The sequence below is a fragment of the Aotus nancymaae genome, unplaced genomic scaffold (genome assembly GCF_030222135.1).
Source record: "Aotus nancymaae isolate 86718 unplaced genomic scaffold, 86718_ANA_hifiasm-v0.15.2.pri h1tg000089l, whole genome shotgun sequence".
In the NCBI taxonomy this organism is placed as follows: Eukaryota; Metazoa; Chordata; class Mammalia; order Primates; family Aotidae; genus Aotus; species Aotus nancymaae.
In genome coordinates, this window is record NW_026988504.1 from 6,338,459 (window position 1) to 6,479,013 (window position 140,555).

At 47.8% G+C, this 140,555-nt stretch overlaps 5 protein-coding genes across 16 annotated transcripts; 3 read left to right on the forward strand and 2 right to left on the reverse strand.

The window, feature by feature from the left end:
- Positions 1-25,992: 25,992 nt before the first annotated feature.
- MFSD11 (major facilitator superfamily domain containing 11) lies at positions 25,993-66,408 on the reverse strand. Of its 5 annotated transcripts, none has more exons than XM_064369672.1 (14): positions 65,958-66,408; positions 64,571-64,741; positions 63,989-64,044; positions 61,744-61,851; positions 60,748-60,827; positions 60,527-60,623; positions 59,368-59,426; positions 58,671-58,815; positions 52,273-52,313; positions 39,605-39,670; positions 37,149-37,274; positions 34,286-34,460; positions 31,999-32,134; positions 25,993-30,650 (listed from the first exon to the last, which is right to left on the reverse strand). In XM_064369672.1, exons 2-14 carry the CDS (start codon positions 64,664-64,666, stop codon positions 30,486-30,488), a joined length of 1,350 nt encoding a protein of 449 aa, XP_064225742.1. In that variant the 5' UTR covers positions 64,667-64,741; positions 65,958-66,408; the 3' UTR covers positions 25,993-30,485. The 5 variants fall into 5 exon arrangements, with proteins under 5 accessions (XP_064225742.1, XP_064225741.1, XP_064225740.1 ...); XM_064369671.1 differs by having other exon boundaries at positions 65,953-66,408; XM_064369670.1 differs by lacking the exon at positions 65,958-66,408 and adding an exon at positions 64,857-64,996.
- SRSF2 (serine and arginine rich splicing factor 2) lies at positions 65,630-68,914 on the forward strand. 5 transcript variants are annotated; one of them, XR_010339850.1, is made up of 3 exons: positions 65,630-66,245; positions 66,577-67,988; positions 68,486-68,914. XR_010339850.1 is itself a non-coding variant. In XM_012453635.3 (3 exons), the coding sequence occupies exons 1-2, from the start codon at positions 65,884-65,886 to the stop codon at positions 66,878-66,880; spliced, it is 666 nt and encodes a 221-aa protein (XP_012309058.1). In that variant the 5' UTR covers positions 65,630-65,883; the 3' UTR covers positions 66,881-66,887; positions 67,160-68,914. The 5 variants fall into 5 exon arrangements, 3 of the variants coding, with proteins under 3 accessions (XP_012309058.1, XP_012309059.1, XP_012309057.1); XR_010339849.1 differs by having other exon boundaries at positions 66,577-67,263; positions 67,887-68,914; XM_012453635.3 differs by having other exon boundaries at positions 66,577-66,887; positions 67,160-68,914.
- Positions 68,472-76,242, reverse strand: METTL23 (methyltransferase 23, arginine). 3 transcript variants are annotated; one of them, XM_012453638.3, is made up of 5 exons: positions 75,903-76,242; positions 72,617-72,721; positions 69,835-70,072; positions 69,675-69,759; positions 68,472-69,522 (listed from the first exon to the last, which is right to left on the reverse strand). In XM_012453638.3, exons 2-5 carry the CDS (start codon positions 72,698-72,700, stop codon positions 69,357-69,359), a joined length of 573 nt encoding a protein of 190 aa, XP_012309061.2. In that variant the 5' UTR covers positions 72,701-72,721; positions 75,903-76,242; the 3' UTR covers positions 68,472-69,356. The 3 variants fall into 3 exon arrangements, with proteins under 3 accessions (XP_012309061.2, XP_012309063.2, XP_064225746.1); XM_012453640.3 differs by having other exon boundaries at positions 72,634-72,721; positions 75,903-75,997; XM_064369676.1 differs by lacking the exon at positions 75,903-76,242 and having other exon boundaries at positions 72,617-74,054.
- Positions 76,243-76,448: 206 nt separating this feature from the next.
- On the forward strand, positions 76,449-90,304 carry JMJD6 (jumonji domain containing 6, arginine demethylase and lysine hydroxylase). 2 transcript variants are annotated; one of them, XM_012453641.2, is made up of 7 exons: positions 76,449-76,728; positions 77,267-77,655; positions 79,069-79,355; positions 81,233-81,368; positions 82,658-82,796; positions 84,245-84,372; positions 86,394-90,304. In XM_012453641.2, exons 1-7 carry the CDS (start codon positions 76,600-76,602, stop codon positions 86,428-86,430), a joined length of 1,245 nt encoding a protein of 414 aa, XP_012309064.1. In that variant the 5' UTR covers positions 76,449-76,599; the 3' UTR covers positions 86,431-90,304. The 2 variants fall into 2 exon arrangements, with proteins under 2 accessions (XP_012309064.1, XP_064225747.1); XM_064369677.1 differs by lacking the exons at positions 84,245-84,372; positions 86,394-90,304 and adding an exon at positions 81,805-81,898 and having other exon boundaries at positions 82,658-82,790.
- Positions 90,305-104,718: 14,414 nt separating this feature from the next.
- Positions 104,719-124,182, forward strand: MXRA7 (matrix remodeling associated 7). The gene is made up of 6 exons (XM_064369414.1): positions 104,719-104,731; positions 107,349-107,528; positions 111,028-111,095; positions 111,525-111,588; positions 114,501-114,594; positions 122,369-124,182. Exons 1-6 carry the CDS (start codon positions 104,719-104,721, stop codon positions 122,481-122,483), a joined length of 534 nt encoding a protein of 177 aa, XP_064225484.1. The 3' UTR covers positions 122,484-124,182.
- The last annotated feature ends 16,373 nt before the right edge of the window (positions 124,183-140,555 follow it).

Consider the following 140,555-nt stretch of genomic DNA (forward strand, 5'->3'; position numbering starts at 1 on the left):
CAGCCTTACAAGTCAAATAAATTAATGGATCATTAAACCAGGCTCTCCCAGATAGCCTAGAGATAAGTCTGCAGATGTTAAGAGCACCTGCAAAACCAAAATCGCATGCCTCTCCTGCCAGCACACAAACAGTCCCGCAACCAGACGAGGTGAGGCAGCAACCTCCCACATGGCTCCAAATCTCCTCACTCCTGATATCCTGCCCTTGTGGAATCTCCTTCCCTCAGTGTGGGCTGGACCTGCTTCCAACAAATACAACACAAATGCGGTAAGATATCACTTCAAAAAGGAACCATGAGCCAGCGTGGTGGCTCACACCTGTAATCCCAGCAATTTGGGAGGCCGAGACAGGAGGATCACTTGACTCCAGGAGTTAACGACCAGCCAAGGCAACATGGCAAAACCCCAACTCTACAAAAAATACAAGAATTAGCCAGGCATGGTGGCACATGCCAGTCGTCCCAGCTACTCAGGAGGCTGAGTCAGGAGGATCACGAGCCTGGGAGGTGGAGGTTGCAGTGAGCCATGATTACACCACTGCACTCCAGCCTGGGCAATGGAGTCAGACCCTGTTTCAAAATAAATAAATAAATAAATAGTGGCTTCTGTCCCCTCGCCCCTCTCTCACTCTCGCTGGCTCTGCAGGTGACACTTCCTGCCACAGCTGCTTTACAAAGAGGCTCCTGCAGCAGGAAACTGAAGGCAGTCCTTGACCAGCAGCCAGCAGAGAACTGAGTTCTGCCAGCAACCGGGGAGCAAGCTTAGAATTACATCATTCCCCAGTGGACCATCTGATGGCAATACAACCCAGCCCACTCCCTGCCCACGGGCTTCCTGAGAGACCTTAAGGCTAAGCTGTGCCCAAATTCCTGACCCGTAATAATAAGTGAGATAATAAATGTTTTCTGTTCTAGGCCTCTACGTGTTGAGGCGCTGAGTTACACAGCAAAGCTCCCTGATACACAGACATACACACGTGCTATACAGACAATTACCAAGTCTCACATCAGTTCTTACACACATAGTCACGAATAAGAGGTACAACCAGAAAAACTCAAGCACAGATTTCTACATCAAACCTTCAAGGTTGGGTGTTGTATTGATGTGTTTTTTTGGTTTGGTTGGTTTTTGGGTTTTTGGTATTTTTTTTGAGATGGAGTCTAGCTCTGTCGCCTCGGCTGGAGTGCAGTGGCACGATCTCAGCTCACTGCAACCTCTGCCTCCTGAGTTCAAGCAATTCTCCTGCCTCAGCCTCCTGAGTAGCTGGGATTACAGGCACCCACCATCATGCCCGGCTATTTTTTGTATTTTAGTAGAAACGGGGTTTCACCATGTTGGCCAGGCTGGTCTTGAACTCCTGACGTCAGGTGATCCACCTGCCTTAGCCTCCCAAAGTGTTGGGATTACAGGCATGAGCCATTTATTGCAGCTGGCCTTTTTTCCTTTTTTTTGAGACAAGGTCTTGCTCTGTCCCTCAGGCTGGAGTACAGTGGCACAATCACAGCTCACTGCAGCCTCCACCTCCTGGGCTTAAACCATCCTCCCACCTCACTCTCCCAAGTAACTGGGACTATAGGCATGTGCCACTATGCCTGGCTATTTATTTATTTAGTAGAAACAGGGTCTCATTATGTTGTTCAGGCTGGTCTTGAACTCATGGCCTCAAGCAATCCTCCCTTCTTGGGCTCCCAAAGTGCTGGGAATACAGGCGTGAGCAACAGTGCCCGGCCTGTTTTCAGGTTTCTGAAGCCACTGCACTCCAGCCTGGGCAACAAAAGCGAAACTTTGTCTCAAAAAAAGAAAAAAAAATCCTGTCTTGGAGAAAATTAAGTGTCATCTGCTTTGCTTACTGTGGGACATTCCTTCTACTCCTAATTCAACCTTTTAAGAATAATTTTTATTTTAATATCTTGAATGCATGAGAAGAATCCTTCCATAAAATAGACTGCTCGATATTCCATGAAACTCAGATCTGAGAAAAAGTACCCTGCCGGCTGCCTGCCTCCCCTGGGCCAGAAGGGTGCAGGTGTCCCCATGGAGAGAGGCAGCCTGGACTCCTCAGCTCTGCCCAGACCCAACACCAATGCCCTGTGCCAGGCCCCGCCAGCTTCACAGACCTCTTCCACAGTCCTGGTATGTCCTACAGACTCAGCATCCTGCTGCAGGATACACACAAGCATCCATCTTCCTGAAAGTCATTTATTACAAGAGAGTCTGTCTTAGAAAGAGCTCTAGTGCCCCAGGAAAGGCCTGCTGGGGTGCACGCTCAGGTGTGTGTAACTGAGTTTGCCTTGGCTACACTCCAATCACAGAGGCAGCTTGGAAATTGGCCCAAGGGGAAGGGAGGGTGAGTAAGAAGATGCTGGGGCCGGAGCGGGGTGGACCTGCGGCCTGGAAAGAGAAATGGGAGGAGCACAGCCGGCCAAGGGCCCGTGCAGGCAAGGCGTTCCCAGTCAAGGTGGCCCAAGAGAAAATCTCTCTGCAGGGACTGATCAAGAACCACCACGCTGGGAGGCTGAAGTGGGCAGATTGCTTGAGCCCAGGAGTTTGAGACCAGCCTCGGCAACATGGTGAAACCTCATTTCTACTAAAAGTTTTTTAAATTAGCTAGGCACAGCGGTGCACACCTGTGGTCTCAGCTACTGGGGAGACTGAGGTGGGAGGATCACCTGAGCCTGGGAGGTCAAGGTTGCAGTGAGTCACGATCATGCCATTATACTCCAGCCTGGGCGACAGAGTGAGATCCTGTCTCAAAAAAATAAAAAGAGCCGCGATGTGGGGAGGGGACAGCCAACCTCATCTGAAGAACCCTCGTCAGGACTAAGGGGTCACCCAGAAGGCTCGGACCAGCACTCTTAGCCCTTGCCACCAGCACAATGGACCGAAGGTGGATGGGATCATTGGCCAGGAGCTTGATCAGCCCCAGCCGGGTGGCTCCCTCATACACAGCACAGAGAGGCACCCACAAACACCCACACAAGGGCCAGGCAGGCACTAAACACACACTCTGATACTCCACAGTCAGATACATGAACAGCCCACAAGGACCCCTGGGACACCCAGAGGCCCCATGCTCAGCCCAGACCTGCCATCGGGCATGGACAGGCCGCTGCCCTGAGCAGGGCCAGGATGGAAACTGAGTCTCCCGAAGCCTCCCTGCAGAGTGCAGGCCCTCATCAATGGAAAAGAGAAAGGAAGAGGAAGCTTCTACTTCTCTGCAGGAGAACTTTCCAGAGGGTTATTCTGCTGGCCTCTCCCGAGCAGGGCATTTCCAGTTTCCCGTGGCTTCCAGATATGCAAGGACGCAAAGCCACGGAACTGATCAGGGTCACTGTACCCCACAACATGCACGCCCCAGCCCCGGGAGCGTGCCTTCCACCCCCCCGACACGCCACTAGAGGAGAGGCCCGTGGCACGTCTGTAACAAGACGCCACAGGGATGGTTCCGTCTCCTGGAAGCTGGTGAATAATTCAGGAGAAATCCTTACTCCCGTTTTAATTAATCCACATAGAATTTCAGCAGCAGAAATCCACCCTCACTCCAGCCAGGAAGCAGCAGGTATAGGCGTCTTAGTACTCGGCATTTGACGGCCTGGCTCTCACTTGGTTATTAACAAGCAGAAACCTCAGCCTGCACCGAAATGATGAGGCCCGTGCCGAGCAGGAAATCCTGGGGCTTGGAAGTGTTCAGGCTTCGTTTCTTCCCCAGCCTGCCCTCAGAGCACTCAAGGCATGTGGAAGGAGGATGAAGGCAAGGCTGTGGGCAGTGTGAAGACCAGTCAGCAGGAGACACAGCCCAGGAAGGGCGGCTGGGCTCGGGGGGCCAACACGGAGGGTGAGCAGATCGACTCCACTTTCAGGTGGGTCTCAGCGAGCACAGCCATCCAACAGCAGGGGCAGAGGAGACCAGCAAGGTGCTGTGCGCAGGTGCGTGTGTGCAGAGGTGCGCAGGACAGGGAGTGTGTGTGGCGTGTGGAGGTGTGGTGGGTGAGCGTTTGAGTGTGTGCAAGAGTTTATGAGCGGCCGGGCACGGTGACTCATGCCTGTAATCCCAGCACTTTGGGAGGCTGAGGTGACCAGATCACGAGGTCAGGAGTTCGAGGCCAGGAGTTCGAGGCCAGCCTGACCAACATGGTGAAACCCCCATCTCTACTAAAAATACAAACATTAGCCGGGCATGGTGGCGGATGCCTGTATTCCCAACTACTCAGGAGACTTAGGCAGAAGAATCGCTTGAACTTGGAAGGCGGAGGTTGCAGGGAGCCAAGATTGCTCCACCGTACTCCAGTCTGGGCGACAGAGCGAGACTCCATGTCAAAAAATATATATATATCAGATCCCCATCCTACAAAGCTAGACATAGAGAGAGCCCTGTCACCCAAGGCGAGAATGAATCCTGGATTCCAGAAGAGCTGGGACTGTGGTCAATTCCCTGTATGCACCTCCCACTTCGCCTTCCCATCCACACTGCGCCCCCCACCCTGTCATAACCTAAGGACAGACAGTTGATTTTGTTAAAGGGTGTTTCCAGTAACCACCTCTCAACACAGCCCAGAGGAAAAAGGGAACTTCCCTGCCAGGCATCCTTCCCACTGCGGTGTCCTGGGGAAGCTGTCCCTTGAGACACTGTGGAGAGCCCCACAGTGCAGAGCAAGCAGAGCACTCCCGAGGCCTCTGGGCTCCCCCAGCTGCTGAGACTGGGCAGAGCCTTTGCTATCCCCTCTCCTGCAAGCTCAGAGGAGGCAGCTCAGAGAAGAAGGGACCTCTATGCCCCAGGTTAGGGCAAGACAATCCAAGGGGATCCAAGTCTCTCCTTTCAGAGCAGGGCTCCAGGGCCCTTGGGGACAACCTTCGCTATTTGCACCACCCCGCCCCCGCGGGAGGGATTCACAGGGGCTGGCTGCCGAGCTCTTGCCCACCCCGTCTATCCAACAGCAATGGGACCTGGCAATTACAGCAAGCTGGGAAGTTATTAAAAGGTAAGTCTATTTTTAGGAAATCAACAGCAAACTGAGGACAAGATAGGAGAAAACAATATTGGTCTTCTGGGACTTTGCAGCTTCTGACGCATGGGATTGGGCCTCAGGAGGTAAACACCCTACCCCGGTGAGGCGGTGAAGGCAGGGAAGAGGCAGCCCTCCACCCCCCAGCATCCCCGGAGAAGGGCCTGTTGGGAGGTGACCTCTGGGAGGAAGAGACGTGCCAAAGGAAGTCAGCTGTGGCCCAAGGGACAGAGACACAGAAGGGATACATCTAAAAATGGAAGTCCTAGAACATAAATCATTCAAAAACAGGATTATTTAACTGGAAGTTAAAAATGAAAGAATTGGCCAGGTGCAGTGGCTCACGCCTGTAACCCAGCACTTTAGGAGGCCGAGGCGGGCGGATCATCTGAGGTCCGGAGTTCGAGACCAGCCTGACCAACATGGAGAAACCCCATCACTACTAAAAATAAAAAATTAGCCAGGTGTGGTGGCACATGCCTATAATCCTAGCTACTCCGGAGGCCGAGGCAGGAGAATCGCTTGAACCCGGGAGGCGAAGGTTGCAGTGAGCCGAGATCGTGCCTAGGCAGCAAAAGCAAAACTCTGTCTCAAAAAAAAAAAAAAAGAGAGAGACAGGGAAATTCATCTAAATTCCAACAAGGGCAGCTTAAGTTGGATGGCAGCTACATCCTTCTGACGGCAAATGTCGAGGATGGAGAATCTATTCCCTGAATGCAGGTGAGGGACAAATGGCCTTCGGAGCCAGCCTAAGAATTCCCATACTAGGTTCATGTAGAAAAGCAAAGGGCCTGGGCGTGATGGCTCTTGCCTGTGATTCTAGCAATTTGAGAGGCCGAGGTAGGAGGATCCCTTGAGCTCAGGAGTTTGTGATCAGCCTGGGCAACATAGTGAGACCTCATTTCTTAAAAAAAAAAAATTGTAATTGGCTATGCATGGTGGCACACACCCTCGGTCTCAGCAACCTGGAAGACTGAGGTGGAATGACTGAGCCTGGGAGATTGACATGCTCTGGATTTGTGTCCACACCCAAATCTCCTGTAGAATTGTAATCCCCCGCTGCACCCCACCCGCCGTGTTGAGGGCGGGGCCTGGTGGGAGGTGATTGGGTCATGGGGGTGGACTTCCTCCTTGCTGTTCTTGTGCTAGTGAGTTCTCATGAGATCTGGTTGGTGGCCCCTCCCCCTTCTCCCTCTTCCTCCTGCTCCAGACATGTCACACATGCCTGCTTCCCCCAGGATTCCTGTACAGCCTGCAGAACCATGAGCCAATTAAACCTGTTTTGTTGTCTTTTTTTTTTTTTTTTTTTGAGACGGAGTTTTGCTCTTGTTACCCAGGCTGGAGTGCAATGGCGCGATCTCGGCTCACCACAACCTCCGCCTCCTGGGTTCAGGCAATTCTCCTGCCTCAGCCTCCTGAGTAGTCGGGACTACAGGCATGCACCACCATGCCCAGCTAATTTTTTTGTATTTTTAGTAGAGACAGGGTTTCACCATGTTGACCAGGATGGTCTCGATCTCTTGACCTCGTGATCCACCCGCCTCGGCCTCCCAAAGTGCTGGGATTACAGGCGTGAGCCACCGTGCCCGGCTAAACCTGTTTTCTTTATAATAATTACACAGTTTCAGGCATTTCTTTACAGCATTGTGAGAATGGACTAATACAGAGGTCGAGGCTACAGTCAGCTGTGATTGTGTCACTGCACTCCAGCCTGGGCAACACAGCAAGACTCCATCTCAAAAAAAAAAAGAAAAGAAAAGGGGATTGCAGCAGTCACTGAGGGTCAGAGGAAAACGTCACTGAATGACAAGAAGCAAAACTCCTCAGCAATAAAGGCCATCGAAAAGGTGACAATGGGAAAGGCACTAATGACAAGGGCCTAAGGTCTCTCCTATGCACACAGCTTTTCACTCTCCAGGCTCCTCTTAGCAACCTGAGGCAGCATTAAGTGGTTTGTTGTTGATGTTGTTGTGTGAGATGTAGTCTTGCTCTGTTGTCCAGGCTGGAGTGCAGTGGTGCAATCTCGATGCACTGCAACCTCTGCCTCCTAGGTTCAAGAGATTCTTCTGCCTCCGTCTCCCGAGTAACTGGGATTACAGGTGTGCACCACCACACCTAGCTAATTTCTTTCACACCTGACTAATTTCTGTTTTTTTTAGTAGAGACAGGGTTTCGCCATGTTGGTCAGGCTGGTCTCGAACGCCTGACGTCAGGTGATCCACCCACCTCGGCCTCCCAAAGTGCTGGAATTACAGGCGTGAGCCACCACACCTGGCCTTAACTGTGACTTTCTAGACTTCCTGTTAGGTATTTGCTTCTGAGGTCAAGGGCAACAAGAGCTAAATGAATCTCACTCTTACTACAGCTTATTTGTTGTTAGGTTTTTTGGCAAAACCACTTTCAAAAGAGTAATATCTGGAAAGGTTTTCAATTTTCCATGAATCGAGTTCTCAGTGTCTTTCAAAGAGGAAATGAAAGATAAGGACAGTCTATGAACTCGGGGATTTAAATAGAAACATCAGAAACCTCCATGCCACCCAGAGAAGAATTGAGGAGGAGTGTCAGGAGAGCACAGCAGAGCCTCATTTGAAAGGCTGCACTGAAGTTTAAATTGCATTTTAATTTGCTATGCCAGCTCAATTCCTCTTCCGTCCCAGGCCCTGGGGGTTAGCCACACAAATAGGAGGCACACTTCACAGCAACTCCCTCCCAGTACAGAAAATCCAATTGCAAGAGCGGGTCGCCCTCTGCAGGGCACAAAAGGACGTGAGTCTGGTCTCCGAGCCCTGAGGATTCTTTCATGCAAGACTCCAAAAACAGCACAGTAATTCCTACACACTTCAAGAGACCAGTTCCGCCTGGAACGTGTTCATTTTGCAAGCAATGAAGGATTAGAAGGCCAGAGGGCTATGGCTAAAATTTTCGACTAAGCATTTGGAATTGATCTAAAGCTACTAGCTAAGGGTCAGTGGTGTTGGGTTGACTAGGGACTTAGACATACCTGGTGGTGGGCATGGGCCCTGCAGGGCTCCTCCTGGCGAGAATCAGAGCATGCTCTTTTTCTTTTCTTTTCTTTTCTCTCCTTCCTTCCTTTCTTTTTTTTTTTTCGAGATGGAGTCTTGCTCTATCGGCCAGGCTGGAATGCAATGGCACGATCTCAGCTCACTGCAACCTCCAACTCCCAGGTTCAAGCAATCTTCCTGCCTCAGCCTCCCGAGTAGCTGGGACTACAGGTGTATGCCACCACGCCTAATTTTTGTATTGTTAACCGTCACCTGGGCTAGAGTGCAGTGGCACAATCTCGGCTCACTGCAACTTCTGCCTCCTTGGTTCAGGCAATTCTCGTGCCTCAGCCTCCTGAGTAGCTGGGATTACAGGCGCCCACCACCATGCAGGCTAATTTTCTTTTTCGTATTTTTAGTAGAGATAGGGTTTCACCATGTTGCCAGGCTGGTCTCAAACTCCTGAGCTCAAGCAATCCACCTGCCCTGGCCTCCCAAAGTGCTGGGATTACAGGCATGAGACACCACACCCAACCCATGAAGATAGTTTTACTCAAAGAGATACATTTGACCTATTCCGAACCCCAGCAGTTCCTTTTTAATTCCGAGTGCCTCAGAAGTCTTCAGATTCAGCTAACTCTTGCCAGTCCCTACAACAGTGCTTGTCAGGGAGAAGGGGAGACAGTTTTGCTCCCAGGAAACATTGACAACACCTGGGGTGGTTCTGGTTGTCATAACTTCGGGAGGGGGAGCTCCTGACATCTACCGCTCCACATCCCACAATACCCAGGACGGCCCCCTACAACGCCCTACGCAACAGCAAAACATGATGAACTCTGAATGTCAAAGGGGTTGGGCTGAGACTACAGAGAGGAATGTCCAGGAGCACTGTGGCTCACACCTGCGATCCCAGCACTGTGGGAAACCGAGGCACCAGGAGGGCTTGAGGAGGTCCAGACCAGCCTGGGCAAAAAGGAAGACCCCACCTCTACAAACAGAAAAAAAATAAAATAGCCAGACATGGTGGTACACACCTGTAGTCCCAGCTACTTGGGAGGAGGCTGAGGCAGGAAGATCATTTGAGACTAGGAGTTGGTGACTGCAGTGAGATATGATTGCACCACTGCACTCCAGCCTGGGCAGCAGTGAAAGACTCCATCTCTTAAAAAGAATCCCAGCACTTTGGGAGTACAAGGCGGGTGGATCACCTGAGGTCAGGAGTTCAAGACCAGCCAGGCCAACATGGTGAAACCCCGTCTCTACTAAAAAGACAAAAATTAGCCGGGTGTGGCAGTTGGCACCTGTAGTCCCAGCTACTCAGGAGGTTGAGGCAGGGGAATCACTTGAACCTGGGAGGCGGAGATTGCCGTGAGCTGAGATCGTGCCATTGCACTCCAGCCTGGGCAACAAGAGAGAAACTCTGACTCAAAAAAAAAAGAGCAAGGCTCCAGGAATTCGGAAGGCCCGCGGCTGTGGCAGACTTGAAAACATGCGCCTTCAGATCACCCGGCAACCTAAAAACCACAGTGACAGGGATGGTGACTCCAAGAGGCATCTCTCTGACCCCGAAGACATATTGACTCTGTCACTCCCACCTCCCTCTTCTTAGCAGCCGGGAGTGCCCCAGACACTGAGGTCCCCTGCTCGGCACACAGCCTGCTCCATTGACTGCTTCTCCCCCAACACCTGGGACTGCTGGTTTATTCGCCCAGTGCCGGCACTTGAAGATAGCTTACTGCCTTGAAATATTTTTAATCTTACTTTTCTTTGCATGAAATGAAATTCACTCTGCAGCTCCCCCAAGGTCATTTTTCATCTCTTCACTCCAGCAACACTGGTAAAGAGAGCTCCGAGGCCTTTCTTTGGCAGGCTCTGTCACTTTTCCCATTTTCAAGCAAAAGTGTTAATTAAATGCTTGCAGGCTCAACTGGGTTTAAATTGGCTTTACCAGCCGGGCACAGTGACTCACGCCTGTAATCCCAGCACTTTGGGAGGCTAAGGTGGGCGTATCACCAGGTCAGGAGTTCAAGACTAGCCTGACCAACATGGTGAAACCCTCTCTCTACCAAAAATACAAAAATTAGCCGGTGTGGTGGCACACACCCGTAATCCCAGCTACTCAGGAGACTGAGGCAGAAGAATCGCTTGAACCCAGGGCGGGGAGGTTGCAACGAGCCAAGATCGTGCCACTGCACTCCAGCCTGGGCGACAAAGACTCCATCTCTAAATAAATAAATAAATAGGGTTTGCCATGGATACCTTGCAGTTTCCAATAACACAGAGAGACAAACCAGGCACGGTGGCTCACGCCTGTAATCTCAGCATTTTGGGAGGCCGAGGAGGGTGGATCACAAGGTAAAGAGTTCGAGACCAACCTGGCCAACATGGTGAAACTCTATCTCTACTAAAGATACAAAAATTAGTCGCGTGTGGTGGCACATGCCTGTAGACCCAGTTATTTGGGAGGCTGAGGCAAAATAATCGCTTGAATCCAGGAGGCGGACGTTGCGGTGAGGCAAGATCGCACCACTGCACTCCAGCCTGGGTGACAGAGTGAGACTCCATTTCAAACACAAAACAATGATAATAATAATAATTTGGTGTCTCATGCCACAGTCTGTTTTGTCAGCCTCCTAATCTCTAATTTAACATTAATGCTGGTAAGTTTTGGCTCCAAAAGAGAGGAGCTATAACCAGGTATGTCCCACATTCCTTCCTGTCACAGCCAGAAACCCCGTTTTATTTATGTAATTATTTGAGACAGAGTCTCACTCTGTTGCCCAGGCTGGAGTGCAGTGGTGCTATCTCAGCTCACTGCAGGCTCCAACCTCCCGAGTTCAAGCGATTCTCCTGCCTCCGCCTCCCGAGTGGCTGGGATTACAGGCGCCCGCCACTGTGCCCAGCTAATTTTTGTATTTTTAGTACAGACAGGGTTTCACCATGTTGGCCAGGCTGGTTGGTCTCAAACTTCTGACCTCAAGTGATCCGCCCACCTCAGCCTCCCAAAGTGCTAGGATTACAGGCATGAGCCATCACGCTGGCCAGGAACTCAATTTTAAAGGTTTCTCTGGTGTCCTCTTGGCCAAGGGGTGTCTGCTTGTTTGGTAAGGGGCTTAGGGTTTTATTTTTAGTTTACAGTGTCATATGCTTAATTCAACTTCTGAAATTCCAGTTTATCCGACTGTGTTTAGTAAGCACCTAGGAAAAGCTCTGTGGAGAGGCAGCTGAACCCAAGTGCAAGGCAAGGAAGCCCATTTTGGAGCTTGCTGTGCTGCCCACCGGTCCTCCCAGGCAGGTCCCCATCTCTCTGAGCTCCATTCCTGAGCCATCACATGAGGATAGGAATCCATCTCCTAACTGGGAGGCACAAGTAAGGATGTATTTGAAAAGGCTCTGAAAAGTCAGATTCTACAAACGCCAAGTCTTATTCTGCAGGGCAAGACTACAGGAGGAGACTCACTTTCACTCAAAAGCACAGGCAATAGAAATGGCCTGAAGGACACAAAACTCCAGGGAGAAGATAGAGCCCAAACCTGAACTTGACCAAGCTGACCCAAGTCCTCACTGCAGTTTGGCTGACCCACCCTTGATGTAGCCATGTATGACCTTATCCGAGTCATATCTTCATGTAATAACAGGAATAAGATTTGCTTCTTGGCTGGGCATGGTGGCTCATGCATGTAATCCCAACACTTTGGGAGGCTGAGGCAGGCAGATCATGTGAGGTCGGGAGTTCGAGACCAGCCTGGCCAACTTGGTGAAACCCCCGTCTCTACTAAAAATACAAAAAATTAGCCAGGCATGGTGGTGCACACCTGTAATCCCAGCTACTCGGGAGGCTGAGGCAGAAGAATTGCTTGAACTCAGGAGGCTGAGGTTGCAGTGAGCCAAGATCACGCCACTGCACTCCATCCTGGGTGACAGAGCAAGACTCCATCTCGGAGAAAAAAAAAAAAAAAAAGATCTGCTTCTTGTGTTTGGGGTAAGGTGTTTTTGCAAGGATGAAGCACTCTGCCAAAGTGTGTAGTATTTCCTCACACCTGCCTGGGCGTGGTGGCTCATGCCTGTAATCCCAGCACTTTGGGAGGCTGTGGCTGGTGAATCACTTGAGGTCAGGAGTTCAAGACCAGCCTGACCAACATGGTGAAACCCCGTCTCTACTAAAAATACAAAAATTAGCCGGGCATGGTGGCACGTACCTGTAGTCCCACTGCACTCCAGTCTGGGCTGCAGAGTGAAACCCTGTCTCAAAAATAGGAAAAAAAAGGCCAGGTGCGGAGACTCACTCTTGTAATCTCAGCACTTTGTGAAGCCGAGGCAGGTGGATCACCAGAGGCCAGGAGTTCGAGACCATCCTGTCCAAAATGGTGAAATCCTGTCTCTACGAAAATACAAAAAATTCACCAGGAATGGTGGTGGGCACCTATAATCCCAGATACTCGGGAGGCTGAGGCAGGAGAATCACTTAAACTCGGGAGGCAGAGGCTACAGTGAGCCGAGATTGCACCATTGCACTCCAGCCTGGACGACAAGAGAACAAGAGCGAAACTCCATCTCAAAAAAATAGAGAGAGAAAAAAGGCATTTCCTTCCATCTCACGTAGTCAAAACCCAGGGCCCACATGCCCTGTCCCACACGTGTGATGAGATGCTCACGCTGTCAACATGAGCAATCTCTTACTATCACCTCATTTCCCGCACGATGTCAAGTTAGAGCTGAAGCTCAGCTCACCAATCAGGTTCCTCTGATTTGGATTAGGAATTGATGCATATTTACAGATCTGGGTTTTAAATGGCCAAAGAAAGGAAAACAAGCCTGAAGTTAGAAGTAAAGGCAGGATAGGCCGGGCGCGGTGGCTCAAGCCTGTAATCCCAGCACTTTGGGAGGCCAAGGCGGGTGGATCACGAGGTCAAGAGATCGAGACCATCCTGGTAAACATGGTGAAACCCCGTCTCTACTAATACAAAAAATTAGCTGGGCATGGTGGCGCGTGCCTGTAATCGCAGCTACTCAGGAGGCTGAGGCAGGAGAATTGCCTGAACCCAGGAGGCGGAGGTTGTGGTGAGCCGAGATCGCACCATTGCACTCCAGCCTGGGTAACAAGAGCGAAACTCCATCTCAAAAAAAAAAAAAAAAAAAAAGAAGTAAAGGCAGGAGAGGCCCAATATCTTGAAAACAACGCTCATTTGCATTCATAGATAAATACTTAATGGCCCAGCATGAGTTCCATCAATACAGAAGCAGTGTGCATTCGCTCCCCACTGTGTTCTGTGAATAGATCTTCTCCTGGTGCCCTGAATTACATTTCCCATAATCGTTTTAACAAAAAGGACAGAACAACCTATCAGAGGCAGTCATAAAAGTACTTAAAGTCTCTGTTGCCGGAAAAAGGGGTCCAGATCCAGACCCTAAGGGAGGGTTCCTGGATCTTGCGAAAGAATTAAAAGCAAGTCACAAAGTGCAATAAGATCATTGGCCGGGCCTGTAATCCTAGCATTTTGGGAGGCTAAAGCAGGTGGATCACGAGGTCAGGAGTTCAAGACCAGTCTGGCCAAGATGGTGAAACCCCCATCTCTACTAAAAATACAAAAATTCTTTGGGAGGCTGAGGTGGGTGGATCACCTGAGGTCAGGAGTTCAAGACCAGCATGGCCATCATGGTGAAACCCCATCTTTAAAAAAAAAAAAAAAAGATTTTAAAAAAGAAAAAAATAATACAAAAATTAGCCAGATGTGATAACAGGCACCTGTAATCCCAGCTACGTGGGAGGCTGAGGCAGAGAATTGCTTGAACCCGGGAGGCAGAGGTCACAGTGAGCCAAGATGGCACCACTGTACTCCATTCTGGGCGACATAGCGAGACTCTGTCTCAAAAAAAAAAAAAAAGAAGAGATCATGTATTGAAAGATTCTCATTTTGCAAGTAAGCCTTACAATATAAAGTAAAAAAAAGAAAAAAAAATTGTTGCGCAGGCTGGAGTGCAATGACGCGATCTCGGCTCACTGCAACCTCCACCTCCCAGGTTCAAGCGATTCTCATGTGAGTAGTTGGGATTATAGGCATGTGCCACCATGTCTGGCTAATTTTGTATTTTTAGTAGAGATGGGGTTTCTCCGTGTTGGTCAGGCTGGTCTGGAACTCCCGATCTCAGGTGATCCACCCACCTCAGCCTCCCAGTGTGCTGGGATTACAGGTGTGAGCCACCAGGCCTGGCCAAAATTTTTTAAATAAATAAGTAAAGCTATTAGGCGGGGCGTGGTGGCTCACACCTGTAATCCCAGCACTTTGGGAGGCTGAGATGGGGGGATCCCTTAAGCCCAAAAGTTCAAGACCAGCCTGGCCATGATGATAAAACCCTGTCTCTACTAAAAATACAAAAATTAGCTGGGCGTGGTGGCAGGCGCCTGTAATCCCAGCTACTTGGGAGGCTGAGGCAGAGAATCACTGGAACCCAGGAAGTGGAGGTGTCGATGAGCCGCGATGGCACCACTGCACTCCATCCTGGGTGACAGAGTAAGACTCCATCTCAAAAAATAAAAACAAAAAGAAGAGATTATTTATTGAACGATACTCATTTTGCAAGTAAGCCTTATGATATAAAGTTAAAAAAGAAAACTTTTTGTTGTTGTACAGGCTGGAGTGCAATGGCGCGATCTCAGCTCACTGCAACCTCTACCTCCCAGGTTCAAGCGATTCTCATGTGAGTAGCTGGGATTACAGGCATGCACCACCACGTCTGGCTAATTATGTATTTTTAGTAGAGATGGGGTTTATTCATGTTGGTCAGACTGGTCTCGAACTCCTGGTTTCAGGTGATTCACCCACCTCGGCCTCCCAAAGTGCTGGAATTACAGGCGTGAGCCACCACGCCTGGCCAAAAATTTTTAAATAAATAAGTAAAGCTACTCAGGCAGGGCGTGGTGGCCAGCATTTTGGGAGGCTGAGATGGTGGGATCCCTTAAACCCACAAGTTCAAGACCAGCCTGGGCTACGTAGCAAAACCCATCTCTACAGAAAACACAAAAATTAGCGGGGCATGGTTGTAACCACCCAATGGGCTCACCTTGCCCACAGCCTAGATAAAGCCAATGTATCAAGACAGGGGAACTGCAATACAGAACGTTTAATTCAGGCAGAGCCAACTGTCCAGGAGACCAGAGTTTTCTTATTACTGAAATCAGTTTCCCTGAGCATTCTGGGATCAGTTTTTAAGGATAATTTGGTGTTGGGGGGAAGGTCATTAAGTCAAGAGTGCTGACTGGTTGGGTCAGAGATTAAATGATGCAGATTGAAGATGTCCTTTTGTGCTGGCGTCAGTTCCCAGGTTGGGGCCACACGATCAGATGGGCCAGTTTATTGATCTGGGTGGTGTCAGCTGATCCATCAAGAGCAGGGTCTGCAAAATACCTCAAGCACTGATCTTAGGAGCAGTTTAAGGATGGTCAGAATCCGCTGGCCTCCAGCTGCATGACTCCGAACCATCATTTCTAATCTTGTGGCTAATGTTAGTCCTACAAAGGCAATCTAGTCTCCAGGCAAGAAGGAGCTTTGTTTTGGGAAAGGGCTGTTATTGTTATTGTTTTAAACTATAAATCAAGTTCCATACCAAGTTCCTTCCAAAGTTAGTTCAGTCTATGCCCCGGAAGGAACAAGAACAGCTTGGAGATTAGAAGCAAGAGGGAGTTGGTCAGGGCAGATCTCTAACTGTCTCACTTATAATTTTGCCATGATGGTTTCAATCTCTCAAGTTGGGTTTTATAACACCTTAATCTTAAGGTGTTGGCGAATGAATATGGGAAAAGGGTGAAGACCGCTCTAATTTCTTCCTGCTGGTCACAGGTGCAGTGGGGGTAGGTGCCGGCCCCAAGGTGAGAGGAGCGGAACTGCTTTACGACTGTCCGAGTGTGCTCATGCAGTAGCTGGGATTACATTACAGGTGCGCACCACCACGCCCAGCTAACTTTCGTATTTTTAATAGAGAGAGGGTTTCACCATGTTGGCTAGGCTGGTCTCAAACTCCTGACCTTAAATGATTTGCCCGCCTTGGCCTCCCAAAGAGCCGGGATTACAGGCGTGAGCCCCCATGCCCAGCCCTCCACTGTATGGATATACCATATTACATGTTGATGGCATGTCAGTTATTTCTAGTTTTTGGCTATTACAAATAATGCTTCTCTAAAAACTCAAGTGCATGACTTTGTGAAGGCAAATTTCTAGGAGGTGCTGAGTCATATGGTCAGTTTATGTGTAATATTTTGAGAAACTGCCAAATTGCTTTCCAAAGTAGATGTACCATTTTACCTTCTTGTTAGCAATATGTGAGGGTTCCAGTTTCTCTAAATCTTCATCAATACTTGTTATTATCTTTTTTATTACAGTAATTGTTTTTTTTTGACATGGAGTCTTGCTGTCGCCCAGGCTAGAGTACAGTGGCACGATCTCAGCTCACTGCAGCCTCTGCCTCCTGGGTTCAAGCAATTCTCCTGCCTCAGCCTCCCAAGAAGCTGAGATTACAGGTGCCCACCACCACTCCATGTTGGCTGGTCTCGAACTCCCAACCTCAAGTGATCCACCCGCCTCAGCCTCCCAAAGTGTTGGGATTATAGGCATGAGAAACTGCGCCCAGCCCAGTAATTGCCTCAGAGGCATTTGAAACCAGAGCCAAGACTCTATCTTGAACAGGGGCTGGGTAAAATGAGGCTAAGACCTACTGGGCTGCATTCGTAGGAAGTTAGGCATTCTGAGTCACAGGATGAGGTAGGAGATCCACAGGACTGCTATCACAAGACACCAGGTCATAAAGACCCTGCTGATAAAACAGGATGCAGGAAAGAAGCCAGCCAAACCCACCAAAACCAAGACGGCAACTGAAGTGACCTCTGGGCCGGGCACAGTGGCTCACGCCTGTAATCCCCGTACTTTGGGAGGCCGAGGTGGGTGGATCGCCTGAAGTCAGGAGTTTGAGACCATTCTGCTCAACATGGTGAAACCCCATCTCTATTAAAACACAAAAATTAGCCAGGCATGGTGGTGCACGCCTGTAATCCCAGGTACTCGGGAGACTGAGGCAGGAGAATTATTTGAACTTGGGAGTGGGAGGTTGCAGCGAGTGGAGATCGTACCACTGCACTTCAGCCTGGGCAACGGAAGGAGACTCTGTCTCAAAAAAAAGAAAAAGAAAAAAAAAAGGAATAAAAGAATGGCTACTTCAGCCGATGTGGTGCCTCACGTCTGTGATCCCAGCACTTTGGGCAGCCAAAGAGGGTGGATCACTTGAGGGCTGGAGTTTGAGACCAGCCTGGCCAACATGGGGAAACCCTGTCTCTACAGAAAACTTAAAAAATTAGGGAGGCTTGGTAGCACACGCCTGTAGTTCCAGCTTTGAACCTAGGAGGCAGACATTGCAGCGACCTGAGATCAAGGCTCGTACTCCTAGCCAGAGGCACAGAGCAAGACTCCGCCTCAAAAAAAAAAAAGAAAGAAGAAAAGGAAAAAAAGAAGGCCAGGCTTGGTGGCTCATGCCTGTAATCCCAGCACTTCAGGATGCCAAGGTGGGCGGATCAAAAGTTGAGCATTCGAGACCAGCCTGACCAACATGGAGAAACCCTGTTTCTACTAAAAATACAAAAAAATTAGCTGGGCATGGTGGCGAGTGCCTGTAATCCCAGATACTCGAGAGGATGAGGCAGGAGAATCACTTGAACCTGGGAGGCGGAGGTTTCGGTGAGCCGAGATCACGCCATTGCACTCCAGCCTGAGCAACAAGAATGAAACTCGCTGTCAAAAAAAAAAAAAAAAAAAAATTGACCTCTGGTCAGTCACTGTTCATTATATGCTAATTATAATATATTAGCATGCTAAAAGACACTTTCACCAGCACGATGACAGTTTACAAATGCCTTTATGGTCTGAAAAGGGGAGGTACCCCAATTTCAGGAATTGCCCACCCCTTTCCTGAAAAACAAAATCATCCGCCTGTTGTTTAGCATGTGATCAGGAAGTAACCATGAAGATGCTGCTCTGCCTGTGCAGTAGCCATTCTTTCTTTTTCTTTCTTTTTTCTTTTCTTTTTTTTTTTTTTTGAGACAGAGTCTTCCTCTGTGCCCCTGACTAGGAGTGCAGGCATGATCTCAGGTAACTGCAACCTCTGCCTTCTGGGCTCAAAGCTGGAACTACAGGCGCATACTACCAAGCCTGGCTAATTTGTTATTTGTAGAGACGGGGTTTCGCCATTTTGGCCAGGCTGGTCTCGAACTCCAGTCCTCAAGTGATCCACCCTTCTTGGCCTCCCAAAGTGCTGGGATTACAGATGTGAGGTATCACACCCGGCTGGAGTAGCCATTCTGTTCTTTTCTTTTTCTTTTTGAGACAGAGTCTCCCTCTGTGGCTAGGCTGGAGTGTAGTGGTGCGATCTCGACTCACTGCGAACTCTGCCTTCTGGGTTCAAGTGATTCTCCTGCCTCAGCCTCCCGAGCAGCTGGGATCACAGGCATGCACTGCCACCCCCAGCTGATTTTTGTATTTTCAGTAGAGACAGGATTTCACCATGTTGCCCAGGCTGGTCTTGAACTCCTGGCCTTAGGTGATCTGCCCACCTGGGCCTCCCAAAGTGCTAGGAATACAGGCATGAGCCACCGTGCCTGGTCTAAGTATGGTATTAATAGAAGGATACATAGAGGAAATTCTAAGTATACCCTGTAAGTATACACTGAAACATAAAAGCACATCTTAAGGTTATTTCACTGTAGTCGATCAGTTCTGTAGCAGCAAGTGTACAGACAGCTATGCACCGCCCTCACTCTTCTGTAGCTAGAAAACAAATAATAATGTACCATTAAAGGGCTTTTTCAAACAGGTTATTATGTGTGTCATTCTGTTTCTTGAAAAAAAGATTGATAGCAGCAACAATCCATTGCGAGTTGGCTATTACCCACAGACGAATGGCCCCACCGATACAGAGAGACTACAGCGCAAAGGAGAAGGCTGTTTAATTGGAAAGGATTTCATAGTAATCATTACAAAGGCAATCCTTCCCTCTGTGCCAGTTTAAGTGATTTCTTACTGGACACTTAAGCCAGCTTTTGGACTTTTCACCTCCCTTAAGGATACCACTTCAGTACTAGCTCCAAGAAAACCCTTTTAGCCAGATACCTAGTAAAAAGAGAAGACCGGCTGGGTGCAGTGGCTCATGCCTGTAATTCCAGCACTTTGGGAGGCCAAGGTGGGCGGATCACAAGGTCAGAAGTTCAAGACCAGCCTGGCCAACATGGCGAAACCCCATCTCTACTAAAAATACAAAAATTAGCCGGTGTGATGGTGGGTGCCTGTAATCCCAGCTAGTTGGGAGGCTGAGACAGGAGAATTGCTTGAACCTAGGAGGCAGAGGCTGCAGTGAGCCAAGATAGTGCCACTGCACTCCAGCCTGGTCAATAAAGTGAGACTCTGTCTCAAAAAAAAAAAAGAAAAAAAAAGGAAGAAAAGAGGCCAGACACAGTGGCTCACGCCTGTAATCTCAGCACTTTGGGAGGCCAAGGCGGGTGGATCATCTGAGGTCGGGAGTTTGAGACCAGCCTGACAAACAGAGAAACCCCCATCTCTACTAAAAATACAAAATTAGCTGGGCGTTGTGGCACATACCTGTAATCCCAGCTACTCAGGAGGCTGAGGCAGGAGAATCACTTGAACCTGGGAGGTGGAGGTTGTGGTGACTCGAGATGGTGTCATTGCACTCCAGCCTGGGCAACAAGAGCAAAACTCTGACCTCATTTATACTGAGTGCTTACCTAAAAAAGGTATATAGGTAAGCACTCAATATATACTAATCGTGTCTCTAGACAGAGAAAATTCGCTTTGGAAAGTCAAGCCGTGGAGGGCACCATGGCACTGTATGAATCGTGCTGGGCTCATGTAGCATATTAAGGATTTAATGTTGAATAGACGTGAGTGCCCTGCATTGAGCTATTCTTTCACTGGTTTCAATGGTTTCTGATCCAGAAAGGGATAAAATGAAAGAGCTGATCTCTCAGGAAAACAAAACAAAACAAAAAAAAACCACTTGTATACCTAACCCAAGGCACTTCATTCTGTAAAATAATGAGACAGGCCAAAATGGTTCCTAAGTCAACAGGTTTGCCGGTGCCAAGGCAATGTTCTGTGTGTGTGTGTGTGTGTGTGTGTGTGTGCACGTGCGCACACACGCGCAGTGGTGTGACCTTGGCTGACCAAAACCTTCACCTCCCAGGTTCAAGCAATTCTCCTGCCTCAGCCTCCCGAGTAGCTGGGACTACAGGCATGCGCCACCACTCCCAGCTAATTTTTGTATTTTTAGTAGAGATGGGGTTTCACCATGTTGGCCAGGCTGGTCTCAAACTCCTGACCTCAGGTGATCCGCCCACCTCAGCCTCCCAAAGTGCTGGGATTATAGGCAGGAGCTATTGCGCCCAGCTTAGCAATGTTCTTCAGTGGAAAGCAAGCTCAGGCTGCCAAACAAATTATTCCCTGCAGAATAGGCTACAGCTTAGGGGGCAGCCACCTGTGGGAGGAGAGCCAGCCCAGACACCTCGTGCGGCGGCTCCCCCCCAGCACATGGACTCTGCAAGCTACCTCCCCAACGCGCCAACCACAAACACTCGCTGTGCCCCTCTTTCATTTGAATGGCTGTAGCCACAAAGAAGCAGAGAAGAAAACATCTGTTTCTTCCTCAACATGTTCTCACAGTGTCTACAATATGAGTCATCAAACTGCTTTTGATTCAGTGACAATTATCCCAAAAGATCCCTTTTTAAGATCTAAAAATTGAGAGAACTAAACCAATGATAAAAAGAAAAGTTAAAGAGGCTTAGAATGTAAACAAAAAAGATTGAAGAATTCGAAATATCTGACAACATTTTCAGGAAGAAAAAGAAAGAGGACCTGTGAATTGAAATAAGTGTTCAAAGGAACCTCCTCTGGACTAGCCTTCTCTAAAGCTGCAATCTGCTTGTTCTTAAATTATCACACAGAAATAGGGCAGAACTACTCTTGATAAGAACACCAAGCCTTCCAGATTTAATAGCAGCTCAGAAAACCAATAATCACAGCCAGATGCAGCAGGGAGGCGTCCACAAAGTTGAAAAGAAGGTGAAGTTTGAAAGCCACCGAAACATTAGTTTCTTGGCCTACCACCTTACCACAAATACACATCCTACTATTAAGATTTAGTATATTGTGGATCAAGGACCGAAAAACACACAAAATGTCTAGTGAGAATATTTCTAGGGAATATGTTTCCGATATTTATCAAGAAATAGGAGTTGTAGGCTGGGCGCAGTGGTTCACGCCTGTAATCTCAGCACTTTGGGAAGCTAAGGCAGGTGGATTGCTTGAGCCCAGGAGTTCAAGACCAGCCTGGCCAACACGGCAAAACCTGTGGTGGGCATGGTGGAACGTGCCTGTATTCCCAGCTACTGTGGAGGCTGATGCACGAGAATCGCTTGAACCCGGGAGGCAAAGTTTGTGGTGAGTCGTGATCACGCCACTGCACTCCAGCCTGGGCAACAGAGTGAGATGCTGCCTAAAAACAAAAGAAAAAAAAAATAGAGAGAGAAAAGAAATATGAGGGCAGGCATGGTGGCTCATGGCTGAGGTCAAGAGTTTGAGACCAGTCTGGCCAACATGGTGAAACCCTGTGTCTACTAAAAATACAAAAATTAGCTGGGTGTGGTGGCTCCCACCTGTACTCCCAGCTGTTCAGGAGGCTGAGGCAAGAGGATCACTTGAACCTCGGAGACGGAGGTTGCAGTGAGTCGAGGTCACATCACTGCACTCCAGCCTGGGCGACAGAGTGAGACTCTTGTCTCAAAAAGAAAGAAAGAAATACGAGTTGTAGAGAAAAGAGCTGTCTAATTATTTTACACGCTGGAAACCCAACCAAAATAACCCAAACAAACAAGCCAAAGTAATTATGTTCCATTTTAATGAGACGTTAACTTTTCAAAGTTAATTATCTCTTAACCAATAAACATAATCCACATTCACAACCATGTTGATGAACAAAACTAAACTCTGTAAGACATTTAAAGAGATTTAGTCTGAGCCTGTGTGAGTGACCATAGCTGGGAGAACAATCTCAAGAGGTCCTGAGAAAGTGTGGTCAGTTACAGCTTGGTTTTATACATTCAGGGAGACAGAAATTGCAGGCAAAGACATAAATCAGTATGTTAGAGCAGGTAGTTAGGAAGACCTGAGCAGGGCAGGAGAGGGCCCCTTCCAGGTCGTAGCAACCATCAGGTGATGGTCAGGCAGAAACTGTGTCTCTAAAAGGATCATTGGTTGCAGCTGGTGCCAGGGACAGGCAGGCTCCCAGTACATAGGAAACACCCGGAGCTGGTGATCAGCCGCTTCCTGATAAGATCTCAGGAGCTGGTCGAGTAGGTTCAAACATGAGTACTAAGAGGCAAAATGGTCCAGCCTGGCCAACATGGTGGAACCCCGTCCCTACCAAAAATACAAAAATTAGCTGGGTGTGGTGGCGCGAGCCTATAGTCCCAGCTACTAGAGAGGCTGAGGCAAGAGAATCACTTGAACCCAGGAGGCAGAAGTTGAGGTGAGCCAAGATCGCACCACTGCATTCCAGCCTAGGCGACAGAGCAAGTCTCCATCTCAAAAAAAAAAAAAATTAGGCGACGTTTGCAGTAAGCTGAGATTTTACCATTGCACTCCAGCCTGGACAACAAGAGCAAAACTGTCTCAAAAAAAAAAGAAAAAAAAAAAACTGTGGCTCTAAAGGAAATGTCCAACAAAAATAAAACCAGGGCTAGTTAATGTCAAGGCTTCGTCCTCTATGGGATTTCCTGTATTATTTGTGATAAGGAGGAAGTAATCTAACCTTGATTATAAGCCCATTACTTAACACCAATTTGGCATCATGAAGAAAGAAGTTAATACCACAGGCCCCAGACTGGTCTGTTTGCGAGGCTGGTCCTTGGCTAGACTCTGGGCTCAGAGTATTCCTCATCAATAGCTCACTGATAAGAGGGCTCGGTTTCCCTAGACTGGTTAGTAAACACTGTGGCTAATGCTAAATACACACCCGCTTTCCCTCTGGAATATGGGATTTTGGTACCAGCCAGGCAGAGGCTGCCTATGTGCCCGGACTTCAGTAAAACCCTTTGGTGCTGGGTCTCTAGTGGGCTTTCCTGGGCAGAAACATGGCATACACATGTGGTGCTGCATCTTTGTTGCTGGGGGAAGAGCGTGTTCTGTGTGACTCCTCAGGGGTTGGAGAGGGCATAAGGAAGCCTGTGCCTGGATTCCTGCAGACTCTGCCCGAGTCCTTTTCTTTATGATCTGGCTGTGCATTCTTACTATGTCACTGCGAGTTCAACATGTGCTGAGTCCCAGTGAATCCCCAAGTTAAGAGGTGGTCCTCAGCCAGGTGCAGTGGCTCACACCTGTAATCCTAGAACTTTGGGAGGCCTAGGCAGGCAGATCACTTGAGGTCAGTTCAAGACCAGGTTGGCCAACATGGCAAAACCCCATCTCTACTAAAAACCAAAAAGTCCCCGGCATGGTGGTGCACGTCTATAATCCCAGCTACTTAGGAGGCTGAGGCAGGAGAATCGCTTAAACCTGGGAGGCAGAGGTTGCAGTGAACTGAGATAGTGTCACTGCCTTCCAGCCTGGGCAACAGAGGGACACTCCATCTCAAAAAAACAAAACAAAACTGGGAAGGGCTCTATGAGCGCTTGTGTCTCAGGTACCCAAGGACCACCTCTTTTTTTTTTTTTTTTTTTTTTTTTTAAACAGAGTCTTGCTCTGTTGCCTAGGCTGGAGTGCAGTGGCTTGATCTCAGCTCTGCCTTCTGTGTTCAAGAAGTTCTGGGTTCTTGTGCCTCAGCCTCCCAAGTAGCAGGATTACAGACACACGCCACCACGCCCAGATAATCTTTGTATTTTTAGGAGATGGGTTTTTACCACGTTGCCAGGCTGGTTTCAAACTCCTGACCTCAGGTGATCTGCCCGCCTTGGCCTCCTAAAGTGCTGGGATTATAGGCATGAGCCGCTAATGCCCAGCCATTAATTGTGAAAAACTACTCATAAAATGTATCATCTTGACCACGTTTAAGTGTACACTTCAGTGGTATTAAATACACTATAATGCTGTGTGACCGTCACCACCATCCATCTCCAGAACGTATCTTGCACAACAGAAACTTTGTACTCATTAAACACTAGGCCAGGCACACTGGCTCATGTCTGTATTCCCAGCACTTTGCAGGGTTGAGGTGGGTGGACTGCGTGAGCCTAGGAGTTCAAGAGCAGCCTGGCAATGTGGTGAAATGCTGTCTTTACAAAAAATACAAAAAAATGTAGCTGGATGTGGTGACATGTGCCTGTGGTCCCAAGCTACTTGGGAGGCGAGGTGGGAGGATTGCTTGAGGCCGGGAGTTGGGGGTCGCAGTGAGCTATGTTTGTGCCACTGCACTCCAGCCTGGGTGACAGAGCAAGACCCTGTCTCAAAACCAAAAAATAAATAAACACTACCTCCCCACTCTTCTATCCCCACCAGCCCACCATTCTATGTTCTGACTCCATGAATTTGTCTACTCTAAGTACCTCATATAAATGAAATCAAACAGTTTTGTCTTTGTGTGACTGTCTTATCTCACTTAGCACCATAATGTCCTCAAGGTCCATCTATGTTGTAGCCTGTGTCAGAATTTCCTTCCTTTCAAGGCTGAATAATACTCCACTGTACGGACATACATTTTGTTTCATCCACTGATGAACGTTCAGTTTTTTCCCACTGCTAGGTGATTGTGAATAATGCTGCCGTGAATGTGGGTGAGTTAAGTATCTCTGAGACCCTTTCAACTGTTTTGTGTGTATGCCCAGAAGTGAAACTGCTGGATCATATGTAATTCTATTTTTAGTTTGTTGAGAATAACTCTTTTTTTTTTTTTTTTTTGAGACAGTCTTGCTCTGTCACCCAGGCTAGTGTTCCGTGGTGTGATCTCTGCTCAATGTAACCTCCACCTCCTGGGTTCCAGCAGTTCTCCTGCCTCAGCCTCCCAACTAGCTGGGATTACAGGCACATGCCACCACACCCAACTAATTTTTGTATTTTCAGTAGAGACAGGGTTTCACCATGTTGGCCAGCCAGGCTGGTGTCAAACTCCTGACCTCAAGTGATCCTGCCGCCTCAGCCTCCCAAAGTGCTGGAATTATAGGTGTGAGCCACTACATCTGGCCTGAGGATAACTCTCTTTTAAGGCTGAATGTTATTGCACAGGAGAAACCACATTTTGTTTATCCATTCTATTTCTTTTTTTGAGACGGAGTCTTGCTCTGTCATCAGGCTAGAGTGCAGTGGTGCAATCTCAGCTCACTGCAACCTCTGCCTCCTGGGTTCAAGCGATTCTCCTGCCTCAGCCTCCCAAGTAGCTGAGACTACAGGCATTTGCCACCACACCCAGCTAATTTTTGTATTTTTAGTAGAGATGGGGTTTCATCGTACTGGCCAGGATGGTCTCAATCTCTTGACCTCATAATCCGCCCGCCTCGGCCTCCCAAAGTGCTGCGATTATTCAGGAGGCTGAGGCAGGAGAATCACTTGTAATCGGTAGGTGGAGGTTGCTGTGAGCCGAAACCACACCATTGCACTCCAGCCTGGGCAACAAGAGCCAAATTCCATCTCGAGAAAAATAAAAGGAAAAAAAAACACAACCTCCCAAGGAACTTACTGTAAGTCAACAACCAACCAAATCAGCCAACAAAAACTTCTAGAGGAAAGAAACCCTCCGTGTGGGCAGCCAAAGCCCAGGTTTGAAGGCTTTCAAGTTGGAGTATGGGAAAACTCGGGAGGGGAGGGAGGAATGCTTTCATACTCACAGAGCAAAACACCTGTGGTTCAATAAACGTTGCTCAAGGTCTAAACCAAATCTAAATACAGACAATATGAAACTTGCAATAAAAGAGCAGGACATCCACACACACAAGCACACGCCCATGGGAGGCTCAGCTAAGGCATTTACTGAGCTGGAAGTATCAGGACAACCTTCAACAGCATATATAAGACAAGCATAAAAATTAAACTCTATTTCATTGTCACATTTCATCTTTATTTTTCTTTCTCCCCAAGACGGAGTCTTGCTCTGTCACCCAGGCTGGCATGCAGTGGTGTGACCTTGGCTCACAGCAACCTCTGCCTCCCGGATTCAAGCAATTCTCCTGCTTCAGCCTACTGCATAGCTGGGATTACAGGTGCCCACTACCACACCTGGCTAATTTTTGTATTCTTAGTAAAGATGAGGTTTCACCATGTTGGTCAGGCTGGTCTCAAACTCTTGACCTTGTGATCCTCCCACCTCACCCTCCCAAAGTGCTGTGATTACAGATACGAGCCACCAAGACTGGCCCCCATTTCATCTTTAACTCAACTAATGCCAAGAATTTAAGAGATGACCTTAATGGTATCCAGTCCTCTAAAGAGCTGACCAAGATCAAGTCTATGTATAGACACAAGAACTGAATAAAAGCAAAACAAACTTCCCATGGGGGAGAAAAAAAAAAGCATAGGACCTCATCCCTGTAATCCCAGCACTCTGGGAGGCCGAGGCAGGAGGGTCACTGGAGCCCAGGAGTTCAAGGCCAGCCTGGGCAAGATAGTAAGACATTGTCTTTACAAAAAATAAAAAAAATTACTAGCTACTTGGGAGGCTGAGGCAGGAGTATTGCTTGAACCTAAGAGGTTGAAGCTGCAGTGAGCCATGATTATGCCACTGCAAACCAGCCTGGGCAACAGAGAGAGACCCTGTCTCTAACAAAAAAGCGAGTATAAAACTAAAAATGAATACTATAGCACATAGCAAGTGGGAGACAGCCTAGGAAAAGTTGGGTTTCTGCCATACTGCACTTCACTCCATTTCATTTCCCTTTTGACAATAATCACCAGGAATCCTAGTGGTGACGAGATGCCATGGCTTCCTCAGGAAAATTCTCAATGTCATTAACAGAGGCTGCTTCACCTCCTGCTGCCAGCAGAGTTGTACAGATCCATTATGAGCAAACAGAGCGAGGGCCTGGAGGATGTGGGGCTTGGGAATATAGGACCCAGTTGTCATCTTCAATGTAAGTCTTGGTATGACAGGTTGGACAAGGTGGGTAGCCTTGTAAGATGCTCCCCACCAATCCCCTCCCCTGAGGGGAGGCTGCAACTAGTTACTGGCACCTAACAGACAGAGTGCAGAGTGATGAAGTTATGAGAGGCTGCGGCTTCTGTCTTGCTCTCACTCTCTCCGGCTGTCCTTGCTTGCGTCCTTTGATGGAGACGGCTGCCATTCTGTGGGCTGCCCTGAGGACTGCTCCGCATGACGAAGGGCAGAAAGCGGTCTTTAGCCAACAGCCATAAGAAACCAAGATCCTTAGCCCAACAGCCTGTGAGGAACCAACTCCTGCAACAACTACATGAGTGAGTAAAGAAGCAGGCGCTCCCCCAGCAAGGCCTGGAACACACCTGACTGCAGCCTGGAGAGACGCTGCACCCAGGACTCAGCTCAGCCATGCCCAGATTCCCAAGCCACAGAAACTCTGATGAAATAGATGTGTGTTATTTTAAGTGGCTGTTTTGGGGTAATTTATTGACACATTAGAAAACTAATACATCTTAGCAAATAATGTGCTTAAAGAGATAATAAATCATTTCTGCTAAGTCTGAAAGGGTATTTGTAAATCATTTATATAGGATCAACTAAGCCAATGGAGGTTATCTCAACTTCAAAAAGGAAAACCAGAACTTCGAAACCTGGGACAGACAGGCGCAGTGGCTCACGCCTGTAATCCCAGTACTTTGGGAGGCTGAGGCAGGTGGACGACTTGAGGTCAGGAGTTCAAGACCAGCCTGGCCAACATGGTGAAACCCTGTTTCTTTTTCTTTCTTTTTCTGTCCATATATCCTCTGAAATGGTGAAACTCTGTTTCTACTAAAAATACAAAAATTAGCCTAGCGTGGTGGCCAGCACCTGTAATCCCAGCTACTCTGGAGGCTGAGGCAGAAGAATCACTTGAACCTGGGAGGCGGAGGTTGCAGTGAGCTGAGGTTGTACCACTGCAGTCCAGCCTGGGCAGTAACAGAGTGAGACTCTGTCTCCAAAAACAAAAAAACAAACCCTAGAAGAGGAGAGTTTAGTGCTCCACACCAGTGAAATTTCTCTAAGGATTCTGGCCAGTTATAAATACAAGTTCTCTGACTGCCTGCACTTGCCATCAAATATCTGAGAATCTCCCTCTATTGTATTCTTCAGATTTGCAGATCAATTATAAGGCCTCAGATCTCACTACAGGTTTGTTTGGGGGTTTAAACTCTAGGAAGTTTTAAAACAAATAATGTAAAACAAAATATTATTTGTATTCTTGGCTGAATTTACTTTGCCAAAAAAGATTCACTGTACAGTTTAATATCGCATTTAAAAGTGAGCTCTCAGCCAGGCACCGTGACTCACATCTGTAATCCCAGCACTTGATAGGGAGACCCTTGTATCTACTAAAAATTAAAAAAAAAAAAAAAAAAAAAAAAGTGAGCACTCTCATTTCCACTAAATGTTCAGAATAGGCAAATCTATAGAGAAAGTAGATTAGTGGTTGCCATGTCAGATGAGAAAGAATGACGCTGACAGGCAGGGACTTGCTTTTTGGGGTGATAAAAATGTCCTGGAGTTAGATCATAGTGATGGTTATACAACCTTGTGAATGTACACTTTAAAATGGGACATTTTTATGGTTTCTGGATTTGATTTCAATTTAAAAATTTTTTTAAGTGAACTCTTATGGAGGAAAGCTAACACTTCCACTTCAACATCTCTCCAAATAGTGATGTTCCATTCCGGCACCCAGGATGATGAACCGGCACTGCTGGAAGAAGACACATAAATGATGATGTGATGCCGGCCTGATGATGCAGCTTAGATCTCACCACAGGTTTGTTTGGGTGTTTTCGCATTGCATCTTCCAGGAAAATTGCTAGCAAAAGTCCTCCCCCAGTAAATGTGTTTGTCTTTTTCAATGTTTTTGTTGTTGCAGATGTTAGATTCCTATTCTTAAGACTTAAAGGACTGGACATGGTGGCTCACCCCTGCAATCCCAACACTTTGGGAGGCTGAGGCGGGTGGATCACCTGAAGTCAGGAGTTCCAGACCAGCCTGGCCAACATGGTGAAATATACAAAAATTAGCCAGGCGTGGAGGCACATGCCTATAGTCCTAGCTAGTTGGAAAGCTGAGGCATGAGAATTGCTTGAACCCGGGAGGCAGAGGTTGCAGTAAGCTGAGATTGCGTCACTGCACTCCAGCCTGGGCAACAGAGTGAGATTCCATTCAAAAAAATAAATAAATAAAAATAAGTTAAAAAAAAAAGACAAGACAATTTTTACCTTATTTCATAATACTTAATTAGCCACTCCTTGCTATGAGCTACAAGGTTAAGAAAACTTATCAAACAAAACATTTATAGAGGAAGACGTCTTTTCAAAGTTAAGATTTCATTTCAGCATCTTGCTATTTATTTTTCATTATTTTTTAAAATTATCATTATTATTTTATATTTATTTTTTGAGATGGAGTTTTGCTCTTGTCAACCAGGCTAGAGTGCAATGGCCAATCTTGACTCAATGCAACCTCTGCCTCATAGGTTCAAGCAATTCTCCTCCCTCAGCTTCCTGACTAGCTGGGATTACAGGCATTCACCACCACACCCAGCAAACTGTTTTATTTTTAGTAGAGACAGGGTTTGACCATGTTGGCCAGGCTGGTCTCAAACTCCTGACCTCAGGTGATCCACCTGCCTTGGCCTCCCAAAGTGCTGGGATTACAGGCATGAGCCATTGCACCTGGCCTATTATTATATTCAAGACAGGGTCTCACTCTGTTGCCCAGGCTGGAGTGCAGTGGTATGATCATAGCTCACTGCAGACTCAAACTCCTGGGCTGAGGTGATCCTTCTGTCTAGCCTCCTCAGCAGCTGGGAATATAGGCGGGCACCACCACACCCAGGTTTGCTATTTAATTAAATATCATTCCCCAACACATATGGGAGTGACATATGCTTCCCATTATTATGTAGCAAAACATACTCCATATCTAGAAAAAATATTTATATGACATATGGCCTAGTATTCTGAATCAAGGCAGGATCTTTCAACAAGAGCAGGAAGGAGAAGAAAACATTTACATTCTATAACATGATTATAGGATTGAGATAGATAAATGAAAAACAACATCTCTGAACAATTACAGTTGACAGAACAGCTTTTCCTTATTCCACTTATTTTAAATAACGCATGTATGTAAACTTGAACACCAACTCTGGCTGATTTAACAGTCTTAATTCCTTGATTTTCCATACCGAACATCATCCAATATAGTGTGCAGCTCAAAGGAGACTTCTTCTACCAAGCTCTGTGTCCAACTGTGTTTCTGAGGTCACACGTGTCCCCTCATGGACACCTGATCAGATACTTCGGTAGTCTGAGCCTCGGGCTACAAAGGCAGCAGCTTCCCATTCCACAGTGAAGAATGAAATTGTTCCAAAAAACCCAAATATCACCATGACCAGGAGTTGCCAGTGAAGGAGAAGGTAGTTGCTGTAGAAAAATGCCACGGCTGCGCAAATAGACTAAGAACAAACAAAACAAATCACAATGGGCACACCGTGGGGGCTGCACGGCTCCACAATTAGCCCCTAACCCCACTACTATCCGGCCCCAAGGACAGCTGGAACTGGCAGTGCTCTCTATTCCCTCTGCATCTGGGTATGACTTCCTCAGTCACTGACTCACAAACATGCACCATCAACTCCTGCTACAATCCCTGCTATTTAAAATGGCATTTCGCTAGGTATGGTGGCTCATGCCTCCAACACTTTGGGAGGCCAAAGTGGGATAAATGCTTGAGCCCAGGAGTTCAAGACCAGCCTGTACAACATAGCAAGCCCCCATGTCTACAAAATAAAATGAAATGAAACAAAAATAGCATTTTGTGGGAAACTGGAGTAACAAGAATGTAAAGAGTAAGAAATACACTTGTCTATATGATGAATGAATAGAATTCTGGTATCTAAGGAAAGAAATCGCTAATCAGAGCCATAGAGACCAGAATGTAAAGTCTCCTATACAGAAAATGTTACTGCTTATTGCCTCCTAATTCTATTCGCAAATCCTTTTAAAGGATGTCCCCAACTTTCATTTAAAAAACACAATACAAGACAGAAAAAAAAAAAAAAGAAGAAACAAAAAAATAAAATAAAATAAGAAACAAAATATAGCTGGGCACAGTGGCTCATGTCTATAATCCCTGCACTTTGTGGGGCCAAAGCGAGTGGATTGCTTGAGGCCAGTAGTTTGAGACCAGCCTGACCAACATGGCAAAAAACCTCATCTCTACTAAAAATATAAAAACTTAGCTGAACATGGTAGCATAAGCCTGTAATCCCAGCTACTCAGGAGTCTGAGGCATGAGAATCACTTGAACCCAAGAGGCATAGGTTGCAGTGAGCACTGTGCCACTGCACTCTAGCCTGGGCTAGAGTGAGACTTAGTCTTAAAAAAAAAAAAAAAAAAAACGGCCAGGTGCAGTGACTCATGCCTATAATCCTAGCACTTTGGGAGGCCAAGGCAGGTGGATCACCTGAGGTTAGGAATTCAAGACCAGCCTGGCCAATATGGTGAAACTCTGTCTCTGCTAAAAAAAAAAAAAAAAACCACAAAAATTAGCCGCGGGTGGTGGTGTGTGCCTGTAATCTCAGCTACTCAGGAGGCTAAGGCAGGAGAATTGCTTGAACCCGGGAGGCAGAGACTGCAAGCCAAGATTACGCCACTGCACTCCAGCCTGAGTGATAGAGCGACACTCTTATAAAAAAATAAATAAAATAAATAAAAAGTAAAGCCACAATACGAGTAACCAAGGAAAAAAAGGTACTACACAAAGGAAAGAACCCTACATCAAACACAATCTGAACAGGTTACCTGAACAAACTTGAAGATGGCAAATGCTGGGGCACTATCTTCAGAATACAGAAAGCCCAAGATACTAAGCAGCTGGGTATTAAAGCAGCTGTCTCCAAGGCCCAACAGAAAACTGCAGAGAATGGCAACTTCTTTGCTGAAGAAAATAAAAATTAATTTAGTATGTGTAATATTGCTAGAGCTGACACAGCCAAGACAGAACTCTGGATCTCCTTTCCCAGCCCCAGGCTGCCCCTTTTCCAGTCCAATCACGTCTGTAATCCCAGCACTTTGGGAGGCCGAGGTGGGTGGATCACTTGAGGCCAGAAGTTCGAGACCAGCCTGGTCAACACAGCAAAACCCCATCTCTACTAAAAATACAAAAATTAGACAGGTGTGGTAGCAGGCACCTGTAATCCCAGCTACTTGGGAGGCTGAGGAAGGAGAATCAGTTGAACCTGGGAGGCAGAGGTTGCAGTGAGCCAAGACTATGCCACTGCACTCCAGCCTAGGCAACAGAGCAAAACTCCTGAAATAAATAAATAAATAATAACTAAGTAAGACAAAGCTGGCACAGTGGCTCACGCCTGTAATCCCAGCACTTCGGTAGGCCAAGGTGGGCGAATCACTTGAGGCCAGGAGTTTGAGACCAGCCTGGCCAACATGGCAAAACTCCATCTCTACTAAAAATACAAAAATTAGCTGGGTGTGGTGGCGCACACCTGTAATCCCAGCTATTCAGGAGACTGAGGCACAAGAATTGCTTGAACCCGGGAGGCGGAGGTTGCACTGAGCAGAGATTGTGTCACTTACACTCTAGCCTGGGAGACAGAGTGAGACTCTGTCTCAAAATAAATAAATAAATAAAAATAAAAAATAAAGACTAGAATTTACAAAGTAAGAATCTGTGCTCAAATGCACACACCTTTACATTCTCTAACAAACTCTGGCCTCTTAACCATTTGTGAAGAAAACACAGGCTGAGTATCCCTTATCCAAAATGCTTGGAATTAGAAGTGTTTCCAATTTTCTTTTCAGATTTTCGAATCTCTGCATTACACTGAGCAGTTAGGAGTTCCTAATCTGAAAATCTGTCATCTGAACTGTTCTTTTTTTTTTTTTTTTTTTTTTTGAGACGGAGTTTTGCTCTTGTTACCCAGGCTGGAGTGCAATGGCGCGATCTCGGCTCACCGCAACCTCCGCCTCCTGGGTTCAGGCAATTCTCCTGCCTCAGCCTCCCGAGTAGCTGGGATTATAGGCACACACCACCATGCCCAGCTAATTTTTTGTATTTTTAGTAGAGACGAGGTTTCACCATGTTGACCAGGATGGTCTCAATCTCTTGACCTCGTGATCCACCCGCCTCGGCCTCCCAAAGTGCTGGGATTACAGGCGTGAGCCACCGTGCCTGGCCCTGAACTGTTCTAAGAAGCACTTCCCTTTGAGCATCATGGTGGCCCTCAAAACGTTTCCGATTTTGGAGCATTTTGGATTTCAGGTTTTCAGATGAGATACACTCAGTGTGTACCCTTGGATTTGTGGAGCTGGACATAAATGTCTGCATTTATAATGAACTTGAGAGTTGAGTGCACTAAACCAGTATCTGAAACGTGATATAAACGGCTCTGGAAGGACTGAACAGCCTCACCAGCTGCCGGGTTCTCCATTGCTCCTCTTTGTTCTTCCTCCAGGCCCTAAAGTCTGGCCATTTCGCTGCTCAAGAAGCAAACATTGGCCAGGCATAGTGGCTGACGCCTATAATCCCAGCACTTTGGCAGGCCGAGGCGGGTGGATCACAAGGTCAAGAGATGGAGACCATCCCAGCCAACACGGTAAAACCCTGTCTCTACTAAAAATACAAAAAATTAGCCAGGCATGGTGGCACATGCCTGTAATCCCAGCTACCTGGGTGGCTGAGGCAGGAGAATCGCTTGAACCTAGGAGGCGGAGGTTGCAGTGAGCTGAGATTGCGCCATTGCACACCAGCCTTGGCCACAATTGCAAAACTCCGTCTCAAAAAAAAAAGAATAAAAAGAAGAAGCAAAGATAAAAAATTCAAATCAGATCTTATGTGCTCCTTCAAGGATCAAGAAAAAGATTTACTGGGGGAAAAGGTTAAAACCAACTATTACAAAAATAACTTAGGATTCTCTAAGGATTCCTATTTAACTCAGTCTGACTCCATTAACACTTGACAGATGACCTTAGAGAGACTTCTGAAGAGGATTAACTGTTCCACTTTCAATATCTAGCCATCCGTTACCTCCTACCCATCCTCAAGTGACTAGAGAAATGACAGCCACCATACCTGGATTTGATGTACGCACTGCTGTCAGTTCCTTCAACGGGAGCAATGGGGGCATCTCCAGGCATGTTGAGAAATATTAGATAAAAAGCTATAAAGTGCACCAGGATGCCCAGCAGGACAACTGGATTTCTACCAAAACGATTGTTCTTGCTCAGCAGGCCAAAGAGGCTTCCACCTATGAGTCAAGATAGCAGAAACGTCACTAACTTGCCGAAGCATTAAGGAATCAACATTCTCACTTGTCAAATTTCTTCAAAAAATCCAACACCTCAGCACTTGCAGACAATGACAATGATGACCAAACATCAATTATTATAACAAAAAGTAAGGGATTAAAACTACTTGCATTTCTATCCAGGAACATTCTTGCATTTCTTCTCTGTGACTTACTGTATCCCCCAAGCTATCCCCTTTGACCGTAGCTTGTAATGGAAATAAAATAAAAACATAACTTATCATTACTACCAAGTTTTTTTTTTTTTGAGACGGAGTTTCGCTCGTTACCCAGGCTGGAGTGCAACGGCGCGATCTCGGCTCACCGCAACCTCCGCCTCCTGGGTTCAGGCAATTCTCCTGCCTCAGCCTCCTGAGTACTGGGATTACAGGCACGCGCCACCATGCCCAGCTAATTTTTTGTATTTGTAGTAGAGACGGGGTTTCACCATGTTGACCAGGATGGTCTCGATCTCTTGACCTCATGATCCACCCGCCTCAGCCTCCCAAAGTGCTGGGATTACAGGCGTGAGCCACCGCACCTGGCCGTACTACCAAGTTTTTGTTGTAATCGTAGCCTAACAAGCCAAGATACCACACCAAAAGGCAGTCATTATGGATTTTGAGAATTATGTGTGAGCTCTGAAGAGGAGTTAGAGAGGCCTAGGAAGGCTCAGCAGTCAGAACAGCTCAGAATGTCTCAAGAGTTGAGAGGCGAATCCTTAACAGCAGGAAGGAAAGAACTTTGTAACTGAAAGGAAGAACACCATGGGGCATGACCTTTACAATTTTTGTTTTTTGAGACAGAGTTTTGCTCTGTCGCCAGGATGGAGTATAATGGCTCAATCTCAGCTCACTGCAACCTCCGCCTCCCGGGTTTAAGCAATTCTCCTGCCTCAGCCTCCTGAGTAGCTGGGACTAGAGGCATGTGCCACCACCCCCAGCGATTTTTTGTATTTTTAGTAGAGATGGGGTTTCGCCATGTTGGCCAGGATGGTCTCTATCTCTTGACCTGGTGATCCACTGGCCTTGGCCTCCCAAAGTGCTGGGATTACAGGCATGAGCCACTGCACCTGGCTGACCTTTACACTTTTTAAGTGATTTCTACCCCAGAAATCTATACAAGCAAACCTATACATCAACAACAAGCACACCTATACATCAACAAGTGAAGGATGGCTGGGTACAGTTTCTCATGCCTGGAATCCCAGCACTTTGGGAGGCCAGGGTGGGAGAACCTAGGCCAGGAGCTCCAAACCAGCCTCAGCAACATAACACGACCCTGTCTCTATTTTTCAAAAGAGAAAATAAATTGTATATCTATTTTTAAAAAGTGGGCCGGGTGTAATGGCTCATACCTGTAATCCCAGCCTTGAGGGCTGGAACTTCCAGGCCCCTTTCACTCTCACTTCAGGGAGGGGAGGCTGGAGATTAAATCAATCACCAATGGCCAATGATTGCTTTTTGTTGTTGTTGTTAGAGACAGGGTCTCCCTATGTTGTCCAGGCTGGTCTCGAACTCCTGGGCTCAAATGATCCTCCCACCTCAGCCTCCCAAAGTGAATGAGCCACTGTGCCCAGCCATGTGGCCAATGATTTAATCAATCATGCCTACGTAACAGATCTCCATAAAACCCCCTAAACAGGGTTTGGGGAGCTTCTGGAGTGGTAAACCCCAAATCCATGGAGACAGCGGCTCCTGCACTTAGGGACCCTTTCAGACTCCACCTGTTGTACCTCTTCATTTGACCGCTCATCTGTATCCTCTATAATAAACTCTAATAGTCAGGACAGCACTTTCCTGAGTTCTGTGAGTTGTTCTAGCAAATTATCAAACCTGAAGGTGGAAGGGGCTGTGGGAATCTCCAAATTTGTACCCAAGTCAAAGAGAAGTACCTGAGAGGCCTATGGACCCACGACTGTCTGTAGGACTGAACCCTTAAACTTGTGGAATCTGACACTAACTCCTGATAGCTAAGTGCTAGAACAGGACTGAGCTGTTGGACACCCAGTTGGTGTCAGGGAATCAGAGAAAGAGAGTCAGGAATTTCAAGACATTCTAAGTATTTTAAGAGGAAAAGTAGGGAGACACCATGTTTTCTTATGCAGGGTTTCCATCTGTGAATTATTTTGCAAATGTTTTATAATTTAGTTATATTAGAATAGTAATAATACAAAAATAAAAACATACGTGTTTGGGTACAAATAAGTAGAAAAATCAAATTAGGCCAGGCTCAGTGGCTCATGCCTATAATCCCAGCACTTTGGGAGGCCGAGGTGGGCAGATTATAAGGTCAGGAGATTGAGACCATCCTGGCTAACATGGTGAAACCCTGTCTCTACTAAAAATACAAAATACTAGTTGGGCATGGTGGTACGCGCCTGTAGTCTCAGCTACTTGAAAGGCTGAGGCAGGACAATCACTTGAATCCAGGAAGTGGAGGTTGCAGTGAGCAGAAATCAAGCCACTGCACTCCAGCCTGGGCAACAGAGCAAGACTCCATCTCAAAAAAACAATAAACAAAACAAACAAACAAAAAAACAAAAAAACCCCAGAAATTCAAGGATAAAGTGGTGAAGTACACTTAAAATTTCTGTTTTAACTATAATGAACTGGTATTTTTAATGCAAATGCTTTTTTTAAAACCAACCTAAAATTTCTCCAATGCCGATGAAAATGCCAGAAAGTCCAATAAGGCTTTTCTCTTCTGCTCCAAATTTATTTATAGCACCAATACAGGTTCCATATACACCAGAAAAGAAAGTTAACTCCAGACCTTTAGTTAAAAAAAAAACAACAAAAAAACAGATGTAATTTATACATTCACTTTTATCTTCCCATCTAGTAGTATCTGACAAAAGAATGCTTGAGTAGTAAAACACATAAAACAACTCATAGAGACTGAAATATTAATCCCTAAGCAGAGCATAATTTGGTGTGATGTAACTGATGAAATGGAATTAGCTTCATGTTATGGATTAAATGTTTGTGTCCCCCTAAATTCACGTTGAAACTCAAATTCCCCAAAACATGATGGTATTTGGAGATGGGACCTTCGGGAAGCAATTAGGTCACGACGGTGGAACCCTCACAATGTGATTAGTGCCCATATAAAAAGAGACATCAGAGAGCTTGCTTCCCGTCCACTCTCTGCCATGGGAGGACACTGCAAGAAGGCAGCTGTCTACAACCAGGAACAGCCCACACCAGAAGCTGCACATGGTGACATCTTGCACTTGGACTTCCCAGCCTCCAGAACCATGAGAAATACGTGTATATTGTTTGAGCCACACAGTCTATGGAAATTTGTTATAGCAGCTAAATTTAAGATACCACAAGACAGCATCTGCCATATATTTCAGATAAAAGTATACAACACAAATGAACAGATATCCTTATGCTAAAACCTGTCACTCTCCATGCAGGCAGAGATGGGCAGAGGTGATAATTAACATAACTTTATAAGAGTGAAGACTAACATGCTCATTAGCTTCTTAGTAGCTTTCCAAGGAAATGGGAATATTCCATTTTTTTTTTTTTTTTTTTTTTTTGAGAGGGAGTCCCGCTATGTCATCCAGGCTGGAGTGCAGTGGCACGATCTCGGCTCACTGCAACCTCCATCTCCCGGGTTCAAGCAATTCTCTCTGCCTCAGCCTCCCAAGTAGCTGGGATTACAGGCGTGGTCCACCACACCTGGCTAATTTTTGTATTTTTAGTAGAGATGGGGTTTTGCTATGTTGGCCAGGCTGGTCTCCAACTCCTGACCTCAGGTTATCTGCCTACCTTGGTCTCCCAAAGTCCTGGAATTACAGGCGTGCACCACTGTGACCAGCCCCTGTTGGATTATGTTCTTATTGTAATGGAAAGCCAATACATACTATCCAACATGGCTTAAAAGCCCCACCACGTTTTAATTAAACACCTTTTTCTAGGTAAAGAAAATTCCTAAGATTAAAAAATTAAAGTGAATCAGTAGCGGACCTTGATTTCCTAATGCTACAAAACCTTAACTGTGAATTTTAAAGATGTTTAATGTTTATTCTATTTCACCTAAAAATATGTTATACCTATGTAGGGCACATGAAGGCAAAAGACTAATTAGCAAATTGCAGCACTTTTTAAAAGAAAACAAATTTCCTCATGACCTAAGGGTACTCTACATGTTATACCACATTATGATGTGCTTCTATTTCATTAGAAATGATTTCTTTCTTTTTTTTTTTTTTTTGAGACAAAGGTCTCACTCCCGTTGCCTAGGCTGGAGTGCAGTGGTGCTATGCTATCTCAGCTTATTCCAACCTTGACTTCCTGAGCTCAGATGACCCTCCCACCTTAGCCTCCCAAATGGCCGGGGCTACAGGCATGCACCACCACACTCAGCTAATTTTATGTATTTTTAGTAGAGACGGGGTTTTGCCATGTTGCCCGGCTGGTCTTGAACTCTTGGGCTCAAGCAATTCACCCACCTCAGCCTCCCAAAGTGCTGGGATTACAGACGTGAACCATTAAAGTTACAGATCTCTTCATGGTTATTTTCTACAGTGCTCTGTGTTGCCCTAAAACCACTGATCCCAATGAGCCATGTGTTGTGGTTTTTCTGAACCTTGTGCAGAATCCTTCCACATTGAATTTGGGGCGACCCTGTGATTTGCCGTCACCAACAGAATGCAGCAGAAGTGATGCTGAGCTGGACTGAAGCCTGAGCTTTTTTACTGGACTCAAGTCTGGTAGTCTTTCCCGTTGCCTTTTTTGGAGCCATCAGCCCATTAACTAAGATGTGTGGCTATCCTGCTGGGTCACAAGGAGATCTTATGGAGGGGGTCGTGCAGATGAAGAGAAGCTCTGAAGGAAGAGAGACATACTCAGCCTTTCATCTGACCCCAGCGAAGGTGGCACATGAAGAAAACTATCTAAACTATCTTGGAAGTTCTAGCCCCAGCCACCCTCTAACAGCAGCCACAAGAGACCCCAAGTGATTCCATCAGAAGAACCATCCACTGAGCCCAGTCAATGCACAGAATCGTGAGAAATAATAACGTGGCTATTGTTTTCAACCCCTTATTGTCATTATGCAGCAAGAGGAAACAAGAACAGTAATTCCATTACCTGTATAAGCAGTTGTGATACTAAGAAGGAGCATCTCCTTGGTGACACACAACTTAAAAGACTTTTCTGTAAAGAAAAAAATATAAGAGGACTTAACTAGATTTTAGTTAATAAAACATTCCTTCAACCAAAACACCCCTTGCCAATAATGCCAGTAAAGGAACACTTTGGAATAGAAGTTTCAGATTAAAATGCTTAAGGCATGAACTAAATTTGCCCTATAAATAAAATGCTTATTTCAAGTGCTTAAATATATTCTATGGTCACATTTTCCTCAGCACATTTTCCAGCTCTTGTGACAAAAACGTAAATAGGAGGAAAAAAATTAGAATCAAACAAAACAACAAAGTACTTCAAAGGGCATGATTAAACGTTAGGCTCTTCAGGGAGTCAAACATCAGCAAAGCTCTGACTTCCCTAAAGAATTATAATGGAGCAGCTTTAAGACTGGACTCAAGATCAGAACCACAGGGCAGCTTTTTGGTCATACAGGAGCTGGGCGTCACTTCCCAAGATTCTGGCTCTGTAGCTCTGAGGACTGAAACTTGAGTTGTGCATATTTGTTTCTAGTCATTTTAAAGTTTCTTTTTACACTGTTAATTTAGTTGAAATCTGCAATGGATAATGCATTTCTAAAAACTCCACATTTAATTTAACTGACTGGTCTGCAACCATAACTTAAGGACCACTATTCGATTATGCAAAACTAACAGTGGATCCAGATTTTAATTGTGATTTATCTGCTGGCCACAAAACTTACATAAGTCACAAACACTGTCCTAAATCTCTCCATATGTAAGAAAGGATGCTTTTTTTCTCTAATTTCACGGAAATATACCAAGAAAAAATATAATAAGGCATTTTTACCAATCATTTTTAAGTATTTCCAGGAAAAAAATATATGACCAATGCAAAGTTTAAAACAATACTTTTAATTTCAAAAAATTCCACTAGCAAACAAACCATGTTCATTTTATTTATTTATTTTTTGAGATGGAGTCTCACTCTGTCACCCAGGCCGGAGTACAGTGGCACAATCTCAGCTCACTGCAGCCTTCGCCTCTCGGGTTCAAGCAATTCTCTTGCCTAAGCCTCCCAAGCAGCTGGGATTATAGGCGCGTACCACCATGCCTGGCTAATTTTTTTGTACTTTTAGTAGAGACGGAGTTTCACCATGTTGGCCAGGCTGGTCCTGAACTCCTGACCTCAGGTGATCCACCCACCTCGGCCTCCCAAAGCGCTAGGATTACAGGCATGAGCCACTATGCCTGGCCACATGTTCATTTTAGAATAATCAGAACACTTAGCTAACAAAAAGAAACTCTAAAATAGATTATCTAGTATGATACTATAATGACATACGCATGTCATCATATATTTGTACAAACCCATAAAATGTACCACACCAAGAGTGAATCCTAATGTAAACCATGGTCTTTAGGTGATAATGACATGTCAGTGTGAGCTCATTATAACAAATGTGCTCTGGTGGGGAACATGAGTAACAGAGGGAAGCTCTGGATGTGTGGTGTAGGGACTATACGAGAGCGGTATACTTTCTGCTCAGTTTTGCTATGAACATAAAAATGCTCTAAAAAATAAAGTCTATTTTAAAAAACCCATCAATCTATTTGCAGAAATACATTGATCCTAAAATTCATGGCCAGGCCTGGTGGCTCATGCCTACAAGCCCAACAATTTGGGAGGGTGAGTTGGGAGAATCGCTTGAGCTCAGGAGTTCAAGACCAACTTGGGCGACATGGCAAAACCGAGTCTGTACAAAAAACTACAAAAATTAGCCAGGCATGGTGGTGCACACCTGTAGTCGCAGCTACTTGGGAGGCTGAGATGGGAAGATCACTCGAGCCCAGGAGATTGAGGCTATAGTGAGCTGTGATCATGCCACTGCACTCCACCTTGGGTGACAGATCAAGACCCTGTCTCAAAAAAAGAAAAAAGAAAAATTACATAGAAATTCAAGGGACCTACAATAGCCAAAATAATCTTGAGAAGTAACAAAGTTGGTGGATTCACATTTTCCGATTTCAAAACAGACAGTAATCAACACAGCTTGGTAATGGCATAAGGATGTATCTGCCTATCTAGAGATAAACATTTATATTTACAGTCAACTGACTTTTTTATAAAGGTGACAACATGATTCAATGGAGAAGAAACACCTTTCTGGAAATGGCACTACTACAACAGGATATTGACATGCAAAAGAATAAAGTTGGACTCCTATCTCAAACCATATGCAAAAATTCACTCAAAATGAATCACAGACCTAAATGTAAGAGCTAAAATTTAAAAAAAAAAAAAACTCTTAGAAGAAAATATAGGAGTAAATTTTCGGGAGCTGGGGTGAGGCAAAATCTCAGGACATCAAAAGTACACGCAATAAAAGAAAAACTAAATAAATTGAAGACATTGAAATTAAAAACTTTATCAAGCCGGGCGCGGTGGCTCACGCCTGTAATCCCAGCACTTTGGGAGGCCGAGGCGGGTGGATCACGAGGTCAAGAGATCGAGACCATCCTGGTCAACATGGTGAAACCCTGTCTCTACTAAAAATACAAAAAATTAGCTGGGCATGGTGGCGCGTGCCTGTAATCCCAGCTACTCAGGAGGCTGAGGCAGGAGAATTGCCTGAACCCAGGAGGCGGAGGTTGCGGTGAGCAGAGATTGCGCCATTGCACTCCAGCCTGGGTAACAGGAGCAAAACTCTGTCTCAAAAAAAAAAAAAAAAAAAAAAAACCTTATCAAAGCCACAGTAAGATATCCCCTCACACCTGTTAGGATGGCTATTGTCACAAAGACAAAAGATAACAAGTGTTGGTGAGGATGTGGAGAAAAGAGAACCCTTGTATGTTATTGGTGAGAATGTAAATTGGTACAGCAAATACGTAAAACAACATGGAGGGTCCTCAAAAACCTAAAAATATGTTATGATCCAGCAAGTCCACTTCTAGGCATATATCCAAGGAAAGGAAAGCAGTATCTCAAAGTAACAGCTGCACTCCCATGTCCATTACAGCACTACCATGTGTGTGTATATTAATCATACAGCAAAGACATGGCAACAACTAAGTGTCCTTCAACAGATGAATAAAGAAAATGTGGAATACACAACGGTATATTATTCAGCCTTATAAAAGAAAATCCTGCTGTTTGGGGCAACATGGATGAACCTGGAGGGCATTACACTAAGTGAAATAAGCCAGACATAGACAAATACTGCACAATCTTACTTATATGTGGAATATTAAAAAGTCAAACTCATAGAAGCAGAGAGTAGCATAGTGGCTGCCGGGGCTGGAGAGTGGGGGAAATAGAGAGATGCTGGTTAGGGAGTACAAAGTTTCTGTTAGGCAGGATGAGTGAGTTCTGGGGATCTAATGTACAAGTTGGTACTGATAGTTAATAACACTCTATTGTATACCTGAAATTTGGTTGGAAAGTAGATCTTAAATGTTCTCATTACACACATAAAAAAAATAACTATGTGAGGTGATGAATATGTTAACTAGCTTGAGTGTGGCCATCATTTCACAATGTATATATATACCAAAACATGTGGCTGGGCACCGGGGCTCACGCCTGTAAATCCCAGAACTTGGGGAGGCAGGCGTATTGCTTGAGGGCTGGAGTTCAAGACTAGCCTGGCCAACATGATAAAATCCCATCTCTACTGAAAACACACACACACAAAATTTCCTGGATACTGTGTAAATAAAAATTAAAAGGAAAAAAAAAATTAAAAGAAAAAATACAAAAAAATTAGCTTGGCATGGCGCTAAATCCCTGTAATCCCAGCTACTCGGGAAGCTGAGGCACCAGAATCACTTGAACCCAGGAGGCAGAGGTTGCAGTGAGCTGAGATTGTGCCACTGTACTCCAGCCTAGGTGACAGAAAAAGATTCTGTCTAAAAAAGAAACAAAAAACCCCAAAACAAAACAAAAACACATTGTACATCATAAATATATGCCTATTTTGTCAGTTATACCTCGATGAAGTTGGGGAATTCTTTTTTTAAGTTTTGTGCTTCAAAAGATACCATCAAGAAATTGAAAAGTCGGGTCAGGTGCGGTGGCTCACGCCTGTGTAATCCTAGCTCTTTGGGAGGCCAAGGTGGGTGGATTGCCTGAGCTCAGAGTTCAAGACCAGCCTGAGCAATACGGTGAAACCACAATTAAAATACAGAAACTCAGCCAGATGTGGCAACATGTGCCTATAGTCCCAGCTACTTGGGAGGCTGAGGCAGAACTGCTTGAACCTGGGAGGTGAAGGTCGCAGTGAGCCAAGATCATGGCACTGTACTCCAGCCTGGGTGACAGAGCGAGACTCCATCTCCAAAAAAAAACAAAAAAAGAAAGAAAAGAAAGAAAGAAAATGAAAAATCAATCTATAGAACAGGTGAAAACACTTGTTTGTTTTCCTAGAGTGCTTGCTGAAACAAAATGGGAGAAAATATTTGTAAATCATATATATGGAACTTTTATCTAGAATATATAATAAATTCTTACAACTCATTAATAAAAACAGAATCCAATTTAAAATTTAAAAATGGGCAAAGGATGTAACTAGGGCTGGACATGGTGACTCACACCTGTAATCCTAACACTTTGGGAGGCCGAGGCAGGTGGATCACTTTAGATCAGGAAAACAAACAAAAATGTATATAAATATACCACAATGAGACACCATTTCACACCCACTAGGATGGCTATAACCAAAAATAAAACCACCACCGGAAAATAACTGCAAGCACGTGGAAACACTGGCGCTCTCATCCCCTGCTAGTAGGAATGTAAAGTGGTGCAACAATCTGGCAGCTCCCCCGCAGACTAAGCAGTGAGATCCCACATGACCCAGCAACTCCACCATTCCTAGGTGTGTATCTAAGAGATCTGAAAACATATCCACACCAAAGCTTGTACACGAACTTCAGGTATTACTCATAATACATAAAATATAGAACGACCCCAATTTTATAATATACTGTGACATGAATGAGCCTTGAAACCATTATGTTTCTTTTAAGAAACCAGGCACAAAAGACCACATGTTGTACGATTCTACTGACATAAGATGTCCAGAATAGACAAATGTACAGACAGAAAGTAGAGGAATGGCCGCAAGTAGCGGTGAAAGGGGAGAAGTGGGAGTGCCTTGAGGAGGCTGAATTAGGAGGCTGGAAAGAGAAGTATACAGGGAAAATGCTCTAAAATCGAGTGATGGTGACACAGCTCTGTGAATGTAATAAGTTGTACTGAATTTGCAATGAATTCTTTATTTATTTATTTATTTATTTATTTTGAGACGGAGTGTCGCTCTTGTTACCCAGGCTGGAGTGCAATGGCGCGATCTCGGCTCACCACAACCTCCGCCTCCTGGGTTCAGGCAATTCTCCTGCCTCAGCCTCCTGAGTAGCTGGGATTACAGGCACGCGCCACCATGCCCAGCTAATTTTTTGTATTTTTAGTAAAGACGGGGTTTCACCATGTTGACCAGGATGGTCTCAATCTCTTGACCTCGTGATCCACCCGCCTTGGCCTCCCAAAGTTTTGGGATTACAGGCTTGAGCCTCCGCGCCCGGCCTGCAATGAGTTCTTTAAATTGATTAAATGGGTGAATCAGATGGTATATGAATTATATCTCAATTTAAAAAAACAGAATCTAACACCTTAATGAATCTCCTTCCAGACATTTTCTGTGCACTTTTTACAAAAACAAATTCTAGTACATATACTCTATCATTTGTTTTCACATAATATACAGTAAAATATTTTGTACATTCACAGAGATCATTTTTTATGGCTAGGGTAACCTATTATATAGATGTACTAATATCTCACAGTTGAATACTTAAATTATTTCTAGTATCTCACTAGTAAAAACATCTGAGTAGCTAGATCTTCCCACAATATTTAATTATTTCCTGAGGATAATCTTATTAGTGAAATTAGTTATTCCACTGGGGCAAAGGTTATAAACATTTTTATTGCTTTTAATATCTAGTGACACATCACTTTCTATTTATTTATTTTATTTTATTTTTTTGAGATGGAGTCTTGCTGTCACCCAGGCTGGAGTGCAGTGGCATGATCTCAGCTCACTGCAACATCTGTTCAAGCAATTCTTCTGTCTCAGCCTCCCGAGTAGCTGGGACTACAGGCGCCTGCCACCACACCCAAGTAATTTTTGTATTTTTAGTAGAGACAGGGTTTCACCATATTGATCAGGCTGGTCTTGAACCCCTGATCTCAGGTGATATGCCCACCTCAGCCTCCCAAGTGCTGGGATTACAGGCGTGAGACACCTCGCCCAGCCGACACATCACTTTTTATAAAGTAATACAAGTACATATCAGCAATGTGGTCTTACGTATGTCATTACCTGCCCCTGCCTGCCTCCCCCACCCAAAATATTGAGAATTATGGTTTAGCTTCTGAAATCTGACAGAAACTTTCTGGCCAAGCACAGTGGCTCACGCCTGTAATCCCAGCACTTTGGAAGGCCAAGGTGGATGGGTCACCTGAGGTCAGGAGTTCAAGACCAGCCTGGCAAATATAACGAAACCCCATCTCTACTAAAAATACAAAAATTAGCCAAGTGTGGTGGAATACACCTGTAATCCCAGCTACTCAGGAGGCTGAGGCAGAGGAATCCCTTGAACCCAAGAGGCAGAGGTTGCAGTGAGCCAAGATTGTACCACTGCACTCCAGCCTGGGTGATAAGAGCAGAACTCCCAAGACTCTGTCTCAAAAAAAAAAAGAAAAAGAAAAGAAAACTATTTCTAATTTGCACTTCTTACATAGTTGACCCTTTAACAACATGGGTTTGAACTTCAGGGGTCCACTTCTGTGCTGACTCTCTTCTACCTCTGCTACCCCTTAGACAGCAAGACCAACCCCTCCCTCCTCTTCCTTCTCAATGTGACAATGAGGATGAAGATCCAGATGATCCACTTCCACTCAACAAAGAGTAAAAACAGTTTCTCTTCCTTACGATTTTCTTTCTTTTCTTTTCTTTTTTTTTTTTTTTGAGACAGAGTTTCTCTCTTTTGCCCAGGCTGGAGTAAAGTGGCACAGCTCACTCCAATCCACCCCCGCACCCTGGTTCAAGCAATTCTCTTGCCTCGGCCACCTAAGTAGCTGGGATTATAGGCGCCCACCATCATGCCCGGCTAATTTTTGTATTTTTAGTAGAGACAGGGTTTCACCATGTTGGCCAGGCTGGTCTTGAACTCCTGACCTCAGGTGATCTGCCCGCCTCAGCCTCCCAAAGTGCTGGGATTACAAGCATGAGCCACCACACCTGGCCTCCTTATGATTTTCTTAGTATTTTCTTTTCTCTAGCTTACTTTATTCTAAATCTACAGTATATAATATGCATATAAAATATGCATGGCTCACGCCTATAATCCCAGCACTTTGGGAAGCCAAGGTGGGCAGATCACTTGAGGTTGGGAGTTTGAGACCAGCCTGGTAAACCCCATCTCTACTTAAAATTCAAAAAAAAAAATTAGCTAGGCTTGGTGGCAGGCACCTATAATCCCAGCTACTCAGGAGACTGAAGCAGGAAAATCAACTGAACCCAGGAGGCAGAGATTGTAGTGAGCTGAGGTCGCACCACTGTTCTCCAGCCTGGATGACAGACTGAGAGTCCATCTCAAAAAAAAAGAAAAAGAAACATATGGGTTTTTTGTTTTGTTTTGTTTTTTTGAGACAGGGTCTTGCTCTGTCACCCAGGCTAGAATGTAGTGGTATGATCATAGCTCACTACAGCCTCAGTCTCCCAGGCTCAACTGATCCTCCTGCCTCAGCCTTCCAAGTATTAATAGCTAGGATGTACCACCAGGCCCAGCTAATTTTTTTTCTTTTAATTTTTAGTAGAGATAAGGTGTCACTATGTTGCTCAGGCTAGTCTCGAACTCCTGAGCTCAAGTGATCCGCCCACCTCCCAAAGTGCTGGGATTATTGGTATGAGCCACTGCACCTGGCCCAAAACATACATTAGTCAACTGTTTATGTTATCAGTAAGGCTTCTAGTGAACAGTGAGCTTAGTTAAGTTTTGGGGGAGTGAAAAATTATATGTGGATTTTCAACTGTGTGTGGGGGCTGGGTGGTGTGGAATGGAGTGTCCATGCCCCACATTGTTCAAGGGTCAATTATACTTAAGTTATAACGATTTTTTCCATATTTGTAAAACGCCTATTTTCTACCAGTGTTTATGCTCATAACAGCTCTTTATCACATATTGCAAATATTTTCCCAAGATTTTCCTTTTAAGTTTGTTAGGTTGTGTTAACCGAAATTTTACATTTATTTCTTCAAATACTTTCTTTTTTTTTTCTGAGACCTGGTCTTACTCTGTGTCCAGGCTGGAGTGCAGTGGCACCAATACCACTTACTGCAGCCTCAACCTCCCGAGCTCAAGCAATCCTTCCACCTCAGCCTTCCAAGTAGCTGGGGCTGCAAGTGCACACCTGAACACTTGGCTATTTTCATATTTTTTGTAGAGAGAGAGATGCACCATGTTGCCCAGACTGGTCTTGAACTCCTGGGCTCAAGCAATCCACCCACCATCCTGGCTTCCCAAAGTGCTGGAATTACAGGCATGAGCCACTGTACCCGGCCTCAATTACTTTTATAGTTTCATTCTACATTTAACCTTTAATCTATCGGAAGTTTTAATATAAAGTATGGATCTACGTATTTTTCTAAGCAGTCAGCTATCTAGCCTTGCTTAAGACTCACTTGTTTTATAGCCTATATTCCTATATGAGCATGCACCTGATTCTAGACTTTGTTTCATTGGTCTTGCTATTCTGGTGTTTGCAAATGAATCCATAATAGGTGTTGTGTTTACGAGGATAAGTCTCTTGCCTCCTTTGAGAACATTTTCCTGGCTATTTTCAGACATTGATGAACTTTAGCATTGTTTCCTCAAAATCAAAAAATAAATGTTTAAAAACTTTTCAGACATATTTGAGAAGCACATTAAAAGTATAAATTCAGTTCAGGAATTAACTGCTTTTAGATAGTATGTAGGAGCCGGGCGCAGTGGCATGTGCCTGTAGTCCCAGCTACTTGGGAGGCTGAGGCTGGAGGATCTCTTGAGCCCAGGAGTTCTGGGCTGTAGTGCGCTATGCCGATCAGGTGTCTGCACTAAGTTCAGCATCAATATGGTGACCTCCCGGGAGCACGAGACCACCAGGTTGCCTAAGGAGGGGTGAACCGGCCCAGGTCACAAATGGAGCAGGTCAAAACTTCCATGCAGATCTGTAGTGGGATCGTACCTGTGAACAGCCACTGCGCTCCAGCCTGGGCAACATAGCGAGACCCCGTCTCTTAAAAAAACAATACTAGATAGTATGTAGGAATCTTCTCTGTACAACATCCATCATAGCCCCGACCACAGGAATGTCATGATTAATCAAGAAATGAAGCACTGGCCACGCACTGGCCACAGCCACACACAGGCCACATGAAGCCTTGCCATTCACTCCCTCTCTCCCTGTGCCTCTGGCTCCCTCGCCACCTCACAACCTCCTTTTGCACCCCAATTGCCCAGGAACTGACCTAAGCCTACTTTCCCTAAAGTACTCTATGTGCCGTACCTTATTTGGCTGCTGCCTTCCTTCTTCCTATTCAAACCTGACGGCCCAATATCCTGTAACAAATCAATCCTACCACTTAACTGACCAGCTCTGTAATGCAAAGCATGTGGCCCAAAATGTGTCAGTGCCTCCTTTTACAGTCAGAGTTGAGGCAAAGACTGTCCAACTATCTAGGTGAGATGTCCTGAAACTGGTTAACATCAACAGACAGCCAGAGAGGCATCTATGATGGAGCAGGGAGGCTGTACCAAGCCTCACCATGGCTAGTGGCACCATCCTATAAGCCAGCTCACCCACCTCCCTTTAATGACTCCAAGCTCACCAAGTAAGCCAATGTGGCTTTCTAGCCTGCTGGCAACAAAAAGGAATGATCTATGAAAGGGCTCACTAAAAAAGGTTAAGTGCCATCATAAATGGTTAGATTGCAATTTCTATGAGTTTAGCTTGAGTCCTTTTCCCCTCCAGCCTCTGTGATCAATAATGGTTTTTTTTGTTCGTTTTTTTTTTTTGAGATGGAGTCTCCCTCTGTCACCCAGGCTGGAATTCGATGGTGCAATCTTGGCTCACTGCAACTCCACCTCCTGGGCTCAAGAGATTCTCCTGCCTCAGCTTCCAAGTAGCTGGGATTACAGGCACCCACCACCACACCTGGCTAATTTTTGTACTTTCAGTAGAGATGGGGTATCACCATGTTGGCCAGGCTGATCTTGAATGCCAGTCCTCAAGTGATCCTCCCACCTAGGCCTCCCAAAGTGCTGGGATTATAGGCGTGAACCACTGCGCCTGGCCTAATAATGGGTATTCCGACAGACAAGTTTCTAGGCCTGCAAAGATGAAAGCCACACTTTTGATAGTGATAACCTCCTATCTTGCTAAGGGAGTCAGAGTATACCCCTTTTAATTATAATGTGTAGCTCAATTTATAATTATGAATGTATTCCCAGGCCAGGGGTGGTGGCTCACGCCTATAATCCCAGCACTCTGGGAGGCTGAGGCAAGCAGATCACTTGAGGTCAGGAGTTCAAGATCAGCCTAGCCAAAATGGAGAAACCCTGTCTCTACTAAAATATGTAAAAATTAGCTGGGTGTGGTGGTACATGCCTGTACTCTCAGCTACTTCGGAGGCCGAAGCAGGCGAATCACTTGAACTCGGGAGGTAGAGATTGCAGTGAGCCAAGATCGCGCCACTGCACTCCACCCAGGCTGGAGTGCAGTGGCGCGATCTTGGCTCACAGCAACCAAGTATATTGTTTTATGTATGTATATACACATTATATATATATACACACACACACACACATAAAACTATGAATGTATTCCTGAAACAATATACTATGTGTGTAAGGCTCAGACTCCCATGCCCATAGGCTCTTTCTAAAAAAAGAAGCTACAGACATTCCTGGTCAAGAGTTGACATGATTTGTGTCATCTAAGTCAGGCCATGGCTGATTAGATCAAGAATTTGCACTCTAGCCTGAGGCAACCTACAAACTAATCATAGCTACTCTGGGGCCATAAGGGCCATATGTCATAAAGGCCCTGTAGCCTGCAATAGGCTTAATGAACACACATGGCCCCAAAATGCTGCTCTCTTATGGAGAATAATTGTACCAGTCAGATTCTCTCTCCTGGGAAGACAAAGAAGCTGAGAGAGGCTTACACAGAAGCAAAAGGGACTCACTGAAAGTTTCTGAAGGAAATTATGAGAATCTGACTCAAATCTCAACTCAGCCACCTACTAACCAGTTGACCTTGGGTAAATTACTTAATTTCCTTTTTTTTTTTTTTTTGAGAGATAGTCTGACTCTGTCTCCCAGGCTGGAGTGCAGTAGCATGATTTCACTGCAACTTCTGCCTCCTGGGTTCAAGTGATTCTCCTGCCTCAGTATTCCGAGTAACTAGGACCACAGGTGCACGCCACCACGCCTAATTTTGTATTTTTAGTAGAGACGGGGTACTGCCATGTTGGCCATGCTGGTCTCGAACTCCTGATCTCAAGTGATCCACCCACCTCAGCCTCCCAAAGTGCTGGGATTACAGGCGTGAGCCACCGTGCCTGGCCCCTAAATTACTTCTCTAAGCCTCAGTTTTCTGTTCTATAAAACTGAGACAATGATAGGTATACATTATATAATACTCATAGAATTATGAGAATTACATAGAATGAAAAACATAGGCTGGGTGTGGTGGCTCACGCCTGTAATCCCAGTGCTTTGGGAGGCCGAGGTGGGCAGATCATAAGACTCTGTCTCAAAAAATCCAAACCAAAACAAAAGAAAACAAAAAACCATAAAGACACTCCAAGAATGTTATGAAGTTGTCAGGAAGAAAAAAAAACCCATAAAGAATTCAGCAGAGTCTTTGGCCAGGAAGACTTCTCAATGTATGAACATGATTGTTCTTACTACCTTTTAGGCCGCTGGAGTTACTGCTTTGCTCCAAGGAGTAGCAAGCAATCTGCTTTTTTTTTTGAGATGGAGTCTCCCTCTGTCACCCATGCTGGAATGTAGTGGTGCAATCTCAGTTCAAGAGATTCTCCTGCCTCAGCCTCCTGAGTAGCTGGGACTACAGACACATGCCACCACGCCCAGCTAATCTTTGTACTTTTAGTAGAGACGGGGTTTCGCCATGTTAGCCAGGCTGTTCTCGAACTCCTGACCTCAGGTGATCCGCCTAGCTCGGCCTCCGAAAGTGCTGGGATTACAGGCATGTGCCACCACACCTAGCCACAATCTGCTCCTAATTACCCTGCAAAAATCCCAGGAAACTCTCAACTCTAGGGAGAACCTGACTGCTCTGCAGCCTCGTCCCGCCTCCCTCACACACCTGGGTGGGTGGACAGTCATATCATCATCCATCCCTCACAACCCCCATGTTAGAGAGATGTTTATAAGGAAGACCAATATATTTCAGAGCAGCATACCTGGAAAAATGCAAACCCTGGGGTGTCATCAATCCAAAGTTACCAGGGAAAAGGGGAAAGGCAAATGCTGAAGCTGTTCCTGAACAGTTGTTGGATTTCAGATACAGAAAATACTTACTAAAAGCATCTACTGCCTTTGTCAGATTGTTCTGGGCAGACCTGAAAACATAAAATAAAATAAAGTATTTTTCCTTTTGAAAATAAAAAAAAAAGGAAAGAACAAAAATATGATCACATTTTCATTTAAGTCTGTAAAAACCCTGTCTTCTACCAGGTCTGAGGTACATTTCCAGTGACCGGAAAGCTCCTTGCCCCAGGTGTCCCTTCATGGCCACGCCCTTGCTCCAGGTGTTTAAAGTCCCACCTGGGTGCCTCTCTATTAACTATGGAAGACGATTCTTTCAGATTACACTTATTGTACATGTTTACGCACATCTTTCTCAGTAATACTTCAGGCAGTACAGCAATACCCTTTATCCTGTTGCTTTTGTTTTTTTGTTTTTTTGCTTTTTGTTTTTTGTTTTTTTGTTTTTTTTTGAGATAGGGTCTCTTCAGTTTCCCAGGCTGGAGTGCAGCAATGTGATCTTGGCTCACTGCCATCCCCACCTTGTAGACTCAAGCGATCCTCCCACCAGCGATCCTCCCATCTCAGCCTCCTGAGTAGCTGGGATTACAGTGCGCACCACCACACCCAGTTAATTTTTTGTAGTTTTGGTAGAAGTGGGGGCCTCACCATGTTGCCCAGGCTGGTCTTGAACTCCTGAGCTCAAGTGACCCACCTGCCTCAGCATCCCAAAGTACTGAGATTACAGGCATGAGCCACCACACCTGACCTATCCTGTTACCTACAAACTGTAGAAATAATCTGTGAGTGCTCGATTTTCCACCACCCTTACTATGAAAAAGTTCTTTGGCGTTAAAACTCATCAGAGACGTTTGTTGTTACTGTCTGCATCCTGAGAGGCGGTTGCTTTGGATGTGGATCATGAAGGCTTTCTTAAAGTTAGCTTTCATTCATGTCCTTGCTGCTATGACTGTTTGGGTATTGAGAACCAAGAGACTTTGGCAGGTACTGAACTCTCGATTGGCTTCCCATCAAAATTCAAGCACTGACAGGTGATGATCGCTATGTGCTTTCTGATGAGGTGTTTTTGGGAACTGGATATCCTGTAACCAACGTGTGACAAGATGTTTATATGTTACATGTTTTTATACCAACAGTGGCATCAAATCTCAGGTTTTAAAAGGGAAGGTTATTTTTCAATCTATAGTAATATTTACCTCAGGAACATTTCCAAGGTAAGGATCCATACCTATCTCTTGCCCTGCTAAGAGAGGTGGGTTTTCATCGCAACCTGTAATTTCATTTATCCATACAAGGCAGGTCAAATCACTGGCTTGGGCAGGGCAAGGTGGCTCATGCCTGGAATCCCAACACTCTGGGAGCCCGAGGCAAGCTGATCACTTGAGGGCGGATTACTTGAGGTCAGGAGTTTGAGACCAGCCTGGCCAACACTGCGAAACCCCGTCTCTACTAAAAATATTTCAAAAATTAGCTGGGTGTGGTGGCACACCCCTGTAATCCCAGCTACTCAGGAGGCTGAGACATGAGAATCACTTGAATCTGGGAGGTGGAGGTTGCAGTGAGCTGATATCTGGCCACTGCACTCCTGCCTGGGCGAGACTCCATTTCAAAAAAAAAAAAAAAATCCCTGACTTTTCCAGCTTACCAAGACTGCTGCCGAAACACTACAGAATGCTTGAAATCATGCTCCAAAGCTTAAAACATATTTTTCTTATTCATCCACCAAGACTGATGAAGTCAAGGAAGTACCTAACATTAGATCACTGTACATCCTATGCCTCATTTTCTCTGCAATGGGAAATGGAAGTGGGCTATAAAATGTGATATACGGAGCAACTGCAGCTATCTGAGGACTGAGCAACAACATGCCTAAGCTACAACGATCCTGACGGCAGAGTTCTTATTGATACCGTGTGCTTTTATACATCTGCAATGTTAATAAAGAAGACATTTCCTTTCATAATTCCTTTTGAGAAATAAGTTTTTAATTATACCAGAATCATATTCAATAAAACTCTTCAGAACCATGAATGCCCTCCTTGTGACAAGGCTGGGACACACAATGATCTACTGGTTGAAACAAGGGCTTTAAAGTCAGAGGCCTGGCTTTGCCACTAATTAGTCATGTGATTTTAGACAAGTGACTTCATTTCTCCAAGTATTTCCTCATTAAAAAAAAAAATTATTCTACTATACCCTCAACAGCTTCTAATCACACTAAGAAGAAAACGCAAACCTCCTTACCTTGGCTTACATAATCTGACCCTGCCTACTGCATCTACTTCCTTCTTGGAGTCCAGAGCCCACCACACCCTTCCCACTGCCCGGCTTTGGCCAAGGCCACCCGCTGACCTTCATGTCTCACTAGGCAGGTCTCAGGGAGCCACCCTACTCTCCACCGCACTGTCCCCCTTTCAGTCTTCCTAACATTCACTTTGCTATTTTCTTACATGTGTACTGTCTACCACTCCTTCTAAAATTAAGTCCTGTAAGAACAGGGACTTATCTGTCTTCTTCACTCCCATATTCCTCAGGCACAGAAGAGGGCTGCCACAAGTCAGTGCTATTTGTAGAACAAAGACACAGAACCTCCAAATTTAGGAGATGATTCAGGAAGAGAGAATGCTACAAAGGCTGAGCAGTATTTCTAGAAGTGTGCTTGCTCAAGTTACAGAACCCTTCATCCACCTCCCCAAACTGGCAGTTTCTTGAAAACAGGGACGGGGGGCATTTGTCCTCTAGGACCAACACCAAACATGTGCTGATGGAATGGGGCTCAGTTTTTGTTGAATTTGTGGTATGCATCTTCACAGACTCCTTCTCCAATAACTACTGGTTTGTGCTTTAAAAGAAAATGTTTCACCATGTTGCCCAGGCTGGTCTCAAACTCCTGAGCTCAAACAATCCACCTGCCTCGGCCTCCTAAAGTGTTAGAATTACAGGTGTGAGCTACTGTGCCTGGTCCCAGCCACAGATGTTCCTAATGGGACCTATCTAGAATGACGAATCCTTCTCAGAAGGTTTACAATTTACTTTGCCTAGACCTGAGGAATCATTATCTATGGCAGCTATCCTCATGAAATATATTCTTAAATAATAAGACTTGAAAGTTGAAATTAGCCATGCATGGGAGCACACACCTGTAATCCCAGCTACTGAGGAGGGTGAGGCAAGAGAATCTCTTGAACCCAGGAGGCAGAGGTTGCAGTGAGCCGAGATCACACCACTGCATTCCAGCCTGGGTGACAGAGCAAGACTTCATCTCAAAAAAAAAAAAAAAAAAAAAAAAATAGTTGAAAGCTACAGAACAAAGGTTGTATTAGGAGGCATGAAAACAACATTCATCTCCTTGTACACCTCCAACAAAGCAGTTGGCTGACTAGGTACATTATCAATGAGCGGTAATATTTTGAGTCTTTTCTTCTGAGCAGTAGGTCTCAACAGTGGGCTTAAAATATTCACTAAACCAGGCCAGGCGTGGTAGCTCACTCCTGTAATCTCGGCACTTTGGGAGGCTGAGGTGGGCAGATTGCCTGAGGTTAAGAGTTTGAGACCAGCCTGGCTAACATGGTAAAACCCTATCTCTACGAAAAATACAAAAATTAGCTGGGCATGGTGGTGCACATCTGTAGTCTCAGCTACTTGGGAGGTTGAGGCAGGAGAATAGCCTGAACCCAGAAAGTGGAGGTTGCAGTGAGCTGAGATCATACCAACACACTCCAGCCTGGGCAAAAGGGTAAGATTCTGTCTCTGTCTCTGTCTCTGTCTCTCTCTCTCTCTCTCTCTCTCTCTCTCTCTCTCTCTCTCTCTCTATATATATATATATATATATATATTTTTTTTTTTTTTTTTTCAATAAATAATGCTGTAAACAAATGTGCTTCCATCCAGGCTTTGTCATTCCATTTCTAGAGACCAGGCAGAGTAGCTTGATTCTTAAGGGCCACAGGATTTCTGGAATGCTAAACAAGCACTGGCTTCAACTTAAAGTCATTAGCTGCATTAGCCCTTAACAAGAGTCGGCCTGTTCTTTGAAGATTTGAAGATAGGCGTTAACTTCTCTCTAACTATAAAATTTCTAGATGGCATCTTTTAATGTAAGACTGTCTGGTCTACATTGAAAACCTGTTGTTTAGTGCAGCTACCTTTGTCCATTTTAATAGCCAGATCTTCTGGATAACTTGCTGCAGCTTCTCTATCAGCACTTGCTGTTTCACCTTGCACTTTTATGTCATGGAGATGGTTTCTTCCCTTGATCCTCATGAACCAACTTCTGCTAGCTTCAAATTTTTCTTCTAAAGATTCCTCACGTCTCTCAGCCTTCACAGAATTGAAGAGAGGACCTTGCTGTGGATTAGGCTTCAGAAAATGTTGTGGCTGGTTTATCTTCTATCCAAACCACTAAAACTTTCTCTATCAGCAATAAGGATGTTTTGCTTTCTTATCATTCATGTGTTCCCTGGAGTAGTAGCTCTTCTGACTCCCTTCAAAAACTTCTCCTTTCCATTCACAACTTGGCTGTTTGGCACAAGAGGCATAGCTTTTGGCTATCTCAGCTTTCGCCTATCTCAGCTTTCTATACGTCTTCCTTGCTAAGCTTAGCCATTTCTTGATTAGTCATTAGCCGGGCGTGGTGGCGGGCACCTGTAATTCCAGCTACTTGAGAGGCTGAGGCAGGAGAATTGCTTGAACCCAGGAGGCAGAGGTTGCAGTGAGCCGAGATTGGGCCACTGCTCTCCAGCCTGGGTGACAGAGCAAGACTCCATCTCTAAATAAATAAATAAATAAATAAATAGTGAGAGGCATCTCTTCCTTTCACTTTAACACATAGAGGCCATTGTAGGGTCATTAATTGGCCTAATTTCAATATTGTTGTGTCTCAGGAGAAGACAGAGACAGACAGGGGAATGGCCTGCAGTGGAACCGTCAGAACACACACAACATTTATCAATTAAGTTCACCACCTTATATGGATGCGGTTTGTGGTGTCCCAAAACAATTGCAATCAGTAATCAAAGATTACTGATCACAGATCACCATGAGAGACATTATAATAATGAAAAAGTTTGAAGTATTGTGAGAATTACCAAAATGTGAACAGAGAGACACAAAGAAAGCACATGCTGTTGGAAAAGTGGCAGCGACAGACTTGCTCAATGCAGGGCTGCCACAAGCCTTCAATTTGTACAAAACCCAGGATCTGTTAAGCACATTAAAGAGCAAGAAGGCGGGGCATGGCAGCATATCCAGACCAAAGCACCGCCTCGTTTCTGCTTTACACAAACTTACTGCAAATCCTGGGCATCTAATGCTCCTATGACTGGAGAATTTTAGGCCCTTTCTGGATTACAAGTCAGAATGGGATGCTCAATGCAAAAGTTTTAACAATAGATAAAATGCTGTAAGGCAGTCTCTACAATTTATCAATTCACAAACAAAGCAAAACACGTGTGGCAGAGATTAACTTCTCATCTCTCCTTCCTCAAATCTGAATGATACTGCAGATCACTTACCTGTCATGCTTACACAGTGTCACCTGCAACTGAAATGTGCTCAGGTAATTTTTAGAAAACACAGGGCTGTATACTCATTCTCCCATTTGGACTACTATGGGGAAAACCACCTGTGTAAGTTAGTTCAAGAGCTGGATGCTGTAAGCAACAGCCTAGTTATAACCAAGGTTCATCTGTGACAACCATCACTAGCCCTGCCACTCACTCATACCACAAGAACAGGAAAACTTTAGAGCTGGATCACAGAAACAGTAACCAAGGTCAATACTGCCTTCTATTTCCTTGCCCATGAAAACATATGGATTGAGTGAGAAAGCTGAGGCCTAGAGACGTGATAGGGATTGCTGCCACTGTCCAGGGTCACACACACAGAGCAGTGGCAAGGCCAGGAATAGACTCAAATCCCCTGTGCACCTTTTCACCACCTCCCTTCCTCTGGTAACCTTTTTTCTTTTTTTTTTGGAGACAGAGTTTCGCTGTTGTTACCCAGGCTGGAGTGCAATGGCGCAATCTTGGCTCACCGCAACCTCCACCTCCTGGGTTCAGGCAATTCTCCTGCCTCAGCCTCCTGAGTAGCTGGAACTACAGGCACGTGCCACCATGCCCAGCTAATTTTTTGTATTTTTAGTAGAGACGGGGTTTCACCATGTTGACCACGATGGTCTTGATCTCTTGACCTCGTGATCCACCCGCCTCGGCCTCCCAAAGTGCTGGGATTACAGGCGTGAGCCACCGCGCCCGGCTGGTAACCGTTTTTCTTCCTCCCTCGCAGTTCCTCCTTTATTTTCTTCCTTTTCTTGCCTGTGGTAACCTACAGAGAGTACTGGCTATCAGTTAGGGCTAAATAGGTTGGTAGTCTCTACACTAGAGCTACGCAAATCTATTTTAAAATAAAGCGGAATGTTTCCAACATCTTACTCGTTGACTTCCATGTCCTGATCATCAGAAGATTCATCTTCTCCTAGGACATTTTCAGAATCTGGTTTCCGAATGAGAAAGAACAGAACTGTCCCCACAAGGCTAATCACTGTTAGGGCAATAAACACTGTTCTTCGGTCACTCTCTAAGGAGAAAAAAGAAGAAACTAGATAGTATCGACCAAACAATTCCAGAATTAGTGTCAGAGTGCAAGGGTTGCTTATAACTGTCAACACCCTTCCTTGTTACATTTTCACTTTAATCCATCAGTCAAAACTCAGGACAAGGAGATAAACAGGATACCTCCACCTTTGTCTTTCAGTTAGAGAAACATGAATAAGCCAAAGAAAAACAGCACAAGAGCTTAATCGCCTTCTTTTAGTCAAAGAAGGGTACAGACAAAATGACTGAGCATTCAAGTCTTCTTCTGACAACTGTATACTCGTACTCAGTACACGTGTATGCTCGTGCACAGCATAACCTTCCCTTATACTTTGGATGCCACTTAAAGCTTAGGCATAAACTATAACCTAGTTTAATAATATAAACCAAGGAAAAGGCTTATGAAAAGCTAAAGTCTGAGAGAACTTGAGATGTTCATGAGAACAATGCTTGAATAAAGCAATAATGAGTATTTCTGTATAACTCCTATTATGCTTTGAACATATCTGAATAAAGCAAAGTGAATAAAACAAACCTGATATCTGAGTTTTCCCTTGCCAGGCAAAATATATGTAGAGATTTCCAAAGAACAAGCTGGGGGAAGAAAAGGGAGGATAGGATGTTGGGAAATTATTTTAATATTTAAGGTTTTTAGAAAATAATTATTCCTATTATTTGTTGCAAGACAGAGAGAAGAACACAATTTTTCTTTTTGAGACTGAGTCTCCCTCTGTCGCCCAGGCTGGAGTGCAGTGGCGTGATCGTGGCTCACTACAACCTCTGTATTCTGGTTTCAAGAGATTCTCCTGCCTCAGCCTCCCCAGTAGCTGAGATTACAGGCGCCCGCCACCACGCCCGGCTAATATTTGTAGTTTTAGTAGAGACAGGGTTTCACCATGTTGGTCAGGCTGGTCTCAAACCCCTGTCTTCATGACCCACATGCCTCGGCCTCCCAAACTGCTGGGATTACAGGTGTGAGCCCCTGTGCCCAGCAGGAGGTCATTTTTAAAGTATATACCTGTGCTGGGTCATTTAAAAGTATCAACTCATCTGGACTCTGATAAACTTAACTGACTCAAATGGAATTCAGTTTCCTTCCATGTGACAGTAACCTGATTCAGAGGCACCCTTCAGAGAAGACTTGACTCACTTTGAAACATGTGATTTATTGCAACTCTGGAAATGACTCCCTGGAAACAAGCTTAAGCTAAATTTTAAAGAATCTATTTCTAAAAATCCATGATTTAGTTATCTGCATCTAATCAAATACTTTCTTTAGCATACTTTTCTAGAAAAATAATCATTCACGTACACTAGAGTTTCTTAATATACAACCCCTTAAAATGCAACATTTGCATCTGTTAAGCCTTGTCAAGGCCAAAATTTGAGGCATAATTCATGAGGGTAATTCCTCAGGAAAGATTCCTGAAATGCAACAGTCAACAGCAGAATGGCTGGTTTTGCTTTCTTCTTAAGAAAACGTTAATGCTATATTCAGTATTGGTATAAGTAGTCCTGGGTAGCTAGTGAGCCACCATACCCAGTCGTGATTCTATAAAATTTTGAATCATATCACATTCAACTAGAACTTAAGTAACGTAACATGGAAGATCCAAATTGTCAACCAAAGACCTAAAAAATGGCATGACAAAAACAAAATCAAAGGTAAGACTGAACTTCAAAAAGATAATTACCTAGACTGCAGGAGTGCCCAGAAAATCCCACTGTTTCTCCCAATGGTGTGCTCATCGGAATTTATTGTCAGGCAGTTTCCTTGTGCTGTCCAAAGCACTAAAATTCAGACCAAAAGTTTATCAAGGGAAAGCCATTCACTTAGCATTACATACCAAACACACAAATGATACCTTTAGGCCCCAGAAAAGAAAACAGAGAAGTTAAAAATCAAAACACTTACCAGCAGCTGCAATTCCAATGAAAACAGAGGCTGTGTAGAAGGACCATGGGAAAGGCTGGATAAAAACGGCAATGTACATGCTAAAATATAACAGGTCAAGGTATTATAGTCAAACGACACCTGAAATAAAATGCCAATTATGCCTTCCAGGAATCAGTTCTGAGATTCTCTTCTTTTAAAATTCAACCTGTAAAGGACCACTCCAGTTTTGAAAAAAGGGACACAATCAACTTTCTCATTTCTTAATCAATTAACGTTTTTGAAACAGGGTCTCACTACATTGCCTAGACTGGAGTGCAGTGGCACCATCACAGCTTACTGCAACCTCCACCTCCCAAGCTCAAGTCATCCTCCCACCTCAGCCTCAAAAGTAGCTGGGACTACAGGCATGTGCCACCACGCCCGGCTAATTTTTTTTATTTTTGGTAGAGACAGGGTTTCACCATATTGCCCAGGCTGGTCTCGAACCCCTGGGCTCAAGCGATCCTCCGCTCAAGCAATACCTCAGCCTCCCAAAGTGTTGGGATTTACAGGTGTGAGCCACTGAGCCTGGCCTGTAATTTATTATTTCAAATTTGTAAAATCAGACATTTAACAAGTTTGCAGTGTCCTTTGCTAAAAGCTTAGCACATCACGGAACTACAGTTCTAGAGTTCAGCGAAACATTTAGTTATTTCAGACATGATTTCGAATCCCCACTTATCTTCAGTCAACTGACAGAAAGTAATATTATTTCATGGAATGTTCTTTTCAACCCTCATGGAAAGAGACTTTTGGATACTATTTTTATTAACAGTAAAACAAAAGCAAATACACATACATACTATCACATTAGAATATGATATCCCTGAGCAACAAGTACTGAGTCAAAATTCCTAAAATACCACCTATATTCTATTCTGCACAAGCCTATAAATTATTGTGAAAAATTTACTATCTACTTGAAAGATCCTGAAAAGTGTTCTAATTAAATAAGTGAAAGATTACACTACTCACCTGTAAAATAAACCACTGGTAAACATAGAGAGTTGAGGTCCTACAATGGCCACCACTGACGGTGTAATCAAATTTGAGGCAGAGAACACTCCATAGATAATTGCCATGCTGCACACATAATACACAAACAAAAAAAAAAAAAAAGAACAAAGCCCTTGTATGCTGTGTCACTTTTTTTTAAAATTAAATTTAATTTTTTTATTGCATTTTAGGTTTTAGGGTACATGTGAAGAACATGCAAGATTGTTACATAGGTATACACGTGGCAGCGTGATTTGCTGCCTTTCTCCCCATGCTATCTCTCCCCAACTCCCCACCCCGCGCTGTCCCTCCCCTACTTCCCCCCGACAGACTGCTGTGTCACTTTTTAAAATCCATTTGTGTTTATAGATTTTACAATAAACAGTCATATTCTTTAGTCAGAATTTATGATAATTATATCACTAAACTCAACACCGTATAAAAGTTTTCATTTCTACAAAACACTGAAGTCCCATCAGCGGTATCTTGAGATCACCTTGTCTACAGCAATACATTTTTTAAGTACTGCTAAGTCATAATAACAGGCACTGCACCGAGTACTTATACATGCTTTCTCTTTTAATCCTAACAGCTCTAGGAAGAAGATATTGTCATTATCCTCATGTTAGAGAAAAGAAAAAGGAAATACAGTGGGGTTAAGTAATTTGCCAAAAGTCCGCCTGGGTGGCTGGTGAATGTCAAGCCAGGATTGCATGACTCCAGAGGCCCTAGTCCACCAATCTCCTCTACAAACTTAGCCTACAACTCCTGGCAGCTCCGTGACATTTCTCTGCTATAAATAACAAGAGCAGAGTTACAACTTGCTTAAGCAGAATTTATTTACCACAACCTAATGGTCTCACTTGAACATTACTCAGTTACTACTGACCGAGCCCTAGTACATTGTCTTGTACAAAGTGTGATTAAAACCATTTCAAGGGCCCTGACTGAATTTATTTACTAGTCACTATTCATAAATCCAAAGTAAATTATTCTTTGGCTTTTATGAATCCCTCGAATACCAAATGTCTTTTTGCAGTTGTTCTTTAGAATACACATGAAGAAAAGCAGTACAAAAAGCTGTGCTATTAATTACTTACGAAAATGAACAGTAACATTCCTTCATTCTCAAATGTCATATGTAAGGCTTAGGATAGGTAATGAAGAACCAAGAAAGAGTTATGGGTTTGTGGGGGTGGATGGGGGTGCCATGATCCAATCTCTAACTCTACAGAAATAAGAAACCTGTTTCTATAGCTCAGTGTAGACATTCCACGATATATATTTCAAAACATGTTGTACACAATAAATACATGCAATTTTCATTTGTCAATTAAAAAAATCTAACTTTAAAAAAGAAAAACCTATTTGTGCTTCTATACGTGTACATATTATATTCTCAGCTCCAATCACAAGGTTCTAGTGACTTGTGAAGGTCTTTTCTCTTTTTTTTTTTTGAGATGGAGCCTTGCTTTGTTGTCCACACTGGAGTGCAGTGGCTGGATCTCAGCTTACTGCAACCTCCACCTCCTGAGTTCAAACAATTCTCCTGCCTCAGCCTCCAGAGTAGCTGGGATTACAGGCATGCGCCACCACACCTAATTTTTTTGTATTTTTAGCAGAGACAGGGTTTCACCATATTGGCCACGCTAGTCTCGAACTCCTGATCTTGGGATCCGCCCGCCTTGGCCTCTCAAAGTGCTGGGATTACAGGTTCAAGTCACTGCACCTGGCCTCAGGTCTTTTCATTTTACCCATCTGTAAAATTGGGACTAAACATTTCACCAAAAATCTAAAAGTTCCCAACATAAGTATATCAATCGTTATGAAATTACAAAAACAGAAGGACCAAATGTTTCAAGAATCACATGTTCTGTTTAGGACAGGGCAATTCTAATCATAACAATAGTAGACTGCTTATTCAATGCCATGCACTATGCCAAGTGCCTTACATGCGTTTTCTGAGCTAGGAAATTGGGCTCATGGAAACACTTGCCTAAGATAACAACGGAACACTAAAATGAGGATTTCAAATCTAGTGTCTAATTCCACAGAAAACATAAACTCATCAGCTCTATTCTATTATGCTCTCCCAGTCTAGGTACTGAGAAGAGAAAATGCAATCACCACTAATTCAGTCACAATATTCTATGGCTGGTGATTCTGACAGGATTTAAGCAACTACTGTTAAATACCGAGCAAAATTAATCATGCGGTACGATACCTGGTATATCCACTGCCGTGAAAATCTGTGCTATTTAAGCTCCTGATGACGGTTTGCTGTGTGGAAGATAAAACTCATCAACGAAAACGTTTTGCAGTCTCCCTCCCCCCACCTTGGGAAGTGTGACTCCAAGTACTCAAAAAGCAAATAAAGCAAAAGTTCATAATGCTCTATACTTAATACTGAAGTCCATTACGAGAAAAGAAAAAAGACAACAGAATTGGAGAAGGCAAACCAATGACAGGGAGTAGGGGAGGAAAACCAGCTGTAACTACACCTTGGGTTTCCTCCCTTAACCATCCAAGTACTAAGGAAGAGCTTAATACATACAAGAAATAAAGTAACTAGGTCAACATCCAAACCCCTAATCAAATCAGATAAACGGTAATGCTTAACCCCCTCCACATAGGAGGAATATCTGACGTAAAAAATCAAACCTAATCATAAAAAATGAGGAAGCCAGGGTGGGAAAAATAAAAGACGAAATTTAAGCGCGCTAATAGATATAATTAACGTTTATTATCATTTCTGGAATGTATTATGCTGGGCACTTCAAATGAAGGAGGACAGGTTCCAACTCACCGCCACATTTCCACAAGTTTGAAAGGCAGTGAACATAAACATAAAGGCAACTCCTAAAATAATGATGTTGAAAAGCTTTTTAGATTCCGGGGACATTTTGGCTCAGCTCCGCCGGAGGTCAGCAGCAGACCAGGGCAGTCAGCTCTCGTCGGGGCGAAGCCACTGACAATCCTGGGGAAAGAAATGAGATGGTGAGCGGAGAAGGCAGATGCCGGAGCCAGCAGCCAAGCTGTCAACTTCCAGTTCATGAACCAGAATCCAGGGTTTAGGGCGAAGTTCTCCCCACCGGCATTTAGGACATTCCTAAGATCCGATTTGAGTACGGAAGAGCACAATCCCCGGAGAAGCGCCAAGAATGTAGCCGCTCCAGGTTGAGGGGCCCGCGAAGAGGATTAAGGGGCCAAGAGTGAACCGCAGCAGCCCAGCCCGCGCGGCCCCGCCCTCCCCGCCTGATTCACTGCGGTTAGGCGACTCGGTCACCTGACCGCAGCCGCGGCGCCGGCCGCTCGGCCCGCTGGGAAACGTAGTCCCGGGTGGCCCAGCAGGCGCAGATGCTCCGTAGACACTCCCCACCGCCAGGACGCAGAGCTGGGCGAGCTCGCTGGCTCTGGCGCAACTGGGTGAGGAAGCGGACCCCGGCGAAGAGCAATCGGGAACTGTTGGACGGGGCCGAGAGACGACGCAGCGGAGTCTGACAAGGCCGGGGTCACAGGGAGAGGGAAATAGGGGCAGAAGCACCCTTCTGACAGAGGCAGGGCTGAGGGCTGGGGGCTGGGGGCTGAACAGAAAAGCTGCGTGGACTCGGAGTATTGGCATGAAAAGAAGGCGGGCCGTAGAGGGGGAACACCTCCTCTTCCTTCTGCCCGAGCGCCGTCGTCCGGCCTCCCAGGCGGAAACAGCGTTTCGCGGGCTTTCCAACTGCCCGCTAATTCCGCTCCCCCTCCCTCCAGCAGTGACTCCGCGCTTTTTGGCCCGCCCGCCAAGCTCTGCGCAGGCGCGTCGGGCCCGGGCTGGGCACGCGGCAGGGACGTTGCAAAACGAAGTGCGGCGGGCCAATCAGAGGATTTCATTTCCGGGTGGTTCGGGCGCCATTTTGTGAGGGGGAATATAAAAAGGCGCTGGGGGCCGGCCCCCCGCCCAGTTATTGCTGAGGTGCGTTCGTCTGTAAAGGTTGACTGTGCTGATTTCCCTCAAGGCCTTCCCCGGCGTCCCCACGCGGAAGGCAACTGCCAGACGAGAGACGCGGCGTCGCACCGCCCAGAGCTGAAGAAGCCGGCGCCAGTTCGCGGGGCTCCGGGCCGCGTTTCAGAGCCATGAGCTACGGCCGCCCCCCTCCCGACGTGGAGGGTATGACCTCCCTCAAGGTGGACAACCTGACCTACCGCACCTCGCCCGACACGCTGAGGCGCGTCTTCGAGAAATACGGGCGCGTCGGCGACGTGTACATCCCGCGGGACCGCTACACCAAGGAGTCCCGCGGCTTCGCCTTCGTCCGCTTCCACGACAAGCGCGACGCCGAGGACGCCATGGATGCCATGGACGGGGCCGTGCTGGACGGCCGCGAGCTGCGGGTACAAATGGCGCGCTACGGCCGCCCCCCGGACTCGCACCACAGCCGCCGGGGCCCGCCGCCCCGCAGATACGGAGGCGGTGGCTACGGACGCCGGAGCCGCAGGTGAGCCGGGCTGGGGGACCGCGGGAGGCGGGGCAGGGCGCGCGGGAGCCCCGGGTGCCTCACAAAGATCCGCGGCGAAGCACGTGGTGCGGGCCGGGGCGGGGCGGGGGTGCACGCGGCTCCTCGGGACTCTCGGGCCGCCCCGCGCGCTTCCGCCCTCTGCGACCCGGCAGCGTCCCGGGTGTGGGCGGTGCGGGGCGCAGGACCCCGCCTCGCGACTGGGGAAATGGCGTCTGGCGGCGAGATAATGGCGGCCTGGGCAGGAGCGCGCGGGCGGGGCCGGCCCCGCCGCCTGGAATTAACCCCGCTGTGCTGCTCGTCCCGCCTGCAGCCCTAGGCGGCGTCGCCGCAGCCGATCCCGGAGTCGGAGCCGTTCCAGGTCCCGCAGCCGATCTCGCTACAGCCGCTCGAAGTCTCGGTCCCGCACTCGCTCCCGCTCTCGGTCGACCTCCAAGTCTAGATCCGCGCGAAGATCCAAGTCCAAGTCCTCGTCGGTCTCCAGATCTCGCTCGCGGTCCAGGTCCCGATCTCGGTCCAGGAGTCCTCCCCCTGTGTCCAAGAGGGAATCCAAATCCAGGTCGCGATCGAAGAGTCCCCCTAAGTCTCCTGAAGAGGAAGGAGCGGTGTCCTCTTAAGAAAAAGGTAATGACTGGGACTCTGAGACACAACCCTAACTCATAAATGGGATTTAGGGTAGGTCTTTTGAGTCGTGTTAATGTAAGAATGACTCCTAACGTTAGGAGTACTGCTCTGAGGTTACTCACCTTTGGGAGTAATGCTGAAGAGGGGTCTGCAGGAAGGATGTGTATGAAGCTTAGATAATAATGGCTGTTTCGTAAACTGTTTGAGACCTATTAATGAAAATGACTATTTCTTGCTGTTTTTATCCAACGTCTGCATTTTCCCCTTTAAAGCTGCGGTCTCCTGTTTGATAAAAGAATATTGGCCAGTATTGCAGATTTTAACTGATTTGGCTGATCCTCCAGGGACCAGTTTCTGTGGGCGTGTATTGGAGCAGGTTTGTCTTTAAATGTTAAAGATGCACTATCCTCTTAGAGAAAAACATTCAGTTCAACTATTGTTGTACTGACTGGGACTTCATATTCTAATGGATGTGGCAAACGAATTGCAATAAGAAGCAGTGAACTTTTGGAACCCTAAAGAAAGATTACAGGTATCGCACTGGGTGGGGAAAGGATAGTGTGTCTTTAACTCTCAAATTGTTTGGTCCTATTTTTTAAAAAGGAAAGGGCCCTAAGTAGCTCAGATAATAAAGTATTATTCTCAGTTGCCAAATGTTTCATTTGAAACAACTTATCTTAATAAAATATAGACCAATTCTCTGATTTCGAGTTGTTTTTGTTTGGATACAGCCCCCCTTTTTTTTTTCCTTTTTTTTTTTTTCTCCCCCTTACATTTCTTCACTTTGGTTATTTGGCCAGGAATACGTAAATTCAAACTTGTACATGTTGGTGGTAGCCTTTGTGAAATTTTCCCAATTGGGCCTTTAAAAAACATGGCTGGGTGGAACATTTCTGTACCCTACTCGTTTCACCAGAGCCTTAGTAAGTACATGCCTGAAACTGAAACCATGTGCACTTTAATGGAAGGTAAGCTGAACTTCTTTCTTTTCAAACCTAGATGTGTCGGCAAGCAGTATAAATGGAGTACTTGGGGGAAAAGGACCACATACTCAGTCCATCGAAGAAGAGTCCTTGGAACAAGCAACTGGCTGTTGAAAAGGTTATTTTGTAACATTTGTCTAACTTTTTACTTGTTTAAGCTTTGCCTCAGTTGGCAAACTTCATTTTATGTGCCATTTTGTTGCTGTTATTCAAATTTCTTGTAATTTAGTGAGGTGAACGACTTCAGATTTCATTATTGGATTTGGATATTTGAGGTAAAATTTCATTTTGTTATATAGTGCTGACTTTTTTTGTTTGAAATTGAACAGATTGGTAACCTAATTTGTGGCCTCCTGACTTTTAAGGAAACGTGTGCAGCCATTACACACAGCCTAAAGCTGTCAAGAGATTGACTCAGCATTGCCTTCATTCCTTAAAATTAAAAACCTACAAAAGTTGGTGTAAATTTGTATATGTTATTTACCTTCAGATCTAAATGGTAATCTGAACCCAAATTTGTATAAAGACTTTTCAGGTGAAAAGACTTGATTTTTTGAAACGATTGTTTATCAAACACAATTCTAATCTCTTCTCTTATGTATTTTTGTGCACTAGGCGCAGTTGTGTAGCAGTTGAGTAATGCTGGTTAGCTGTTAAGGTGGCGTGTTGCAGTGCAGAGTGCTTGGCTGTTTCCTGTTTTCTCCTGATTGCTCCTGTGTAAAGATGCCTTGTCGTGCAGAAACAAATGGCTGTCCAGTTTATTAAAATGCCTGACAACTGCACTTCCAGTCACCCGGGCCTTGCATATAAATAACGGAGCATACAGTGAGCACATCTAGCTGATGATAAATACACCTTTTTTCCTCCTCCCCCCAAAAATGGTAAATCTGATCATATCTACATGTATGAACTTAACATGGAAAATGTTAAGCAAATGGTTGTAACTTTGTAAGTACTTACAACATGGTGTATCTTTTTGCTTATGAATATTCTGTACTATAACCATTGTTTCTGTAGTTTAATTAAAACATTTTCTTGGTGTTAGCTTTTCTCAGAATATGTCTTGGTTTTTTCTCCCCCCATTTATTTGAAAGACCGATGCAATTGTTCTGTGATTATTGCTGACTGCATAGTATGGAAGTGGAATGTTAGTGCCTATCATTTCCTAAGTTAAAGTGGAAATGCCAGTTGAACACCTGAAATCAATGCTTTAAGGCGGCATTTTGCTTGAGGTTGTGATACCCCTTTTATCAACCTAATTTATATCCTATTTAATGATTAAGGAAGAATCCAAGTACTTGTAAAAAGTATTTTAATTTTTGTTTCATATGAGTTAATGTGTTGTCTAGGTGACACCAAAATCTAAGGCCAACAGACTTGACCACCTTCAGACCCACTGCATTCTCAAGCTGAAGTGGTCTGAACCTAGTCTGTGTGCCAGGTTGCTCATCAGTATTGATACCTCCCAGAACAGCTTGTTAGATATTCAGAGACTGTCCTTTGCAAAGGAAATGACCAGCATTTCAACTGTATGTCTTCCTGGAAGGGCAGATTCTGCTATATCTTCTTTGTCTGCATCAAAAGACTCCAGAGGAATATGGACACATTTCATGTCCCATTTGTAGAGCAAAGCTTCAAGTGACCAGTCAGCACTTAAAAAAATTAAAATAAATTGTTTTTTTTAAATCATGCCTTTTCTGTTTTGCTTCAGACACATTTTATTCTTAAATTATATATTGCATGGGGCAGGGTACAGTAAGGCTTAAGTTACATTCAAAAGTAAGCTAGGGTTATCCATACTTACCTTCTAACTTGATAAGTAGACCACAATTGGACCTTGGGGTTCTTCTGCATCAAAAAGTATATTGTAGTTAAAATGTCTTCAAAATCTGAGGGGAAAGGATTTATGAATACTTTCCTATAGCGTCACTGGCCAAATGTCCTATGGCACCAAAAAAGTTTACCTTCTGGTTCAAAGAACACATCAGATGCAAGGATAATATCTTGTGGTGGTAGAGCCAGAAGATCCCAAGATACATGACCCCATGTTAGTCCTAGCACTTGCAGCTGGGGCAGGTTATTCATTTGGCAGCTTTGCCGACAGACTTCTAGACAGTGAGGCAGTTCTGAGCTGTCTGATAGTATTACTTCTGCACCACATTTTGCAGCCAAAATTCCTGGAAGGCTCACTCCAGCTCCAATCTAGTAACAAGTTATAAAAGATAGCATTTCACACACTTGGAACTGCAAAGAAATGGGAATCTTAGTAGTTTTTCATTATATCCTTTTTCTAGCTCAGTCGCCCAGGCTGGAATGCAGTGGCTCCATCTCAGCTCACTGCAACCTCTGCCTTCCGGGTTCAAGCCATTGTGCTGCCTCAGCCTCCCAAGCAGCTGGGACTACAGGTGTGTGCCACCATGCCCAACTAGTTTTTGTATTTTTAGTAGAGACGAAGTTTTACCGTATTGGCTAGGCTGGTCTTGAACTCCTGACCTCAAGTGACCTGCCCACCTCAGTCTCCCAAAGTGGTGGGATTACAGGCATGAGCCACAGCACTTGGCCTGATTTTCACTTGTTAGCACATCTATAGTTGATTGCTTTTATGTAGCTAAAACCTAACAGGTTTGCAACATGGCTTTCTAGTAAAGATTCTCCAGTTGGGCTTTGAAAGTGGCAAGATGCTTTGTGGACACTAAGAAATAATACTAAGGAATGCCTTCTTAGTAGTAACAAACACAAGCTTTCCATTTTCCAGTTAAAGGACGGGCATAGAGATTATTCTGGATACCTAACAATTACTACTAAGGCCAGAAGTGTGTGCCAAATCCTACCCTTCATTTATGTGGTATAGTAAAAAGAGTGGGAGGTTAATATTAAGCTTCTGGTTTGTCTATTTAGGTGTGGAAGTCTATGTGATAAAATTGATTTTTTCCAAGCCTTCAGCAGTCTGAAGCCAGGTAGTGAGGTAAGGAGGAGAATGGAATACATTTTTATACTAATCTCAACATTTCCAAAAATGGAAAGGGCTATGGTCTGAATATTTGTATCCACCCAAAATTCACATGTTCAAATCCTAATACCCGTATTAGGTGGGCCATTGGGAGGCAATTAGATAAGAGCAGAGTTCTCATGATTAGTGCCATTATAAAAGACCCTGGAGAGCTGCCTTGCTTTTTTTCTTCACTTGAATGCACAGAGGGCACTGTCTGAACCAGAATTCTGGCCCTCACCAGACACTGAATCTCTAAGGACTTTGATCCTGGAACTTCACTGCCTCCAGAACTGAGACACAAATTTTTTTTTATTTTTTTCCAGGCTGGAGTGCAGTGGCGTGATCTCAGCTCACTGCAACCTCCGCCTCCCAGGTTCAAGCAATTCTGCCTCAGCCTGAGTAGCTGGGACTACAGGTGCGCACCACCATGCCTGGCTAATTTTTGTATTTTTAGTAGAGAGGGTTTCACCATGTTGGCCAGGATGGTCTCGATCTTGACCTCAAGTGACCCACGTTTCAGCCTCTCAAAGTACTGGGATTACAGGCGTGAGCCACCACATCTGGCCTGTTTTTTTTTTTTAATTTTTGAGATGGACTGTTGCTCTCTCACCCAGGCTGGTGTGCAGTGGTGAGATCTTGGCTCACTCCAACCTCCACCTCCCGGGTTCAAGCAATTCTTCCTCAGCCTCCTGAGTAGCTGGGACTACAGACGTGTGCTACAAGGCCTGGCTAACTTTATAACAGAGACAAGATTTTATCATGTTGGCCAGGCTGGTCTTGAACTACTGACAGGTGATCCGCCCACCTTGGCCTCCCAAGCCGTGAGCCACTGCGCCCAGCCAGAGACACAAATTTCTGTTATTTATATAAGCCACCCATTATGTGGTATTTTGTTACAGCAACCTGAATGTTAAAAGCACTGCAGTTACTGGCTGGGCATGGTGGCTCATGCTTGTAATCCTAGCACTTTGGGAGGCTGAGGTGGGTGGATCACAAGGTCAGGAGATCGAGACCATCCTGGCCAACATGGTGAAACCCTATCTCTACTAAAAATACAAAAATTAGCTGGGCATGGTAGTACATGCCTGTAATCCCAGCTACTCAGGAGGCTGAGGCAGGAGAATCGCTTGAATCAGGGAGTTGGAGGTTGCAGAGTGAGTCGAGATCATGCCACTGCACTCCAGCCTGGTGACAGAGTGAGACTTTAAAAAAAACAAAAAAACTGCAGTTGTAAAGCCTGCATGACACTGCTGGGACACCTAAAGACTGCCACGGCCATGGAAGGCAGTTCAGGGGCTTCATCTAGAATAGCGGTCAGCAAACTGTAAAGGGCTAGAGAGTAAATATTTTAGGCTTTGTGGTCTACCTACTGTGTCTGTCACACATTTTTTTCTTGGAGACAGGGTCTCACTATGTTGCCCAGGCTGGTATCAAACTAATGGGCTCAAGCGATCTTCCTACCACAACCTTCCAGAGTACTAGGATTACAGGTGTGAGCCATCACACCCAGCATGTTTTTTAAAAACAATGTTTTACTTCATTTAAAAAAACACTTTTTAAATTAAAAAAAGTTCCAAGATAATCTGTACCTTAAGACAAAAACAAAACATGATTAGCTCACAGACCTTACAAACTAGCTAAATTAACCCTGATTTTAAAATATTTAACAAAAGCTAATAACAAACATATATACATGTAAACTTAACATATATGAACATAACCCAGAATTCTGGAAACTTCAGAGGGACTTGTACCTCTAAGATGGCCTTGCCTGGCAGAGATCTTCTGTGAAACCAAAGGTACTGGGCCAGGACCACAGCACAGGGCCAAACATACATTCCATACTGGAGATGCAGGATCTGAAAAGAATTTTTTTGTGTGTCATAAATAATTTATCTGCTGGAAGTTGGAATCATTTCTACAGCAATTTCTGTCAGGCAGCATCCACTACAAAAATAGCAGCCGTGCTCACCAGTCCCCGACCTTTGGGGATGTAAAACCACAATGCAGTGTGATAAGCACTCTTGATGGCACTCTTCATTCAACAAGTACTTCCAGTGTCTGAGTATCAGGGACCATTCTTAGACTGGGGATGTAGCTCTCCCTGATCACATATTGTACTGTAGAGATGCAACGAGTAAGCAAATAAGATCTTCATAGTCAGGGACAATGCTACAAAGCTAAACAAGGTGACGTAAGAGCATAACAGGCAATCGGGGGGTGAGCACAGGTGGCTGCTCTTGATTCAGGCAAAGGCCCTGAATGAAGAAAGGCCTAGGTGACTAATCAAACTGGGGAGTGGGGAAGGGGGCAGATGGGAATGGAAGCTGGAGGCATGGTTGTGCAGTGCATGCAAGTGGAGGTCAGAAGAAAGGCAGGGACCAGACCTGTGGTGTTCTGTCAGCCCTAGAAGTTTAGATTGTATTATAAGTGCAACATGAAGATATTGGAGGGGTTTAGGCACCAACATAACTTGGTGTGTTAATAGGAAGTAGTGTGGTCCTAGGAAGACACCCTAGAGTATGAGTCCAGCTGAATCCTGAGTTAGGCAGGCAGGCAGCACACAAGTCTTTGGAAAGGACTAAAATCATAAGAGCATGATATTTGGCGAGGAAATGAGCTGGCCTGGGTCCAAGCTCTAGATTTGTAATTTACTATCTATGTGACCTGAAGACAAGTTACTTAGCATGTCAGTGCTTCCATTTCCTCAACTGCAAAATACTGTCTCAATAGCATGTTCAGGAAAGTTCAACGCAAAAGTAGGACAGTGCGAGACACAAAGTAAGCACTCAAAGGTAGCAATTAAACTGCAAAACATGTCTTTCTGTCCTCTGCAGCAACGGGTGTCCTGGTGGGGTGTTAGAAAAAGAAACTGAACAGGTGAAAGTATCAAAGGTGAAGGAACTGAGATCCAAACGTAATCATTCAATTCATTAAAAACACAAATGGCTAACATATGCTAGGCACTGTTCTAAGTATAGGGGTACGGGATGAGCAGGTAAAATTGCCTTCACCAGAGGATAGTGTTGTGCAGATTTGGGCCTAAAGAAAAGAGGCTTCTAGGCTGGGTGCGGTGGCTCACGCCTGTAATCCCAGCACTTTGGGAGACCGAGGCGGGCGGATCACCTGAGGTCAGGAGTTCGAGACTAGCCTGGCCAACAAGGTGAGACCCTGTCTCTACTAAAAATACAAAAAATTAGCCAGCGACTCGAAGTGGAGGCAGAGGCGGGAGAATCGCTTAAACCTGGGAGGCGGAAGGAGCAGTGAGCCGAGATTGTGCCACTGCACTCCAGCCTGGGCTAGAGACTTTAAAAAAAAAAAAAAAAAAAAAAACATGAAGCCAAATTGGGTGTGGTCTTAGCTACTCAAAAGGCTGAGAGGATCACTTAATGCCCCGGAGGTTGGGGTTGCAGTGAGCCCACCACTGCACTCCAGCCTGGGCAATAGAGCAAGCCTCTGTGTCAAAAAAAAAAAAAAAAAAAAAAAGTGAAGCTGTTTACAGACTCTTAAGTAAAGCTATTTAGAGACTGTAACAGAAACAGCATCCACTCCAGTCTTTTTTTTTTTTTTTTTTTTTTGATATGATCTTGCTCTGTTGCTCATGCCTGAGTGCAGTGCCCTGATCACAGCTCACAGCAGCCTCGACCGCTGGGGCTTAAGCAATTCTCCCACCTCAGCCTCCCCAGTAGCTGGGACTAAAGGCACACACCACGATGCCGAATTTTTCTATTTTTTGTAGAGACGTAGTATCACTACGTTACCCAGGTTGGTCTTGAACTCCTGGGCCCAAGCAATCCTCCAGCCTAGGCCTCCCAAAGTGTTGGGATTACAAGCATGAGTCAAAAAATAAAATACAAAAAGAAAAAAATTAAAAATAATTTTTTAAAAAAATAACAAGCATGAGTAACAGCGCACCTGCTCATTGCCCCTCCCCCCCCTTTTTTTTTTGAGAGGAATATCGTTCTGTCAGCCAGGCTGGAGTGCGTGGCATGATCTCGGCTCATTGCAACCTCTGCCTCCCAGGTTCAAGCGATTCCCCTGCTTCAGCCTCCCGAGTATCTGGGACTACCGGCACCCGCCACCACCACCGACTAAAATTTTTTGCGTGTTTTAGTAGAGACAGGGTTTCACCATGTTGGCCAGGATGGTCTCGATCTCCTGACCTCGTGATCCGCTTGCCTCGGCCTCCCAAACAGCTGGAATTACAGGTGTGAGCCACTGCGCCAGCCCACTCCACCCCTTTAACTTCTCTCAAGCTTTTTCTTTAGCATGGGACATGCCTCACAGGCTGCTGTTAAAACTAAGTTAAACACTGCAACGTGAAAGTGCTTTGAAAAACCGGAGACAGGCAGGGCATGGTGGCCTACTCCTGTAATCCCAGCACTTGGGCAGGCGGGAAGTTCACCTGAACCTGGGAGTTGGAGATTGCGGTGAGCTATGATCGCGCCACTGCACTCCAGCCTGGGCGCCAAAGCGAAACAGTGTTTCAAGAAAAAAGAGTAATAATTATTGAGAGTTTTGGGGCAGCTGTGAGCTTAGAGGAAGAAGCCAGTGCCAACCCAAGAAACTTTATTTGGGGACTAAATAACACTGGAATCCCTGGTCCAAAAACTCACAAAACAGTGTGCGATAAGGATGAATCAAGAAACCCTTGGACAAGACGAAAAGCATTAGGGGTCAAGAAAGTCATTTTTCTGGCAGGAAAGATTCGATGCGGAGAAAGCCGGCCCGGCGGCTCACGCCTGTCATCCTAGCACTTTGGGAGGCCGAGGCGGGAGGATCACTTACGCTTACGGTTCGAGACCAGCCTGACCAACATAGTGACCAGGGTCACTTCATGGCAGGGTCTCCAAAATTCTTACTGAGAGACACTTAATCCACTGAGGGGGTTCATATCCGACGTTTTTGCTCTGGGGGCCAACCTAAAGCAGGAAACTGCGCCGTTGAGCGTCCGCACCCCCGTCCCTCAGGATCCCAGTCAAGTCAGCCGATAACCGCTCCTGCCCTCAGGCGCCTCCCGGCGGGTGCTGCCGCACGCACCTGCGGAACGTGGACCTCCAGCACGGCCCCCTCGGATCCCGGGCCCGGCTCCTCCGAGAATCGAAAGCGCTGGGCCTGGATCCCCTGCCCTCGGAAACCGTGCTCGCTCAGCGGGGCGCCGGTGGGCCCCGAGCCGGCGAGAGACCGCGGAAGGCTCCAGGCTGCCAGGCTGCGCGAGAGGGAGGCTCCGGGCCACGTAGCTCTAGCACCTGACCGCAAGAAGGTAAAAGCCCAGCTCTGGAAATAATCCGGCCGCGCCGCGAGCGAAGAAAGCGCGGAGGTAACCGAAGGAGACTAAGACGCGCAAGACCGGCAACGGGCGGACGGCGCAGCAGGAAGTGATGCGCGCCGCGACAGCGCGCAGGAGGGGCGGGGCGGCGCGGCAACGCTGCCGACAGGACCTTCCCAACATGGCGGAGGCCCCCCTCCGTGTGTGAGGGCGGGCCCCAGAGGCGCCGAAACCAATGGCGGACCGCGAGAGGCGCGGGGGCGGGGAACACGGCGGCCGCTTGCCCAACCCGAGGCTCGGGAGGTGGCTGGGGAGTGAATTTTCTGGAAGGCGACTTTAAAGGCGCCGGGCCGGAGTGAAGGGCGTTTGAGTGCCTCTGTCTCCGCCACCCGGGCCGGGAGGGGTGCGTTAGTGGCAGGAAGCGGGCTGCGCTGAGGTCGTAGCGGAACCAGCTGGTGACCCCGCAGGATGAACCACAAGAGCAAGAAGCGCATCCGCGAGGCCAAGCGGAGTGCGCGGCCGGAGCTCAAGGACTCGCTGGATTGGACCCGGCACAACTACTACGAGAGCTTCTCGCTGAGCCCGGAGGCCGTGGCGGTGAGCGGGGCGAGCGGGGCGAGCGGGGTGGCCGGGCCGGGTATCAGCACCGCCAGCCGCTGCGCACTTTTCTCGGGGCCCGGGGCTGCCCTCGCCCCGAGCGCTGCACCCGGGAGCTCGGAGGGGCTCACCCGCACCCCACGGAGTTTGGGGTCCCAGAGACCCGGATTCCGGGCCGGGCCTCCTTCCTCCCGTGCTGTGGCCGCCCTTCTGCTCCGGGCGACGACGGGAGTCCCACGCCTGTGGCGCTCTCAACTAGAAGGCCGGTCATCCCTGACTCCTTTGGGCGGCGGGGCCCCTAGGGGACCTGGCTGTCAGGGCTCACGGGTGGGAGATACGAAGTCCCCTCCTCTGATGGGGTGGCTCTAGGAACGACGTGGCCTCACGCACGCGCTCTCCCCCCATTCCGGAGGAGCCAGATGAGAGTCAGCTTCCTTCGGTTGCCATTACTAATTGGCCTTGGGGATACCCTTATCTGCCACTGGACTTCTTTTTTATTTTATTTTTTAACTGGAAAGGTCTTTTCTAATTTCTTCAGGATAACGTGGAAAGAGCAGACGCTTTACAGCTGTCTGTGGAAGAATTTGTGGAGCGGTATGAAAGACCTTACAAGCCCGTGGTTTTGTTGAATGCCCAAGAGGGCTGGTCTGCGCAAGAGAAGTGGACTCTGGAGCGCCTAAAAAGGAAATATCGGAACCAAAAGTTCAAGTGTGGTGAGGATAACGATGGGTACTCAGTGAAGATGAAGATGAAGTACTACATCGAGTACATGGAGAGCACTCGAGACGACAGCCCCCTTTACATCTTTGACAGCAGCTATGGCGAACACCCTAAAAGAAGGAAACTTTTGGAAGACTACAAGGTGCCCAAGTTTTTCACTGATGACCTTTTTCAGTATGCTGGGGAGAAGCGCAGGCCCCCTTACAGGTAAAGTATTCTGCTCCTAAGTGGTTAAAACCTTATCTACAACAGTTTGTTCGCTGAGTTCAGTTTGGTAATCTTTTTCCAAAACAGTGAGTTCTCCCTTGGCTGCACATTGAACTTACTTAGGGGGCTCCTGAGGGCCTACTGTGGAGACTAATTTAATTGGGGTGCTTCCCTGGGCATCAGAATTTCTGAAAGCTCCCCAGGTGACTTGAATGTGCAACTAAAGTTGAATCACTGATCTCTAAGGGAAGTTTTAATAAAGTCTTATAAAGTCCAGCAATAAACCACATCAGTGTTTTTTCTTTTTGTTTTTTTTTGTTTGTTTTTGAGATGGAGTTTCCTTCTGTCGCCCAGGCTGGAGTATAGAGGTGTGGAGTATCTTGCCTCACTGCAGCCTCTGCCTCCTGGGTTTAAGCATTCCTCCTGCCCCAGCCTCCTTAGTAGCTGGGATTGCAGGTGCCCACCACTATGCCCAGCTAATTTTTGTATTTTTAGTAGACACAAGGTTTCACCATATTGGTCAGTCTGGTCTCGAACTCCTGACCTCAGGCAATCCACCCACCTCAGCCTCCCAAAATGCTGGTATTACAGGCGTGAACCACTGTCCCAGGCTGATTTTTCTTGTTTTGTTAAGAATCAGTCCATGAACAATGCACTCAGTCTTTCTATGTACCAGAATTTATATAATCTCTGAAATAAAGATGATATATCACGTAAAACTAAAACCTGGCCAGGTGTGGTGACTCAAACCTGTTAATTCCAGCACTTTGGGAGGCTGAGGCAGGTGATCACTTCAGGCGAGGAGTTCGAGATCAGCCTGGCCAACGTGGTGAAACACCACCTCTACTAAAAATACAAAAATTAGCCAAGGGTGGTGGCAGGCACCTGTAATCCCATCTACTCAGGAGGCCGAGGCAGGAGAATTGCGTGAACCTGGGGAAGTGGAGGTTGCCGTTAGCCAAGATCAAGCCACTGCATTCTAGAGCAAGACTCTCAAAAAAAAAAAAAGGAAAACTAAACTAAAAACTTACTGGGTTTTTTTTTTTTTTTTTTTTGAGAATGGAGTTTTGTTCTTGTTGCCCAGCAGGTTGGAGTGCAATTGTGCAATCTTGGCTCACCACAACCTCCGCCTCCCAGGTTCAAGTGATTCTCCTGCCTCAGCCTCCTGAGTAGCTGCAATTACAGGCATGTGCCACCACGCCCAGCTAATTTTGTATTTTTAGTAGAGACGGATTTTCTCCGTGTTGGTCAGGCTGGTCTCAAACTCCCGACCTCAGGTGATCTGCCTGCCTCCAGCCTCCCATAGTACTGGGATTACAGGCATGACCCACCACGCCTAGCCAAACTTACTGTTTTGTATGGTATGTGTGAAACTAAATGACACTTTACATTTTGCATATCTTCATTCTGTAGGTGGTTTGTGATGGGGCCACCACGCTCTGGAACTGGGATTCACATCGACCCCCTGGGAACCAGTGCCTGGAATGCCTTAGTTCAGGGCCACAAGCGCTGGTGCCTGTTTCCTACTAGCACTCCCAGGGAACTCATCAAGGTGACCCGAGAAGAAGGAGGGAACCAGCAAGACGAAGCGATTACCTGGTTTAATGTTATTTATCCCCGGACACAGCTTCCAACCTGGCCACCTGAATTCAAACCCCTGGAAATCTTACAAAAACCAGGAGAGACTGTCTTTGTGCCAGGTATAAATGAACTGGAAGAAAGTACATTCTTTTGATTTCAATGTTTTGTCATTTTGGAGCAGAACTGTTAGAAAGTGAGTCCCAAAAAAATCTTGTGCATGCTGCCTGGTAAATGAACTGGTACCCACCTCTCACAGTAACATGTAGCTATGGTGTGAAGTACTTCGGGAGCTCTTGTTCACATTTCACACAGCTACAAAACTCTTGATAAACTGTATGTAGGCCAGGCGCAGTGGCTCATGCCTGTAATTAGCACTTTGGGAAGCCTAGGTGAGCGGATCACTTGAGGTCAGGAGTTCGAGACCAGCCTGGCCAACATGGTGAAACCTTGTCTCTACTAATAATACAAAAATTAGCCAGGTGTGATGGAGCACGCCTGTAATCCCAGCTACTCAGGAGGCTGAGCGGGGAGTATCACCTGAACCTGGGAGGCGGAGGTTGCAGTGAGCTGAGATGCCACTGCACTCCAGCCTGGGTGACAAAGCAGAACTCCATCTCAAAAACAACAACAAAAAAAAACACCATATGTAAAGATACAACTTTTCTTTATTGTAGTACTTACTGTCTTTGCATATGCATACTGGCTTGTTTGTGTTTATGTAAATGGGGGTTTAATTCTTCTTTTTTTTTTTTTTTTGAGACAGAGTCTCACTCTGTCATCAGGCTGGAGTGCAGTGGCCCGATCTTGGCTCACCACAACTTCCGCCTCCTGCGTTCAAGTGATTTTCCTGCCTCAGCCTCTCAAGTAGCTGGGACTACAGGCGTACGTGCCACCATGCCCGGCTAATTTTTGTATTTTTAGTAGAGACGGGGTTTCACCATATTGACCAGGATGGTCTCGATCTCTGGACCTCGTGCTCTGCCCTCCTTGGCCTCCCAAAGTGCTGGGATTACAGGCGTGAGCCACCACACTCGGCCGTTTTTTTGTTTGTTTGTTTTTTTCTTGAGGTGACTCTCACTCTGTCACCCAGGCTGGAGTGCAATGGGCGATCTCAGCTCACTGCAACCTCCAGCTCCTGAGTTCACAAAATTCTTCTGTCTCAACCTCTCCAATAGCTGGGATTACAGGCGCACAACACCATGCCCGGCTAATTTTTGTATTTTAGTGGAGATTAGGGTTTCACTGTGTTGCCCAGGCTGGTCTCAAACTCCTGACCTCAGGCAGTCCACCCACCTCAGCCTCCCAAAGTGCTAGGATTACAGACATGAGCCACCCAGTATTACTGTCAGCTTCCTGCGCCTGGTCAGGGTTTAATTCTGTAAATTGAGTTGGAGATCTCACTATGTTGCCCAGGCTGGCCTCCCTGGGTTCAAGCAAGCCTCCCGCCTCAGCCTCCCAAAGTGCTAGGATTATAGGTGTGAGCCACCAAGCCCAGCCTAAATTGGGTTTTTGATGCAGTATGGCACTGTCTGGGTTGAGTCAGGAAATCCCACACCAGACAACTGCACATTGGTAAGTGAATGGAAGTGAGTATTTAAAGTGGGTGTCCTCTTCCTAGATGCTGAAGAACTTTATGCTTTTGCACTTTTGGTCACAGCTTTGGATTAACAGGAGTAAACAAACTTTTTCTGTAAAGGGCCAGAGAGTAAATATTTTAGGCACTATAAGCCAGACTGTCACAACTACTCAGCTCTGCCCATGTAGCAGGAAAGCAGCCCTAGACAATACGTCAACAGATGGGCATGGCTGTGCTGTGATAAAACTTTATTGACACAGACAAGCTGTTTGCAATCCCTGAGTCAGAAGGAACGTTTACTACCCTGTATCATGTCTCTGTAGGCTCTCCCTTAGGGATAGGAGTTCCCAGTTTCTGGTGTGTGTGACACAGTACTTGGGTATAGGATGAAACCTTGTTTAACTGTTTGTTGGATTTCAGGAGGCTGGTGGCATGTTGTCCTCAATCTCGACACTACTATCGCCATCACCCAAAATTTTGCCAGCAGCACCAACTTCCCTGTGGTATGGCACAAGACGGTAAGAGGGAGACCAAAGCTGTCAAGGAAGTGGTATAGGTGAGAGTCATTTTTTCTTCTTTCTGCCTGGTTTCAGTTTCTACCCCAGAGATGAAATGGCTGCAATGCCTTGTGCTGATCGTAGACAGGCCTGGGGCAAGCGGGGGCTGCCGATCCTCTGGGTAGAGGAAAGAGGGACCAAGGTCAGGGCGAGTCCTCAGGGTATTTGCCAGCCTCAAGGTGGCAGGGTGAGACTCTGCATGTTGAATCCAAGCCACTCAGTCAAATATGATCATCGTTGGGATTGTTTCTCGTTTCGTTTTGTTTTTTGTTTTTTTCAAAGCTAGTGCTAGCTAAATAAATTACTTTATTTGGGTTTTATTTGGGTTGTTTCTTTTTCTTACCCAGAAGCATTATTCCCATTTGAACTTAATCCCTTCAGTTCTTGTGAGCGAGGTGACTGCCCTGGAGACTTAGCTCCTCTGTTTATCCACAGAACAGATACAGCACGGGCAGCGGCAGTGCACGCCACCCACAGCCACCCCGTGCCACTGTGTCCCAACCCTGACCTGGAGGGACCAGCTCTCGGGGTAAGAGAGGGATTCTGGCTTGTTCCATGCTCAGCCTCCCTGCTGAGAGGGCCAGTAAGGGTGGTGGCTTCTGTTCTCCCTGGACTCTTGGGCATCTGAGCCCACTTACCCCGCCCCACGGGCCACTGCGTGCTGTGATTTGGTCACACTGCAGGCCTTACCATACAACAGGTCTTTTGCCACTGGTTACAGTGGCTGCCAGACGAGGTTCCTGAAGGGGAGGGCTGCTGCTCTGAAGTACAGTTCTGTTTTACGATCCAAGTGAGGGGGGGCATCTCTGTTATTTGACACCTCGTATTTCTTACAAACCTAATTGTTTCTACTCTTAGAAATAGAATCTAACCAACCCAACTCCGATCATTATGTGCTGTGCTGTGGAAAGAAAGGTTTTTTAAAAATCAGCTGGGAAAGGTTCAGGAAATAAAACTAGGAAGAGGAACCATTTCTCTCCAGGGAACAAAACTAAGACTAACTTAAGGAAAATTGTGCCTCGTGTGTTGGTGGCATGGCTGGCTCATCTGTGCAGGTGGTAGTAAATTGTGTGTAGTTAGTATGCAGTTCTCCTTGCACCGTATTGGGCTTCTCTTGTTCCCAGCCTGGGGTTTTGTCCTCGCCATTATACAGTACCCTTTCTGAACTGACACACCTGGTATTTCCAGGTGTTTCTGAGAGATACAGGTCTCAGCTGTCAGTGTGAGTCCTTGTGAGTGGGTATTGTTCTCTGTCAGTGCACTGAGAACAGCACTTCTTGCCTCTCAGGATCTTGAAGCAAGAGCACCCCGAGTTGGCTGTCCTGGCAGACTCGGTTGACCTTCAGGAGTCCACAGGGATAGCCTCCGACAGCTCCAGCGACTCTTCCAGCTCCTCCAGCTCCAGTTCATCAGACTCCGACTCAGAGGTGAGGCCTTGCTCGCTGGCTGGCTTACGGAGCCTCCAGGGTTCACGTCACTCAGCTACACCAGGTGTGACTCTTCCTCCTCCTCCTGTCCAGAAGGAGAAGTATGTGAAAGTTTTTCCACCGTGTTCTAAGGGTTACAGTTGTCACCATTCCTGCTGAGTAGTGTATTTTGCCCACGTTACAGCTTTGCACATGTGCGTGAATTGTTAAAATAGCCTCAAGAGGTATCAGGTATTTGGGGATTTAGTGAAGTAAACGGCTCAAGATCAAGCAGCATCAGGATTCAAATTCATCCTTCTGAAGACTTTCCTCGATGGATAGTAAATTGTAAGCCTAGAAATTCTGCAAATCCAGTGACCTTAAACTTGAAGCTGACAGTAATACTGGGTGAGAGGGCCCTGCACCTTTAACAGATGAAATTTCCATCTCAGCCTGGCGCGGTGGCTCATGCCTGTCATCCCAACACTTTGGGAGGCCAAAGCGAGTAGATTACTTGAGGTCGGGAGTTCAAACCAGCCTGGCCAAATAATGAAATCTCATCTCTACTAAAAATACAAAAATTAGCCGGGCATGGTGGTGCGCACCTCTAATCCCAGCTACTCAGGAGGCTGAGACACAACAATCTCTTGAACCCAGAAGGCAAAGGCTGCAGTGAGATTGGACCACTGCTCTCCAGCTTGGGCAGCAGAGTGCGACTTTGTCTCAAAAAAAAAAAATCTGTCTTTTCACCCAGTCTGCTGATTTAGTCTTTTCTCGTTGGGCAGGAAGGGGCTCTGAGAATGTTCAGTGCTGTACCGACTTCCTTTCATGCATCAGGCTCTGTTGGTAAAGTGAAATTTCGTAATGCAATTTCAGAATGCTGACTAAAATATTTTTACAGTAGGTATCTCTCGTTTTTTTTTTGTTTTTTTTTTTTTTTGAGATGAAATCTTGCTCTTGTTCCCCAGGCTGGAGTGCAATGGCATGATCTCAGCTTCTGTTCTCCTGCCTCATCCTCTCGAGTAGCTGGGACTACAGGCATGCCCCGCGACACCTGGCTAATTTTGTATTTTTAGTAGAGACGGGGTTTCTCCATGTTGGCCAGGCTGGTCTCCAACTCTCAACCTCAGGTGATCTGCCCGCCTCAGCCTCCCAAAGTTCTGGGATTACAGGCGTGAGAGCCAATGCACCCGGCCCAGCAGTGGGTATCTTACTCAAACAAATAACTGCACCATTAGGAGAACAGTGGAGGGACACTTGCATCTGAGGGAAGTTTGAAATTCTTACGGAGCCAGGAACATCCGAGGAGGTAGCTATGAAGACTGCGCTGTGGAGCTGTCATAATGACTGCTTTGCATCTGGGAGAAAGTGACCAATATCTGGGCTGTCTCCCAAGGGCAGAGGTTTGTTTAATGAGGAAGTGGGTTGCGTCCAGGCTGACTGCTTGTTTTCTCTCCTTTCATGTCCAGTGCGAGTCTGGATCCGAGGGTGATGGGACAGTGCACCGCAGAAAGAAAAGGAGGACGTGCAGCATGGTGGGAAACGGGGACACCACCTCCCAGGATGACTGTGTCAGCAAAGAGCGCAGCTCCTCCAGGTGACCGAGCAAGGCTGTTGTCTGTGTGGAAGGACATGCGGCGAGGGCAGGGCCTGGGGAGGGTGGCCTGTCCAGTCCTGCGGACGAGGGGAGGCCTAACAGCCTGAGAATGAGGACGCCCTCGGCGGGAATCCGTTCACTTAACGTTTGCTCCAGTAGCTTTCCCTCTGCTATCGATGCAGATGAATGCACTTCTTTTACTCAGAAAGGCAAGAGAATGTGAATGGTGCCAAGAAAACCCCTTACATTATTTAATAAAAATTGAATCCGTTTTATATGTTGGAAATGTTTTCCTTTGAGAATGCCAGAACGTTCCCTCATTGCTCTTCTCCTCATGGTGGTCTTGGGGGAAAGCAGACTCCTGCTGTGCATCCTTGACTGCAGAGTCGTAGTCCCAGCAGTGCAGGGACGGCCCTTGGAAAAGTCACCTGGCATCTTCTGCAGAACCGGAGGCACGGCCTCTTGCTTTTTCTCCCAGTTTGCTATTGCTGCTTGAGTGCTCAGCCAAAGCAGACAGCAGCAGAGAATCTTGATTTATCAAATCTTCCTTTTTTTTTTTCTTTTTGAGACAGAGTCTTGCTTTGTTGCCCATGCTGGAATGCAGTGGCGTGACCATGGCTCACTGCAGCCTCAACCTTCCAAGCTCAAGCAATCCTCCTGCCTCAGCCTCCCAAGTAGCTGGGACTACAGACTCACCCCACCACACCCAGCTAATTTTTTTTTTGAGACGGAGTCTCGCTCTGTCCCCCAGGCTAGAGTGCAGTACGTGATCTCAGCTCACTGCAACCTCCGCCTCCCAGGTTCAAGCAATTCTTCTGCCTCAGCCTCCTGAGTAGCTGGGATTACAGGCGTGCGCCACCATGCCTAGCTGATTTTTTGTATTTTTAGTAGAGACGGGGCTTCACTGTATTGGCCAGGCTGCTCTCAAATTCTTGACCTTGTGATCCGCCTGCCTTGGCCTCCCAAAGTACTGGGATGATAGGTGTGAGCCACTGCGCCCAGCCAGCTAATTTTTATTATTATTATTTTTAGTAGTGACGAAATCTCTGTGTTGCCCAGGCTGGTCTTGAACTCCTCACCTCAAGTGATCCCCCCACCTCAGCCTCCTAAAGCAGTAGGATTATTACAGGCATGAGCCACCTCTCCTAGCTTTTATAAAAACTCAACCATGTCTCCAAGTACAAGATTGGATGTAAATAAGTTAAGATTTACAGTGGTAGTGACCAGCACATCAATAAGGTAATCTATTTGCAAGCACCTGGGCATGTAACAGGCTCATAATGAAATTTGTTCACTCTATGCATTGGTCTAGGGCCTTTAAATGCCACAGGTCTGTTTGATGTGTTTGTTGAAGTGTTAAGAGAGATCGTTGGAAGATAGTAAAATACCAAAGTTGAAGCTGGGCGTGGTAGCTCACGCCTGTAATCCCAGCATTTTGGGAGGATAAGGCAAGAGGATCGCTTGAGCTCAGGAGTTCGGCTTGGGGAATATAGTGATAACCTGTCTCTTTAAAAAAAAAAAAAAAAAAAAAAGTTTTTCTTTAATACTGAGGTTCACAGGATTTTGAATGTCTGAAGCTCTTGACTGCTGAAGGTGACATTTCTGTTACATCTGTCTCCCAGCAGCTGAGTCTTTCTAAAATGCACTGGGGAAGCGCAGGACCCACAGCCCCTGCTATCGTATATTCTCCATTCTCTGTGGTTTAGCTGAAATTCCAGAGGAAATTCAAGTGACTTACTCAGGTGAATTTATCAAACCTGAATGTGCATTTCTCAACCCTAGTTGTCCTTTCACAGCCTTACTTAGACTCTTCTTGCCCTTTTAAATTGTTTCTGTTACTATAGATTTATATCTGCGCTTGATCCATGACTTTGTAATTTGTAAGAAAACTTTGGAGGAAGCCCTGCCATGACTTCCACGTGGGGTCCCGGGGGTCCTGCTTTTAACATTGCCTTCCAGCTTTGCATGGAAGCTTTGGCTGTCTACATGCTGATTACAGGCAGTTGTACTTTCCTTGGCAGGATTAGGGACACTTGTGGAGGCCGGGCTCACCCCTGAGCAGATAAAGAGACTCTCCCTGAGGTGGCTTCATCGTAAGCTTTTGGCAGCCACCCAACTCAGTTCTCGCGTCTTCTGCTCCTACCTTCTCTGTCTTCTTTGAATTTGGATATTCCTTCCCTGGTCCAAGCTCCTATCTTCGATCAAATGCTGTTTTTACTGCTTCCTAAGGATAGATTTTCAAGAAGTTTAACAGCTCAACCAGCTCAGTGAAACACAAGCTAATGTGGTGTTGGGTAAGAAGGTTCTGTGCCGTCTCATTGAAAACCAAGCCAGTCAACTGCAGGGCTGGCGGGGTGTGATCCTTGTAAAGTCTTGCTGTGTCTGTTACCTCACGGATGTCGGTAAGGAGCTTCCACAGAGCCGGCTGTGGACCGCAGAGACACTGAGCGTGGTGAGTGGACTTTGATCGTGTGTGAGCCAATCGTGTCGGAAAGACTCGGAGTCCGCGCTCCTTCTGGTATGTCGCCGTCCGTCCACAGATGCATTCAGTGGCAGTGACCAGCACCATCACCCACCGCTCAGTCTGTCTCAGGGTTCCTTACCTGTTCCTCCACCATCACAGAGACTGTAACATTCGAGGGGTGTTTGTGTGTGGTGTGTTTTTTGGGTGGTGATACATTGGGTTTTTTGTTTGCATAGACTGGGGATGGTGTTCAGTGTGTTCTTACCACAGAACTTAAAAGTATGAATAGGCTCATTCTTCCCCACCACAGGATCCGTCAGAAGTGCTCACTGTGCGAGGTACTTTGAGATTAGTGTTCCCCATTTGTTTGACCTGCAGACACTAAGTGTTACACACGGGGAGTGAATTCAGAGATGCCTTTAGTCTTTGGAATCCTGATACTTCTAAATAACTGGTATGACTATTTGGGGATTGACCAGCAGATGCCATCTCTTGCCCTCTTGATTCACCTGCTTGCCTTAATTTGTTCCTAAATTCCAACTATACTTAAATAAAAAATAAGAGGGGTTTGTGAAGGCTGTGGTGCCCACTGGGAAGCACTGCCTGGGCTGGAGTATTGGAGGCATTGGCAGACAGGAGGGAAGGAGCTCTCCCTGCAGTATTCCATGGGCACAGACGGAGGCTGTGTGTGGATGCATTAGGATTGTGTGCTGTTGCCTCTCAAAATACCCACTAGAAACAGGTGTTAACCAGGAGAATACAGGCTCTGCCCACTGTTTACTTATTAACGGATTGTCATTTCCTGACATTGGTTCATGTGGCTTTAGAAGGCTGGTTCTCTCTTTTTGTCTTAGTTCAATTTTTCTGCATCCTAAAATGCCAACCCCGGTGTGTGGCTGGGTAGACAGAACTGTGCTGCCTGCCTGCCATGGGGGCTGTTCTCCCTCCTTATCCCCGCGCCCGCAGCTCCCTCAGTTACGTGGTGGGCACAGGATGTGCTTGGGTGTGAGTAAAGTCAAACCCTGAATGTAAAATCTCTTGGTAGTAATATCTGAGTGGTGCTGCTCCTTCTGCTTTTTGAAAAGACTTTTCTTGCCATCTTCAAAAAGCTTTTTTCTTTTCCCCAGCATTGCTCCTATGCTGCCATACTTGGCCTTTTTCCTTACATCCTCTCAATTTTGTATCAACGACTCCTCTCTAAACTTCAGTTCAAAATTAAAAACAGCCCAAAGAAGGCTCTTTGCCACCAGGGGGCAAGATGGAACACATTGCCAGTGGTCTGGATAGTGTAGCAGAAATTTTGAATTTTAAAAATTAGCCACCCAGGCCAGGTACAGTGGTTCAAGCCTGTAATCCCAGCACTTTGGGAGATTGAGGCAGGGGGATCGCTTGAGTTCAGGAGTTCGCGACCAGTCTGGGCAACATAGTGAGATCCCGTCTCTCAAAAAAATAATAATTTAGAAAATAAAGATTAGCCACCCAGTCTTCCTTTTCCAGATGCTAAAGGTGATTCCTGTTTGATAACAGTATCCAGAAATGAGAGGAATAACACATCTGATAGGCCGAAGTCAGCTCTCCTGAAGGTGTCTGGAGAGTAAGGATTATGTGCTTCTGTGACACGCTTTGTTCGTTCCTGCCAGGCCAGGGATACAGCAGCCCTTCCCCCCAATCCCCTTACTGTCACTGTGGGCTAGCCAGGCTCGTTGTTACGTAAGCACAGTGGGGCGAGGTGGAGCAACCGCATGTGAGAAAGGACTGGTGGCGGGTGGTCAGGGTAGAGTAGGAAGCGTGGGTACCCAGAGACCACCTGTTCAGACATTAACTCTTCTTCCCATCTGGCGTGAGCTACTCCATTGAATGGTGCCAACAACAGTGAAGTGAAGGAGATAAAGTTAGATTATTTTCAGGGATGATTCTCCGAGATAACAGCAAATCTTAAAACCAAAGAGTTGGTCCTGGAAGAAGGGATCTTGGACTGTTAACTTCTGATGGAAGGAGCAGGGTGGGAGAGACATGAGAGGGGGATCTAGAACATCACGAGGGCTTGGCTCTCTCTGTGAATGAGGCTTCACCATCAGCTCGAAGACTCCATGCTGCACACATGTGCCTCTGCAGTTAGTGGTGCTGGGATGTTTAGGGTGACATCTTGAGGGGAGAGCCCCTAAAAAGAGGGGCATTATTCGCATTTTGCTGTATTCTTGCAGCTGTCCATGTTTTAATAATTCAAGCATGGAGCCGATGTTTGAGGGCCAGGCACTGCTCTGGGTGCTGGAGATGTGGTGACAAGCCCAGGTCCCTGACGAGCTCCACAAGCTTACTGGACAGTGGCTGTGCAGCTGTTCACAAGGCCGCTGGGGAGGGTGGGTAGACCTGTGCCTGTGCATTTCTACAACCAGAAAAGGCAGTGCAGACCTCATTAAATGCAGGTGTACCAGATCTACACGCAAGAGTGTGATTCACATCGCTGTATACTTAAGGTAGTAACAGTTTCTTCATAAGGTAGCAAAACTAAGGATCCGTGGGAAGGTTGCTGGTGCAGGTGCTTTACAGACTTACTAGAGACTCAGCCTTGGATTTAGGACGTTAGACAAGAGTATAGGATGGAACAAAATTTTTTGCAGTAAATGTAAAATATGCTGTGTAGGAGGCAGGCATAGAAGGATGCCCCAGCTGTAGATTCTTTAGATTGTCTATAGTATTTCCATGAGTAAGTTGTTTTTGATGCATGTGCTGGTACTGCTGGTGGATTTGAAGTGGAGTCTGGTGGCGGCTTCCACTCTGCCCTCTCACTAGCTTATGTCAAGATGTGACATTGTATACAGCAAAACTAGGTGAACTTGCACCCACAGTCAGTGGCTCTCAACTTTGTCTCATTATTAGTTCAGAAATTTTGGCCAGGTGCCGCAGCTCACCCCTGTAATCCCAGCCGTTTGGGAAGCCAAGGTGGGTGGATCACTTGAGGTCAGGAGTTCAAGACCAGCCTGGCCAACATGGTGAAACTCCTTCTCTACTAAAAATACAAAAATTAACCGGGCGTGGTAGCACGCATCTGTAATCCCAGCTACTTGGGAGTCTGAGGCAGGAGAATCACTTGAACCTGGGAGGCAGAGGTTGGAGTGAGCTGAGATCGCACCACTGCACTCCAGCCTGGGCGACAGAGCAAGACTCTGTCTAAAAAAAACAAAGAAAAAAGAAATGATATCTAAGCCCCAGTGAGCCTCCCGGGAGGAGAGCTAGCCCGGGCCAGCTGTCTCCACGGTGACTGGATGCTGCAGAGGAGCTGGGACTGTTACCTTTGCACTTGTGCATCCTGGAGTTGTCAGAACACTGAGCAGTCTCCTAGTTCTGTGTCCGTCTAGCCATGGGGTCTGCCATGAAATGCCTGTGGATCTGCCATTGGGTTGGTATTTTTAACTTTCACTTGGGTGAAACTTGTTCATCATTTTAAATAAAGCAACGTGATTTGGAGTTGTGTTTCTAGCATTGTTTTGTCTTTTTCTTTCCTACTCATTGGAAAGTCAATAGAATGTAGTTTGTCAGCAGAACAGGACCTTTTAAAAATGTATTTATACTTTAAAACAATGGGATAGGGCACAAAATGAAGGCCCTGGGCCAGAAGCAGTGACGCACACCTGTAATGCCAGCTGCCCAAGAGACTGAGGCAGGAGGATAACTTGAGTCCAGGATTTCAAGGCTGCAGAGAGCTATCATCATGCCCGTAAATAGCCACTGCACTCCAGCCTGGGCAACACAGTGAGACCCTGTCTCTTTAAAAAAAGAAAAGAAAAGAACAAATAGGTCCATACACTGGCTGAAAGTTCCACAGTGGTCTAAAGGTAGTCGCCCATAGATAAAGCCTATTCCACATTTTATAGTTCAGGGGCTCTTTTCATCAACCACTACTTCTTAATATCAAGCAGTGCAGCAGGATCCAGCTCTCCATTGCTGGGGGGTCTTGTTTGGGTATCTTTCATTTAAAAGGAAGCACTCTAACATCTTGGTTTATATCACACATCAGCTTAGGCACTGTAATTTTCCCAAAAAAGTATTAAATGCATCCTAAGCAAAAACTGGAACTGTGTTTCTTTAACATTGGGCCTTATGTTTGGTTTGGTGCCCGGCATGACCCTCCTGTGTTTATTAAAAATAACTAAAGAGTGGGGTGGGGAGTGGTAGGAAAATTCGCTTTTGGTTACAACGTATTTATCTCAAAATCCACTGTTCAGCCACAGAGGCCAGGGAGGATCTGGAGAAACAAAAACAATGGCCTTCATTTCCTTCATGGCACCCTCCCACCCTGCAGGCATTCTGGAATTGTGCAGAGAAAGTCCGGTAAGAGGGAGGGCGTTGACCAAAGACCTGCAGCTGAATTTCAGGTCTAGGGGCCCAGAGCCGAGTTACCAGGATGCCTGTGTTGAGGGCTGCAGGCCTCAGCCCCAGAGGCGCATTCTTGGGCCGGGATCTGGAGATGTCCTCTGTGAAAATGCATTAAGGCAACCCTAAGGATTGAAAGCAACTACTGACAGGTCTATAAAACGGCAGTGTTTGAACGTAATCCGGCTTTATGGTTGCTTTTTGTTGTTTTACAAGGCAATCCAGGCTGTCGTTTCCATGAACCTTCCTGGGTTTACTTTTCTCTCTGCCTTCCCCACCTAGCACATGTATTTCCAAAATGCTCTAAGATGAACTGCTGTACCGAGGCGAAAAGATGACAACCTAAGGGCACCTGGTAACAGTATTTCAAATTGAACCTGAGCTCAGTTAAACAGTGCCCCAAAGCGTCAAGCCTGCCCAGGCCTGGCAGGGGTTGGCCCTCCTGTGCCTCCCAGGGAGGGGGTCAGGGTTCTGCCCCGCCCCCACATCCCCGCCCCCAGCCTGTGCGTCACCCCCGGGGCGGAGGATGCCGGGGGCGGGGTGCGGCGATGGGGGCTCCGCCCCGGGGCGGGACGCGGCGGCGGGGCGCGGCGGGCTCCCTCGGGGTCCCGGCAGGCAGGCACTCGGCGGCGGCGGCGCGATGGAGGCGCCAGCCGAGCTGCTGGCCGCACTGCCTGCACTGGCCACGGCGCTGGCCCTGCTGCTCGCCTGGCTGCTGGTGCGGCGTGGGGCGGCTGCGAGTCCGGAGCCCGCGCCCCCGGCCGAAGCCACCGGGGCCCCGGCGTTGTCCAGCCCCTACCCCCTCGAGTCGGCGGCCGCGCCCGCGGAGCCAGAGGAGCCCGGGGAGCCTGTGGGGCCAGGGGAGCCTGCGGGGCCGGGGGAGCCTGCGGGGCCGGGGGAGCCTGCGGGACCGGGGGAGCCCGAAGAGCCGGGGAAGCCCACAGCGGCGCCGGCGGAGGCGGAGGAGCAGGCGGCGGAGGCGAGGCAGGTACGCACCAGGGCCCCCGCGGCGCCCTCCCCAACCCCGGGGCTCTGGCCGCTGCTGCCGATCCCCGCCGAGCCAGGGAGCGGGGCCGCAGCCTCCAGGCCAGGCTGCCCCCGGGAAACGCAGAGCCCGCGGCCCGCAGGAAATTCAGGTCCCGCGGTGCTAAGCGTCAGCCCCGAAAACTCACCGCCCTCCCCCGGAAAGTGTGGCGAGGGGCGAGCGGGAAGGAGTTTGTTGGGGCATCTTGCTCTCCCCTCCCCTCGCCTCCCCCCAGCCCAGGGCGTGCTCCGCAGCTGCTGGCTCCCAGGCCTCGGGACTTGGAATTTTGCTCCATACCCACCTCTGACCCCTCCCGCCCACCGGTTCCCAAATCCACGTGCTGTGGCTTATTTCGAGGGCTGCCATGAGAGTTATATTGATGTTGAAAAAGTAGTACTTGGGGGTGAGGGAGGAAAGCTGGCTTTTCTTTTTCAGCCAATTTGAACTCCAGATTTGAGTCAGTGCTGTGGCGTTTTGTGAAGCCTGTAGGCTTGGACTGAAAGAAAAGGCACCCGATCCCGGGATGTCCTTTTCCTTGTCGTTTTCAAGCTGCACATCTGTCTCCTCCTAACACCCTACTACCGCCACCCCCCGGTGGTAGGTAAGCCCGGCCTGGAGGGAGTGAAGCTGCAGGATAAAGCCCTTCTGGAGCAGCAGTAAGCACCCCAAAGCTCCCTCCCTGCCTCTGCCCCAGCCTCCCCCTGCCGTCTATCAGCTCGGTCCTGGCCACCCTGTCCTGCCTGGGGATATCAGGAGAGGAGTCGAATTTCCCTCATCCACTCATCCCAGTCCCTACACTCTAGACTGGAAACCTATGTGCCCATGTCCCCAGGAGTTCACCGCGCTTGGCTGGTCCAGGCCACCGCCAGGGTCTCCAGTCGGATTGTAATCCCTTGTTCTTACCCCTGAGCTCCTTTTCTTGGAAGGGAGGAGAGCCGGGCTGCGTTGTCAGCGTGTCTGCATGCCCACTCTGTCCTGTGCTGGACACAATGGTTTACCCTGGAGAGAAGCCTTCGGGGGAGGAGGAGGCAGCCAGGCGGTGCTCAGAGGCATTTCTGTTTGCTGTGTAAGTGCACCAGACCCCCTCTGAGCAGGCGCTTTGCTTGACAAGTGGGTGACTAATTGTGTCATTAGAGAGGACTCTAACCCAGCCCATTTAATGGGATGGAGGCGGGGCAGGCCCTGCCGTTCTTGCTTGGGGTGGGCTCGCAGACCTCACTGGGTGATGGTGGAGGGGGGTGGGTTTGGACCTGTGCTGATCTTTTGTGTTTGCTCCCATATTTGGGATTCCTGCCTCCATCGAGGTCTCGTGGGAGCAGGAGAGGCCTGTAGACAGTTCTGGAGCGGTCATGCAGCCTCAGTCAGCCCTGGCCTTTACATGGCTTTGTCACCCACACCAGGCTCTGGACTGAAGTGCAAAATGTCCTTTAGCAGCACCCTATCGGATCTCAATCCTGTGGTGTAGGGTGCTTAAAGAACTTTGTACAAGGCCTTGGGCTCTCAGCATATATGATACCTATAGGAATAGGTTCAGTGGTGTTTAAATAGGGGCCCTCGAATAATTTGCCTCTCTCTGGGTGAATTCACGTCCTCTCAGGCTGAATGGGTGCTCTGACAAGGCAGTACGGACGTTCGCGTGCCAGGCAGCCCCCTTGACATAGGGGCCAGTGAGGATGACTTGAGGCTTGTGTCTGTCCTCCCAGTGAGGCACCCTCCGGAGAGAACCCACCCGACCGAGAATTCAGTTGAAGTCAGTCCCCTTCCGCTTTGGGCCCTCCTGAGCTGGCCAAAGCTCCCAAAACTCCTGCGTGCAAACATTAAGCCAGGTGCTGTGGGGACGCAGATACTGTGTCATTCATCCCACCCCCTCCCGGTGGTGGCATTAACCTGAGAAGCTGCTTAGAAATTGTCTTGATGAGCTTCAAGTCAGTGACAAGCAAAAAAAGAAGAAAGGAAAAGAAATTGTCTTGAAGTGGACTCCAGCGTTTCTAAGAGCTTTCAGTGCTTTCTTCTGATGATCACACTGCTGGAGCTTGGAGGATGGGGGCGGGGGGCAGGAGGGAGAGATCCCCTGGGGAAGATAACTCAAATCGGGATTGGGAAGTGGGCCGATGCCCTCTGCCAGCCTCCTCCCTCCCTCCCTACTCGAACCCCACCAACAGCAAGGGAGGAGGGCAACTTCACTGCTGTTAGCTGGGAAGTCACTGCCTGGGGGGCAGCGCTTAACTCACCTCTCCCCTCCCTGTTTTCCATTAACTGCTTCCTTTCTAATCCGGTCCTCTCCCTTCCCAAGGAGGCCTGGGTAGGCTGGGGCAGCTGCTGCCTCTGACTACAAAGCTGATTATTGAGAAGGATCTCTCGCCCCGGGAAGCAGCCTTCAGCTGCTGTTGGGGATCACTCAGGAGCATCCTTGAGGCACACTGTGCCCTCTTTGGCTAAGGACAAAGCGGTGGGGAGGGGCCGCTATGGGCTGAGACCCGGAAAAATGGACCAAAGAAATGGGGATGAGATCAGCGCAGCCCTTACCCTCCCCAGGGCAGCACAGGCCAGGGCAGGGAGGCAGAGGAGAAGATGATACTGCTAGAACCTCCTTTCTCACCTAAGGATTAGCGAGGGGTGGGCAGCAGAGGAAGCATCGCAGGCAAGTCCTGTTCACACAAAGAATCATGAGCCAACAACGTCAAGAACAAGACCTGGCCCCTTTTCAGGCCAGGAGTAAGGGCTTTCTTGGTGCTCCTGTGTAGGTTGGGGTTTTAGGATTGCCAGGCCTCTTACCTAATGTGGATTTGAGCCAGGCTTTATGGTCGGATTCCCAAACAGTGGCCATTGGCAAAGGGTCAAGGACGGTCATTTGAATGGCACCAGAGTTAAATCTCCTGTCTGTGCCAGGACTCAAACATCTCTGTGCTTGGGGCCTAGCTCTGCTCAAAGACTGAGTAGGGACTTCCTGCGAGGCTGCAGGCTGGCATCATGAGGCACACAGAGAGATTCTTCTAGATTTAATTGGGATTTAGGAGATTAAAGCAATATGACAAATAAATACAATCTTGATCCTTGATTGGATTCTCCATCAGGGATAGGAGTAGGGAGCTGTAAAGGACATACTGGCGACAATGAGACATTTTTTCAATGAATGGGTGTGTTAGGTAATCTTGTTGAATCAACGCTGAATTTTTTTGTGTATGATACTGGCAGATGGCTGTGTAAAAAATGTCCTTGTCCTTAGGAGGATGCATGCGGAAGCATTTTGGGATGACATGTCATGATTCAAATGGTTACAGTGTGGGTGTGTATGGAGAGAGAGAATGCAAAGATGGCAGAATGTTAACAATTGGTGGATCTAGGTGAAGGGTGTATGGTATTCATTGTATTACTCTTTCAACTCTTCTGTAGGTTTGGAGTTTTTCAAAAGAGAATGTTAAAACAGAGAAGCCCAGTGGGACATTTCTTGGGAAAGGGGTTGGTTTTTCAGACACTCTGCTGGTGGTGGTCTGAGTGGGTAGCACAGCCTCCATCTGTCTGTCTTCCCCATGTGACTCAGCCCTGGTTCCCCTGAAGTCATCCTGCTGTCAGGTCCACCTGTGTCCTCTGCCCTTACCAGCCTGTTCACCATAGATGTGACCCGTGGAAGCTGCAGAGACCCCAGCCTTCCCAGAATGACCCAGGGGCAGGTGAACATCCCCGTCATCTGTCCTGGGCTTTGTGACGGCTATGTGGTCCTATTTTCTGTTCTCTTACCAAAAGCTCAGAAGCCAAGTAGTGGAGGGCCAAATGGATATTTGGCAGTTGTTTATATCACTTTAGGTTCTTGTCTTTAAGCAGCTTAGGCTGATGGAGGTGTTGGCAGATTCCGGTTTTGGTGAGGGCTCTCTTTCTGGCTTGTAGACAGCCACCTCCTTGCCATACTTTCACATGGTAGAGACACGGGGGTGTCTCTTCCTCTTCTTATCAGGGCCCTAGTAGCGTCATAAGGGCTCCACCATCATGACTTTATCAAAGTCTCACCTCCTGAAGGCCCCCCCGCCAAGTACCATCACACAGGGGGTTAAGGCTTCAACATATGGATTTGCAGGGGACACAGATTTTTAGTCCGGAACAGGCCTAGTGACTTACTGTGGCAAAAACCAGAAATAATCCAAATGTTTATTAATTAGGACATTGGATTCATTAGCAAATTGCTATGAAATAAGTAAAAAAGGCAGAACGTAAAATTGTATTCACAGTAATCACAGCGGTATACAGCAGCTGAATAGGAGACGCCTGGGAGGGCTGTCAGTGAAGCTCCATGTTCAGTACTTCTAGTGGGTATTTTTTGGTAAAGTTGTTTAAACGCATAATTTAATTTTTTCCATATATGAAAAAAATTCGTCCAGGGGCTTTCCTAATGGCTAGACTTTGTTCTTTCAGAGAGAAAGAATCTTAGTTACAGACTAACGTCAGTTAGAATTTTCTACTTAGCCAGAAGTAGTACATTTTTAAAGAATATGTCTTGAGAAAAAAAGCCGCCTAGCTTTGCAGAGTTAGAAGTAAAATGGTGAGCATGTTCACCTGCAGACAGTTTCTTTTTTGTAGCCCCGCTCTTTCCCAGTCAGCCCAAACCACAGCGTGGGAGGAGTGAGACCAGCTTAGGCCTCTGGCGGACAGTCTTCCGGAGAAATGCCAGACCTGATGGCCAGGAGTATTTCTGGAACAACCTGCATTTGACCACACCGGGCTTGCCACTGTTAAGGACAGATGCGTGGAACAGGACAAGGAGGTCAGGTTCCGAGGCCCCTCCTCTAAGGGGGCCTCATGCAGAGCTGCTTTTGAGACAGAGTTTTGCTCTTGTCACCCAGGAGTACAGTGGCGCGATCTCAGCTCACTGCAACCTCAGCCTCCCGGTTCAAGCAGTTCTCCTGCCTCAGCTTCCCAAGTAGCTGGGATTACAGGCATGTGCTGCCATGCCCGGCTAATTTTTGTAGTTTTAGTAGAGATGGGGTTTTGCCATGTTGACCAGGCTGGTCTTGAACTCCTGGCCTCAAGTGATCTGCCTGCGTTGACCTCCCAAAGTGCTGGGATTACAGGTGTGAGCCATTGTGCCTAGCCCTGTTTCCAGCATTCTTATTGCTTGCTGCTTGGTCAGAAGGCTGGAAAGGGCTGAGCACAATGGCTCATGCCTGTAACCCTAGCACACTGGGAGGCCAAGGCCAGAGGATCACTTGAATTCTGGAGGTAGAAGCTGCAGTGAGCTCTGATCGCACCACTGCACTCCAGTCTGGGCAATGGAGCAAGACCCTGTCTCAAAAAAAAAAAAAATGCTGAAAAGGAAGCTGGAGGGTGCTACAGCAGTCACTCTAGTCATTCTGTCCCCCTCTGCGAGGTGCTAGAATCGATGCCGTTTTCTTTGATTGTTTTGTTTTGTTTTTTTGAGACGGAGTCTCCCTCTGTTGCCAGGCTGGAGTGCAGTGGCACAATCTCAGCTCACTGCAACCTCTGCCTCCTGGGTTCAAGTGATTCTCCTGCCTCAGCCTCCCAAGTAGCTGGGATTACAGGTGCCTGCCACCGTACCCCTCTGCGATGCTGTTTTCTGTACATAGGGTTGCATTGGCTAAAAAGTGGCTACGTGAGATTTAATGGCTCAGAGAAAACCCATTGCAGGACTGGTGGAACTTATCTTAAAATATTGCGTCTGAATTGCCATAGAACTTAAAGAAGTGATTGTCCATGTCCATGGCTGTCTACTTTCCAGGCATTAGCTTCGGTTTTTTATATGTTTTCAATATGTTCCTTTTTTTTTTTTTTGAGATAGGGCCTTGGCTGGTCCAATGGTGTTGGGTTATCAGAACTTATTAACATTAGTGTCACTAAACTTGGTATACAACCCGCTACTGCTACAGTTGACTGACTTTAAAAAAAATAAAAATGACAGGGTCTCACCCTGTTGCCCGGGCTGGAGTGCAGTGGCACAATCTCAGCTCACTGCAACCTCTGCATCCTAGGCTCAAGCCATCCTCCCACCTCAATACAAGAACATTCCTCCAGCCCAGTGGTGTTCTGTTGTAGATCAGCAGGAAACCTACTCCACAGTCAATCAGCCATTAGTCTGTCATGAAGTTCTTCCTGTGGTGAGGCCTCCTCAAGATATATATATATTTAAGAGGGAGTCTCTGTCACCCAGGCTGGAGTGCCGTGGTGTGATCTTGCCTCACTGCAACCTCCCCCTCCTGAGTTCAAGCGATTCTCCTGCCTCAGCCTCCCAAGTAGCTGGGATTACAGGCACGTACCACCATGCCCAGCTAATTTTTGTATTTTTAGTAGAGATGAGCTTTCACTGTGTTACAGGCAGGCTGGTCTCAAACTCCTGGGCTCAAGCGATCCACCCGCCTTGGCCTCCCAAAGTACTAGGATTATAGGCGTAAGCCACCATGCCCAGCCCCCAGGAGATTTTAAAAACTGACCCCTGACCACCTGTCATCGTCTTCTTCTTTTATTTATTTATTTTGAGAACTGGGCTGGGGTGCTGTGGTGCAATCATAGCTCACTGCATCCTTGACCTCTTGGGCTCACAGATCCTCGTGCCTCAGCCTCCTGAGTGGCTGGGACTGCAGGTGCACACCACCACACCCAGCTAATTTTGGTGTCTTGCTGTGTTGCCCAGGCCTGGTCTTGAACTCCTGGCTTCAATCCGGCCTCCTGCCTCTGCCTCCCAAGGCGCTGAGATTACAGATGTGAACTGCTGTGCCCAGCCCTCATCTTCTATTACTGTTTAAAGTTTGTCATGGTCAAAATTGTTCAGCTTGGTTTTCCCCAATAAAATTATGTCATTTCTCCAACCCTCTTCCATCTGATTTTATCCGTCTCTTAGTTTTCTTCTCTGTCCTGTATTTTCTCTATCCCAAAATGTGGCACCTAGAGCTCGACCTGCTCTCTGATAGGGGTTGCAGAGAGTAGAGATTCCTGCCCAAGAGTGTTTGGTTCTTGTTCTTGTTGTTTTCTTCTTTTGTTTTTTAAATAAAGCTTTTGGTGTCCTCTAAATCCTCTTTGCAGGAACATTGCCCAAAACGGTTAATCTGATACGATTGAATCTGGCATGCCCCAGTCATCTGAGCGAGGGTTTGTTTAGGGCTTGTGAATGTGCCCTTGATTGGGATGTGAGGTTGGAATGCAGGATGGTGCTTTTGGTCTGGAAATCAGAACACGGCAGTGGCCCTGGACAGGAGCGGGGGCCCAGATGGGGTTGTGCTCCTCACAAGAGCAGTGTTCAGTCTCTCCCCACGAGCCCCACCCACAACATACTCCCTCCTTGTCAGCGGCTTACCCTGTACACTTCCTCTGCTCTTTGCCCTGCCAGAAAAGCTCATGCCCATAATATCAACTGCAGGACTCCTGGACCAGGCCCACCTTGCTGCCTTCCAGAACACCCCTGCCGCCCCCATCCTCCTGATCGATAGCTGATGGTGTCCACATCCGCCCAGCTCTCGCCTCCCGAGCTCCCTGTCCCCTGGCTTGTGCACATGCACCTCAGCCCAGCACGCTAACCAGTGCCTCATTTCTGCTGCCCCACCCAGCATTCCTCCTCTCCTCCCGGGATCCGCCACCCCCTCAGCTGCTCAGACCAAAAACCCAGGCACATCCTTGTCACCTCTCCCTCCCTCTCGCCCGGAGGGCAGCCCTCCCTCCTCTCATCTTTCTGGTTCCTGCTTGGGTGGCTGTTCAGTGACCTCCTCACTGGTCTCCCTGTTTCCAGTCTCCCCACCCCCACCAGGCTGTTCCAGCAACCAGCATGACTGTCCTAGCACAGAGAGCACACCCCACAGCCCCTGTCCACAGCCCTCTGCGTGCAATTCCAAACTTCCCACAGCCCCAAGGCTGGGAGGACCCAGCCTGCTCGCCTCTGCTCCCCTTCCGCTGCAGCCACCAACTCCTTTCTGGTGCTTAGACCTACCAGGCCTGTGCCCACGTCGGGACCCTGCCCGGTACACCCCTCCCCGCCTGAGCCTCCACGCAGTCGGTGCTCACCTCTTTCCTCTCCGTGTCCTTGCCCCAGTGAGCAGATGTAAAGTCACCCCCAACTCTCTCTTTCTCCGATGCATCATCCCGTTCGGCTTTCTTCATAGCACTTCATCCGGTCTGAGGTCATCTTTTATTTCAGCGTGCCTTGTCTGCTGCAGTGGAACGCCTGCTCCTGAGAGCACGTCCCAGCTCCTGCAACAGGCCCGCACACAGTAGACACCCGTTGATTGAATACGACACAATGCCACAAAAAGAACAGGCATTGCTGTGGGCTCCTGCCTAGAGGCAGGTCCTATCTCCTTGTCTCCCACCCGGGGCAGCAGAAAGGCGCCTTGCTTCTCTCCCTGTCCAGGCCTCCAGCCCAGTGCCCCGCACAGCCACCTGCAACTCTTGCTCTCGAGCTGTGTGTGATGCCCCAGAGAGGAAGACTGCTCTGTAAGGTAGTGAGCTCCCTGTGCCAGAAGTGTTCAAACAGAGACTGGATCCCAGCACTGTATCCAAGGTTCCATCAGCAAGTGTTTTCCTAGGTGGAAGCCACACTAGATCAGTGGTTTGCTAACATTTTCTAAATCACTGGATCCCGGCGGGTTCTGCTGGCTCGTGCCTGTAGTCCCAGCACATTGGGAGGCTGAGGTGAGCAGATCATCTGAGATCAGGAGTTTGAGACCAGCCTGGCCAACATGGCGAAACCCGGTCTGTACTAAAAATAGAAAAAGCCAGGCACGTTGGCTCATGCCTATAATCCCTACTTGGGACTGATCAGCTACTTGGGAGGCTGAGGCAGGAGAATCGCTGGAACCCAGGAGGTGGAGGTTGCAGTGAGCCAAAACTGTGCCACTGCACTCCAGCCTGGGCGACAGATGAGACTCGGTCTCAAAAATAAAAGAATAAATAAATTGATTAATTAACAAAAACTGGATCCCTTCTTGCCTCTTCAGTGTCATAGGGAAGCCCGGGACAAAAAGCAAAAACAGAGCTGCTCCCGGGGACAATCTAGGCCCCTCTTACTCTGTCCCCTCCTCCCTGCAACAGTCTCTGCAAACCTAGGGTAGAACTAAAGGCCCTCCAAATCAGGTCCTGTGACCTTGGGCGACCCCTACCCAGACAGAGGAAGGAGAGGGGCGCAGAGGTGAATGTGAAAGGACAGATCATGGGCCTGAGGCCATGCTGCAAAGAGCACCTTGAGTCCCAGCCCACCAACCCCGGTTCTTAGTGAGCCATCGCGGGGAGAGAGACTTCACCCAATCTGATGGCAGGAGAATCTGGAAGTTTTTGAACTTGGAAAAACAGAGATTATTGAAATTGAACAAGGTCAGGCACTATAGGCAGGTGGCATGGGGTTTTGAGAAGGAAAAGCATTATAAAGTTGGCATTTTAAGATGTTCCTGGCCGGGCTCGGTGGCTTACACCTGTAATCCCAGAACTTTGGGAGGCTGAGATGAGCAGATTACCTGAGGTTGGGAGTTCGAGACCAATCTGATCAACATGGAGAAACCTCATCTCTACTAAAGATACAAAATTAGCCGGGTGTGGTGGTGCACGCCTGTAATCCCAGCTACCCAGGAGCCTGAGGCAGGAGAATTGCTTGAACCTGGGAGGCAGAGGTTGCAGTGAACCGAGATCACAGCATAGCACCTCATCCTGGGCAAGAAGAGCAAAACTCCATCTCAAAAAAAAAGAGAAAGATGTTCTTAAAGCCGGATGATGGCTGGGTGTGGTGGCTTGTGCCTATAATGCCAGTACTTTGGGAGGTTGAGGCAGGAAGATGGCCTGAGCTCAGGAGTTTGAGACCACGCTGGGCAACATAGTGAGACCCAATCTCTACAAACAATAAGAAAACTAGCTGGGTGTGGTGGCACACGCCTGTGATCCCAGCTACTTACAAAGCTGAGGGGGGAGGACTGCTTAAGTCCAGGGAGGTTGAGACTGCAGTGAGCCGTGATTGCACCACTGCACAGCAGCCTGTGTGACAGAATGAGACTGTCTTCAAAAAAAGATGATTGGAGGAGAGCAGATGTCGGTGCCACGTGAAGGCACTGAGTGGTTGTAGCAGAGAATAAAGGGGTGAAGCCAGAAGCCTGTTGGAGCGAAGGGGAGACTCTAGAATTCAGAATAGAAAGCAAATCAGGGCTGGGCGTGGTGGCTCACACCTGTAACCCCAGCACTTTGGGAGGCTGAGGCAGGTGGATCACTTGAGGTCAGGAGTTTGAGACCAGCCTGGACAACATAGCGAAAACCCCATCTCTACTAAAAATACAAAAATTAGCTGGGCGTGGTGGCGCATGCCTGTAATCCCAGCTACTCAGGAGGCTGAGGCAGGAGAATCACTTGAACCCAGGAGGTGGAGGTTGCAGTGAGCTGAGATCGCACCATTGCATCCCAGCCTGGGCAACAGAGCAAGACTCTGTCTCAGAAAAAGGAAAGGCAGTCAGGTTGGAATCAACATTCCCAGGCCATGTTAAGGTGTCAGAGATGCTGTGGCTGCCAAGAAAAGCTGGACAAGTGAGAGGGGGCCAGTTTGAGACTTGGGCTACTAGGTTCTGGACAGAAGTTCCCGGGACATGCCTCATCCAATTGCAAAATGGATTTAGAGAGTGGAGCCTGCGTGTCCCCAGCCTGGAGTTGTCGTTTGGAAGGAGAGATGGCTGAGTTTGTTTGTTTTGTTTTTTTTTGAGACGGAGTTTCACTCTTGTTACCCAGGCTGGAGTGCAATGGTGCGATCTCGGCTCACCGCAACCTCCGCCTCCGGGGTTCAAGCAATTCTCCTGCCTCAGCCTCCCGAGTAGCTGGGACTACAGGCGTGCACCACCATGCTCAGCTAATTTTTGTATTTTTTTTTTTAGTAGAGACGGGGTTTCACCTTGTTGACCAGGATGGTCTCGATCTCTTGACCTCGTGATCCACCCACCTCGGCCTCCCAAAGTGCTGGGATTATAGGCGTGAGCCACCGCGCCCGGTCAGCTGAGTTGTTTTGCTGGGTGTGGGGGAGCAGCAGTGACCCCCGCCCCAGCCTGCCCTCCCTGCCAGCACCAAGCCCCCGGAGCTGGCGCCAGCTGGGCTTCGCTGCTCGCCCTGCAGCTCATGCTCCCGCCGCCCCCACTGTAAAAGATGAACAGCTGATTGACTAATGGAGCCCTTCTGGAAGGGGAGAGAGCACTGTCAGGCACTCTGGAGGCAGCCTTGGGCCTGGCCCATTCTGGGGTGGGGGGTCTGGGCAGGCCCCTTGTCGCCTTCCTGTTATCTTCATCCTTGCCTGCTGCAGGCAGGGGAAGGACAGGCATCCCCTTGGGAGTTAGGAACAGCCTGAGAAACCGGCCAGCCTCCTGGAGCTGCTGTCCTCTGAAGTCATTCTGGATTAGCCAGTGGGATTGGTGCGGTCACAGCAGGCGGCAGCTCTGGTGGCCACAGGGCCACAACAGACCCTCTTTGCACAGCCCCACAGCAGAACCATCTCCTTGGGCAGCAGACACAGACAGAAATCTGTCTCTATCACTCTCTCTCTGTCTCTCTCTCTGTGTTTCTCTCTCTCGCTCCCCCTCCCCCTTCTCATCTATCCCTCTCTTCCCTCCCCTCCCACCTCCTCTCTCTCCCTCTCCCGACTTCAGCACTTTGCATCACGCTTGAATCAGCTTGAATCAGCCAGGGCAGCCATAAATGGCAACGTGCAGCTCGCAGGGTATGAGCTTGGTTCACTGTCTCTCCAGCTACTGCAGCCTGGCCTGGTCCCTCAGCTTGGCCTCCAGGGCACCCTGGTCCTGGGAGCCTGGCACTGGGGAGGATGTCAGGAGGCACGTCCCTTTGCCTTCCCTCTCCCACCTCCACCTCCTTCATTGGAGGGAAAAGCTGAATTAGAAAATTGTCCCAGAACATGTGACATTAAAACGTGGTCTCTATTCAGTCATAAATTGCTGAGACTCTGTCCAGCGAAGTGATGGAGCTTGGGCTCAGCCCAGCCTGCCCTGGGGGCCAGCCAGGGTGACGCCAGCTGCCTGTCTCAATTCACTGTTTCCATGAAATTGATCGACTTTCATCAGAAACATGATGTGTTCATTTGCCGGGGCTGCTATGACAAAACAGTAGGTGCCTTCAGCAACAGACATTTCTTTTCCCAGAGTTCTGCAGACTGGAGGTCCAAGTTCAAGGTGTCCACAGGTTCAGGTCCTCCTAAGCCCTGTCTTTCTGGCTGGTAGTTGGCTGCCATCTCTGCCTCCTCACAAGGTCTTTGCTCTGCACTCACAAGCCTCATGTCTCTGTGTGTGTCCAAGTTTCCTCTTATAAGGACCGCAGTCCTTGGGTTAGGGCCCCACCCTGATGGCCTCATTTTAACTTAATCACCTCTTGAAAGATCCCATCTCCAAATAGAGTCAGGCTGAGGAGGTAGTTGGGGCTAAGGCCTCAGCATATGAATTGGGGCGTGGAACACGGCTCAGCCCATGAGCCAAGTAGCCTGAACACTCCCGGGACCAGGGGCATCGACAGGAACTCCGCAGCGATGATGGCCTTGGGTGAGGTTTGAGTCAGTGCTGGAGCAGCTGCTCTGTTCCGTTTCCTTTAAGGCCCCAGGAAGAATCACCTGCCTGCTCTGTTGGGTTTGTGCCACCTCCAGGAATGGCTCTGACCGTGCTCAGCATGGCACGCTGCCTGGCTCGCTGCACCGTCACTGATTCATTCAACACTGAGCTGAAGGCCAGATGCCTTTAGCATTGCAGCTCGGGCCTTTACCATCTCTCCCCTGAGCTCTGCACCCTCTTCTCACAGTTCCTCCTGCTGCTTCTCTTGCTCCTCTCTCAATCCTCCCACCTCAGCCTCCCAAGTGCAGCTCTCGTTCTGTTTGTCCCTGTTTATTTTTTTTTCATTAAAAAAATTTGTTTTAATACCTGTTTATCTTTTATTTATTTTTTAGAGACAGGGGCTCCCTCTATCACTCAGTTGGGAGTGCAGTAGCACCATCATAGCTCACTGTAGCCTCAAACTCCTGGAATCAAGCGATCCTCCCATCTCAGCCTCCCAAGTAGCTGGGGCTACAAGCACATGCCACCACCCCTGGCTAATTTGTTAATTTTTTTGTACAGATGAGGGTCTCACTTCATTGCCCAGGTTGGTCTCGAGCTCCTGGCCTCAAGCGATCCTCCCACCTAGGCCTCCCAAAGTACTGGGATTACAGGTGTGAGCCACTGCACCCGGCCTTGTTTGTCCCTTTTTGAAAGCTTCAGGTGGCTTCTCACTTCCTGAAGAATGAAACCAAACGTTTTAGTGTCCTGTATACGACCTCTGTGGTTGCAGACCCTGCGTTTCTGCACACTATTTCTGTCTTTCTCTTCCTTTTTTTTTTTTTGAGACAGAATTTCGCTCTGTCACCCAGGCTGGAGTGCAATGGCACAATTTCGGCTCATTGCAACCTCCACCTCCCAGGTTCAGGTGATTCTCCTGCCTCAGCCTCTGAGTAGCTGGGATTACAGGCGCCCACCACCATGCCTGGCTAATTTTTGTATTTTTAGTAGAAACAGGGTTTCACCATGTTGGTCAGGCTGGTCTTGAACTCCTGACCTCAGGTGATCTGCCTGCCTCGGCCTCCCAAAGTGCTGGGATTACAGGCGTGAACCACTGCGCCCGGCCTGGTGTTTTACTTTTTAAAAAAATAATGGGGGCTGGGCTCAGTGACTCACACCTATAATCCCAGCACTTTGGGAGGCCGAGGCAGGTGGATCCCTTGGGCCCAGGAGTTCAAGACCAGCCTGGGCAACATGGCAAAACCTATTAGAAAGATATGCAAATTACCCAAGCCTCGTGGCCCATGTCTGTAGTCCCAGGTGCTAGGGAGGCTGTGGTAGGAGGGTTGATGGAGCCTGGAAGGTCAAGGCCGCAGCGAGCCGAGATCGCACCACTGTACCCCAGCCTGGATGACAGTAAGACCCTGTCTCGATAGTAACAGTAGTAACCATTGGAATTCATTCTGTTATTATTAGCATGTTCTCTAAAAGCTGAACAAATTACCCAGATAAAAGTGAGGATGTTATTTCCAGTAGAAGCCCAGGTGTGAGGCCCTGGGATGTCTCCATGGGGAGCAGTTTGATAACCACTTTAAAAAAACGTTCCGGCCAGGCTCGATGACTCATGCCTGTAATCCCAGCACTTGGGGAGGCCGAGGCAGGCGGATCACGAGGTCAAGAGATCGAGACCATCATGACCAAGATGGTGAAACCCCATTTCTACTAAAAATACAAAAATTAGCCAGGCGTGGTGGCACACGCCTGTAATCCCAGCTACTTGGGAGGCTGAGGCAGGAGAATCGCTTGAACCCGGGAGGCAGAGGTTGCAGTGAGCCAATATTATGCCATTACATTCCAGCCTGGGCAACAGGAGTGAAACTCAGTCTCAAAAAAAAAAAATCAGACTTCCAAATTCAAGTATAATTTGTTTTTTTCTTTTTCTTTTCTTTTCTTTTTTCTTTTCTTTCTTTTTTTTTAAAGACGGGGTTTCACCATGTTGGTCAGGCTGGTCTTGAACTCCTGACCTCAGGTGATCCACCTGCCTTGGCCTCCAAAGTGCTTGGATTACAAGCGTGAGCCACCACGCCCAGCCTTCTTTTTTTTTTTTGAGACAGGGTCTTATTCTTTTGCCCAGACTGGAGTGCAGTGGCACACCCATGGCTTACTACAGCCTCAACCTCTTGGGCTCAAATGACCCTCCTGCCTTGGCCTCCCAAAGTGCTGTGATTACAGGTGTGAGCCACTGTGCCTGGCCCAAAATCTAAATGTATAGTAGCCTCTCTGCTCAGGAGGGCTCGGGCAGGTCATCTGACACCAGGTCCTTTGGGGATATGGGTCTGCCTCGGCTCATGGACTCCTCACCCTGGACTGAAATTATTCGTTTGTGCGTTTTTCCTACTGGACCACGAGCTCCTTAAGGCAGGGACTGTGCTCATTTTTACTCTTGTTTTTCATTTAATCTTTGTGTCCCTTGCACATAATAGAAGAACTGGCCTCCTGTCTATTCTTGGTATTGGCTTATTTCTGGGGCCCTGCCCTGAATAGTCAATGGCTATTTGTCTGTCATGAAAAAAAGACACCAACCATGAGAAAAACCAACTGTTTTTCTGTCCATGCACGCAACACTCCACAGAACCCTTCAATTCTGATACCAGATACGCAGCCAGCCCCACCCCTACCACCACCGAGTTCTCCAGATACCAAGTGGGTGTCCTCCAATTCAACTCTGACACTGACTCCCTGGAGTCAGTGCAGATCCCGCAGGTTAGGGCCCAGTCCACAGACTGCCCCCCACTTCAGAGGCCAATCACAAGTATCGGGTCCCCTGGTTACCTACACTTTGGTCCTGCTTGGCTACAAATCGAGGGTTCCACGAAGCCTTCCTCCAGTTCAGTAATTTGCTATGGCATCTCACAGAGCTCAGGGAAACACTTCTGTTCACTGGTTTATTAAAGGAAATGATAGGCTGGGTGCGGTGGCTCACGCCTATAATCCCAGCACTTTGGGAGGCCAAGGCAGGCAGATCACGAGGTCAGGAGTTCGAGACCAGCCTGACCAACATGGTGAAACCCCGTCTCTACTAAAAATACAAAAATTAGCTGGGCATGGTGGCATATACCTGTAATCCCAGCTACTTAGGAGACTGAGGCATGATAATTGCTTGAACCTGGGAGGCGGAGGTTGCAGTGAGCCAAGATCTCACCATTGCACTCCATCATGGGCAACAGAGCAAGACTTTGTCCCAAAAAAAAAAAAAAGAAAGGAAATGATAAAAAGCTTCTGTTCCCATGGAGTTGGGGTTCGCCACCCTCTGCGCACGGGAATGCATTCAGCCTGGAAGCTCTCCAAGCCCTGTGCTGTAGGGATGCTGATGGAGGCCTTATCATATAGGTGTCGTTGGTTCTTAACTTGATCTCCAGCTCCTCTCCAGTCTCTGGAAGCAGCTGGGGGGTGGTGAGGCTGAAAGTTCCAAGTTTCTCATTGCAGCTTGATCTCTCTGGTGACCAGCTCACCCAGGAGTCACCTCATTAGAACAAAAGACACTCCTATCATGGATAGGACACGGATTTAGGAGCTCTGTGCCAGGGACTGGGATCAAAAGCAAATGTTAGAACAAAACATGCTCCTACCACCCCTATAACTTAGGAAATTTCAAAGGATTTAGGAGCTCAGTGTCAGGGCTGGGCATGGTGGCACACACCTGTGATCCCAGCTACTCCAGAGGTTGAGGCAGGAAGATGGCTTGAGCCCTGGAGGTCAACACCACAGTGAGCTGTGAGTGCACCACTGCACTCCAGCCTGGGTGATAGAGCAAGACCGTGTCTCAAAATAAACCCCCAAAACTCCGTATCAAGAACTGGGGGCAGAAACCAAAGATAGGTTGACTGATTGATTCATTTAGGATGTTACAGTCATTCTTTCTACTTTTTTTTTTTCTAAGTGATCTTCCTGCCTCAGCCTCCTGAGTAGGTGGGATCACAGGTACGTGCCACCATACCCGGCTAATTTTTAAATTTTTAGTAGAGGCGAGGTATGCACTGTTGCCAGGCTGGTCTCCAATGTCTGGACTCAAGCAACCCTCCCACCTCGGCCTCCCAAAGTGCTGAGATTACAGGCAGGCATGAGCCACCAGGCTTGGCCTCTTACCTTTTCTTTTTTTTCCCTCTATCTTTTTTAGCATACAGAAGAAAATAAAGAAAAATTGGGATCTTTGGATCTCACTGTCTAAGGACTCCATTAGCATTTAAAAAATATATTCAGAGTAATTCATGCATATTAATAGAAAGTCCAGATTATACTGAAATGTATAAGATAGAAAGGAAAAGCTGCCCCCCAATCTCCTCTCCCAAGAGGTAGCCACTGCTGACAGTTTCTCATGGGCCTTTCCACAAAACAAACCTTTTCTCTGCATTTTCAAGCACATGCGTGCACTTCCACTTTGCCATTTACAGCAAGATGATTGCGCTGCTAATGTGGGGCTCTGCTTGCAATTTTCCCTCCATTTATCTTGATGCATCTTTCACATCAGTACCTATCAACGCCTCCTTTTTTTTTTTTAAGATGGAGTCTCGCTCTGTCACCCTGGCTGGAGTGCAGTGGCAGGCACAATCTCAGCTCACTGCAACCTTTACCTCCTGGGTTCAAGAAACTCTCCTGCCTCAGCCTCCCGAGTAGCTAGGATTAAAGGCATCTGCCACAAAACCCCGCTAATTTTTTTGTATTTTTAGTAGAGACGGGTTTTGCCATGTTGGCCAGGCTGGTCTCGAACTCTTGACCTCAGGTGATCCGCCTGCCTTGGCCTCCCAAAGTGCTGGGATTACAGGCGTGAGCCACTGAGCCTGGCCGATGCCTCCTTTTGAATGCAATGTCGCATAGTAACACGCTCTGCACTCTATTTAATCAGTCAGTATTTTGTGAACATGTTAACCAAGTATATTTAGCTATAACATGTTTAACTCAATAAACATTTTGTTGCTTCCAGTTCTGTCTTTTCAACTGAACACTATGAGAGTCACTATATAAAAATCCTTGGCGGGACACGGCGGCTCACGCCTGTAATCCCAGCACTTTGGGAGGCCAAGGCGGGTGGATCACCCGAGGTCAGGAGTTCTAGACCAGCCTGACCAACGTGGAGAAACCCCGTCTCTGCTAAAAATACAAAAGACGGCATGGTTGCAGGAAACTGTAATCCCAGCTCGTCGGAGGCAGGAGAATCGCTTGAACCCGGGAGGTGGAGGTTGCAATGAGCCGAGATCGCACCATTGCACTCCAGCCTGGGCAACAAGAGCAAAACTCTGCCTCAAAAAAGTAAATAAATTAAAAAAAAAAAAAAATCCTGATGGACATTTCTCCAGCCTGGAGCAGATTCCTAGAAGTGGGTTTACTATGTCAAATGGAATGGCTCCTCTCCTGCCTCCTGAAGAAGCCTGCCTACCCCCACCTCAGCCACGAAGATACTTTGCTGTGCAAAGTTTGGGACCTGTCAGGACACCCAAGCATCACTTCGGCACAGACAGCGCTGAGTCTCTGTGTACAAACCGCTAAGTGGGGAAGAGACCCTGTTGCCCGCCCAGCTCCTCCCAGGCAGCATTTTGTGTAGTCAAGAAAGTCACTCAGACCGGGTGCGGTGTCTCACGCCGGTAACCCCAACACTTTGGGAGACCGAAGTGGGTGGATCACCTGAGGTCAAGAGTTCAAGACCAACATGGTGAAACCCCATTCTCTATAAAAATACAAAAAAATTAGCTGGGCTCAGGTGGTGGGCATCTGTAATCCTAGCTACTCGGGAGGCTGAGGGAGGAGAATCGCTTGAACCCAGGAGGTGGAGGTTGCAGTGAGCTGAGATCACGCCACTGCACTCCAGCCTGAGCAACAAGAGCAAAAACTCTGTCTCAAAAAAACCCACAAAACAAAAGTCACTCAGAGGAACTCAAGGCCCCTCTGGGTTTGCCACTTCTGACCCACCATGGAGGGGTGTAGAAACTGCCTCCCAGCACAGCTCAATGTTTTGTTAGGGACCGCGCCTCCCCCGCCACCCCTCCCTGACCCAGCTGCCGACCCTGGCTGGGCTCCATGGGATCAGCTGGGGCTGCTCATTCATTCATTTCCACGTCTAGCCGCTGGGCTTCCAAGTTGAGGTTCCTGGGACCCCATGTCCCCTCCCCACGACCTTCAATCCCACAGAGCCCATGGGCACGGCACGTCGCTCTCATCCTCTGGCATTCCCGCAAGCTGAAGTCACTCCTTCCTTCCACCAAGGCCATCCCGGGCCATTCCTCCAGTCATCTGTTTATTGTGTCTGTGTGGGAAAGGACTGCTGAAGAGGTGGAGCTCCAATTTTGGGAACACGGACACTGAGATAGTTGGGATGGAAAACAACGTAGGAGGAAGCAAAGCCTGAGGTGGCGGTGGCTCTGCTGCCTGCCCCGGTCCCAGATGCCCCAGCCAGCCTTTCTCTTGCACCCTTTGTCTACTCATGGCAGCGAGGCAGTGGGAGTCCTGGGCCCACTTCTCCAAACGGCACACGGTTGCCTTGACAGGCACCGACCTGGGAAAGGCCAAGGCCGAGGGCGTGGGGTGCACAGTCAAGAACACGCCTCAGCTCGGCATTTGTGAGCCGAGTCCCCTTGGCCCAGCATTTGTGCACAGACCCCGCCTGCTGGTTGACGGTGACCACAGGGCAGCCGCTGCCACAGGGCATGGACGTTCAAGGCCCTTCTCTGTTTCTGTCTCCCCTACCTTCTGCCCACCCACCACTTCCCGTCACCCACTCTGTGCCAAGGGCACTGACCCTGTCCTTGTCTTGCAGGAAGAGGAGCAGGACTTGGATGGAGAGAAGGGCCCATCGTCAGCAGGGCCTGAGGAGGAGGACGGTGAGTGGGACCTCTGCGCTCATGAGGGGGCCTGACCATGTCGGGGTGGCCTGTGCCCTGCTGGGGATCTCAGGAGCTGGGGTTTGAGTGCCGAGGGGAGGGGTGGGGTGAGTCAGTGGCCTGAGGAGCACTGGGAGGTGGAGTCCGGCGCCGTGGATGTCCTCCCCTGGACTGTCTGTACCCCTCCCTGACCCCCCCTTGCACTTTGGGGCTTGGCTTTCCCATCCCAGGGGCCTGTCTTGGGAACACACTACGCGCCCTGCCCGGCTCTGTCCTGCGCTGCCTCCCAGCTCTCCTCTTGTGACCGTCTGTACATTCCACGTTTCTCTCCAAACATCTCTGACCTATTTTACTGATGAAAACCACTCAAAAGGCCTCACCCATGCCTTCTTCAGAATGAAGGCCCGGGAGGGGACACGCCTGCTTTCCGAGCAGCTCTGGCTGACTGGCCACATGCCCCAGCCATGAGACTGAGAGGAGAAAGGGAGCGGCCGAGAACAGGGAGACACTGCCAGGTCCGACCTGGCCAGGACAGACAGAGGCGGAGCAAAACGCGGAGTGGCTTTTCCGGGGTCCGTCCACTTATTTCTCTAAAAAAAAAAAAAGTGGAGCCAGACATGCAAGATCTCAGCGTTTGTTGCCTCTGTTCAGCAAGGACAGGGAGGACTTAGTGCTTTCTGCAGTTTTGTATATGTTTGAAATATTTCATAATTTTAAAACAGCAAGACTGTTGCTGTGACCTTAAGTCGGCTGCTGGCTGGAGCAGTGGAAAGAGAGGGTTTCAGGAATGCAGGAACCAGCTCCTGCAGGCAGGCAGGGCTAGGGGTACACAGCTTCCCCGAGAGGGTCTCCTTTCCATCAGCATAGCCTGGAGCAGGAGGGGAGACTGAAGCTTGCGTGTAGGCAGCAGGCCTCGGGGGGGACATCAGTCCCTTACCAAGAAGGACCCTTGCTCCCTGCTTTTGGGGACTCACTGCAGCCATGGCCCTGGCATCTGGCCCTGCCACATGGCCTGAGACAACTGAAGGGATGCAGGGATCCTGTTAGTGACCTGGGAACACGGGAGGGAGACCTCTTGGCAAGGACAAGGAGAAAGGCTCGCAGACCCCGCTCCCTGGCATGGCTGCCAGAGGGCACAGCCCCCAGCGCCGTCACCAGCCTCCCTCCTTATGTGAGCTGCTGCCCCGAATGTCCCCTACCCCAGCTCCTCCTGCCGTCTTAGCCTCCTGCCATCTCTAGCAAGGCCAGGAAAAGAAAGGTTTATGGCTCCAGCTGTGGGAAGAATGTGTGCGCAGCCCTCAGCCCCTCTGCAGTGCCAGGCAGCCTCAGCGGCTAATTGATTAGTGTCGCTGAAATGACTTCCCTGAGCGACTCGGTGGATTCACAGGAGACTGGAGGAAGAAGCCTCCCCACCCCTCGGGACTCTCACATAGAATCCTCCTGGCCTAGCAAAATTGGATGCGCCCGTGTGGCCTGGTGACTGCATGTGATTGACTGAAATCCTTTTCGAGTCGTTCGTTCTGTCTGGCTCAGAAAACAAAACTAATCAGACTCGCCCCATAAATTGAAACCTAAGACTGGGACCAAGCTGGCGGGAATTTTTTATGTTTTCTTTTCTTTTTCTTTTTTTTCTTTTAGACACTGGAGTCTCACTCTATTGCCCAGGCTGGAGTGCAGTGCCATGATCTCGGCTCACTGCAATCTCCATTTCCCAAGTTCAAGCAATTCTCCTGCCTTAGCCTCCTGAGTAGCTGGGATTACAGGTGTGCACCACCATACTCAGCTAATTTTTGTATTTTTAGTAGAGACAAGGTTTCACCATGTTGCCCAGGCTGGTCTCGAACTCCTGGCCTCAAGTGAACCACCACAACCAACCAGATGTTAGGGTTTTGAATTCGAATCTAGAAACTTCTTCCTTTCAGCGTGAGAGCCCCCCACCTCCCCATCTGTCCACATCAGCCTATCTGGTAGCATGAGGGCTGAAGCTAGAGGGGAGGGGCCTGGCTTTTTGGGCTATTGGACAGGATGTTGGGGACAGAGGACAGTGCTTCCAGAACAGCAGCTGAGGATCTCTCCACGCCTCCCTCACTGGTCCTTTAGTTAGTGGAGGTTGATAAGAAGCCAGCAGCTCTGCCCTGGGCTGGCCCAAGACATTGCCTGATAACCTGCTGGATTGAGGAACCAAGAGGTTGCTCCTCAACACGGCTTCTCCCCTCCAGAAGCTCAGCTCTTCTCACCATGGCTCATGTGCCTGGAGCCTGTGTCCACTCCAGGCCACAGGTCTGGCTTCCTCTGCGCCCCCCCACCCCGTGTGCCCTCTTCAGGCCTCGAGATCTGTCCCTTTTTTGCAGGCAGCAGTGGGATGTCTGCCCTCAGGGACTGGCAAATCGGGCTATGCCTCTTCAGCAATACACATATCAAACCCACTCTGGCAAATCCTGAATCCCTGGCCTGGCCACTGTGGGCTGCATGGATGCGTGTTTTCAGATTTCCAATAGCCTCGGGGGATGGGGGGCTGACACGAGCCTCCTGGGCTGCAGGGCCTACCTCCCCAAGCCCAGGCAGGCACGGTGTGTGTCCCGAGATGAGCTATGCTCTGCTTACCGGAGCTGTCGCCTCTGAGCTCAGCAGCCGGGACCCGCTGGGCAGGGCCAGGGCAGGCAGAGTGCTGCAGATGCCGGGAGGGACGGGCATCTGGAGACAGGTGTGGGCTAGGAGAGGGACTGTCTTCTCTCTGGCTGTCTCGTTGTAGGATTTAAGGGAACACTATGGAATGAGAAGGGGTGTAGGCGCTGGGGTGAGAAAATGTCTCTGACAGCCGGATATGGCCTCTGCCTGAGGTGGAGGGCGGGGTTTGTGGAGGCCCAGCCTCTACAGCGCTCCCTGGCACTGACACGGCCCCCTCTCTGCAGGAGAAGGCTTCTCCTTCAAATACAGCCCGGGGAAGCTGAGGGGAAACCAGTACAAGAAGATGATGACCAAAGAAGAGCTGGAGGAGGAGCAGAGGTAGGCTGCAGCCCCTTTGCGGGCGCCGGGCAGGCTCCCAGGAGTGGGGGTGCCCCTCTGAGCCCTTCGTGCTCCTGCCGCTTGGCAGAAGGGCCCAGAAAGGAGGTGGGGCTCCTGCAGTAAGCTCCGCCCAACCACCACCCCACCTTCCCAGTTTAGGGGTTCTTTCTTGCCCTGGTCAGCCAGGCTTGCATGCCCCTGGAACCCCTCCCTAAAACTGACCGGGAGGAGGCCACTGGTGATGGGGGACACAGCCCATTTACTGCATCCCACACCCCTCCACACCCCACTGCCCTCATCTAAAGAAATGAGATGCCAGGAAAGAGCCTGGAGCAGACCCAGCTGTCACTCACACACGGAGTCCCCAGCAGAGCCGACTTCTCAGTTTCTCCTTCGGGACACAGCAGATTCCTGTGGCCTCCCAGGCCGGCACCTGCGGCAGCGCCTTGTAGCCCCGAGTGGTGCGGCTGCGGGGTCTTGCTGTTGGAATTAGGCTCCCCTTCCCATCTGGACACCCCCTGTGCAGCTGCTGGGCGCTGGGTGGGAAGAGGTGTGCTGGGCACAGTGGGGAAGCTGGGGACGCCTCGGCAGAGGCACAGTCACGTGCACCAGGCCCAGCAGGCTCCTGGCACTCACGCACACTGCTGCCCTTCTGCAGCGTGGCCTGGAGTCCTTTGTTTAAGGCAGAAGTCTAGGTGGTGGTTGTGCCATTTTCTAAGCCTGGCAACCCAGAGCAGCTCATGGGAATCACTCCCTGCCCGTCAGCAGAAGCCAGCAGTCTAGGGTCCGAGCGGAAGGGGAGGTTTATGATTTCCGAATCAGAACTCAACTGCCCTTTCATGACTGCATGCCAGGCCAGCCAGCAGGCGGCCCTCTAGCCTCAGAGCTGCTCTGCCCGTGACAGGCCCTGTCTCCCCGCCCGGTGCTGGCATCAGCTCTCTCGACCCTCAGCAGGAAAGTGCTTCTCCCTGGGTGGGCAGGGGCGGCAGTGTAAGCACAGCCAGGAGGAAGACCCTGGCAGGAGCCCTGGGTCCTCAGGTGCTAAGGATGCTGCCTCTTGGCATGACCAGGTTTGCTGCATTTATATTTCAGGATTGAGCTGACCTCTGACCTCACTTCCCTGTAGCAAGTTCCTTAGGTCCTGAGCCACACATATTCTTGCAAATCCTTTTGGTAAGGACACTGGATTTCTCAGACTAGCAGTGCTCCCCTCCTACTGTGTGCTAACATGCCCCCAACACAACTGACGCGGCCTCAACCTCCCTTCCTCCATCACCTTCATAACCGATTCATACGTTTCCCACCTGTGCCCTCCTCATTTCTCCAGCACCAGCAGTCACTGGCAGAAAAGGCCTCGTCTGGGGGCAGAGGTTCTTGGAGGGGCGTTAAGTCCCTGAGTTAAGTTTCTGGAGGGGCCTAATGGGCCAGCAGGTTGGGGTGCTAGTGCCCCTCGGACGCTGGGGGCACTGTCACCCTGGGACCTCAGGCTTCGGGATGTCATCACCCCGTGGCCTTGTCAGGTCTGACCCTGAGAAGGTGAGGCAGCTTCTGCACAGTGCCCAGCAGACACCCTGACAGCGGTCTGTGCTCCCAAGCTGTGGGACAGGCAGGTTCTTAGGATCAGGGCAAGGGTCGGCAGACGATGGCCGGGCCACACCTGGTCCCCCGCCTGGCTGTGTCAGCCCAGCGCGGCAGGAACAACAGCAACACCACACTCTCCCATTTTGCTGTGGTCTGCGCCCCTTCGTGCCACAGTGGCCGAGGTGTCACCGCAGCAGAGACCACGCTGCCGTCCCAAATCTAAATAGTATCGGGCCCTTTGCAGAAAAAGGTTGTGGTTCCTGGACAGAGGCTAGAGGGGCCGGACACACCTGCCAGCCCTTGAAGGTCCCTGAGGACAGAGTTGGCTCAAGCAGATGGATCTGGAGGGCTTCTTAGAACAGGAAAGACCAGGCCTCAGGCTGGGGGTGAAACTGCCACTGCCACCCACGTCCAGAGCTGGGACCTTGGCAGTGGGGAGGGAAAATCCCTTCCCCTTAGAGAGTAGACCCTCTGCCAGCCATCCTTCCCCACTGGATCTTCGGAGGTCTCTAGACCACCAGCCCACCCTTGGCTGTTCCGTGGGATGGAGGCCGGGCCCAAGGTGCTGCTCTTGGGATGAGGGAAGAGTCCCTGACTCCTCTGCACACTGCAGTTACCACCTGGTGCCCTGAATTGAGAGGAGGGGCTGGAGGACTTCATGGGGCGGGACTAGAGTTCACGTTCATTCCCATCACTGCCCAGCCCGCATGCTCCCTGTGGCTCCCAGGCATGCTGGCGGCATCTGCTTGCTCCCCCCCACCTCTGCCACCTGCACATGGTCACCCCTCGCGGCACTGCGTGGGGTCCCCGCAGCGCCACACCACGCCGTCCTCACATGGTGATGCTTGGGGTTGCAGAGGCTGGTCAGTTTGGCTTTGGCTTTTCATCTTCAGCACGGGGGTTCCCATGGTGGTGGGGAGCGCTGGCAGCTGTGAGACAGTTCCGGTCCCAGTGAGTCCAGGGAACCGCCCTAGAATCATCAGTATAAAAATAACATGCATGTTATTATCAAATCACTAAAACCACAGGCCAGCTAGCAGGGTGCTCTCTCTCCACCTGTCAGGTTCTGCCCCCCCAGGCTCCGTGCCTCTGATTCCTTTCCCAGCTCTCAGGGTCCACAGTCAAGTTGCAGCTAAACGCTGCATGTCCCCTGCCTGTAAATTCACTAGCTCAGCCAACAGACCTGCAGCTGGAACTGGAAGCTTTGGTGGTTGCCGGTTCCAGCACTCCCCAGGGGCCTCAGTTCACAGGCTTTGATGACAATTAGGAAGTGGGACTGGAAGCAGGAGGCCCCAAATTAGTTCCCCGGACATGCCGAACTGGGCAGTCTCATCCTTGAACTACTCACTGATCAAATTCCTTCTGCCTGGGGGCAGAAAGCGGTCAGGTCCTTACATCAGAGGCAGCTGCTGCTAAGATCCTGCTTCCCGCCTCAGCTCTCCCCTCAGGCCGGGCGTTCATATGCTTCATGCCTCTGGGGGTGTCCCTGGGTTCCGCTGAAGCTGCTGTGGGAGGTGCCACCTCCAGTTTCAGAGTGTGGCTATGACCGTGGCCTTGCAGGCTGGTGACAGCTCCCCAGAGCAAGAGGCCTCCTCCTCCCCAGAGCTAGGGAAGCTGACAGGGCTTGGCTGACCTTGCAGCTTGGCAGGAAAAAGAAAAGGCATGACCAGGCTGGGCATGGTGGCTCACACTTGTAGTCCCAGCACTTTGGGAGGCCAAGGCGAGTGGATCATGAGGTCAGAAGATCAAGACCACCCTGGCTAACACGGTGAAACTCCATCTCTACTAAAAATACAAGAAATTAGCCGGGCATGGTGGCATGCGCCTGTAGTCCCATCTACTCAGGAGGCTGAGGTAGGAGAATGGCTTGAACCTGGGAGGTGGAGATTTCAGTGAGCCGAGATCATCGGGCCACTGCACTCCAGCCTGGGTGACACAATGAGACTCCATTTCAAAAAAAAAAAAAATGGGGGCCAGGGCACGGTGGCTCACGCCTGTAATCCCAGCACTCTGGGAGGCCAAGGAGTTCGATACCAGCCTGACCAACATGATGAAACCCCATCTCTACTAAAAATACAAAATTAGCTGGGTATGGTGGCACATGCCTGTAATCCTAGCTACTTGGGAGGCAGAGGCAGGAGAATCATTTGAACCCAGGAGGTGGAGGTTGCAGTGAGCCAAGTTTGCACCACTGCACTCCAGCCTGGGCAACAAGAGCGAAACACTGTCAAAAAAAAAAAAGAAAAGGAAAGAAAAGAAAAGGCACGTCTGTCAGCTCCTCTCCATCATTTCTTCCCACCTTCTGGTCTCAGAGGGAAAACAGAACCCAGCCTGTAGACTAGGCTGGCTCTGATCGATCAGGACCCATCCCTCCATTTGAGGTCTGCAGGGCTGTCTTGACTCCTCTGGAAATGGACATGACTCTAGAGGAAGGTGTTCGGCAGGGCATGGTAAAACAGGGAAGGGGAGGAGGTGGCCAAGGAACCATAGCTCAGGCTGGAAATGCATGCGGGACTGTAACCACCAGGAGAGGGCGCCAGAGGGACAAGATCAGACTGCCGCGTTCTCTGTGGTCCCAGGACTCGCAATGTGTCTTGGTTCATAAAAGATGGGCACACCATTGGCTCCATCTGGAAGCACGCGTCCTAGGGTGCCAGTACCCCCCGAGGGGATGAAACTCAGCCAGCAGGAATGGAAAATTATCTAGGGTGATAGGAATATTGTCAACCACGCAACCAAAGATCAGAAAGGCGCTGGTAACTCAACTGCCCCAGTTCCTTTCTTAAGTACCCTGCAGAGGCTGAACAGGGTCTGTGGGCTGCCAGGTTCTGTGCGGGATCAAGGAGAGCTCTGCAAGCTCTGGCCAGCTTTGCAGCCCAGACTGTCTTGCTGCAAGTGATGAGAAGCAAATCAGGAGGGGTTTGAGAAACCAGAGTCTAGCGCAGCTTCTGCAATTCCAAACATTTTTCTTCCTTGTCCCCATTTCTCCCTTTCCTCGCCTATGGTACGTGTAGGATGGAATGAGTGAAATAAATTATCTTTTTCTCCCCATTTCTCTTTACAGAACTGAAGAATAACGAAGTTATCCTTAGCGTCCTCCTAAAGGCTTTTCCTTTTGGCATCTTAAAAGCTTGAGATAAAATGGAACCCCCAGAGAGGAGTCTGGGCAGGCTCCCAGGGTGCATGCAGCCTCCATAAATCTGCTGAGCTCTAGACCCTCAATCAGGACTTGGCCCTGGGCTAGCAGGATCCCAGGAACACCTTTGGCCCTGCCCTGTGGAGAGATGTTCATGTCCGTTTCTGTGGGTCACTTTGTTAAGCTGAAGGGTTTTAAGAGTTTGAGCTCAAACCTTGGACTTGGCTCTTTCTTACCACCCAAACTTGCTATCCACACACCCTGCACACCTTAGATAAAATGAACACTTTAAAAGCAGAGTACACTTTCACTCCAGTCCCCTCCTTTGCCCTCACTGAAGCCAAACCACAGAAGACTTTGAGGAACGAGAGACAAGTGAGGTAGAGCTCACCTGTGCTCACCAGTTCCGTCAGCGTGGTCAGCCGGCCCCTTTCCCTGGGAACCCCACTTCTCTCTCTAGCTGGCTTGGTGGTTGGGGGTGAGATGCCATATTGATTACAGGGCAGTGAAGAACCAGTACCAGGTATTGACCTGACGACTGCCCTTATTTTTCATCCAGAGGAATCTTGGATTCAGCCCTTGTATTGCTGAGACACCTTTTCAATGACGTTCTTACCAGCTCAGCCAAATCACTCTGCTACAACAGAAGCAATAATGTTTGCTTTAAAAAGATTTCTTGACTATGCCTTTTCTTAGAAAGTTTGATAGATTAGTTAGAACTTCAGATCATCAGACCAGTCTCAAATTCATCTCTTGGAATTTTATATTTGACAATGTTTATACTATACCAAGCTAATTTGCAGTTCTTAGGTTTGTAGGTTAAAACATTTTTTTTTAAAGCAGTAGGTTTATAGAAAATTTGTTCACTTAATGGAAGGCTGGGGAATGTCCAGCATCAATCCCGATGGCATGCACTTCCGGTGGCCTTCTCATCTGGGCCTGAAACCTTACATTCAGGGTTTAGGGGAGAACAGGCCACACGGCAGCAGCCACACAGTCATTGCCTTCAACACAGTGCCACGTGATGAACAGATAGACTCTTGTGTCCCCAAACAGCAACAGTCATGTCCTTCGCCAGGCGGGGATTTGATACAATAGGTCATTGACTCCCTCCCAGTAGAGCTATCTAGGTTTGTCTGGAAACTCTGACCATGGCTTGTAGGCACCACACCTCATGTACTCCTGATGGCTTGGATCTCTGTATTCAGCCTTTGTTCAGTCCAATAAACTTTGAGTAGATGATCTCAATTACTGTGTGTTTTTTCAGTTTGTTTTAAAAACAAATCCCTTTTGAATCCATTACAGTTTGACCTTTCATTTTGATGCCTCACACTCTGCAGCAGAGCACAGTCATCCACCCTGTTAAAAATATGCAGTCACCACAGTTGTCAAAACCACATGACATGATCTGTGTTCACTCATGGATACATGGATTGTGCTTCCATCCATGGAGCTCAGCACACCCTTTCTGTTCACAGGAATCCATTTCTTCTCTTTTTCTGAGACAGGGTCTCCCTCTGTTGCCCAAGCTGGAGTGCGGTGGTGCAGTCACAGCTCACTGTAGCCTTGACCTCCTGGGCTTAAGTGATCCTCTCCTGTCTCAGCCTCCCAGGTAGCTGGGACTACAGGAGCTCACCACCACACCTGGCTAATTGTTTTGTAGAGACAGGGTCTGACTGTGTTGCCCAGGCTGGTCTCGAACTCCTGGACTCAAGTGATCTTCCCACCTTGGCCTCCTAAAGTGCTAGGATTACAGGCGTGAGCCGCTGCGCCTGACCCTTTTCCTACAGTAGGGCACGAAGCACACATCATAGGCTGCTGCTTCTCCAGACGGGAGCTGACTGTAGACACAACTTTCCCAGGGGACAAGGGAGTCTGGGAAGGGGGACTTCCGCACTTTAACTACTACATGCCGCTCTAGACAGAAGACTTTGCGGGATGGAAGATGCGGGGCTGGAGAGAGGAGGGAAGGGTGAAGCGGAAGGAATGTGGTAGGAAAAGTATGGGAGCAAACGTGGAGACCACCCCTCCAGGCAGTGCCGGGAGCCCAGAGCTCTGCTGAGCTTGCAGCTGCAGGACCTGTAATGTGCTTACGGCCGACCCAGCTGCGGGGCGGGGTGAGAGGGCTGACGCCGCAGTGTGGTTTGGATTCTCTGAAGGCACTGAGCCGTGGTGCGGTGTGCAGGGCAGGAACTGCAGAAACCAGAAGAGTGAGATGCAGCAGGATGCAGTGCCCAGCAGGCAGTGCCAAGGGCACCAGAGCAGAACAACATACGGCTCCCTGGGTTTGGCGGTGGCCTCGCCCCACCCTGAGGTGTTTGTGTTGCGGGAGTTGTCCTGTGCTGGTCAGATGGTGTAGCTGAGCCTCATAAAGATAACAAGACATCGCGCCCAGCACAGAGCCAGTGGGAAGCAAACATTAGGGCCAGTCTTCCTCTACACCCCATTCCATGGTGAAAGGGGCAGGGCTGCCGCCTGCCAGAGGGTGTCCTTGTGCAAATTAGGAAAAGGCGTCCCCCTTTCTCTGGGCAGTAAAACCCCACAGGCTGCCCTCCTCACTCCTTTGCCAAGCACCGTCTTGCACACATCTGTGTTCTCCCCGGCTTCCCAGCTGATGATGCTTTTTCTTTCTCCATTTCGGCTCATCCCTCTGAACGAACGCCGTTTCTGACCTGCTTCATAGTACTACCTCAAGCCGCTTCATGGAGCCCATCTTCTTCCTCATTACGTCACTGTGGAATGTGCAGTCAATGATCAGATGAGGCCCAACGGGAAACTGAGGCACAGCTTACCTAAGTGATACCTGGGTCCCCCAACCTCCCCTGCAAACCTGAGATTTAGAATTCCAGTTTTTAGAGCCCTCCAAAGTTGAGTGTGTCAGACCCAACCAGCTCCTATGTTCTATGTTTATTTTCATTTTCTTCTTGTTCTGAAAAGCAACCGCTGTAACACAGGAGGGAGGGGAGTCCCAACTCCGCTGGCTGCACACAGGCTCTCTCTCTCTCTCTCCAGTGGGTTAGGAGCACCTTCTTCCTCTTTGTCCTTTCTTCTTGACAGAGTTCAGAAGGAACAGCTGGCTGCCATCTTCAAGCTCATGAAAGACAACAAGGAAACATTTGGCGAGATGTCGGACGGCGACGTGCAGGAGCAGCTCCGGCTCTACGACATGTAGCTGCGTCCGCGGGATGCCCACGGCGGCCGTGCCCCACGCCCTTGTCCTTCCCAGACTTCTGTAGGCCTAATTTTCCCTTATAAACATAGATGCAGGCGTACATTCTACACAGACTTGCCCAGTTCTTGCCATGTGTATATTACTTTACAGGAATCAAAATTGTTTTCTTCGGAGGAGAAAGTCCCTGATCCCTCTGGCTTCTGCTTGCTGGTGAGGTTCTGGCTGTTATGAGGCTCTGAAGCCCTCTCCTGATCCAATTTTTTTTTTTTTTTTTTTTTTTTGAGATGGAGTCTCACTCTGTCATCCAGGCTGGAGTGCAGTGGTGCAGTCTTGACTCACTGCAACCTCTGCCTCCCGGGTTCAAGCCATGCTCCTGCCTCAGCCTCTTGAGTAGCTGGGATTACAGGCATAAGGCATCACGCCCAGCTAATTTTTGTATTTTTCATAGAGATGGGATTTCACCATGTTGGCCAGGCTGATCTCCAACTTCCGACCTCAGGTGATCCACTCACCTTTGCCTCCCAAAGAGCTGGGATTACAGGCGTGAGCCACCACACCTGGCCAACACTACACTCTTATTCTGCCTTGTGGGGATTTCTGGAAGTTTCTGTAACTGTAGGGAAGCAAGATGTAGGGGAGCATTCTTGTTTTTTTGTTTTGTTTTGTTTGTTTTGCTTTGTTTTTTTAGAGACAAGGTCTCACTCTGTCACCCAGGCTGGAGTGCAGTAGTGCCATCATGGCTCACTGCAACCTTGACCTCCCAGGCTCACAGAATCCTTCTGCCTCAGCCTAAGTAATTGGGACTACAGGTGTGCACCATGACACCAGCTAAAGGGGAACATTCTTTTATTTTACTTTATTTTTTGAGACAGGGTCTCACTCTGTCGCCCAGGCTGGAGTGCAGTGACACAATCTCTGCTCACTGCAACCTTCACCTTGTGGGTTCAAGCGATTCTCCTGCCTCAGCATCCTGAGTACCTGGGATTACAGGCATGCGCCACCATACCCGGCTAATTTTTGTATTTTTAGAAGAGACAGGTTTTTGCAGTGTTGGCCAGGCTGGTCTCAAACTCCTGACCTTAGGTGATCCACCCACCTTGGCCTCCCAAAGGGCTGGGGTTACAGGTGTGAGCCACTGTGCCCAGCCAGGAGCATTCTTTTAGCAAAAAGTCTAATTCAGAAACTCATCGTTTATCCTGGCACAAAATAATGGTACTAGAGGTAAGATCTGCCAAGAATCTCTCTCACTTAAGCAGGCTACTTACTTTAAATATAATTAGGCAAGACTTTTTTGATTACTTGCCTAATTATATTTCATTAGAACTATGCTAGACCCTGTAGACAGAAGAAATAAAATAGATGACCTGGTCCCTACCTTTCAGCAGGTTAAAGGCCTTTAGAGAAGAAAGCCCGTGTGCAGGGAAAGAGAACCTCACCAGAAAGCATTCAATAAAATGCCAAAGGGATCTCAAAGAGCAGTGCCTGGGACAGCAGAGGCAATTGTTCCATCTTTGTGAGTGAACATACAATGATGGGGATAACTGGTCCTTCGTGCCACGCAGGTCCCATTTCTGATCACCCCACTGGCAGGACGATTCACAGATCTTGAGCAAACTGAGTATGGGAGGGTATGCTAAAGACAGAGCCTATGCAAGTTCTTTTATTTTCTTTGCTGAAATAAAGATCAATCAACACACTACCTTACAAAACGCGGAGCAGTGACATTTCCATGCCTCACGCTCACCATCATGAGGTTAACTTCCTGCCATCGCCTCTGCTTACCAGGGTAGACAGGAGCCCCTCCCTGTTTCGCTCTGCGATTTCTTTTGCTTCTTTGCAGACCATTCACTCTCTGTGTCTGTTGTTGGATCTAAATACGAGTGTTTTTCTTTTTGTTGTCAATGCTTTTTTCCTTCTTAAAATTGTTTTAATCTGTTTTGTCAGAAGCATATGGCCATGTTATGATTGAAGAATTCTTTGTTCACTTGAGGTCAGGAGTTCGAGACCAGCCTGGCCAACATGGTGAAACCCCATGTCTACTAAAAATACAAAAATTAGCTGGCCGTGGTGGCGCATGCCTGTAATCCCAGCTACTGGGGAGACTGAGGCAGAAGAATCGCTTGAACCCAGAAGGCGAAGATTGCAGTCAGCTGAGATCACGCCACTGCAGTCCAGCCTGGGTGACAAAGCGAGATTCTGTCTCAAAAAACAAACAAAAAAAAAGAATTATTTGTTCTCTGTCACAGGTCCTAGGGACCCTTACATCAGCTAATCTGGCTGTCCCCCCGCTAAATGCACGTCGATGGGCAGGGAAAACTCGTAGGTGCCGTTATCCCTCCCAAGGCTGCGCTGCAAACCTCCTGTGGCTCCATTGCCCACTTTCTCCTTCCTCTTCTTTCTTTTCTGATTATACCAAACAGGAATGACTCATGTACTTGAGTCAAAATCCTCATGGCTATGGGAAAAGGAAACGGAAGGAACATTTGTATACTCGTCCCAGCTAAGATGTTCTGACGCAGTGAACAGAAAACTCCGACTCAGCTGGCTTAAACAAGAGCAGGGCTCTCTCACATGAGAAGCCAAAAGTCATAACAGCTCCAGACCCAGAATGGTCGAGACTCAAGCTGCAGTTCTCTTAGCTCAGGCTTTCTCCTATTGTGGGCTTTCATTGGAGACTAGCACTCCTCATGGTGGCAAGATGGTGCAGGAGTTCAGGTCTCTCATCCAGAAGCAAGAAAAGCGCATCTCTTGCTTGCGTCTCTAGGCGTGAGAGAACTGTTTCAGATGTCCCCGCCCCACATCTCTTCAGATCCCAATTGGCCAGAATATGGCATGTGCCCATGTTTCAGTCATAGGCAAGGAGATGGGACCACCATGATGGGCCTAGACCCCTGGAGCCTGGGGCTGGGTCCAGCATCTCCTGAAGACATGGCCATCTGGAGGAGAAGGTTACTGAATTTCACTGGGGATCTGTGATAAAAGGGAGCAGGGGTGTTGGGGAGACACCTGCACTGCCTGAGTTTCCTATGAGGTCCAGGGCAGGGCTTGATGGGCACTAGGAAGCCAGTGTGTGAAGTGCTCAGCATCCTCCTTTTCCTTGGTGGTGGGTGTCCACTGCCCAGGCCCCACCCCTGGACTTGGACACTTCATGGAAACACTGCTGGTTTGCTCTGGTGTTGGGTAGCTCTTATCTGTTCCCCATAAGTGCTGGCCTCTGTTGACACCATTTCTGCCACCTCATCTGAGATTGCTCTCGTCAGCTCACAGATACTCAGTTCAGTGAATGAACCAAATCTAAGCCAAAAAGCATAAAGGAGGGCAGAAAGAAACAGCAGGGTGGGAGAAAGAGCGCAAACACCAAGGGAAAGGCGTCTACATGGAAGGCATAGCTGAGCATCACCAGTATGTACGTCACTTCCACCAAGAACCTAGAGTCACAGAGGCCTACAGAAGCCAATCCCAATGGAACTGTCTCTGGGTGTGGAGGTTGAGAGAAGCTAAAACATTCAGGTGTACAGAGCCTCTTTCCAGAGATGGAAACCAGTCCCAAAGCCTTTGCATCTCTCCCTGCTCTCCCTCCATCACTCTGCTGAGGACCCTGCCCAGGCTGGCCTGCCTACATGACACAAATAGCAGTGGCCTGTCACTCATTAGTATCTGCAGTTCTGTTTACCAAAGCCTGCCTGCTAAAGACTTTTCAGGGCCTCCTTCCCTCCAAGTGTCCACTGTACCTCCATCCAGATACAATTAGCTGGCTCCCCACTTCCTGGACCGACAGTAACCACCTTTTCCAATGACCCTGAAGAAAATGTGCAATCTAAGCTGCTTTATGAGTAACCAACAACTGAGGACAAATTTTCTATAAACTCCCAGTACCCCTCTCTGCTGTGGATTATTTGTTTTTGGTTTTCAATTTTTTTTTCTTTTTTTTTTTTTTTTTTGAGACAGAGTTTTGCTCTTGTCACCCAGGCTGGAGTGCAATGGTGCAATCTCAGCTCACTGCAACTTCCGCCTCCCAGGTTCAAGCGATTCTCCTGCCTCAGCCTCCCAAGTAGCTGGGATTACAGGTGCTCGCCACCATGCCCAGATAATTTTTCTATTTTTGTTAGAGACGGGGTTTCACTCTGATGGCCAGGCTGGTCTCGAACTTCTGACCTCAGGCCTCCCAAAGTGCTGGGATTACAGGTGTGAGCCACTGCGCCAGCCTTCAATTTTTTTTTTTTTAATTTGAAGATGTAAATAATTATACTAAGACCAGATCACTCTGAGATTGTTTTATTCTAATTTGTCCTAAGGACCTGCCTGGACTTAGAGCCTGATACAAAGCCCAAGTTTATCTACTGGGCAGCTCTCTAGCTGGGAAGGAAGAGCACACGACAAGACTTCAACAGTCTGCATGGCTAGGTCCAGGCAGACCAGGCCTCATGATTTCTTAAGGCAACAGCATCGTTCACATGGAATCAAGCTGCTGAAGAACAGGCGAGAGGCTCTGCCTCCCAATCACATCTGCAGGGTCACCTGGGCATGGTGGAGGCCCACAGTCATCCATTAGGCCCCAGTATCCTATGTGGGAGTAACCATGTCTAATCTCTTTTTTTTTTTTTTTTTTTTTTTTTTGAGACAGAGTCTTGCTCTGTCACCCAGGCTGGAGTGCAGTGCCATGATCTCAGCTCACTACAACCTCCACCTCTCTGGTTCAAGCAATTCTCTTGCCTCAGCCTCCCAAGTAGCTGAGATTACAGGAACATGCCACCACATCTGGCTAATTTTTTTGTATTCTTAGTAGAGACGGGGTTTCACCACATTGGCCAGACTGGTCTCAAACTCTTGACCTCAGGCAATCAGCCCACCTTGGCCTCCCAAAGTGCTGGGATTACGGAGGTAAGACACTGTGCCAGCCTTAGTCTCTACTTTTCACTGCAGAGTGGCAGGTGAGGAGGTTTCATACTTTAGAGGAGAGAGAAGTTATTTCCTTTCTTCTCTCCTCACAGCCTTGAGGGGGAGGTTGTACCCAGCCTGACAGCAAATGCCTTGCCCAAGATTACATCCTGTTCTGGGGCGGCCTACCTCCAAACCAAGTCACTATTAGGGTACAAAGGCCTGCCTTGTCTGCCAAAAGGACAGTGCTGATGGACCATTCCAGTTCTAGAGTTCCCAAAGAGACATCTTTTTGGAAAGGGGCAGGGTACCAGAAATCCTTCGCCAGGCTATGGCATGGCCTCCAGTTTATATAAGTAACTTGAGACTCACCCAGCCAAGAATGCCTTTCTGGGTCTACTGCTGGGTTTCAGAACAGGAAGCCTTGCAAATCCCTATTACCACAAAATTTTTTTTAAACTATTATTATTGTCACCTTATTTTCTTCTGGTGGAACTCCTCTGGGCTTCCACCAGATTCTCCACCATTTTATGCTAACATTTTTATCAGTTTTGGTTTTATCGTTTCAGTGCTTCTTTTTGCTACAGGTAGCAGCCTATATACATCATCTCTGGAGACAGACAACGCCATAGAAAATACTGTCGTTTTCATTTTTCCTAATGCCACAGAGTCAGCTGGGTACCAGCCCGGATGTACCAGCTTGCTCAGTCATTCCCCCTCTCATGGACATCTGCATGGTTTCCAGTCTTGCAAATTCATATAGTGCCGCTACACATAAAACTTTGTGCGTATGTTGTTTCATATTTGTGCAAGTTTACTTTCAGGATAGACTTTAGAGGTGGACTTCGGGTCAAAGGTAAATTTGCACTCCCCCCTCCCCAGCAATGCAGGACAGATCCGGTTCCTGTACTGTCCTTAACTGCGTACCTTGTTAAACTTTTGGATTTTTGACAACCTGATGGAACAGAAGCGTTAGCTCAGTGAGGTTTTCATTTGCATTCTTCTGATTATGAAAAAGGCTGAGCGCACACTTAAATGTTTAGGGGCCTCTTGCATTTTTTTTTTCTGTAAAGTGTCCATTCATGTCTTGTCCCATTTTCTACTGAATACCATCCATTTAATCTCCGCTTTAGTTCACTGAGTTGCACACATTTCCGACGACCTTGGCGGTAATTTGGGCTCAGCGCGGTCGTTCTCCAACTCCCCCAAGGGGAGGGGGGTGCCTTAACTAAGGTAACGAAAGGGAATCTGAGTCATTCCAGGGAAAGCCTACTAAAATCAGAAGGCTTTGTGAGAGCCAAAATACTAACTTTCAAAACACGAAAACATCCCCAAACCTCACCAGCAGCACTTCCACTTACACGTTAATCATAGCTACTGTGCCCGATTTCCACTGTGAGGAACCAACGCACGGAGAAAACCACCCACCCGCGAACTGAACCAATCACTGCCAGAGCGCCCGTATCCCTCTGCGGCGCTTCAGTGGTTCAAGCACCTGCCAATCTGCCGCGAGGCCAAAGACCTTGATTGCCATTGGGTCTGATATCCTTCCATCTCCCCCACCTCAAGCCCGCCTCTCCCCGAGGGTGGAGAGCCCCGGATGTCCGGCCACACCCAAGGTTTAGTTTCCTCAGTGATTGACAAGGGCCGTCGTCCACTGAAGAATGCTGCGGGGTCAAGGCTACCCTGCTGGAGACAGTCGCCCTGCGCCTCAGCCGCAGGGGTTGTCGGGTGCCTGTGGTGCAGCGTGTGTTAAGGCCGCCATGCTGGGGTCCCTCCCGGCCTGGAGAGCGGCCCCCGGGCTGCCTAGGAGCCGGAACCGAGCGGAGCACGAGTGGACGGGCCCGCAGCTGCCGCTGCTCTGCTCAAGCCGAGAGATTCGCCCCCGCAGTGAATCCCGGGCTGCGTAGGGCTGTGGCCTGGCGCGCGGTGCCTGCACCAGGCTGGCTCCTGAGTGCCCCTCCCGGGACAGGGCCCCAGGTCCCGCATTCGCAAGGTGGGCCTAGGGGACCTTTTTTATTTTTGAGACGATGGAGTCTCGCTCTGTCGCCCAGGTTGGAGTGCAGTGGTACGATCTCGGCTCACTGCAGCCTCCGCCTCCCAGGTTCAAGCAATTCTGTCTCAGCCTCCTGAGCAGCTAGGACTACAGGTGCACACCACCACGCCCGGCTAATTTTTGTATTTTTTGCAGACAGGGTTTCACAATGTTGGCCAGGCGATCTGGAACTTCTGACAGAAAGTGATCCTCCATCCTCGGCCTCCCAAAGTGCTGGGATTACAGGCGTGAGCTACCACCGTGCCCGGCCTGGGGGAGCATTTCATGAGCTCCATAAACAGTCCTCGGGCCCCCGAAGTGGGCCTTGGAATGCAAAGATGAGTTGGAACCAGTCCCTGCCCTGCGGAACACTCGCGTCTCCACTTTCCTCCCGCTGAGGCTCCCAGACTTGCCCTCAGGCAGACTCGGAGGGTGGCCTGGGGTTTCAGAGCGCGGTACTGCAGCTGGCACAGGCACACCCCTTGCTTTTCGCCGTCCCCATTGTCCCAGGCCTAAGGTAAAAGCCAGCAGTTCCGTACACACCCAGTTCACATCCCACTGTGGTGTTCGGTACTGGGCTGACAAACACACCTTTCCTCACCTCTGCTTCTCCTTTCAAGTCCTGCCCCAGGCACCAAAGCTGGGCTTTACCCCGGGCAGGCTGAGTGCGTGTGGTGATCACATTGTTTGCTTTTCTCCACCCAATTGTGGCCCCTTGCAGTCTGCACAGCCCAGGTGGCCTCAACCAGTCTGGAATCTTTGGGCCTGATGGCGGCCTGGGTCCTCTGCAAGTGAAAATTCCTCAGACCAGGGTTGCTGAACTGTGTTAAATAACTCAGTCTGCAATCAGGGTTTTTGAAAGTCTCCCTTTTCTCGCTCCTGTAAGTACTTTAATTACTTATTGTGGTTCGCTAAGATGGGCTAGGCTATGCTCCTAGGCTGTCAGACGTTCAACCCCTTCAATGGTTTATCACATTCACCCCGGGACTGCCGTAGGTGATGTCTTTGGTTCTCTTTGTATTCAGCTTCAATGATACTGCAAAGTTAAATTTCAGAAGAGGAGGCACCTGGCAAGGGGAATAAAATTAAGAAAATTGTTCCAGAAAGAGACGGTTCAAAGAAAGAAATAGGAGAAAGGGGGCGGAGCACTAAAGATTCAAATTTGAATATTGAATGGTGTGAATTGGCCCATTTATACCCTCAGGCATTTATTGAGCCTGTCTTCATGCAACACAGTGTGCTAGATGACATAATGCAGAACAAGCTCCCGCTTGGTTTCTGCTTGCAAGGCAAGGTGACAGGAAGGTTCGCTAACTTTCTGGGGCTCATGCCAAGTGCTGTGCAGAGCACTGTGCTATGTGTCTTGCAAATAAATGTTCTCTCATTAATCTTCACTACTCTCTGAAAGCTGTAGCATTCTTCTTTTACAGATGAAGAAAATAAAACTCAAAGCATTCAATATGACTCAATAAATGAGCAAAAGTTCTCAATAGACGTTTTTCCAAAGAAGATACACAAATGGCCTGTAAACACATGAAAAGATGCCCAACATGTCAATCAAAGGCAAATCAAAAACTGCAACAATGAGACACCACTTTACATTGAGAGAATGGCTGTAAAAAAAAGATAATAACAAGTGGTGGGGAAGTGGAGGAAGTGGAACCCTCACACACTCTTCATGGAAATGTAAAATGGTGCAGCTGCTTTGGACAACCGGCAGTTTTTCCAAACATTAAAGTGTTACCAAATGACTCAGTAATTCCATTCTTAGGTGTATACCCAAAGGAATATGTATATACTCCTAGGCGTATACCCATGAAAACATATGTCCACACAAAAATTTGTACACGGATGCTCAGAGCAGCATTATTCATGACAGCCAAAAAGTGGAAATAATAGCTAAAAGGTGGCCAGGCGCAGTGGCTCACGCCTGTAATCCCAGCACTTTGGCAGGCCAAGGTGGGCAGATCATCTGAGGTCTGGAGTTCAAGACCAGCCTGACCAACATGGCAAACCCCATCCATCTCTACTTAAAAAATAAATAAATAAATAAATAAACTAGCCAGGCATCATGGCATGTGCCTGTAATTCCAGTTACTCAGGAGACTGAGGCAGGAGAATCACTTGAACCCAGGAGGCAGAGGTTACAGTGAGCCAAAATCACGCTACTGCACTCCAGCCAGGGTGACAGACCGTGACTCTGTCTCAAAAAAAAAAAAAGCTAAAAAATGGAAAGAACATCCATGAATTGGAAACATGGATAAACAAAATGTGATCTATCCACATGGTGGAATATTGTTCAACAGTAACAAGGAATGAAGTACCGATACGTTCTGCAGCACGGATGAACTCTGAAAACATCATGCCGAGAGGCAGAAGTCAGACACAAAGACCATGTAGTGAATGATCCCTTTTACATGAAATGTCCAGAATAGCCAAATCTAGAGACAGAAAGTAGATTTATGGTTGTCAGAGGCTGGGGGTGGGGTGGAGGGAAGAGAAGGGACTGCTCACGGGTACAGGGGTTTTTGGTGGAGGACAGGTAATGGAAATGCTCCAAAATGATTAGAGTGATGGTTGCACAACTGTGAATGTACAAAAAAACCCCACTGAATTGTACACTTTAAATAGGTGGATTGTATAGTATGTGAATTATATCTCAATAAGGCATGTATATACATATATATATATGGCATTGAAGATAAAAGATCCCAGTCAGAATGGCACCATGAGCACATATAGTGGTCTCCCCTTGGGCCTTTTGTCTTGCTCTGTCATCAGGCTGGAGTGCAGTGGCGCCATCTCCCCACACTGCAACCTCTGCCTCCCAGGTTCAAGCGATTTTCCTGCCTCGGCCTCCCGGGTAGCTGGGATCACAGGCATGTGCCACCACACGTGGCTAATTTTTGTATTTTTCGTAGAACGAGGTTTCACCATGTTGGCCAGGCTGGTCTTGAACTCCTGACCACAAGTGATCGTTCCATGGCCTCCCAAAGTGCTAGGATTACAGGTGTGAGTCATCGCACCCAGCCCCCTTTCGCCTCTTGAGAAGAATTTTATTTTTTCATCTATAACCATGAGAGAAAAGAAGGCATGCCTTGAGTGTATAATGATAACAACTAATGCTTATTGCACACTGTGTCTGGCTCTGGGATGAAAACTTTATGTTCATTTTTTTGAGATGGAATCTCTCTCTGTTGCCCAGGCTGGAGTGTAGTGGTGCGACCTCTGTCTCATAGGGTTCAAGTGATTCTCATGCCTCTCCTCCTGAGTAGCTGGGATTAGAGGCATGTCTGGCTAATTTTTGTATTTGTAGTAGAAATGGGGTTTCACCATGTTGGCCAGGCTGGTCTTGGACTCCTGACCTCAAGTGATCGGCCCAGCTCGACCTCCCAAAGTGCTGGGATTATAGGCGTGAGCCACTAGAACCGGCTTAGAACTTTATGTTCTATGTAATTTAGCCCTTGTGAGAAACATGATATGTGGCAGGTTGGGTTCCCTGGAAGCCAATTGAGGTGGAGATTGGTGTGTAAGAGGTTTGTTAGGGGTGTTCCCAGGTCAGGACCTGCAGGAAGAGGAGGAAAGGGAGAGGACTCAGCTCAGGGAGGAGGGAGAGCGGTGATCCAGTCTCCGTAGAAGCTGCAGCAGCCCCTGCGGGGAGTGGTTTCGAAGCTACTCTCCCCAGTGAAGCAGCCCCCCTAACCCCCACAGGTGCTGACAGTGGAGGCTTTTTGACAGCAGCACTCCCAGACCTGGGGGAAAGCTCCTTCATGATCCTTCATCCTTAATGGGAGATATGGGTGGCACAGCAGAGCATCCACCATGATTATTAGTGTAAGCATCTGCATTTTTTTATTTTTGAGGCAGGACCTCACTCTATCGTCCAGGCTACAGTGCAGTGCCGCCATCACAGCTCACTGCAGCCTCAATCTCCTTGGCTCAAGTGATTCTCCCACCTCAGTCTCCAGTGAGCCTCAACCTCCTGTTTGTTAGGACCACTCCTGGGACTGACTGCCTGAGCTTGAGTCCCCTAGAAACCGGCCCTATGGAGATTTGTGCACAAGCAGTTTATTGGGGCATGCACTTGGGAACTACCCTTGTAAGTGTAAGAACCAGAATATTATACCTCCAAATATGCCACCGTGACACAACAATTATTTTTAGGTGAAGACAATTAAAAAACAGCAAACAGGCTGGGTGCAGGGGCTCATGCCTGTAATCCCAGCACTTTGGGAGGCTGAGGCAGGTGGATCACCTGAGGTCAGGAGTTCAAGACCAGCCTGACTAACATGGTGAAACCCTGTCTCTACTAAAAATACAAAAAAATTAGCTGGGCGTGGTGATGGGCACCTGTAATCCTGGCTACTCGGGAGGCTAAGGCAGGAAAATCACTTGAACTCAGGAGGCAGAGATTGCAGTGAGCCGAGATGGCGACACTGCACGCCAGCCTGGGTGACAGAGTGAGACTCCGTCTCCAAAAAAAAAAAAAAAAAACGCAGCAAACACAGGAAAAGCTTTCTCCACCCTTCCCCATTTTTGCCTAAAGGCAGGCATAGAAATTCTGCTTTAGGGAGACAACTCCAGACTTACCAGCCCAGGGAGGGCACCAGAGGAATCTGCAAACATTCCTTCCTCTTTTAGTGTTCTCTCTCAGTCTCCCGCCCTTAACAGCCTAAAGCCACTGACTTTTGTCCTATTGCTTATCTACAACTTTATTGGTCTTTGTTGACCATGCTGTATAAACCGGAGGTCTCCTCCAAGTGTTGAGTTACTTTTTGTAGAAGGACAGGGAGTAGGGGGGTCAAAGCAGACACCAAACCACCAGGCAAGGTCAGAGAAGGACGCGGCAGCTGCATTTTCTAAAGCCTTGACTGTTGGGAGAAAAAGAATAGAATTGGTATTTGGAAATAAGAGAATCTAGGCCAGGTGCAGTGGTTCACACCTGCAATACCAGCACTTTGGGAGGCCAAGGCGGGCGGATCACTTGAGGTCAGGAGTTCAAGATCTGACCAACATGGTGCAATTCCATCTCTACTAAAAAATACAAAAATTAGTGGGACGTGGTAGTGCTGCTGTAGTTCCAGCTATTCGGGAGGCTGGAGGGATTGCTTGAGCCCAAGAGTTTGAGGCTGTAGTGAGCTATGATTGAGCCATTGTACTCCAACCTGGGTGACAGAGTGAGGCCCTGTTTCTAAAATTATAATAAGAGCACTTAAAAAAAAATCACCATATCATTGTCACCCTTAATACACATAATAATTCCTTAATGTCATCTAATATCTGAGTATTGTAATTGGTTGGTTTAGGGCGCAGTGGCTCACACCTGTAATCCCAGCACTTGAGCTCAGGAGTTTGAGAGCAACCTGGGCAGCATGGTGAAACCCCATCTCTACTAAAAATACAGAAATCAGCCGGGCATGGTGGTGTGCTCCTGTAGTCCCAGCTACTTGGGAGGCTGAGCCAGGAGAATCGCTTGAACCTGGGAGGCGGAGGTTGCAGTGAGCTGAGATTGCACCACTGCACTCCAGCCTGCCGACAGAGGGAGACTCCGTCTCAAAACAAAAAACAAAAATACAAAAATTAGCCAGGTATGGTGGCCCCCGCCTGTAGTCCAGCTACTTGGGAGGCTGGGGCACAAGATCGCTTGAACTTGGCAGGCAGAGGTTGCAGTAAGCTGAGATTGCACCACTGCACTCCAGCCTGGGTGTCAGAGTGAGACTGTCTCAAAAAAAAAAAAAAAAAAGAATAAGAAATCGGTTGGTTTGTTCAAATCAGAATCCAAACAAGAGCCACCCATTGCAATTAGTTGTGCCTCCAAGTCTCTTTTATTCCACAACAGTCTTCCCTTTTTTAAAAAATGACATTGATTTGCTAGAGAAGCCAGGTCTTGCAGAATATTCACCTTCTGGATTTGGCTGAGGGGTGGTCAGAATATATAGTGCTTCCTATTCCTCTCTATTCCCTATGCGCTGGGCTTCCTGTGCACTTAGCTCTAAAGGCTGGACTGTATTCAAATACATTCAAGTTGGTGACCAGAATTCTTCACAGGGCTATATTTGTCACCCCAAGTTTGATGACACTGGCATTGGCCAATGAAGTCAGCTGATGTCAGCCTCTTCCCTCCATCAACCTGAGCCTCTGCCTCAAGTTCTTAGCGTTTGTTTACAATCATTGTGATAGGAGTTGGTAAAATGATGGTTTTCTGATTCTGTTATTCCTCTTGCAATGAACTGTATAAATTCTATAAAGAACTTGCCCTCATTGGTTATGTGGTCTCACTAAAATACAGTTTGTATGGAAAGGGGGCCTTTTATGTTGGCTCCTGTGAACTTCTTTTTCCTTTGGATTTTTCTTTTTTAGGTGGAGTCTCACTCTGTCACCCAGGCTGGAGTGCAATGGCACTATCTCAGCTCACTGCAAAGTCCACCTCCCAGGTTCAAGCGATTATCCTGCCTTGGCCTTCTGGGTAGCTGGGATTTGCAGGCATGTACCACCACACCCAGCTAATTTTTGTATTTTTAAAAGAGACGGGGTTTCGCCACAATGGCAAGGCTGGTCTCGAACTCCTGACCTCAGGTGATCCGCCCACTTCAGCCTCCCAAGTGCTGGGATTACAGGTGTGAGTCACCATGCCCAGCTTCCTTTGGTAATTTTTTTTTAGTTTGAAATAGTGTTAAACTTACAGAAAAGTTCCAAGATTAGTACGGCGGGCTTCCATATGCCCTTCACCCAGTTCCCAGTTGTTAGCATTTTGCCACATTTGTTTAATGATTTTTCTTTCTCATATATAGGCATACATATATATATTGTTTTAGCTAATTTCTAATTTTGTATTTTACCTGAGAATGGATCACGCTGGACGCAGTGACTTATACCTGTAATCCAAGAACTTTGGGAGGCTGAGGCAGGTGGATCACCTGAGGTCAGGAGTTCAAGACCAGCCTGGCCAACAAGATGAAACCCCATCTCTATTAAAAATACAAAATATTAGCTTGACATGGTGGCAGTCGCCTGTAATCCCAGCTACTCGGGAGGCTGAGACAGGAGAATAGCTTGACCCCGGGAGGCGGAGGTTGCAGTGAGCCGAGATCTTGCCATTGCATTCCAGCCTAGGCAAAAGAGTAAAACTCCGTCTCAAGAAAAAAAAAGAAAAAGAAAGAGAGCGAGAGAGAGAGAGAATGGATCTCAAACAGTGTCCCTTTCCTATAAATATTGTAGTAAAGAACAGAACATCCTGTTAAATAATCATGAGCAATGATCAATACTAGGAAGTTTACATTCATACAATTCTATTATTTAATCTATGAGTGTATTCATAGTTTGCCAGTTGTCCAACAATGTGCTTAATTTAAAAAAAAAAAAAAAGTCTGTTCCAGGGTCTAATCCGTGATTAAACACTGCGTTTAGCTCTGTCACTTTAGAGTCCGAATCTGCAGGAAAAGGTCAACAACAGGTGCCTGCCTTCGTGGTGCTCAGGAACCTGCACCTTTGGCTTCTGAGTGTTCCTAACAGAAGGGTGGCAGAAAGCGCTGCAGGGCTGTCTGAGAAGAGGGCCTCAGGACAGAACTGCCAGTGTCAGAGAAGAGGAGGACTGGGGACATGAAAGGAGAGGGGGAAATGTGACCAGATGGGAATCTAAGGGCAGTTGTTTTGTTGAGAAGCCTCACCTCATTGAGGTATCAACATGAAATCATTTTCTTTTTCTTTTTCTTTTGAGACAGAGTTTCACTCTTGTTGCCCCAAGCTGGAGTGCAATGGCACGACGTCAGCTTACTGCAACCTCCGCCTCCCGAGTTCAAGTGATTCTCTTGCCTCAGCCTCCCAAGTACCTGGGATTACAGGCGCCTGCTACCACGCCCGGCTAATTTTTTGTATTTTTAGTAGAAATGGAGTCTCACCATGTTGGCCAGGCTAGTCTTGAACTCCTAACCTCAAGTGATCCACCCACCTAGGCCTCCCAAAGTGCTGGGATTACAGGTGTGAGCCACCGTGCCCAGCCTTACTTTTTTTTTTTTTTTTTTGAGATGGGTTCTGGCTGTGTTGCCCAGGCTGGAGTGCAGTGGTGTGATCTTGGCTCACTGCAATCTCCACCTCCTGGGCTTAAGCCATCCTCCCACCTCAGTCTCCCAAGTACCTGTAGTAAGGCACACACAAGCATGCCCAGCTAATTTTTTTATCTGTAGAGATGGAGTTTTGGCTGGACGTGGTTGCCCATGCCTGTAATGCCAGCACTTTGAGAGGTCAAGGCGGGTGGATCACTTGAGGTCAGGAGTTTAAGGTCAGTCTGCCCAACATGGTGAAACCCCATCTCTACTAAAAATATAAAAATTAGCCACCCGTGGTGGTGGGTGTGTGTAATCCCAGCTACTCAGGAGGCTGAGGCAGGAGAATTGCTGGAACCCAGGAGGTGGAGGTTGCAGTGAGCCGAGTTCACATCACTGCACTCCAACCTTGGCATCAGAGTGAGACACTGTCTCTTTTTTTTTTTAGAAGAAAAAAAAAGGAAGAAAGAAAGAGAGAAAGAAAGAAAAAAAAAAGAATGAAGAAAAGGAAGAAGAAGGAAAAGAAAGAGGGAGAGAGAACGGGAGTATTGCTTTATTGCCCAGGCTAGAATGCAGTCTAAAAATGGGAATTGAAAACCTCTTTTATGCCAATAATTGTGCTTAACAATGGAGACAGGAAGGAATAAGGGAAGAAAATAACAAACAAGCAGCCAACCAATATTTCATTTAAACCTATGAAATGCTATGCAATTATTGAGGAGTGATTTACTTCCAATTATGTAGTCACTTTTGGAATAGGTGTGATATGGTACTGATAAGAATGTGTGTTTTGTGTATTTGAAGTGGAGAGTTCTGTAAATGTTTATTAAGTTTACTTGTTTCTGGTCTAAGTTCAAGTCCTGGATATCCTTGTTAATCTTCTGTCTCGTTGATCAGTCTAATATTGACAATGTGATGTTACAGTCTCCCACTATTATTGTGTGGGAGGCTAAGTCTCTTTATAAGTCATTAAGAACTTGTCTTATGTATCTGGGTGCTCCTGTATTGGGTGCGTGTGTATATAGGATCGTTAGCTCTTCTTGTTGCATTGATCCTTTTACCATTATGTAATGTCCTTCTTTGCCTCTTTTGATCTTTGTTGCTTTAAAGTCTATTTTATCAGAGGTGAGAATTGCAACTCCTGCTTTTTATTTATTTATTTATTTTTGCTCTCCGTTTGGTTGGTAAATCTTCCTCCGTCCCTTTGTTTTGAGTCTTTGTGTATCGTTGCATGTGAGATGAGTCTGGATACAGCATACCAATGGGTTTTGGCTTTTTATCCAGTTAATAATATATATGAGTTTAATACTGCCATTTGATGCTAGCTGACTGTTTTGCCCATTAGTTGATGTAAGTTCTTCATTATGTTAATGCTCTTTACTTTTTGATATATTTTTGGAAAGGCTGATACTGGTTGTTCCTTTATATGTATAGTGCTTCTTTCAGAAGCTCTTGTAAAGCAGGCCTGGTGATGGTGAAATCTCTAAGTACTTGCTTGTTTGCAAAAGATTTTATTTTTCCTTCACTTTTGAAGCTCAGTTTGGCTGGATATGAAATTCTGGGTTGAAAGTTCTTTTCTTTAAGGATGTTGAATATTGGCCCCCACTCTTTTCTGGCTTGTAGGGTTTCTGCTGAGAGATCTGCTGTAAGTCTGATAGGCTTCCCTTTGTGGGCAACCTGACTGGCTGCTCTTAGCATTTTCTCCGTCATTTCAACCCTAATGAATCTGGTGATTATGTGCCTTGGGGTTGGTCTTCTTGAGGAATATCTTTGTGGTGTTCTCTGTATTACCTAGAGTTGAATATTGTCCTGCCTTACTAGGTTGGGAAAGTTTTCCTGAATAATCTCCTGAAGAGTATTTTCCAACTTGGATTCATTCTCTTCATCACATTCAGGTACAACTTTCAAACGTAGATTAGGTCTTTTCACATAGTCCCATATTTCTTGGAGACTTTGCTCATTCCTTTTTATCCTTTTTTCTCTAATCTTGACTTCTCATTTTATTTCATTAAGTTGGTCTTCGACCTCTGATATCCTTTCTTCTGCTTGATCAATTCGACTGTTAAAACTTGTGCATACTTCATGAAGTTCTCATGTTGTGTTTTTCAGCTCCATTAATTCACTTATATTCCTCTCTAAATTGTCTATTCTTGTTAGCATTTCATCAAACCTTTTTTCAAAGTTCTTAGTTTCTTTGCATTGGGTTAGAACAAGTTCTTTTAATTCACAGAAGTTTCTTATCATCCACCTTCTGAAGCCTACTTCTGTTAAAGGAACGCACTCGTTCTCCTTCAGGCCTTGTTCCGTTGCTGATGAGGAACTGTGATCCCCTGTAGAGGGAGAGGCATTCTGATTTTGGGTATTCTCAGCCTTTTTACACTGGTTTCTTCCCATCATTGTAAATATATCCACCGTCGTCTTTGTGATTACCGACTTTCAAATTAGATCTCTGAGTGGACGTCCAACTTGTTGATTCCCAGCGCCGAAATCTGAGCAATCCACTGCGCTGGCCAAAACAGTGGTGTTAAGATTGATGGTGCTTTTCTGCCGCTCACTCTGCACCAAGAACTGCCACGCCAACCACAAGAGTTGCGCTGGCGACCCGTGGGGCTCCTCCGCTGGGAATCTCCTGGTCCGTGAGCAACAAAAATTTGTCTGAAAGTGTGGTGTCCTCTTGTTCTCTGCACTTTCACTGGGAGCTACAATCCCGAGCTGCTAGTGATCAGCCATCTTGGATCTCTCTCCTTGAGTGTCTCCTTGAGACACTGTCTCAAACAAACAAACAAACAAACAAAACCAGAGATGGAGTTTTGCCATGTTTCCCAGGCCAGTCTCGAACTCCTGAGCTCCAGTGATCTGCCTTCTTTGGCCTCCCAAAGTGATGGGATTCTAGGTGTGAGCCATGGCACCCAGCCCATTTTCTATTTTCTCACCACTGCTTCCAACTCCCTTCAATTCTATCTAAGGCAGATTCATCACTTTGACGTGGTAAAACTCAGGGCAGCCCTGTTTCAAGCCCCATTCACATGTCAGGTTCACGGTGCTTCACCTCCTCTTCCCAGCACAACTGGGGCACTCACCCTGCTTGCTGGGAGAATGAGGAGATTGGGGAGTGGG

Coding starts and splice junctions, on each gene's coding strand:
- MFSD11 (XM_064369672.1), bottom strand. CDS start 64,666: ATGTCCCCGGAATCTAAAAAGCTTTTCAACATCATTATTTTAGGAGTT. Junction 60,828..61,743: donor ACCAGTGGTTTATTTTACAG/GTGAGTAGTGTA, acceptor GTTATATTTTAG/CATGTACATTGCCGTTTTTA. Junction 39,671..52,272: donor AAAGGCAGTAGATGCTTTTA/GTAAGTATTTTC, acceptor TTTTCTTTACAG/AAAAGTCTTTTAAGTTGTGT.
- METTL23 (XM_012453638.3), bottom strand. CDS start 72,700: ATGTATGTTTGGCCCTGTGCTGTGGTCCTGGCCCAGTACCTTTGGTTT. Junction 70,073..72,616: donor CAGGCAAGGCCATCTTAGAG/GTACAAGTCCCT, acceptor ACTTGTTACTAG/ATTGGAGCTGGAGTGAGCCT. Junction 69,523..69,674: donor TCTACTTATCAAGTTAGAAG/GTAAGTATGGAT, acceptor AATTTTTTTAAG/TGCTGACTGGTCACTTGAAG.
- MXRA7 (XM_064369414.1), top strand. Junction 111,096..111,524: donor TAGTTGGGATGGAAAACAAC/GTAGGAGGAAGC, acceptor CTTGTCTTGCAG/GAAGAGGAGCAGGACTTGGA. Junction 111,589..114,500: donor AGGGCCTGAGGAGGAGGACG/GTGAGTGGGACC, acceptor CCCTCTCTGCAG/GAGAAGGCTTCTCCTTCAAA.
- SRSF2 (XM_012453634.3), top strand. CDS start 65,884: ATGAGCTACGGCCGCCCCCCTCCCGACGTGGAGGGTATGACCTCCCTC. Junction 66,246..66,576: donor TACGGACGCCGGAGCCGCAG/GTGAGCCGGGCT, acceptor TCCCGCCTGCAG/CCCTAGGCGGCGTCGCCGCA.
- JMJD6 (XM_012453641.2), top strand. CDS start 76,600: ATGAACCACAAGAGCAAGAAGCGCATCCGCGAGGCCAAGCGGAGTGCG. Junction 76,729..77,266: donor TGAGCCCGGAGGCCGTGGCG/GTGAGCGGGGCG, acceptor TAATTTCTTCAG/GATAACGTGGAAAGAGCAGA. Junction 79,356..81,232: donor AGAGACTGTCTTTGTGCCAG/GTATAAATGAAC, acceptor GTTGGATTTCAG/GAGGCTGGTGGCATGTTGTC.